The sequence below is a fragment of the Schistocerca cancellata genome, chromosome 1 (genome assembly GCF_023864275.1).
Source record: "Schistocerca cancellata isolate TAMUIC-IGC-003103 chromosome 1, iqSchCanc2.1, whole genome shotgun sequence".
Lineage (NCBI taxonomy): Eukaryota > Metazoa > Arthropoda > Insecta > Orthoptera > Acrididae > Schistocerca > Schistocerca cancellata.
In genome coordinates, this window is record NC_064626.1 from 750505384 (window position 1) to 750649562 (window position 144179).

Below are 144179 nucleotides of genomic sequence, written 5' to 3' on the forward strand. Positions count from 1 at the left end.
AAGGTGCCACATACCAATACAATCCCTTTTCCACTAACACTACCTAGGAAACAAACATCACGTTTACAAATTAACCACTCCTCAGTCATTGTTTATAGGAACATAGTTTACATAGCTCATCTAATAACTGCAAATAAATACTTACTCAATAAACTGAACATGAGCACTGTGAAGCTATACTGTTTACCTATATAACTGAACTGGACTGAAAATTCTGGGGGGTTGGGGGTAGGGGTGGGGGTGGGGGTGGGGGGAGGGGAGGAGGAGGAGGAGGAGGAGGAGGAGGAGGAGGAGGGGGTGGAGGGGGAGGGGGAGGGGGAGAGTCTGTCTGTAAACTGAAAACAAGCAACAGTCATGGTAGAAGAATTTGCCTTTGCCGGTAGAATGTTACAATTGCCCCATACAGAATGATTAAAAGAATCAATTTGCCTTCTACCATTACAGAACAGTGTGTAGAGATATACATACAATCTATCCATACATGTTTGTATTATTAGCAACTCATATCTGTATTCAGTGTAGTTTTAACACACTACAGAAAATAAACAGCCCTACCTCCCTCCTGGGAGTATCTGCACACTCCGTCAGCAGTGATTGATTAAAAAGGCGAGCTGTGGAAGGGTCAGTATAACTTTGTGAAACACCTGGTAGTTGCTTTTTGTGACATTGTGCGGTAGAGAGAATGAGGAATTGCCTGCTCACTCTCCATTTTGCAGAACTATGAAGGAGGGATGTGCATGACAACAACCTGGTGGCCTACATTCCCTCACACTTCTAACCTCCACCTCTAGAACACAATTTAGCCTTTAATACAGTTCTACTCCACTTACATCTGGTAAACACATTTAGTGTTTGTTCTTAAACCAGTTAATTTACTAATAAACATCAAATTTAACCATCAAAATACTATTTTTAGAAATTTGTTAAATTTTCATCCTCTGCAATGTGGAAACTGTTAGTTTAGAGAAGAAATGAATAGCACTAATTTGTAGGAAATTCAATGGAATTTAATTCTATACTGGGAAACATTTACACTCGAAATATCCAAGAAAAACTTTAAAAATGACCCTTACACCCTCACCACTCACACATCACCAGTCTAGATTTTAGTCTGTTGTTCACGACACACTGCGCAAAAGTTACCTATACCAACTGTTTTACCTGACGACATTTTCTGGTCTGTGTTGCCTGGGCTAATAGTGATGGATGTTTTACAGCTAGACAGGCAGGCAGACAGCCAAGGTGGGAGTGAGGCTCTAATGTGGCCACCGATGGCTTTGTGGTAGTCAAGCATTAATTTTGTTATGTTTATATCACATTATATCTGAGACAATTAGGTCAAAAATGTAATTTCTTGTGTAATGGGGCAACAAAGATTTAACATGACCAATTAGTATCTCCGTTTAGTAAACTGCTGTTATTTAAGTATCACACACACATCCATATGATGTTTGGTTACTTCCAACCCTGCACTTGTCAAAGAAGTGTTTGCTGAGCCCAGTGTAGCAATATTTGTTGAATGAATTGTAACTGGAAATAATGAATTATGAAAACACAGCTGATGTGTATATGTTGATGAGTATTCATTGCTGGAAGTGGTGCTAAGCAGTTTCACAGGTGAAGATAATGCAGTAGGGCTTAAGTTTTCCAGGCTTCATGTGTTCATATTGATTGTAGAGAGAGAGCATGGGGGGGGGGGGGGGGGGGTGTGCTGCATTCTGGTAACTAAATGTATAATACAAAACTGAAGGTAACATCCGAGTTTACATACAGCATTAACATGGATTTTCATGTTAGTTCAGGTATGATAGGGGACACATAGCCAATGTAGTGTTCATTGGGAGTGGCATAAATCGAGGAAGTATTACATTAATAAGATAGAATGATGGCTTTTTGAGCATAAAAAATTGTCTAGGGTAAGTCAGAAGCAGAAACAGAGCACCAATGTAGCACTTACCCCATCACTGCAAGTTACCAGGATAGGAAGCAGCTGGCGTGTGAGATGTTTGGAACTGATTTTGACAAAGACATCTATAGCTTTAATTTGATGCAATGCTGGTATCTACGCTGACTTATTGTAAAGTCCTCGTAATATGTCACATATCTCTAAATAAAGGCCTTTCCATGACTGCAGCTGTGACATCAACTTTTGAATGCACTTTATGATGCAATATCAGGAGACTTCACTGCAATTATTTGTTATGCCACACAACAAGATCTTTCATCAGCAACCCACTGTGTAGATGGCTAAGTCTAACTGCATATTCATATCACATTTTTGTAGTTACATTGAATTCATTACTGTACACTATACTGCCACTGTATCAGTTCTGTGGATGCTGTAATCAAAGTTTAGAATCATATATTTATGCTAAACCTATTGCTTATTTATGACTGGTGCTGTTATCTATTAGTTGCTTATCGAACTACATAGTGTCTTGGCCCATTGAGAATTGCGTATCCCCTCATGATGTTTCACTCAGAAAAAAACAGGTTTCTATGGCTCACCCTACCATTAACAACAAACAATCTACTATGACCATCACTTCAGTTGTTCCACTAGCTAAAATCAGATTGCCCACTATAAAACATCAGATTTTTCTGGCAATATTGAGATCTGGTACTGCTTTTTGGTAACTGTTTCAGCAATCCAAAGATCAGAATCCCACAATATACACCATTGGTAAACACACATTTGTGCATGGTTGGTTATAAGGAGAGCCACAGCATTTATGTTGATGATCCACTATGATCTGTAGCTCAAGAAACAGCAAATTCTCCCATCACATTTTGGCGGTAAAAATGGAAATATACAAACTCATCTGAAGTACTTTGATACTGTTAAGCCCACACACTTTAAAAATACAGAATCAATTCTACATTTATCAAATCGCCGCATAAAAGCTTTCTGCATGCTCGGCAAAGACATAAATGCTCATGGTCATGTACTAGCATCAAAAATTCTCAGAACTTTTCCTGACGATATCTGCTGATGCTGGCTTATTTATGTCCAGCAACCAGTCTCTCAGATAGGGACATACTTCTGTTGATGCAATTCATAAGAATGGAAATAGAAGCAGTACTTACTTCACAGAAGATCCTCTGTGACAATAAAACATCGACTTACTGTCCCACAGTAGCAGCCCTTCATATCTATGCTAATCAGAAACAAACTTTACTCAAAGCTAATAAAAAGTATGGTCCTTTTGTGTCTTATAAAAAAACAATAATAAATATAATATATTAATATAATATATTAATATAATATCATACAATAAAATTACTGACAAAAACAGAAATTGAGGAGTACTAACTCATCTTTTCTACAACTAAACAGAGGACATAAAGGGTCACCCTGCAGGAAGAGTAGTAGTGTATTATGTGCTAAATGTAAAAAAAGCACATCACAAGTCGATATGCTATGAGAGTAAGATAGGTAAGATATCAACGGAGCAGAACAATGTCACTCCTGTTAGAATTATAGTGTTTTTATTTGTGCCATATCTGTCATCACATCTTGACATATGTTTCTGCTGTTGTTACTGTTGCAGTGGTGGACTGAAAATGACAGTAGCAGTGTGGTTTAATGATACTTAATTGTTAATGCTTTAATTGGATAGATAAAAAATCTACTCACCAAGCAGTTGCAGAACACACATGTAAAAGAAGGTTATAATGCAAGCTTTTGGAGCCAGTGGCTACTCCTCCAGGCAGAAGAGTTTAAGGGGAAGGAAGAGGGGCGAAGGAAAAGGGGCAGATTTCGGGAAAGTCACTCAGAGCCACAGGTATGGGAAGACTTACCGCACAGGATGAGAAAGAAATAATGATTGTTGAGGACTGCATTGGATGAGATTTGAAAACCTGAAAGCTTAAAGGTGGAAGACAGAGTAATATGCCAGACACAGAGTAATAGATTATGATGAATTGGCATAGACAGAGGATGTATACTGGCAATATGCAATACCATATTTACTCGAATCTAAGCCGCATTCGAATCTAAGCCGAACCTGAAAAATGAGACTCTAAATCAAGGAATAAAAATTTTCCCAAATCTAAGCCGCATCTGAAATTCGAGACCCGAAATTCACGGTGAGAGAAAAGTTTTAGGCCGCACCTCCAAATCTAAACAAAGTTGGTCCATTATAATATGAGACATAATTTAGGGCGAATGAATGATGATACAGCTACAGTAGTTTGGTTCGAGTCGTAAGCTTAGCAGTTAAGCTTTACCAGGTAGCGATTGCTATGCATCAGTCGCTCCATCCGTATTTATACGGGCATCCTTCCTTTTTCACGTGCTTCACCTGGTTTGAATTGATTGCTTATTTTTCTTTGATCTGATAAGTGCCGTTCTCTTTGTTACAGGTGTTTACGTCACTCTAAGCTGAAAATGCATTACTGTATTGTGCCATGCATTGTTTCATTGTTTGTCGCTTTCTGATAATTAGTGTGTTTACGGCTGCGTGGTTTGCTTTTGTGCAACGTACTGGCGCTAAAAAAATAAAAGAGAGAGAGAGAGAGAGAGAGAGAGAGAGAGAGACTGCTATTTGTTGTTACTTACACTGCTGCTTTCTTTGATAATGATCAACAAGAACAAAATAATAAATAATAGACTGCGTATGATAGATGATGTTCTGAACGAGAGTTTAGCGAAAATTTTTCTCCGTTTCAAAATCTTTGCAGACGCCTCTTTTAGTACATTACAATCTGCACCGAAATTAGAGTCATCTTAGATTAAAAATCTAGTCAATTGCCGTGCTTCATTTCTGACTGTATCACTATTAGGCATAAGAATAATACGAATATAAACGTGACATGATATGTGTATTCTTCCGCGTTTGCTGTTGTCTCACTCTAGTTTCATAGTTAATTAGGCAGACAGGATTTAAATGAGATAGCTGCAAACACGAAAGAATACATGACCAAAATGTTTATATTCATATTATTCTTATGGTGAAGAGAATACTGCATGTGATTCACAATTCATAAAAGTTTCTATTAGCAACTATCTCTTCTCACAGGTAGGAAAAAATTCAGAACGTAGAGTTTCCCATATTGACAAACATCCCAAACAGTCTTGCCAGTCTGATTTTTGTAGTACATTGAAATGCTGCTACATTCAAAGATGAACGATACGAAATTTGTATTTCCTTCGTTGGATAATGTATGAAAACGCAGTGGTCGAAACTCGAGGCAGAGAAAAAAGCTCGTCTTCCATCCTTTTTTTTTGTTAATTTATTTACTGATGCAGAGGTTTTGGTGCCAGTATTTATCTTTGTGTGTGCAAAGCATGCCTGTGTACCGCTACATATATTTGACAGCAGAAGTTAGTCGTGGTGCCACCCACCAACATTTTTCAGAACTTCGCTTACTTTGCACTTGATTCTAAGCCGCAGGCGGTTTTTTGGATTACAAAAACCGGAAAAAAAGTGCGGCTTAGATTAGAGTAAATACGGTATCCTGTTGCAGAGCAAGCTCTACAACATGACACTTATGACCTCGGTGCCTGTTTCACTAAACTTGCCACCTGGAACCTTGCCCCAGAATTTACGTTAATTTCATCTATCTCACTATTTCTTCACTGTAACTACTCTTTTGATCACTCCGTTTTAGTTTTCTACATCTTTCACTGTCTCACCCATCTATTTCTCACCCCCCCCCCCCCTCCCCCGCCTCACCTCTGTTACGTATAATGCATGTAGCATTCACTCTTATTAACTACTGCCAATGTTTAAGCAGCAATCTCCATGTCTTCCACCTTTAAGCTCTCAAGTTTTCAAATCTCGTCCGATGCAGTCACCAACAATCAGTCTTTCCTTCTCATCCTGTGCTGTAAGTCTCCCCTGACCTGCAGTTCTGAGTGACTTTCCCGAAATCTACCCCATTTCCTTGAGCTCTCCAGTCCTCCTCCTTCACCCCTATTCCTTCCTTTCCACCCTTCTGCCTGAAAAAGGAGCCACAGACTCCAAAAGCTTGTCTAATTATAACCCTATAATTATAATTCTGTGTGTTTCTGCCACCACTTGGTGAGTCGACTTTTTATCTACCCAATTAAATCATTTGGTCAAAAATTGGTTGTTTTAATTGTTAAGAAGTCTACAGAACTAGTTTATCACAGATGCTGTTTTCTACTGGAGCTGTTTAACATTCCTGGAGGTTCTCCATGCCAGAATTCATGGAACACAGAATGAGCATCAGTCTCATAAAATAAAAAGTTCTGTTGTTCTCCTGTAATACACCTCCCTGACATGATGCACAAGACTGACATGTTATACATTATATTGTAAAATTAGGTTGCACATTAGCGTGGATATATATGTTTACACGAATACTGCCATTCACTATGTCACAATTGTTGAAACATTTTTCTGGATTTTTTTAAACAACTGTGAAGGCTGCAGTTGGGTAATAGTTTCTTTTTTGTGTTAATGCAAAATCAAGTTATCATGTAAACAAAAGTCTTTATTGTACCACCATCAATTTCATGTATATACAAAATGAAAAACAAGATCATATATTAGTCATGGAATTAAACTTTTATGGTATAAAATGATGTTTAAATGCAACAAGAACAAACAGTAGTATCTGTGATCACTTTTTATTACTGTTCATGTAGCATTGTAAACCATCTGGAAGGCATTCTTAAGAACATTATTTATTTTCTTTTTTCGTTTTGTAACTCTTCCTTTCCTTATCCTCTTTTTCAGTATTTTGTTCCAATCTATTTGGCTTGGTAGGTCATGTTCATCACAACTTTTTGGTTCTCCAGGCTCTTGCAATTTAAAAGACTGCCACGAAACATCACTGTTAAAATCAAGATCCAACACATTATTTCCTTTCTGCCATGGCAATAGCCCCAAAGGGCATCTGGTCCAATCAAAATTCCCTGTAAAGAAAAGAGCAGAGACCATATTAGTATCGAATGTTAGAAACACTTATCTTCCATACTTCACTTAGGTTAATACTTCTTGCATTCAGAGTATTCCTCACAATTTACTATACTTAGACGAAATGATTGTATGTCAACACTGGCTGGAAAACCCCATCTGGGGTTGTTCAGCAGCCTACTGCAAATCTTTTTATTTGACACCACTTTCATGACTTGCTTATCAATTATGATGAAATGAACACAAGGACAAGAGAAGACCTAGTCCCTAAGTGGTTAAAATATCCTACCCGGCAGGTGATCAACCCACAGCCCCGGTATGTCAGTCAGCTGTGCTTACCACTCAGGTACAGAGGCAGACAACTTACTAGAATGTCAATATACAAACTGTATCATGCAATAGTGGTGAGAGTGTCACTGTTATGGTACACGAGCTGGGGTGGCAGTCACTGAAACAAAGGCAGTTTTCTTTTTGGCAAGATCTATTTACGAAATTTAAATCGCCAACTTTCTCTTCCGAATGCGAAAATATTTTGTTACACCCACCTACGTAGGGAGAAATGATCATCATAATAAAATAAGAGAAATCAGAGCTTGAACAGAAAGATTTAGGTGTTCCTTTTTCCCATGCACCATTCGAGAGCGGAATGGTAGAGAAGTAGTATGAAAATGGTTCGATGAACCCTCTGCCAGGCACTGAAGTGGGAACTGCAGAGTAACCATGTAGATGTAGTTGTAGATGAAGAGGAACTACATCACATCAGGAATTATTATTATTACTGTCTACTTACATGTATTTATTGCTTTTTTAAGAATAGAGCTCTTCTTCACATTGCCTACATACCTTCACTCAACATATAATGTATTCATAAGATGGGCATTGGCATGGAAGGAAACATAAGCTAAAGCAGTAGTGGACATTATAAGGTTACAGTTATCACAGCTTGTCCAAATATTGATTTATGCATACGAGCCCAATGAGCAATAGCATCTGCAAGATGGGAGAATATCTAATGGACACAGCAATAGGTGGATTATGCCCTGTGTTTAGCACCAGGGACAGTACAAGTTGGTTAACAGTCATTGGTGAATAGAATGTATGGGTATGACTTTCTGATGATTTGCCTATGAATGGCAAGAGTGTCAGCTGTGCAAAATGGTTCAGGTTTAGTTAGATTGCTAATCAGATAGCTCATTTACAAGTTGACAATATAGTACTCAGTGAAGTTTTATTATAGTGAAAAAATTAACAGCATCAATAAATGGTTATTATCAGTCAGAAACTTTGTGTATTACAATTAAATTAATTTCCCAATTTGTACCATATCCTGTTTTAGGACAAGAGAGAAGGATAAGACCTACAACATGGAAACCATTGAACGTATAATAAAAGGGATGTTATAACATGTTATTAATTTTATTGTTATTGCATGTAGGTGTGACAGTTTGTTCGTTGGGTAACCTTGTACATTTAGAATGTTGCATGCATTTGTCTGCAATGAGGAAGTTAAAAATCACTTGTTTAGGTAAATAACCTAAAACTTAACTGAAGAACAGAAAAGGTGTCAACTGCCGCGAATTTACCTTGAAGAACCACACTCTGGTTTGCAAGATTTGAGCACAAAACATAATCTATATTTTTGAAATGTGACATCGATGCAAATTGCTTCTATTACAGGGAAAATCATGCTGCAAATATTGTGTGATACCAAAGGGATCTCAAAAATTTCTTTTTTCAGAATGAAATTGTCAGCCGCATAATATGAACATTTAAAAAGAAAGATGATGAGACTTACCAAACAAAAGCGCTGGCAGGTCGATAGACACACAAACAAACACAAACATACACACAAAAATCAAGCTTTCGCAACAAACTGTTGCCTCATCAGGAAAGAGGGAAGGAGAGGGAAAGACGAAAGGATGTGGGTTTTAAGGGAGAGGGTAAGGAGTCATTCCAGTCCCGGGAGCGGAAAGACTTACCTTATGGGGAAAAAAGGACGGGTATACACTCGCACACACACACATATCCATCCACACATATACAGACACAAGCAGACATATTTAAAGACAAAGAGTTTGGGCAGAGATCTCAGTCGGGACGGAAGTACAGAGGCATGTCTGCTTGTGTCTGTATATGTGTGGATGGATATGTGTGTGTGTGCGAGTGTATACCCGTCCTTTTTTCCCCATAAGGTAAGTCTTTCCGCTCCCGGGACTGGAATGACTCCTTACCCTCTCCCTTAAAACCCACATCCTTTCGTCTTTCCCTCTCCTTCCCTCTTTCCTGATGAGGCAACAGTTTGTTGCGAAAGCTTGATTTTTGTGTGTATGTTTGTGTTTGTTTGTGTGTCTATCGACCTGCCAGCGCTTTTGTTTGGTAAGTCTCATCATCTTTCTTTTTAAATATATTTTTCCCGCGTGGAGTGTTTCCCTCTATTATATTAATATGAACATTTATTTCATTTAACCAGTTTTGACATATTAATGTGTTATCTTCAGAAGGCTACAAAATTTATGAAAATATTCATCATTATAACATGACCATACATGTACGTAAAGTACAAGAACCATATTACGAAAACTTATACTGGCTTAACAGATGCCAATACTGTTGTCAATAAAGCATAATGCCGTGACGTATTGCAAAATTATAGAGTATGTGATGAACATGACCACAGATTGATAACTTAAAGTTTATTAATCACACTAGCATACAATCAAGTTGTTATGCTAGCAGCTAGGAACACATATATAAGTAAATAAGAAGTAAAATTAAGGCATATAAAAAGGAAGTTACACACTAGATAAAAAGGCTCAACCATCAGTCAAGTACAAATATAAATTTTATGTCAAACAGTTTTAAAAAGCCCCGATAATTTTATTTATGAAAAGTTGATGGTGACACCATGGGTTGATGGTGGTGTTGTAACTTCTTGTGCTTTTCAGTATCCTGAAGATTAAGTTGCCAGCTGGAACTGAGTTTGCAGGAAATCCAGGTAAGTCAGCTGTCCACAGGTTTCAATGCTGGCAAGTAGTGGCCATAGGCACACTTTGTGCACATGAAGGCAATTAACACATGCTGTTGCCCCCTTGCACACTTCAGTGCCAATACTGTCCACCTTCAGGTACCAAACACAGTTTATAGCCAACTTACCTGTAGTTTCCAAAAACTCAGTTCCAGCCACCAGCCTCACTGCCAAGGTATTGGAAAGCACAACGAACTGCCATTACACCATCAGCCCATGGTGTTGTCAATCAAAATTCTATACAAGCTTTTTTTAAGGCATTTTAATGGAAAATTTGTGCTTATACTTGATTGGTGCAGTTGAGCCTTTTTATCTAATGAGTAACTTCCTTTTTATAGCTTTTGGTTATATTTTTATGTGCTATTATACACGTTCCTTGCTGCTAGTGCACCATCTTGACTGTAAGTAGGTGTGATTAATTCATTCTAAGTTATAGCACAATTCTGAAAAAGTAACAGCTATGAATGAAAATAATAAATCCCACAATTTCTTACAGCCATTGAAGCTATCGAAGAAAACCTGTGCACTTCACAAAACGAAGCTGCAAAATTCAGTAGCAAAAGTATCCTTTAAATCACATTAGTAGTGATACTTTTCCTTGAGAACACGAGAATGTCACTAATTGCAATTTCATCATATATAGACATAGTTCGAGACTGTGGCTGTTACATAAAATAAGTTGTTGTGATGGTGTACAGCAAATATATAGTGCAACCATTTTGGTTACACATTTGTAATTTGTATTATTGTTTATATTGTGAAAAGGATAGTTGCTACTCACCATATAGTGGAGTTGCTGAGTTGCAGATAGGTGCAACAAAAAGACTCACAAAATAAGCTTTTGGCCAACAAGCCATTTGACAAATGCCTTGTTGGCCAAAAGCTTGTTTTTTGACAAGTCTCTTTGTTGTGCCTATCTGTGACTTAGCATCTCCACAATATGGTGAGTAGCAACTATCCTTTTCATCATATTGTTACATTCCATCTTGGATTTTCCATGTTTTTTTGTTTATCCTAGAGCAAATCACAGGAAACCAATGTATAATCTGTATTGCTGAAAGCATGAAAAAATTTAATTAACTGTAAAAAATTCTAAACTGATAACTACTTTTTGAATGAAGTAACCTAAAACCAATTTGTAGCTGGTTTCTGTACACTATCAGCAATTTATTTCACTAATTATTATTACTGACTACCAACTGTAATTACACTTGCCTTTTCCATCCAACCCACACATCAGTACTTCCCCTTTATACCACCACAGAGGAGTAAGTAGCATATTCAAACATGAAAAGTGTCATGGTTCAGGTGTTTCTTCAGGGAGGGAGCTGGGTGGATTGTTAAAGTAAAGCAAAACAACAAGGGATTGAGAAGAATGGCAGAGAAAACAAGATGAAAGGATTAAGCAAGCTGAGAATAAATAGGTAATATAACTAAAATATGCCAAGGCTTCCATATGTGGACTTGGAAATACTGGAAGCAACAAGCAGCACTATTATATTGCCTTCAGCTGAGATTCATTTTCTCTTATGTGACAGAACTGCCAGGCAATGTTGTTTATATTTGTTCATTTTCTATGATGATTACACAGAGGCACATTCTATAGATGACAAATAGGAGCTGTTCTCTCCCATGTCATTCACACTTTTTCATTGTGGAGTTACAAAAATATATTATTAGTGAAAGTGTAAGTGTGGCAATGGTGAATTTACATTGGTCTGAGCTGTGACAAATGAAAGCTGACAGTCTGAAGCTGCCTGAGTACAACAATGGCAATGCTACAGAAAAAGGAAGATGCTGAACAAAAGCAACGTGTAGTGTGAGAAGACAGTATATGGCTTAATGGAAGAAATAATCCTATACATTTGAAATGAGATTACTTTAGCTATGAAGGTACACAGAGCTTTGATCACTTAAACACCCATGAGATACAAATGATTTAAGCTAACCAGCACATTTCTTAAAAGAGACAGTAGCAAAGCCCACAACTGCTTGTAGATAAAAAAGACACTTATGCATTTGTGTTTGATGCAGTAAAGTCTTCCTTTATTTATTGTTTCATTTTCTGTGGACTTATTCTTACTGCACTGCATGACTTACATCAACAAGTCGCACCTTGCCACAATCATAGAAACATCTACTTTTATTTGGTGTATGAATATCACCTTTTAATTGAAAAGGGTGTGACATACGTGGTAGTATTGAAGAGAAATTGCATTGTTTCAACCATTTTTTTGGAAGTGTCAACTTCGAAGAGACCATCATTATGTTAATTTCTTTTCCACAGTTTAAAGAAAGAACCATTCTCTACTTGCAGGCAGATTTTTCATTTGTTTTCAGATTAGTTGTGGTGTTGTAATAACAGTGGATGTAGATTGCCACAATTAACTTAATGGTGATCCTACAAACAAAATTAAAAGTCCGAACACAAGCTTTGTTATCGCCTTTAGTTTTCGTGCACATAAATCTACATGAAACATAAATATCATTAGTTTAAATTTTTTGCTTTTGCATCTTTAGTGTCATGTGCTCTTGGTTGCTACATTATCAGACCTCTGAACATTATTTCCATTTCATCCTTCATTGCCGTAGTTTTTACACTGGGGCTTCCTGTCAAGGGAAACAATCATGCTGCCATTCGTTGTTGTGTACTTGTGTGACAAAGTTCGTGTGATATAATTAGTTGCTGTGTACATGTGTGAAACCACACATTAATTTAAAAAAGGTGTGCAAACTCCATTATGATCAGTGTGGGTGCTTCCATTGAGGCCGAAAAAGAACAGAAAGCAAGAAGTTGCGAATCACAGTCAGTAAAGAGAACTTCTGAATATCTCAGTATTATTGAAGTCATAATTTTCATCATTTTATTTGGGCCTTTGTCCCACTTCAACGCAGGGTCAGCCTTGTTACTATGTATTTATCAATGTTAGTGTCAGATGCCCTTCCTGACGCCACTCTGTACAGTAACTTCAACTCCTACCCACTACATTATTTCAATGTGTATTTTGTACCAGTAATTTTCTTGAAAAAGCATTCTACAACACAGTAAGAGAAGAATGAAATGTACTTTGCTGTCTACAGTTCACTGTAACCTAGCGTCTCGTGGTAATGATAATACATGCTCTGAAATAACTAGATGCATTCTCTAAGTCAAATTCTGAGTAACTGCCCTCTCCTTTTGATATCAAAATTCCCTATGAAACTCCATTATTTTAATGTGCTGTTTTCTATTACTAATGTATGCTTTATCATTACTCAGAATTATGATGCACATATTCTTTTTGAATCACACCTCTGGCTGACAAAACTATGTTACTGACTGACCAGTGCAGTTATCATCAAACTCTACATTCAGATTAAATTCCTAGGAATCTATCAGAGAAACTTTATTATCATATTTGATCAAGTGTGTTTCAATCACATTTACAAAGGAACTTACCACAACTTCTACTCCATGTTGCAGATGTGGTATCCGTGCTATGTTCTTCTACAACTTCATTGCTTACAAAGTCTGTCATTTCCTCTGTTACTGCCTCTGGTATACAGGACGCTAGGTCTGCCACAGTATGCACTTGCTCATCATCAGTATCTTCCTCTGGATCCACATCATAAACATTCAAATCTTGAGTATATATACAAACGAGTGATATCAAGCTCTCTCTCACTCTTTGCGGCAAACTGACCAGTTCCAGCATTCTGTGAATATTGGAGATTGGTGTATATCAAGAAGTGATTGGCTAGAGTGTTTCATTTTTAGATCTATATGTAAATTTACTAGTCACTGAATAGTATAGGCTCCCTCCAGATCTCATCCATCCCCAGTCTTACCTTATGCTATCCATCTACACGCTACGCTGCGCTCTTTCTTATGCTAATACACATCATCCTTGACAATGCCAAAATGTTGTGTATCAATGCAGAAAATACTTTCAACTTTTGAAGTGACAGAGGACTGCCATTGCCTAGCAGTCAGTTTGACAAAACATCCTTTTAATTATTAACTCTGGCTGTCTGTTTTGATATTTATATGACATAGCTTTTAAAGAGTGAGGAAATTATACAAAGGGGCAAAGTATATTACAATACACCCCCTTCGTCCCTCCAAAGCATCACTGACTGCTGTAACTGGTTTGCAATTTTTCTGGAATTCCATTTGCCACTGCTGTCCATTATGCAAGTGCAAGAAATGGAGATTAATATTATTCTAGGATAGTTTTGTTGTTTATGTATTTCATAAACCTTGAATAATACTTCCTACCCCCATGAACCACAGGTCTTGCCTTTGGTGGGGAGGCTCGCGTGCTTCAGCGATACAGATAGCCGCACTGTAGGTGCAACCACAATGGAGGGGTATCTGTTGAGAGGCCAGACAAACATGTGGTTCCTGGAGAGCGGCAGCAGCCTTTTCAGTAGTTGCAGGGGCAACAGTCTGGATGATTGATCTGGCCTTGTAACACTAACCAAAACGGCCTTGCTGTGCTGGTACTGTGAACAGCTGAAAGCAAGGGGGAAACTACAGCCGTAATTTTTCCCAAGGGCATGCAGCTTTACTGTATGGTTAAATGATGATAGCCTCTTCTTGGGTAAAATATTCCGGATGTAAAATAGTCCCCCATTCGGATCTCCGGGCGGGGACTACTCAAGAGGATGTCGTTATCAGGAGAAAGAAAACAGGCGTTCTATGGATAAGAGCGTGGAATGTCAGATCCCTTCATCGGGCAGGTAGGTTAGAAAATTTAAAAAGGGAAATGGATAGGTTAAAGTTAGATATAGTGGGAATTAGTGAAGTTCGGTGGCAGGAGAAACAAGACTCTTGGTCAGCTGAATACAGGGTTATAAATACAAAAACAAATAGGGGTAATGCTGGAGTAGGTTTAATAATGAATAAAAAAAATAGGAGTGCGGGTAAGCTACTACAAACAGCATAGTGAATGCATTATTGTGGCCAAGATAGACATGAAGCCCACACCTACTACAGTAGTCAAGTTTATATGACAATTAGCTCTGCAGATGACGAAGAAATTGATGAAATCTATGATGAGATAAAAGAAATTATTCAGGTAGTGAAGGGAGATGAAAATTTAATTGTCATGGGTGACTGGAATTCGAGAGTAGGAAAAGGGAGAGAAGGAAACATAGTAGGTGTATATGGATTGGGGGTAAGAAATTAAAGAGGAAGCCGCCTAGTAGAATTTTGCACAGAGCACAACTTAATCATAGCTAACAGTTGGTTCAAGAATCATAAAAGAAGGTTGTATACATGGAAGAAGACTGGAGATACTGACAGGTTTCAGATAGATTATTTAATGGTAAGACAGAGATTTAGGAACCAGATTTTAAATTGTAAGACATTTGCAGGGGCAGATGTGGACTCTGACCACAATCTATTGGTTATGAACCGTAGATTAAAACTGAAGAAACTGCAAAAAAGTGGGGACCTGGTTAAACTGAAAGAACTAGAGGTTGTAGAGAGCTTCAGGGAGAGTATTAGGGAACGACTGACAGGAATGTGGGAAAGAAATACAGTAGAAGAAGAATGGGTAGCTTTGAGGGATGAAATAGTGAAGGCAGCACAGGATCAAGTAGGTAAAAAGATGAGAGCTAGTAGAAATCCTTGGGTAACATAAGAAATATTGAATTTAATTGATGAAAGGAGAAAATATAAAAATGCATTAAATGAAGCAGGCAAAAATGTATACAAACGTGTCAAAAAGGAGATCGACAGGAAGTGCAAAATGGCTAAGCGGGGATGGCTAGAGGACAAATGTAAGGATTCAGAGGCTTATCTCACTAAAGGTAAGATAGATGCTGCCTACAGGAAAATTAAAGAGACCTTTGGAGAAAAGAGAACCACTTGTATGAATATCAAGAGCTCAGATGGAAACCCAGTTCTAAGCAAAGAAGGGAAAGCAGAAAGGTGGAAGGAGTACATAGAGGGTCTATAGAAGGGCGATGTACTTGAGGACAATATTATGGAAATGGAAGAGGATGTAGATGAAGATGAAATGGGAGATACGATATTGCGTGAAGGGTTTGACAGAGCACTGAAGGACCCGAGTCTAAACAAGGCACCGGGAGTAGACAACATTCCATTAGAACTACTGACAGCCTTGGGAGAGATAGTTCTGACAAAACTCTACCATCTGGTGAGCAAGATGTATGAGACAGGCGAAATACCCTCAGAATTCAAGAAGAATATAATAATTCCAATCCCAAAGAAAGCAGGTGCTGACAGATGTGAAAATTACTGAACTATCAGTTTAATAAGTCACGGCTGCAAAATACTAATGCAAGTTCTTTACAGACGAATGGGAAAACTAGTAGAAGCCCACCTCGGGGAAGATTAGTTTGGATTCCGCAGAAATATCGGAACACGTAAGGCAATACTGACCCTACGACTTATTTTAGAAGATAGATTAAGGAAAGGCAAACCTACATTTCTAGTATTTGTAGACTTACAGAAAGCTTTTGACAATGTTGACTTTAATACTCTCTTTCAAATTCTGAAGGTGGCAGGGGTAAAATACAGGGACCAAAAGGCTGTTTACAATTTGTACAGAATCCAGACGGCAGTTGTAAGAGTCTAGGGGTATGAAAGGGAAGCAGTGATTGGGAAGGGAGTGAGACAGGGTTGTAGGCTCTCCCCGATGTTATTCGATCTGTATATTGAGCAAGCAGTAAAGGAAACAAAAGAAAAATTCAGAGTAGGTATTGAAATACATGGAGAAGGAATAAAAACTTTGAGGTTCGTTGTAATTCTGTCAGAGACAGCAAAGGACTTGGAAGAGCAGTTGGACAGAATGGATAGTGTCTTGAAAGGAGGATCTAAGATGAACATCAACAAAAGCAAAACGAGGATAATGGAATGTAGTCGAATTAAGTCGGGTGATGCTGAGGGAATTAATTAGGAAATGAGACACTTCAAGTAGTAAAGGAGTTTTGCTATTTGGGGAGCAAAATGACTGATGACGGTCGAAGTAGAGAGGATACAAAATGTAGACTGGCAATGGCAAGGAAAGCGTTTCTGAAAGTATTTGTATGGAGGGTAGCCATATATGGAAGTGAAACACGGACGATAAATAGTTTAGACAAGAAGAGAATAGAAGCCTTTGAAATGTGGTGCTATAGAAGAATGGTGTAGATTAGATGGGTAGATCACATAACTAATGAGGAGGTATTTAAGAGAATTGGGGAGAAGTGGAATTTCTGGCACAACTTGACTAGAAGAAGGGATCGGTTGATAGGACATGTTCTGAGGCATCAAGGGATCACCAATTTAGTATTGGAGGGCAGCGTGGAGGGTAAAAATCATAGAGGGAGACCAAGATATGAATACACTAAGCAGATTCCGAAGGATGTAGGTTGCAGTAGGTACTGGGAGATGATGAAGCTTGCACAGGATAGAGTAGCCTGGAGAGCTGCGTCAAACCAGTCTCAGGACTGAAGACAACAACAACAATAACAACAACGAATAATACTAAACACATGATGTAGCTAATCCAAATAAATCTCTATCTACTTTAAAACTCTCAAAACTGCAAAAAGCAGAGTGAACATCGGTGAGGGCCTTATTCTTGAACCAAATCGTATTGGGTATACCATGCTTTTTAGTTAAAATGTTACAAAACAGATTTTAAACTGTTCTACACCAATATTTCCATGTTACAGAAATCTAAAATGAGGGTATGCTTCTTTGTGGTCTGTGATCAACCTAACTGTCTCTCAATATGAATTAATTGTACCCAAAATGAAACTAAAAACAAACATATACTTATTTAACATCAGACAGCAACTTCTGTATCCGAACCAAGTTATTTTGGATAGTGTGCTTGCCATACCATTTCTCTCTGAAGTAAGATTTCCATTAATCTTATTGCATAGCTATAATGGAAAACAAGCTCTCTCATTTGGAGTTCAAGATTTTTTCAGAAAAGAAGTAAAATTAGGTAAATCAGACCAACATTCTGCTTGTAATCATCAGCTGCAGGTAATGTGTTACCAGAAGGCAGGGATGTATGTGCAAGGCAGAAAAACATATTCCAAAAGAGAAAGCACTATTAATTGCTCCTACTTTTAGATGATATGGTATTAACAACAATACCAAACAGTGTAACACTTAAAATAGATCCTCAAAGTGCATTATTCTCTCATATTGCACAGAAGTCAGCAGAAAAGTGTGTCACTTGGTGTACATTCACTTGCAAAAGTGTCACATTATTTAAGAGGTGAAAATATGAATGGACTGAAACTGGTAGCTCAGTGGCAAAGAAAAACAATCCTATTAGACAGCACTGGCACAATGTTTCACTGCTGTATGTGACTGAAGTCACATCACATCATTATCAGTTGGAAATTCTCCTTGTGCAACTGAAGTCCTTTTACCAATCTCACATTTGTGAAACCGTTAGTTGTAAAAAGTAGCTACTGGAATTGCAACTACAATCTAAATACTCTCTCCAAGTAAAACAACCAGCTTAATTCTCTGTAGATAGAACCTTACCTTAAAGATAGACAACAATGCACAGAAGTTGTGTATGATAATGGAGAGGTAATCAAAAAAAGAAGATCAAAGATAAGAAATATAAATTTTGGTGTGCCACAAGGCTCTATCTTGGGCCCCTTCTTATTTATTTGCTACATGAATGATTTCCCAAAAGTATTAGACACCAGTCATCGTATTACTATGTATGCTGATGACACCTCTGGGGTTTGCTGGGCATGTAGTAATGACGACCTAAATTCAGTGGTACAGAATTTTGAAAAAGAAAACCTGAGGGTCAATATTAACAAAACTAATTTAATTTATTTTAAGACAAGTGGCTCAAATAAAAATACTGTTGTAAATGAGGACATTCAGAAAAATACCTGTTCAAAATGTAAATTTCTGGGGATATATATAGATGACAGACTTTCGTGGAATCAGCAAATAGATCATGTCTGTGGTAAAATAACATCTAGTCTGTATTTACTAAGGAGATTAGTTCAACATTTAGATATCGAAGCAATAAAAATAGCATATTTTGGGTTGGTGTATCCCGATCTATCTTATGGAATTGTATTGTGGGGTGGATGTAGCCAATACAATATAAGAAGGGTATTTGAATTGCAGAAAAGAGTAATAAGGACTATGGCAAAAGTAAGATCCAGAACTTCATGGAAAAACCTGTTTATTAAGTTTAATATTATGACTAACTATGCAGTATATATATTTCAATCAATATTATTAGTAAAAAAAGACAAAAAGTGACAAATAGGAATATGGAAATCCATGATTACAATACAAGACACAAATCAGACTTTCATATGGTGAGCAGACAATTGAATCTAACAACAAATACCCCATTCATTAGGAAGCAATATTTTATAATTCTCTGCCAAACAACTAGAAACAGCTTTCTGGTAGAATTTTTAAAAATGAGTTAAAAATGGCTTATATTGAAGTGCCCATACAGTATGGTGCTGGCATGATTTGACCTCAGGAATGCTATGTTAAATATACTTAAATGATCTTTTACTTAATAGCATGTAATCTATTTATATTGATTATTAATAATCTAAATGCAATTATTATAACATTGCCTATGCGTGTTAAATACGTGTTTCGAGCTGTAAGATAAATAAATAAAAATAAATAACTTTCTTACTATTTGGATCAACTGAACCAGTTCACGCATGTAGCCTGTGGATGTCAGCTCTTTCTGTGATTATAAACATATCACAAATATGGACTAAAGCTGTAATGGATACTTTCAAAATAAAGTGCATGACAGATTTGTTATCAGATTACACATGTAACCTCTGCTTAAAAAATGATTGTCTAACACATGTGACTTCACTGAATGTTGTGACTATCTGTATAAATAATACGAACAATGGAAAAGTCCATGTTGGAATAATGAGTTTTATGAAAAGGATAGTAGCTACTCACCATATAGTGGAGGTGCTGAGCCGGCAGACAGGCGCAACAAAAAGACTGTCAACAAGTAGCTTTCATCCAAGAAGTCCTTCTCAGAGAAACACACACACACACACACACACACACACACACACACACAAATGGGTGCATGCAACTGCAGTCTCTGGCTGCTGGGGCCAGTCTTTTTGTTGTGCCTATCTGTATAATACATATGAAAGTGCCTCCAAGATGTAAACTACTGAAATAACTATATACTAAGAATGTCAAAAGGTTGTAAAATATATTGTGCTATCTAGAACTGAACATGTTAGAATGTTTACCTAGCCCTTCACATAATTAGCCAACAAAGTCATATAATATAAATAACATGCAAACATAAATAAAAGACAGAGATAAAATTACAACTGTTTGCTAAGGAAACTACTCAGATGTTGCACTGAATTCAATATACTAGCATGAAACTTCCAATTTGCAGTGAAATGAAGATTATAATGGAACTGTCATTTATCATCTAGTAAAGTCATTAGAAGATCAAAACAAATTCAAAAGGGTATAAAAAAAGATATGTATTATGAGAAAATTGGCAATTGACCTTAAATAATGAATAGTGTGTGGTCATCTACATGAGTGCTAAAAGGTGCTTTGGTTACACGATGACTCAGTCAAATCTAAAGGCCACAAATTCAACTACATACCTAGGACTTACAATTACAAACATCTTAAATTGGAGGGAACATATAGAAGATGTTGTGGGGAAGGCGAATCAAAGACTGCATTCTACTGGCAGAATACTTTGAGGATGCAATGGATCTGCTAAAGAGACTGCCTACACTACACTTGTCCGTCCTCTTTTGTAGCACTGATTTATGGTGAGGGATCCTTACCAGACAGACCTATCAGAGTACATCTAGAAAGTTCAAAGAAGAGCAGCACATTTTGTGTTATCAAGAAATAGGGAGAGAGAGTGTCACTAGCATGATACAGGATTTGGTGTGGACAGCATTAAAACAAAGACAGTGGAATGTTCACACGAAATTTCAACTGCCAACTTTCCTCTCTGAATGCTAAAATATTTTGTTGTTGCTTATCTACATAGGGAGAAATGACCATCATAACAAAATATGAGAAATCTGAGCTCACATGGAAAGATATAGTTGTTCGTTTTTTCCACGTGCTGTTCAAAAATGAAATAACAGAAAATTACTGCGAAGGTGGTTTGATGAACACTGCCAGGCACTTGCTTATGATCTGCAGAGTATCCAAGTAGATGTAGAAGAAACTGTGGCTGATTAAATGCATGTGCCAGACAAGGATGCAAACCCCAGACGATCTATATGAGCAAGCTTTTGCCTAACCAAGGTGCATGGCCAGCATAAGACAAGGATTGGTATCCAAGTTCTTGCATAGCACATGGTTTTAATATGCCAGGTTTCATTCAAAATGTCTAACACAAAAGCTTATTGCATTAATACAAAACACTAACAACAACAGCAGCAACAGTAGCGACAGCAACAAATGCGTATAGTATGATTGTTAGAAACCAATTAAAAGCAAATATCAGTGCAAATGAAGGATAAAAATTGTAGGAAATCTAATGGGGGAAAAAAGACAAATGAAAACAATTTAAGAGGACAAGGATACATCCTGAGAAAACAAAAAAGCTGCTACAGTAAAACCTTTTTACACTTTCAGTGGACTGATCCAAAAAAGTGTAAAATTCAGGAAAGCATAGGACATACAAGCTGTAGATTTCATGCCTACTGTTCTCTGTTTAGGAAGACTGCCAGTTTCAGTGTTTTAACCAACACTGGGGTTACAAGTTTTATTTACTTTATCATAAGGCAGTGGCCGAGTGCTGACACACACAAATATGTGCACAGGTTTATCTCTGTTTCGACCATGAAACCACATTAAGCTAAAAAGATATTCATGTTCTAATGTGAGACTTACTATTGATAATCATCATAAAATTGTGGTACACATAACTTTTAACACACTAAAGTTGGCAGTCTTTTGTAAACAGAGAACAATAAGTACGAAATCTACAGTTTGTTGCCAACATGAAGGTCACTCAGTTCAGGGACATTCTGGATGATAAAGAGGGTGGAAATTGTCATCACATTACATAGCATCTTGAGGAGGGATGTTTCCAACTGAAATTGGGTTGGACCAACCTAATACTTTGTGCCTAGTACGGTTTAGCGTATTTCACATGGAAGTAACAATTCGTGAAAGCCCACATATTTTTATGCATTTTTTATCCTCCACTATTGATTCTTGCTCCTTCCATCTGCGCCACTACAGAAAAGTTCTCCTATCCCTAGCCAGAATCCAGTCCCACATACCATCCCTGCATTATTGCTCAGCTCATGGAATCTCCCAAATGGCCTAACCATCAAATTATCGATCTCCGGCTGCAGCCCCTCCTTCCACAATGACCACCTCTATTCAAATTCTGTGAGTCTGTAACTCTCACCAAGCTAGTCCTGTAAAACCATGTAAATCATGCCTCAAACCTCCTTGCAACACCTCCCCAGCCATAAAATTCTTCAGCTCTGCAATCTCAAATTCCTTCATCCCATCTCATACACAAACTCTTGCCCTTCAGGAACTGGAGCAGTTATGTACACCAACACTTCAAATAACTCCCCATCCTGTTCACTTCCTACTTCCACCTTTGACTATAACTATCCACCACCTCTACATGAGACTGCAAACTTCCCTCACAGCCCCTCTTAGCCAACAAACCTTTCCCCAAAAACTTACTCCTTTCTATCATCATACAGAATACAGAATTAAATAGACTTGAGAAACAGTCATGAATCTTTCCTGCAAAAGCCTTGCTATCAGATTCATCCACCTACAAACCCTGCCAGCAACCCCATTCCAGAAATCCAACGTGATCTCCAGTCCCTTCTCAAATTCTTACACTCATCCCAGAACCTCTCATCCCACCTCCTACATGCTCCCAAAAGTCCATAATTCCAACTAACCAGGATGCTCCATTGTGGCCAGTTACTGTGTCCCCACAGAGAATTTTGCTCTCATAGACCAATTATTACTCACAACCTACCCTCCTATACAAAATAAACCAAAAATTTTCTTCAACACATCAGCATGTTCCTTCATCACACGGTGCCCTGCTCATCACTGCTAATGCCACAACAACATTCTCAATGCCCGTGATTTCGCCACTCCAAACTACCTTTCCCAATGCCTGCCTGACTCCAAACTTACATCCTCCTCACCATGACCAATTACATGCTCACCCACAATTACCTCTCCTTTGAGGTGTCACCTACAAATAAATCTGTGGCACAGCAGTGGGCACCCGCATGGCATCACCCTGTCTTAACCTATTCACGGGCCTTCTAGAGGAATCCTTCCTAAATACCCAGACTCCCAAACCCCTCATGTGGTTCACATTCACTGATGACATCTGTGTGATCCAGACCAAGGGTGAGGACACCCTATCCAGAAACTCAACATGTTGTCCCCCATTCACTTCACCTTGTCTTCCTCATCCCACGCAGCCACCATCCTCGATATTGACCTCCACTGCTAGAATGGCAACATAAGTACCTCAGTCCATACCAACCTATCATCCTCCAGCAATACCTCCACTTCAACAGCTGCCACCCATTTCACACAGCCTAGCCACCTGTGGTGGTTGCATCTGTAGTGATGAGCAGTCCCTCTCCAAATATACCAAGGACCTCACTGAGACCTTTATAGATCAAAATTACACTCCCAATCTTGCGCAGAAACAGATCTCCCATGCTTTGTCTCTTCAGTCACTTGCCACTTCCCACACACCCCTGTCCGGCCACAATGGAGCACTCCTCTCATAACTCAGTACCAAGAGGAGCTGGAGCAACTGAACCACATCCTCTGCTACAGTTTCAAGTATCTCTCATCATTCCTTGAAATTAGGAATATCCCACCCAGTAGTCTTTCTACCCCTTCCACAGTGGTATTCCACCAGCCACTGAAACCACATAATATTCCTGTACACAAGGCAAGATGTGGGAAAAAAGAGAAAGGCAAATGGTTGAAATAAATTTTTAAGTTTTGAAACTTAGAGAAAATACTCATGGGGTTTAGGGTCTAGTAGTAAGAAACAGGGAAATTTGTCCCCTTAAGGAGGGTGCATCCGCTCTTTATCCCCCTCCTCCAAAATTCAATTTCTTTTACTTTTTTAAATTTTTTTTGCATAAACCATTCACTTTTAGAAGGCAACAGTATTTACAACAAATATTTCTTACAAAAATCTACACAAGAAAGGTCATGGGCACATTTTAAGTCAGACATATAGTGTTGGAGATATGGGAGTTGGAATAGGATACAGTTTTGCAGATTTTGCAGCTTAGTCTGTTACTTATATGAAAACAATAATTAAGTATATGGAATATAATGTGTGGTGCGGGTTTGTTAGGACATATCAAAGAACAGACATGACATATGAATATATGCTCATTGAATGATCATTTAGTGGGGATGCAGCCTGTCCGAACTATTGCAGGAATCTATGCGGGGCTGCAAGCAGTGAGGGTAATTGGTAGGTGGCACTGCATCTGCAGTGTCTGACAAGTTGGGAATTTGAGTCTCAAGGGAAGTATGCTCGCATAGCCAAAGTGGTAAAGGCGACTGCTCAGGTAAAGCAGGAAGACCGGGTTTAAGTCCCAGACCAGCACAAATTTTCACTTGTCACAACTAAATTTTTTTCAATGCCGATTGCAGCTGAGGAAGGAATTTCAGTTTCATCATGTATATGGGAATATTGTGTGTATTTTAAACTTTATGAAATTTCTTGTACATTCAATATTATTGAAGTCAGGCGTAGGTGTCCAACAATGAAAATGCAAAGTTCTCCTTCCCATTCAGTGACTGTTCCCCTACCACTGTTGCTGATCTTTTTCCAAACCCATTCCCAGTTTAGTTCAGTTGATGTTGTGAACTTATTAAAGCTGTGTGGAACAGTTCAGTTTATAGTGTTTCTTCTTTCTTTCTTTTCTTTTCTGTGGGCTGAGAAGACTAATGCTGGACCCTATCACTTGTTTTACTTGTGATAAATCTGTTTTGAAATGAGACACCTGGAAACTGATACATATCAGCTAAGAATGGATGTACGAGGCCCATACTGTTCTACAAAACATTGGAGTGATTGAAGACCATAAGGTATGTTGATGAGAAAATACATTAAGAAATGCAATGTAAAAAAACTAATTAATCAGCCTTTCCTTCTCATCCCCTCCAGTAAGCCTCTCTTGACCTAGGTGACTTCTAAACTGTACCCCTTCCTGTAAATCTCTCCAGTCCTTTTACTTCACCCGTCTTCCTTCCTCTTCAACTCTTCCACCAGAAGGAGCCACTGGCTCCAAAACCTTGTGAAAGTTAAATCCTTTTGAGTGTGTGTTCCCCTGCAACCACCTGGTGAGTAGATCTTTTTATCTGTCCATTTACATTTAATTAGTCAGAGAGCTGCACAAATAGATGATAGAAGTTTAAGAACATCTTTGTCTCATCCATTCAATGTCAAAAAAAGACTTTCATATGTACTGGAAAAATGACTTAGAGCCAGCGAGGAAAAAAACTTCATAAACATCGTGAAAGGTTTGAAGTTTGTTCTTTAGCTCTGAAACACATTGCTTGAGAAAGAAGAGAAACACCATCATGATTTTGGTGAAAAGGTTGTTGAATACATCCACAGTGTTTAGTGTTTAGTAGCTGCAGTAGCCTGTTATCACTAAGATTGCTATGCTAAATTAGTATTGAACCACTCCTCTGTCTGAAAAAGAGGCCACCCTCATGATACCAACTTTTAATCTGTTTTTCAAGAAGTACACAATTTTGTAGATCCTTCAGAGGAATTTGACAGAAGATCTGGATCATGGTTTTCTGTTAACATTTACACACAACAGCTTATCCGTTCAACAGATACTGTGGTATTTTAGTTGTCACATATATGATGATTTTAAATGTATTATAAAGATAATAATTGTTTATTAATTCTAAAATAATTCTTAATTTGAATGAGAAATTAACATTAAGGTACATAACACGGAACAAAAAATTGTAAAGCAAAATTGTTTAGAAACAGTAAATGTCAGTTTTAAAAGCAATGTCACTGTTTTCTTTTTTCCTTGTCCTTTGTTTGCCTTTAGACTTTAGTACTAACATTTATGTACTACAAATACGTTTCTCCAAGTATAAAAGGCAAGTAGTTGAGGAGAAAGATTTAACTGACATAAAACCGAAGTTGAAAATTATGCCAAATTCACTGGCTAAAAGACTTTTAATCTTCCAGATAGAATGTCTTGAAAACTGTTTATCTTGCTTAAAACCAAAAACTGGAAAGTCCAAGATGGAATAAGAACAATATTATAATGAAATGCATGGAGTGCTGCTCATCATATAAAGGAGACGTTGAGTCACAGACAGGCACACGCCTTCTTCTAAAGTGACACACACACACACACACACACACACAGACAGAGAGAGAGAGAGAGAGAGAGAGAGAGAGAGAGAGAGAGAGACATTTACTGCATCTGGCCATAGAGTGCGGTCACATGTGTGTCCAAGTTGAACTTCTGTGAATGTGTATGCATGTGTGTTTTTGACTTCACAATAAGGCCTTTTGGCCGAAAGCTAGAAAGTGTAGCAGTCTTTTCATTGTGCTTGGTTGCAACTCAATGTCTCCTTTATATGGCAAGAAGCAATCTATAAGTTTTGTAATATTATCTTCCTTAAAACATGCATATGACCTCTTTTGAGAAGAATTTCACTGGAATTATTTTTTGACATAACAGATGTCTCCAATGTGTACAATACATCCACTCCCTACTCCAGTCCGGTCACATGCATCTCCTATCCCATCAAAGGCAGGGCTACCTGTGAAAGCAGCCATATACTCTACAAACTAAGCTGCAACCACTATGCTGCTTTCTATGTGGACATGACAACTAACAAGCTGTATATCCACAAGAGACAGCTGGGCCAGCCAGCTGCTGAACCAACACAATGCACTTCACTTCAATGACTGCTTAACAGCCTAAGCCATATGGTCCCTCCCACCAACACTAGCTTTACTGAAATGTGCACGTGGAAACACTCTCTGCAGTACGTTCTATGTTCCCCTAGCTCCCCCTAGCCTCAACCTTAGTGTCTTTTCCTCCTCTTCTTGTCCACTCCCACCCTTCCCTCCCCCCCCCCTTCCCCTAAACCGCTCAGCTACACCTAGCAGCCCCACCACATCCCTACATCCCTGCACACTCCCACAAACAGCACTACAGATTCCCCCACCCTTACCCTACCATACCACCTCCTCCCCACCTCATGCCACCTCCTTACTCCCACAACCCACAGCAGACTGATGTCTGCTTCAGAAACAGTTGCAGTCTGCTGTCCGGCCACAGTGGACAATGACAGTGGTCATACGTGTCGAAGTTGTGCTCCTGTTAATATGTGTTTTTCTAGTATGGAAGGGGGCTTTTTGACTGACAGCTGATATGTATAGCTGTCTTTCCATTCTGTGGATCTGCTATGCACCTCTATTGTTCGAGTAGCAGTCTACTTCTTCCATAATGATTTTGTAAGGTTTTGTTTACGGAAATGAGGATGCTTGATATTAGTGGGAAATTGGTGTTTCAAATCTTTTTGTCTGTAGCCGTAAGTTACCTGCTAATCATACCACTCACACAAAATGAATGTGTGATTTATATCACATGTACTATATCTCTTCACTTTATGTTCAGAGGAGTGGTTGAATATAATGAAATCTACAATAAGTGAGAATTTACTGTTTACACACCCTTTTTTGAGGAGGTCTACATGCTGGTTTTATTGGATGCCTTGGAATGATGACATCCTGTGAAAAGTATTGAAGTTCCATTCCACTGGTGCTGTAATATGAATGCCATTGTTCCTCCCTACTGCTGGGGTAGTGAGAGTTTATGTTGTACTAAACAAGTCAGGAACGTTCTGGAAGAATATATATACTTTACGAATAAAGGAGATCAATGACCAAAAAGCAGTAGTGTTGAGCCATCATACACAAAAACTTTCTAGATTACGGAGTAAATCCTCTCTTGAGTGTGTGTGTGTGTGTGTGTGTGTGTGTGTGTGTGTGTGTGTGTGTGTGTGTGTGTGTGTTTTGGGGGAGGGGGGGGGGGTGCTCTGTAGTGAGTGGTCTCGTTTAATCATAAAGTATTTACCAAACAAGTCAGATACGATCCAGATCTTGTATGATAAACTGGAGAATTTACATGATGGCCATTATCTCTGCAGTAAACACCGATGTGTAATGAAGAAGGGTCCATGGCTATTCTGTTAACAGTCATTTTCTGTGCTTCCCAAAACACATATAGAAAAGTACCTTCCTAAAAAGCAGTGAACAAAAATCCTACCATCTCATTCCTTGTGTACAAGACCAACTATTTCCTTATCCGTACATTCTCTCTCTTTAAAAGAAGGAATCATGCGAACCGGCACAGCACCCTCTTTGATTACCCATATGCCGCCCTACTTACAGACTATCTGGAGGAAACGTCTACTGTCGCACCCAACATCCTGAACTACTTACCTGATTCAGATATAGTGACAATATATTTAGGAATGGTGGTCTTTGCAAAATACACTGTCCTCTTTCCTCCCAATCCCAAAGTGATATGTGAAATATTTTAGCTGAAACTCTTCTCAGCAAGACAATTTCTTTGAAGCTGAGCTCCACCTCTCTGATGGCTCCATATTAAGCCAAGGAATCACAAACAATTTGCCCATTTTAATAAATGCCACTCCTTCCATCTGAAACAGGTTTCCCATACATTGTTATAATCCACACTTAAAATCTGCATTGATGAGCAATTCTTCTTCCCACATTCTTGAAGAAATTTTCAGTGCCATCACAAGCATGTGCTGTTCAAACTTAGTCCATAATATGTTCTGTGCCATATCCTTTCCTACTGCATGTACTCCAATCACGGCCATTAACCATCCATAAGGAGCACTCTTCTCATTCCACATTACCAACATGAACAACAGCTGAATCACATCCATCAGGACTACTATCTTGCATCATGTCTTACAAGAAAGAATATTTTCTCCAAAACCCTTTATGCCCCTTCCCCAAAATGATATTCCATTAGCCACACAACCTACAAAATAGCCAGTTTCATTTTTATACCACTCTTCCATCCATACTCTAGCCAGGAAAGTCATATCAATGAGAAAGACAAGTCCAAGCTATGACTCGTGCTTTCCCCCATACATTATGTCCCAATACTGCCAAACCACTAATCTACCCTACTTCTCTTAAAGGTACACTTGTGTGAATGCAGCCACAACATACATTAACTCACTGCAACAACAGCATGGTTCCCCAGTCTTTGGTGAATGATTGTGGTTTTTGGAAGCCACTGGTTGTATTCCTGTCACAATGTAGCTCATTATGTATTATCTTTAATGCCATAACCTTTGTGAACAGCTGTATCATAGTCAATAACATGAAATAATAATTAACGGAAGGTTCTGGTTGAGAAGTTAATCAACATGCATGCAGCCGAATAACATGTCAGGTACACCAAAATCATAAGAAAGACATAAGAAGGAATTAAAGATCAAGCAAGGGAAAAATTCTTACTCTGGTAAGAATAAATGTGTCCATCTGCTTGGCGAAAGAAGAATTTCTTTAACATCATCAACAGACAAAGTTGCATCAGGTAATTCATAAATTCTTAAACTAATTATGCGTTCAAGATGAGGTTGTTTCTTAACCACAAGTCTCTCAGCCTTACTCCACAGTTCTTTTGGTACATTTTTTTCACACGAAGAAAATTCTGAACATGCAACTTTGAGGACTAGTTGTGACTTGGCACAGGCTGCAAATAATTCTCTCATCCAAAGTGCTGCAACCCTCTGCTGGTGTTGTTCTAACTGTATATCTGCAGTTGCTGAGGCAAGTCGACACAGAAGTGTAGGTAAAATATTGAGGTTCTGTTGCAACAAGTTTAGCATAGGGCTCCAGATTTCAATTAACCATGGTGCTAGATGATCAGACTCATCTGAAAATAATTAATTATTCTTTTAGTTCTCATGAGCAACTAAACACATATATGGTATTAAAAATGAAGTTCAAGCATCAAATAGATAAACAGGAAAGGAACATGTAACAAAGTATAGCAATAATGCAAAAATGCTGCTCACCGCTAGCAACTCCCCATGGATGAATGTTACATAAAAACCCCTGCATTCCTACGAAATTCTTTCACACATACCTCTTTCTGGATTGGATGCTTAGTGATTTTTTTAATTAAGATCGTGCCTCAAATAACTTTTAAATATTTCAAAAAATCAGAGTTCACTCCCATGAGTTGACAAAAATACCTCTTTATTACACCCAATTTTCCCTCAGACCATCAGGTATCAGAAGATATTAAAAACAGCTTACATAGCAGCATAAAACCTATGGCATCAAATCCATCATAAATCACTGTTATGTATTTTACTACATATTTTGAATATCTTCAATACCTGATAATCTGAGGGCAAATAGGTGGTAATAAAGATGTATTTATCAGCAGCTCATGGCAGCGAACTACGACTACAAGTATTTTTTTTTTTTTTTTTTTTTCCAAAATATTTGTGACATTGCCACACACCGATTTGCCTACTGCTCTCTTTCACTTCTAATTTTGTCCCATACATACAATCAATTTTTTTCCCATTGACCCAGCATCCCTGGTAAATTTTACTCAATTTTTTGACCCTTACTAGTCTTACTCCAACCCTTTCCTCTCTTCTGTCAGGATAGGGAACCCTTAGTACCAAAATACAGCATTTTTTTGTATCTACTTTTTCACATGTGTACATCTGCTTTTTCTTAAGGTTTCCTCTACCCAAAAAATAAGTGAAAGTTCAAGAATACCACCTGACAACCAATATTAAATAATTAAAATGTTTGTAAACAATACCTGTGCTATCCGCTGTGAACATGTTCCATATACCAGCAGGTGGTATAAATACCTGACCACTCAGTAAATAGTCAACAGCTTTGTCACGTATGACAGGTGAACACTTATTCCTTTTGATGTGGTTTAACAACTTTTTCTCCAAACTTTCTGCTGCATTTTTGAGCGGCATCAATTCGTCTGCATTCACTATACCTTTAGGCTGCTTCTTTTTACTTGTATTAGCAAGAAATGTGTCAACTTCATTCCTTGCTGCTCTAAATCCTGCATCTTTAATAGCTGTAATCTGCTTCAAAAACTTCCTGGAAAAAAAAAAAAAAAAAAAAAATCTGCAATTTTGGAATCTTGAGCTCTTGTTCCTGTGGATGTAGAAAAATGATAATGAACTAAAGATTGGTCCACCTTTTTGCTAGCACAAAATTACTTTTTTGCTTTACTACCCAAATACATTTCACCGTTTCAACACAGTTAAGACATCCTCAGTAGGCTTTTCTCTTATAATTTTATAAGATTTTATTTAGGTGTACTTTACCTTTCATGGCACATTGCATGTGTCCTGTGGCTGCCAAAAGGAATCAGGCACAGGTCTAAATTAATATGGCATGTCATCTACAGACATGAGACATTAGGATATCATCTACATCGAATTTTTGTTTATAAAACATCCTTTAAAATACATATTCCAGCAAAAAATCATGTCATATGCTACTTTTTGGCTTTGTTGCATTTGGTTTGTATTTGTGTGCCAAACATGTTTTTGTTGTTTTTGTGTGGTTAGAATTACCTGTGGACGTCGGTAAAAATTTGTGAGGTTTTAGTAAGTACAACTACCTGGTGTGGGTTGTAATTCATGGATTATGTTTTGTATTTTAACAGCATTTATTCATGTTTTCTCCTGCTCGTTTGTGAATTCTATGTCTTGTTATGTTATTGTGGCTTTGACTCATTTCACAGAACAATTTACATTTTTGATGTGCTTTTGATGGTCATTTGTTTCATGGTTTTGTTTTCAATAGATGGCCATAAAGTCTGTATCTGCCCCAATGGTTTTCATTCAGAGAGAGATATTTCATTTAAGGCACTTTACAGTGTTTTGTTGCAGAGTAATGTGTGATCATTAATGCCTTTATTGCCCTGAGTGACAGCTTTTTGGATGTCCTAATTTTCTTCTACTGTTAAAAAATGTACAAATAATACTGCATTTTAGGGTCTGATGGTCTGTTTCTATGCCACTGGGTTGGTGGCTGTTTTTCATGTGGTGGTTTGTAAATCTGTAATGTGTGCTGTCACTTTTCAGTGCTCTTAAATGTTCTGAGTATCTTACGCTGAAATTTCTACAGGTTTGTCCTCTATATACTTAATCACAGTCTTGGCAGGTCAGGAGGTATATACTTGCCTTGTTGAATTTTTCTATGGTGGTATACACATGAAAAATAGTAAAGTGTGTACACAGCTATTTTATTCCACCTAGAGCCTATCACTACTACAGGTGTCATTTAAACTTTTGTTCACATGAACTAGTACATTCTTCAAACCTAGTTATGTTTCCTGAACCATTAACTTTTTTGAAAACTCATGATTTGCACAACAGCTATACACACAGTATCTTTGTACTGACCCACTGGGATCACACAAGTTCGATTTCTCTTCTTTCTTTGTTTTTTTCCTGTTTTTACAGTCGTCCATCTTCTACCTTTGTTCTTCTGCCCATGTTTTTCGTATTTTATTATTTTTTGTCTCAAAAGCCTTCTAAATTTACTATTTTATTCTTTAAAATACTCATTTCTAACTCTTGGACGTTGTTTCTTTCCGGTTCTTTTCATATTTCTGAAATTTGTGATATTGTTGACTTATTTTTCTAGAACTACACACATATTTGTTAAGTAAGCCTGTTGTCATACGTTTGGTAGACATATTCAAATAAGGTTAACCTTTGCTTTGCCATTACTTCTGATATTTTCTATATTTTTGGTAAATATCCACATTACTTCTCATTTTCAACCATCTCTGGTTTGAATTGCACCCATTATTTTTCCAATAATTTGTCTTTCAAGTTTCTCTACTCTGTCCATTATTAAGAATTCACATGCATATTAACATTCTGGTCTTGGCACTGTAGCACAGTGTTTTAATTTTATATTCCTAGATAAGTAGTTCTTGTTGCAATATTTTTAGTAAAACCATGCATGCTTTACATTTTATTAACTTTTACATCCATTGCAAATTTTCCTAGTGCTTTCTACTGAGCAGTTTCACCACGATATTTCAATTTACTAGCTCACTATTTTACCTACATGTGATTTTACAAATTTTTGTGCTTTTTTATATTTGTCACGAATTTTGTTTTTTCAGCTGAAATTCTGAGAACAATTCTTTCCAGAAGATTTATCCAAGTACCTGGTTCTGTAAGATTTTCTGATATTACCGCTAAAGTCACACAGTTGACATTAATTCCATTTGAATTCCTTCCCACAAATCCCAGAATTATTTGTTCAATTTGGTGACCTTTTCAACACCAAATTCCAGATACTTAAATTTTCTTTCTCTAACAGTTAAACACTAACGGTGAGAAGCCATTTTCTTGTCCAACACTAGTTGTTATTTCAAATGGCTGAGATAATTCTCACATACATTTCAATTTAAATAATGTGTGCTAATTTGCGTTAACATAAAATTCTTTACTGATTTTATGTACTTATTCTCTGACTGGAGATTACAATGATTTCTTGGAACCAATGACTTATACTGTTACAGATTTGCTGGTTAACACAATGTGACAAATTACTGATTTTAAATGAAAAATCTGTTCTGTGCACGATCATCTCTTTGAAATACCACACTCATATTCTCCCAGTTATTTGTCAAAATTTTCTTCAGCTCTGTTCATGACAATTTTTGAAAACATTTTATACGCCACTAGTACTATACAGGGTGTTACAAAAAGGTACAGCCAAACTTTCAGGAAACATTCCTCACACACAAAGAAAGAAAATATGTTATGTGGACATGTGTCCGGAAATGCTTACTTTCCATGTTAGAGCTCATTTTATTACTTCTCTTGAAATCACATTAATCATGGAATGGAAACACACAGCAACAGAACGTACCAGCGTGACTTCAAACACTTTGTTTCAGGAAATGTTCAGAATGTCCTCCGTTAGTGAGGATACATGCATCCACCCTCCGTTGCATGGAATCCCTGATGTGCTGATGCAGCCCTGGAGAATGGCGTATTGTATCACAGCCGTCCACAATACGAGCACGAAGAGTCTCTACATTTGGTTGCGTAGACAAGAGCTTTCAAATGCCCCCACAAAAGAAAGTCAGGAGGGTTGAGATCAGGAGAACGTGGAGGCCATGGAATTGGTCTGCCTCTACCAATCCATCGGTCACCGAATCTGTTGTTGAGGAGCGTACGAACACTTCGACTGAAATGTGCAGGAGCTCCATCGTGCATGAACCACATGTTGTGTTGTTCTTGTAAAGGCACATGTTCTAGCAGCACAGGTAGAGTATCCCGTATGAAATCATGATAACGTGCTCCATTGAGCATAGGTGGAAGAACATGGGGCCCAATCAAGACATCACCAACAATGCCTGCCCCAACGTTCACAGAAAATCTGTGTTGATGACATGATTGCACAACTGCGTGCAGATTCTCGTCAGCCCACACATGTTGATTGTGAAAATTTACAATTTGATCACGTTAGAATGAAGCCTCATCCGTAAAGAGAACATTTGCACATAAATGAGGATTGACACATTGTTGGATAAACCATTCGCAGAAGTGCACCTGTCGAGGCCAATCAGCTGCTGATAGTGCCTGCATACGCTGTACATGGTACGGAAACAACTGGTTCTCCCGTAGCACTCCATACAGTGACGTGGTCAACGTTACCTTGTACAGCAGCAACTTCTCTGACGCTGACATTAGGGTTATCCTCAACTGCACGAAGAATTTCCTCATCCATTGCAGGTGTCCTCGTCGTTCTAGGTCTTCCCCAGTCGTGAGTCATATGCTGGAATGTTCCGTGCTCCCTAAGACGCCAATCAATTGCTTCGAACATCTTCCTGTCGGGACACCTTCGTTCTGGAAATCTGTCTCGATACAAACGTACTGCGCCATGGCTATTGCCCCGTGCTAATCCATTCATCAAATGAGCATCTGCCAACTCCGCATTTGTAAACATTGCACTGACTGCAAAACCACGTTCATGATGAACACTAACCTGTTGATGCTACGTACTGAGGTGATTGATGCTAGCACTGTAGAGCAATGAGTCGCATGTCAACACAAGCACTGAAGTCAACATTACCTTCCTTCAATTGGGCCAACAGGCGGTGAATCAAGGAAGTACAGTACATACCGACTAAACTAAAATGAGCTCCAACATGGAAATTAAGCGTTTCTGGACACATGTCCACATAACATCTTTTCTTTATTTGTGTGTGAGGAATGTTTGCTGAAAGTTTGGCCGTACCTTTTTGTAACACCCTGTATAACTGACACTTCTCTGGCGACAATTTGTTTGTTTCCCTTTTTCTGTAGTGATTTGAGTAATGATATTTTCTATTCTTCTGGTATCTTTTCAGTTTTCCAAATGTTTTCAAAAGGCAGTGTAGATCTTTTATAGTCTCCGGTTCTGATCATTTCAACAATTCTGCTAAAATTGAGTTTTCACCACTTGCTTTGTTGTTTTTAGAGTGTTGCTTTTGTTAATTTCTAGCTATGTTAGAGGAAATTGAGATTTTCCTGTGTCTCTGAAAATCCTAATTTACCTGTTGGAAATGGACAGTCTAAGAGTATGTCAAAATGTTTTGCTGAAATATAAATTATTCAATCCTAATTTTGCATTTTCACTTTTGAAAAAAATACTTAGCCCTTGATACCATTAAGCCCATGTTTCAAAGACTGGTAAAAATTTTAAAATTATCAAAAGTTTTTTCAATTTTCTGGATTACTTTTGATGTTTCTTTTCTCAGTTGTCTCTACTGCTCTAGGTGATTGTTTTGTTTTTGAACATCTCACTTTCTCAATCTTTTAGCTCTGTATTTTGGTCTTGTTCACACGCATCACTCTACCATGTATTATTTTCATTTTTAGTTAGTCCTAAAGCTTCCTCTGCCACTTTAGTGATTTTAGTCTCGAGTTCTTGACAATCACATTTTCAGTTGTCTCTATTTCTTCTCTAAATTTTTCTATATTTTCTTATATACAATCGGTTCTACTGGAGCTGTATCTGCTTACTTTCTGGATTTTCTTTTTGTTTTAAATGTGAGAAACTGAGTTTCAGCCTGGTTAGAAACAGAATGATCTGAATCAAATTCTCCCTTTCTGATCACTTTAATATTCATACGTTCCTGTGAAAATATGTTGGACACCAGTTTTAACTAGAATATTTTATACAAACTGATCAGTCTTTTATTACGGTTTATTTTTAAGTGTGCTCGTTATCAGGAGAAAGAAAACTGGCGTTATTCGGATCGGAGCGTGGAATGTCAGATCCCTTCATCGGGCAGGTAGATTAGAAAATTTAAAAAGGGAAATGGATAAGTTAAAGTTAGATATAGTGCGAATTAGTGAAGTTCGGTGGTAGGAGGAAGAAGACTTTTGGTCAGCTGAATACAGGGTTATAAATACAAAAACAAATAGGGGTAATGCTGGAGTAGGTTTAATAATGAATAAAAAAATAGGAGTGTGGGTAAGCTACTACAAACAGCATAGTGAACGCATTATTGTGGCCAAGATAGACATGAAGCCCACACCTACTACAGTAGTACAAGTTTATATGACAACTAGCTCTGCAGATGACGAAGAAATTGATGAAATCTATGATGAGATAAAAGAAATTATTCAGGTAGTGAAGGGAGATGAAAATTTAATAGTCATGGGTGACGAATTCGAGAGTAGGAAAAGGGAGAGAAGGAAACATAGTAGGTGAATATGGATTGGGGGTAAGAAATGAAGGAGGAAGCCGCTTGGTAGAATTTTGCACAGAGCACAACTTAATCATAGCTAACAGTTGGTTCAAGAATCATAAAAGAAGGTTGTATACATGGAAGAAGACTGGAGATACTGACAGGTTTCAGATAGATTATTTAATGGTAAGACAGAGATTTAGGAACCAGATTTTAAATTTTAAGACATTTGCAGGGGCAGATATGGACTCTGACCACAATCTATTGGTTATGAACCGTAGATTAAAACTGAAGAAACTGCAAAAATGTGGGGACCTGGTTAAACTGAAAGAACTAGAGGTTGTAGAGAGCTTCAGGGAGAGTATTAGGGAACGACTGACAGGAATGTGGGAAAGAAATACAGTAGAAGAAGAATGGGTAGCTTTGAGGGATGAAATAGTGAAGGCAGCACAGGATCAAGTAGGTAAAAAGACGAGGGCTAGTAGAAATCCTTGGGTAACATAAGAAATATTGAATTTAATTGATGAAAGGAGAAAATATAAAAATGCATTAAATGAAGCAGGCAAAAATGTATACAAACGTGTCAAAAAGGAGATCGACAGGAAGTGCAAAATGGCTAAGCGGGGATGGCTAGAGGACAAATGTAAGGATTCAGAGGCTTATCTCACTAAAGGTAAGATAGATGCTGCCTACAGGAAAATTAAAGAGACCTTTGGAGAAAAGAGAACCACTTGTATGAATATCAAGAGCTCAGATGGAAACCCAGTTCTAAGCAAAGAAGGGAAAGCAGAAAGGTGGAAGGAGTACATAGAGGGTCTATAGAAGGGCGATGTACTTGAGGACAATATTATGGAAATGGAAGAGGATGTAGATGAAGACGAAATGGGAGATACGATATTGCGTGAAGAGTTTGACAGAGCACTGAAGGACCTGAGTCTAAACAAGGCACCGGGAGTAGACAACATTCCATTAGAACTACTGACAGCCTTGGGAGAGATAGTTCTGACAAAACTCTACCATCTGGTGAGCAAGATGTATGAGACAAGCGAAATACCCTCAGACTTCAAGAAGAATATAATAATTCCAATCCCAAAGAAAGCAGGTGCTGACAGATGGGAATATTACTGAACTATCAGTTTAATAAGTCACGACTGCAAAATACTAATGCAAGTTCTTTACAGACGAATGGGAAACTAGTAGAAGCCGACCTCGGGGAAGATTAGTTTGGATTCCGCAGAAATATCTGAACACGTAAGGCAATACTGACCCTACGACTTATTTTAGAAGATAGATTAAGGAAAGGCAAACCTACATTTCTAGCATTTGTAGACTTACAGAAAGCTTTTGACAATGTTGACTTGAATACTCTCTTTTAAATTCTGAAGGTGGCAGGGGTTAAATACAGGGAGCGAAAGGCTATTTACAATTTGTACAGAATCCCGATGGCAGTTATAAGAGTCGAGGGGGTATGAAATGGAAGCAGTGGTTGGGAAGGGAGTGAGACAGGGTTGTAGCCTATCCCCAATGTTATTCAATCTGTATATTGAGCAAGCAATAAAGGAAACAAAAGAAAAGTTCGGAGTAGGTATTAAAACCCATAGAGAAGAAATAAAAACTTTGAGGTTCGCCGATGACATTGTAATTCTGTCAGAGACAGCAAAGGACTTTGAAGAGCAGTTGAACGGAATGGACAGTGCCTTGAAAGGAGGGTGTAAGATGAACATCAACAAAAGCAAAACGAGGATAATGGAATGTAGTCTAATTAAGTCTGGTGATGCTGAGGGAATTAGATTAGGAATAGACACACTTCAAGTAGTAAAGGAGTTTTGCTATTTGGGGAGCAAAATTACTGATGATGGTCGAAGTAGAAAGGATATAAAATGAAGACTGGCAATGGCAAGGAAAGCGTTTCTGAAGAAGAAAAATTCGTTAACATCGAGTATGGATTTAAATGTCAGGAAGTCGTTTCTGAAAGTATTTGTATGGAATGTAGCCATGTATGGAAGTGAAACATGGACGATGAACAGTTTGGACAAGAAAACAATAGAACCTTTTGAAATGTGGTGCTTCAGAAGAATGCTGAAGATCAGATGCGTAGATCACATAACCAATGAGGAGGTATTGAATAGAATTGGGGAGAAGAGGAGCTTGTGGCACAACTTGACTAGAAGAAGGGATCGGTTGGTAGGGCATATTCTGAGACATCAAGGGGTCACCAATTTAGTATTGGAGGGCAACGTGGAGGGTAAAAATCGTAGAGGGAGACCAAGAGATGAATACACTAAGCAGATTCAGAAGGATGTAGGCTGCAGTACGTACTGGGAGATGAAGAAGCTTGCACAGGATGGAGTAGCATGGAGAGCTGCATCAAACCAGTCTCAGGACTGAAGACCACAACAACACCAACGTGCTCGATATTCTCCTATGACTGTCTCAAATTTACTATTTTTCACAATGTGTGCATTAGTGTCACCAAGCAGTATTTTAGTACAGATTGTAATAAAGCAGCATATAGAAGCTGTAAGCCCCTCAAATAATCTTACCATTTCCGTTCCAGTCCCTTATTAAGTTCTTGTTCTGAAAGTTAATCTTCACACTCAGGCTAAACCTGTAATCTTGTGCTTCCACCAATCATCTGTGTAAGCTACAGCAATGGAAACTCAAGAGAAAAAGTGACAACTATCACAAATTCTCTTATGTGATATTAATGTTGAGCTGTCTCCAACCTACTGGTTGATTTTAACACCATAGTGCTTCATGCCCTCATTTTCCTCACTTGTGAAAAACTCTTCCCACCTCTCCCCACCCCACTACCTCCAATCCATCAGCTTTCAGGGAAAATGAGTTGATCACTTAATTGAAGTCATAAAAGAAGTCTTTTCCCATATTCACTAAACAAGAAAAAGTTGAAACTTGTGTCAACAATCGGGAAAGTCTCATGACTAAGTAAAGGCAAAATTCTGGATTTGCAGTCATCAAGCCACAATCTTTGTTAATATATAGTTTCCAATGTATAAACCACTGCTTCAAATATTAAGCAATAGAGGTTTACAAAAGGTTTCACTCAAAACTTGTAAAAGGAAAGGTTTCTTGTTAACTGCATTTAGGTTGGTCAGTGTCATGGTTACCAATGACTGCATCAAGTCAAGAGGAGTGAGAATAAAACATGTAAAATCTTTGTTTTCAGAATGTTAGTAAGATAGTAAAAGCCATAAAATAAAATATTTCAACTTACAATCAGATAACATACAGACCTATTTCAAGTACTTGAATCTGTTTATCAGGGGTATGTGGCTGGCTGATCACAAGTAATTTTTAAAAAATACTTCTTGCAGATTGACTGGCATACCAAAACTCCATTCATTCATCTGACTCATGTCCATTCAGCCTGCAAACATTCATAACATTTGAAAGTCTATACTGATCAGAATTATATTTAATCAGTTCCACGTTTATCTTATCAGTGCCCAGCAACTTTTTCCATTTTTTTCTTAATGGATCACTTTTTGCAGCTCTTCAATTATCATCACATCAACACAGTCATAGGTACTGGTGTTTATTTCTGGTCCTTCTTCATTGTCAGTCCATAAACATTTAAAGTACTGTAACCATTGGGTCAATCGATATGAAGTGGTCCAGGGATGGTTGCTTGCCCATTTTCAAATATTTTAACTTCTTTATATGTGATTGCCCTATATTTGAGAAGTTCAAAACAGTTTTCTTTTAAATTTATCTTGCACCTTTACTGGATGGCGGCCATTTTTATTTGTAGGCATGTGGCAATTTTTCAGTCTGGAGACATCAGCAAAAATTTGAATATATATGCACTGGGTTAACTTACAACGTTGCAATTGACATGATTGTTTTAGAAATGTGTCGTCTACAACATTAGCTATTACACAAAATACCCTAAATTCAAAAATAATCAGTCAAAATGACCTTCAAAGTTTGGTATCCAAACTTTCAAAAATCCACTTTTTAGGCTCAAAAATAACAAACAAGGAGTGATTTATGAGAGTATATTTTTTTCCTGTAGTTAGATATCATACACTACTAGCCTCATATAGAGCAAGAACACTTACAAATGTTTCCTTAATTTTTTATGAATTTTTGAAATTTGAAAATTTTCATTTTTTGTAAAGTTTGGGGTTAGTTATCTCAGGTCGGACTTAATACAAAAATGATTTTTTCACAGTTTGTACACCTATATGAGTGCAATGTACTGTAAAAATTTCAGCATTGATATGTGACTGAACAAAGATATAAATTTTTGAAAATGAGAAAATAATTCACATTACTCGACTACTGATGTCACCTATTCATATGTGATATTAGCAGGATATAATCAATTATTATTGAAGCAAGGTAGTGAATTACATACAAAAAGTGGAAACATTGCCGAAATTAACATTTGTAATATTTTAGCATACTTAAATATTTTCAATTAACATCCTCTTCCAGTCACCTGAGGGTTAAGAAAAGCTGCTTTTCTTTATCTATATAGCAGTGCAGTCTGAATTCTAGGGTTTCTTAGGATTCTGTCAATTTCATTGTGGTCATTTCCAGTTACAGTAGAGGAAGATGAGAAAAATCTGACATTAAACATATTTTCCATTGTGACTTTAATCCACGGCTACAGTTGCAGTAGCACTCAGATAGTGTATAGCATCGATGTCAGCATCATAACACTGCTGTAGTGGTGGCTAAAGCAAAAAAGGCAGATTTCATGCAAAGTAAAAGATGAAAGAAACTGAAATTTACCGGTAAAGTAACCACCTCACAGTCAAAAATTTAAATTTTCTAGCTCATTGTCACCTTTAAATTAACCAAGATTTGTTCAGAATTTATCATAATTAATTGTAAATATCTAGTAAACTAAGAACATTTCATTTCAGCCATAGTTCTGGAAGTCCAATTACAACTGGTTGCTGAACATTTGCTGGATGGCACTCAGTCTTACTACCTATATTATAGGCCATTAAGGGCATCCCTTTCCTTAGTCATTGATTTATAATGGCGCAAATCCACATATGACTCAGAGTAAGGTACCTGTTTGTTCAAACAAATTCAAGGTACCTGTTTATTCAAATATCTAATGATGAGGGTATTTCTACACAGCTTAAGTAGGAATTCAGGTAGCTGATTATGTAGCCAGTTGTAACATACAGAACCTGTACAGTGACTGTCATTTTGGTTGCACAGCACGAGACGTGGGATTTACGGAAAGCAGGAAAGGTGTGGACGGGGCCTAATCAGTTACCGTTGGTTGCACAGAAAACCCACACATTTTATTTTTAAAAACAACAAACTCTCAACAATCTTATTTTTAAAAATTTTACAACGCTGGCAGCTGAAAGCCTTATTAGATGAGTTGCAAGTTATTGTCAGCTGAAGGCCCCAAGCAATGTTACACACAATCAACAGCTGAAGGCCTGATTAAGAAGGTCCAAAATTATTCGGCAGCTGAAAGCCAGAAGCAATTTCAAAAATACACAATGGCTGAAGGCCTGAATTGCCAATAATGTGGACAATTACACGTTAAAAATACGAAAAACCCTTTTAACAATTTTAATAACTGTCATAAGTTACAGTTACAGCTGAAGGCCTTGTCAAGACAGAACTGAAAGTATTCATCGACTAAAAACCACAGTCAATGTTACAAACAAGTAATGGCTGTAGGCCAGAATTGCAAGTGGGAATGGCAATAACATGTTGAAACATTAGGGTAAATTTAAAACAATTATGACAACTTGTTCAAGTAAGACAGAGTGATCGACAGACAGTGCTCCCTGGATCGACCTGAGGAAGATGACTACATCTCTGTAAGTGGCGAGACAGGCAACCAAGAGCTGTTCTCACAAACAGGATGGCAACTCACACTAGGGGTAGCTTAAGTGCCGACCAACTGGCTAACCCCTTGCTGCTCCATCCGAAGCCGAACTGAATTCCGTTCGTAACACCTCTACAAATCCAGTACGGAGACAGCATTAAAATAACTGCTCATTCAGAAGCACAAGATACACACCAACAACTCACAATACTAAAACCAGTCACCGTGAAACGAACACAGATGAATAATATTGGCACAAAAACAGAGAAGCCAGAATTACATCGTCCGCTGCGACGGCCGACCGAATGACCAACCAACGGTCGTTCCCACTCACATCAGGCACGGAAAAGATCCCAGTATAAATCGTCAACTTACAACTTATTGCCATACGACAGGTGGGCGGACACACACACACACACACACACACACACACACACACACACACACACAGAGAGAGAGAGAGAGAGAGAGAGAGAGAGAGAGAGAGAGAGAGAGAGGTGCACTACTCAAATATCACAGTCCATTCAACTAAAACTTCCTGAATCCGGTCCTTGACGTAGTTGTGCACTCTCGCAACAACATCCTTCCATCGGACAGTGCATGTGTGTCACCAGCGGTCGGGAGAGTACTGGCTGTCCGGCCCTGACTGCTGCTCCGTCCCAACTCAATTCCCTGGGCACACGACAACCCAGAAATACTACAAGCCACTCCAAAGATGGTACCACAGTATGTGCTTTCGATAAGCGCTGCTGTTGCCACTCATGGACAGACAAGGCAATCAAATGTAGTGGCGCGAGTGAACACAATAAGAAAACGAGACGCCACTATCGCTATTACAAGATAGCGAGCTATGAACGACATCAACACGAGCTGCACACGGCTCACAGTAGACATAAATATTATTTATGCAGTTATCTGCAGAATTAATGTAATTATGACAATGAACACAGTTGTCAGTTTTCGGATTATTCAAATAGATGCAAACAAAATATACTTAGTTTTCAAACTGAATTAAAGGTTTATTTTAAAAACAGCTGCGTATGATTTAACTTCAAAGTGAGCAATATTTAATCGATAACCAAAATTTATCTTTGGTTTCATAGATGGATGTTTGCGTTTAATTACTCATAATGACAGAATATACATTGCATTAACAATATCAAAATAATAATTAAATTGCAATGGAGGAGAAACCATTAACCTTGATGGCGCCTAACTATCATTCAACATTTCATTTCAGTGCACTCGTTAACTGTAAAATAAGAAAACCAGTATCATCTGAATGGAAAGGTGTCATGACACATAAGTTTTGTACAATTCACAACAGGACTAACAATAGGCAAAAATTTATTTGTAGCTTTACTCAATTATCATATATTTTTCCCTTTGCCCAAGAAGTTTAGCGTAACTCACCATCTTTAACAGCATACCTGCCTGCTTGATGCTGACGGGGCATACAGTAGACTGAGCAAGTTGCTTACTAATTCCATTCAAGTGTTACGAGCTTTTAATTTCACTCTTAACTCGCTCTTGAGGGAAACATCAAGTTGTGTAGCAGGATCGGTGGCCCTATTTGCACATCAGTGCTTGTACAGCAGGCTGAAATAGATAGACCTTAATTACAGTTACTGCTCATTAAACAGAACCGACTCATGGTGATAACATATTAGACCTTCTTGTGACAAACAGACCCGAACTATTCGAAACAGTTATCGCAGAAGAGAGAATCGGCAATCATAAAGCCATAAATAGAAATATTAAGAAAGGTAGGAACATTTTTCTGTTTAGCAAAAGTGACAAAAAGCAGATTTTAGAGTACTTGACGGCTCAACACAAAAGTTCTGTCTGAAGTACAGATAGTGTTGAGGATCAGTGGACAAAGTTCAAAACCATCGTACAATATGCATTAGATGAGTACGTGCCAAACATGATCGTAAGAGATGGAAAAGAGCCACCGTGGTACAACAACCGAGTTAGAAAACTGCTGCGGAAGCAAAGGGAACTTCACAGCAAACATAAACATAGCCAAAGCCTTGCAGACAAATAAAAATTACGCGAAGCGAAATGTAGTGTGAGGAGGGCTATGCAAGAGGCGTTCAATGAATTTGAAAGTAAAGTGCTATGTACTGACTTCGCTGAAAATCCTAAGAAATTTTGGTCTTATGTCAAAGCGGTAGGCGGATCAAAACAAAATGTCCAGACACTCTGTGACCAAAATGGTATTGAAACAGAGGATGAGAGACTAAAGGTTGAAATACTAAATGTCTTTTTCCAAAGCTGTTTCACAGAGGAAGACTGCACTGTAGTTCCCTCTATAGATTGTCGCACAGATGACAAAATGGTAGATATCGAAATAGACGACAGAGGGGTAGAGAAACAATTAAAATCGCTCAAAAGAGGAAAGGCCGCTGGACCTGATGGGATACCAGTTCAATTTTACACAGAGTACGCGAAGGAACTAGCCCCCCTTCTTGCAGCGGTGTACCGTAGGTCTTTGGAAGAGTGTACTGTTCCAAAGGATTGGAAAAGGGTACATGTCGTCCCCGTTTCCAAGAAGGGCCAGCGAACAGATGTGCAGAACTATAGACCTATATTTCTAACGTCGATCAGTTGTAGAATTTTGGAACACGTATTATGTTAGAGTATAATGACTTTCCTGGAGACTAGAAATCTACTGTGTAGGAATCAGCATGGGTTTCGAAAAAGACGATCGTGTGAAACCCAGCTCGCACTATTGATCCACGAGACTCAGAGGGCCATGGACACGGGTTCCCAGGTAGATGCCGTGTTTCTTGACTTCCGCAAGGCGTTCGATACAGTTCCTCACAGTCGTTTAATGAACATAGTAAGAGCATATGGACTATCAGACCAATTGCGCGATTGGATTGAAGAGTTCCTAGATAACAGAATGCAGCATGTCATTCTCAATGGAGAGAAGTCTTCCAAAGTAAGAGTGACTTCAGGTATGCCGCAGGGGAGTGTCGTAGGACCGTTGCTATTCACAATATACATAAATGACCTTGTGGATGACATCGGACGTTCACTGAGGCTTTTTGCAGATGATGTTGTGGTGTATCAAGAGGTTGTAACAATGGAAAATTGTACTGAAATGCAGGAGGATCTGCAGCGAATTAACGCATGGTGCAGGGAATGGCAACTGAATCTCAGTGTAAACAAGTGTAATGTGCTGCGAATACATAGAAAGAAAGAGCCTTCATCATTAAGCTACAATATAGCAGGTCAGCAACTGAAAGCAGTTAATCCCGTAAGTTTTCTGGGAGTAGGCATTAGGAGTGATTTAAAATGGGATGATCATATAAAGTTGATCGTCGGTAGAGCAGATGCCAGACAGATTCATTGGATGAATCCTAAGGAAATGCAATCTGAAAACAAAGGAAGTAGGTTACAGTACACTTGTTCGACCACTGCTTGAATATTGTTCACCAGTGTGGGATCCGTACCAGATAGGATTGATAGAACAGATGGAGAAGATCCAACGGAGAGCAGCGCGCTTCGTAACAGGATCATTTAGTAATCGCGAAAGCGTTACGGAGATGATAGATAAACTCCAATGGAAGACTTTGCAGGAGAGATGCTCAGTAGCTCGGTATGGGCTTTTGTTGAAGTTTCGAGAACATACCTTCACTGAGGAGTCGAACAATATATTCCTCCCTCCTACGTATATCTCACGAAGATACCATGAGGATAAAATCAGAGAGATTAGAGCCCACACAGAGGCATACTGACAATCTTTCTTTCCACAAACAATACGAGACTGGAATAGAAGGGAGAACCAATAGGGGTACTCAAGGTACACTCTGCCACACACTGTCACACACTGTCAGGTGGCTTGCGGAGTATAGACGTAGATGTAGAAAAGGAGATAACAACAGCACAATATCTCCACTTAGGTAGTCAGTACTAAATTGGGTACCACCATCGTAGTTTCAAACAGTTAGTAGAACACCACACCATTCACTGGACACTCAAATCATTCTAATCTTACAGCTGTTACTATCATCTACTTTCAATTATTACAATACACGTGCTGCGGATGCTTTGCCTCCCCCCCCCCCCCCTCCAGCCCCCATAAAAAAGGGGGTGGGGTAAAAATGTGGTTCACGAATGACATTTTCTATTTTCAGTACACCTAAAGCATAGAAGATCCAAAAGAATAGGAGATTAACCAAACTGGGAGAAGGACAGTGTCTTTGTCCATTTCCTCATGTGTCCGTGAATATTGGACCCCTTTATGAACCAAGGTAAGTGATTTTAGGTATTTATACAGGGTGTTACAAAAAGATACGACCAAACTTTCAGCGAACATTCCTCACACACAAATAAAGAAAAGATGTTATGTGGGCATGTGTCCAGAAACACTTAATTTCCATGTTAGAGCTCATTTTAGTTTCGTCTGTATGTACTATACTTCCTCAATTCACTGCCAGTTGACCCAATTGAAGGAAGGTAATGTTGACTTCAGTGCTTGTGTTGACATGCGACTCATTGCTCTACAGTACAGCATCAAGCACATCAGTACGTAGTATCAACAGGTTAGTGTTCATCACAAAGGTGGTTTTGCAGTCAGTGCAATGTTTACAAATGCGGAGTTGGCAGATGCCCATTTCATGTATGGATTAGCATGGGGCAATAGCCGTGGCGCGGTACGTTTGTATCGAGACAGATTTCCAGAACGAGTGTGTCCCAACAGGAAGATGTTCGAAGCAATTGATTGGCGTCTTAGGGAGCACGGAACATTCCAGCGTATGACTCACGACTGGGGAAGACCTAGAACGACGAGGACACCTGCAATGGACGAGGCAATTCTTCGTGCAGTTGACGATAACCCTAATGTCAGCGTCAGAGAAGTTGCTGCTGTACAAGGTAACGTTGACCACGTCACTGTATGGAGAGTGCTACGGGAGAACCAGTTGTTTCCGTACTATGTACAGCGTATGCAGGCACTATCAGCAGCTGATTGGCCTCGACAGGTGCACTTCTGCGAATGGTTCATCCAACAATGTGTCAATCCTCATTTAAGTGCAAATGTTCTCTTTACGGATGAGGCTTCATTCCAACGTGATCAAACTGTAAATTTTCACAATCAACATGTGTGGGCTGACGAGAATCCACACGCAGTTGTGCAATCATGTCATCAACACAGATTTTCTGTGAACGTTGGGGCAGGCATTGTTGGTGATGTCTTGATTGGGCCCCATGTTCTTCTACCTACGCTCAATGGAGCACGTTATCATGATTTCATACGGGATGCTCTACCTGTGCTGCTAGAACATGTGCCTTCACAAGAACAACACAACATATGGTTCATGCACGATGGAGCTCCTGCACATTTTAGTCAAAGAGTTCGTACGCTTCTCAACAACAGATTCGGTGACCGATGGATTGGTAGAGGCAGACCAATTCCATGGCCTCCACGTTCTCCTGATCTCAACCCTCCTGACTTTCTTTTGTGGGGGCATTTGAAAGCTCTTGTCTATGCAACCAAATGTAGAGACTCTTCATGCTTGTATTGTGGACGGCTGTGATACAATACGCCATTCTCCAGGGCTGCATCAGGGATTCCATGCGACGGAGGGTGGATGCATGTATCCTCGCTAATGGAGGACATTTTGAACATTTCCTGTAACAAAGTGTTTGAAGTCACGCTGGTAAGTTCTGTTGCTGTGTGTTTCCATTCCATGATTAATGTGATTTGAAGAGAAGTAATAAAATGAGCTCTAACATGGAAAGTAAGCGTTTCCGGACACATGTCCACATAACATATTTTCTTTCTTTGTTTGTGAGGAATGTTTCCTGAAAGTTTGGCCATACCTTTTTGTAACAGCCTGTATAGATCGTTCTTATCCTTCGTATTGATAGTAAGTGTGAGGGCATATTTTTTGTTCAACACAATGAGAATTTCGCACACAAAAGAATGGCGTTTTATATACACACCCCATTTTTCCACATAATCTCCATCCCATTCTATGGACTTCCTCCAGCGCTTAACAAGGGCTGTATGCCCTGTCAGTGGCAATCCTTGTCCTGGTGGCGGAGCCAGTGCTTCAGTGTGCGAGTCGCCTCCTCATCGTCCTGAAAATGTCTTCCACGAATAGCATTCTTTAATGGCCCAAACAAGTGAAAGCTCGCTGCAACATGTCAGATGTGACAGCTGTAGACTGTCTCTCCAACCGCTGCAAATCGTGGAACTTTACCGAAATGCCTTCTGATGACCTCACCCTCCATGCCCAGCGGCTAACTACACTTCTCTTGACATCAGATGCTCCATAGACTTTCCACAAGCATTTGTGAATATTTCCAAGTTTCTTTCTCTGCACTGAGAAATTCAATTATGGGACGCTGTTTGTAACATACATCACGTACAGATGCCAATTTGAAACTGTTTTGCAGTTACACTGTGTGTCTGAAATGATGGAAACTTGGCGCACTCATTCAGGAGATTTCAAATAATACACACGTAACGTTTCGCATATGTAGCATTGTTTCTGGCTGAGAAAAAGTGCAGTACATTGCTTTCTGAGCAATCCTCATATTTAGCTATTGGTTGGTAATAGAGATATATTACTTGCAACAAATTTCATTAAGGAATAAATACACTGAGAGACAGTGGCTAGAATACTAAGTTCCTTGAACAGGTTTCTACATGATGTTCTTGAATTTACACACAAATGATTCTTATTACACACTTTTGCACGCTAAAAACGTTTGCTCGGTTTGATGAGTTATTCCAGAATATGATCCCATATGACATATTAGAATGAAATCAAGCGAAGTATGCAAGTTTTTTTTTTTTTATATTTGTGTCTCCTATAACCGACATCATTCTCACTGCAAATACATACTTGTTTAGCGGCTTCATCAATTCTGTAGTATACCGTATTTACTCGAATCTAAGCCGCACCTGAAAAATGAGACTAAGTCAAGGAATAAAAATTTTTCCCGAATCTAAGCCGCACCTGAAATTCGAGACTCGAAATTCAAGGTGTGAGAAAAGTTTTAGGCCGCACATCCAAATCGAAACAAAGTTCGTCCATTGTAATACAATTTAGGTCGAATGAATGACAATACAGCTACAGTAGTTTGGTTCGAGTTTTAAGCTTAGCAGTTAAGCTTTACCACGTAGCCATTGCTATGCCTCAGGTGCTCCGTCCATATTTATTCAGGTATCATTCCTTTATCATGTGCTTCGTCTGGTTTGAATTGATTGCTTATTTTTCTTTGATCTGGTAAGTGCCATTCTCTTTGTTGCAGGTGTTTACGTCACTCTACGCTGTAAATGCACTACTGTACTGTGTCATGCATCGTTTGTCGCATTCTGATAAAGAGTGTTTACGACCTGCCGCCGCTCGCGGCATGGCTTGCTTTTGTGCGCACAACCGCCGCCCCTTTTTTTTTTTAAGGAATCGTCTCATTAGCGAAACAATGGCAAGAGACTGCTTGCTATTTGGTGTTACTTACGCTGCTGCTTTCTTTGATAATGATCAACAAGAACCAAATAATAAATAATAGACTGCGTATGATAGAAGATGTTCTGAACGAGAGTTTAGCGAAAAATGTTCTCCGGTTGAAAATCTTTGCAGACACCTCTGTAGTACATTACACTCTGTACAGAAATTAGTCATCTTAGATTTAAAAATCTTGTTAATTGCCATGCTTCATTTCTGACTGTATCACTATTAGGCATAAGAACAATACGAATATAAACATGACATGACATGTATATTATTCCGCGTTTGCTGTTGTCTCACTCTAGTTTCGTAGTTTATTAGGCAGACAGGATTTAAATGAGACAGCAGCAAACACGAAAGAATACATGGCAAAATGTTTATATTGGTATTATTCTTATGGTGAAGAGAATACTGCATGTGATTCACAATTCATAGAAGTTCTTATTAGCAACGATATCTTGTCCCAGGTAGGAAAAAATTCAGAACGTAGAGTTGGCCATATTGACAAACATCCCAAACAATCTAGAAAAACCGGAAAAAAGTGCGGCTTAGATTCGAGTAAATACGGTACCCTTGCCACCTGAATTTATTATCAAATTGTAAACCTAGAAATTAAAGCACTTAACCTCTTCAATCTGCACGTCTTCGCATGTTAGCACATGCTGGAAGGAAATCTCTTACAGGTTCTGAATTGAATACAGTGGATCTTTTCAAAGTTTAATGAGAGAAAATTAACTCTCAACCATTTATTAATGTCGGCGAAAATTTTTATTAGCTGCTACTTCCAAATCTGTACTTGACTTGATACTTATTGCAAAGTTTTTATCATCTACAAACAAACAAAAACTTAGCATCTGACACTGTAACAGGCAAGACGTCATTAATGCACACAAGAAAAAGTAACAGACACACGACGGAACCTTGAGGAACACAACATGTAAACTAATTCCCAATCAGATGAAGACTGACGGCTTACTGCATAGGTGTTTCACAATGACACCCTTTGTTTCCTGTTTGTTAGATAAGACTCAAAACATTTCACAGCATTGCCTGTAACACTATAATATTCTAATTTACTTAAGAGAATGCTGTGATTCACACAAACGCTTTTGACAGGTCACAGAATTCCTGCAGCCTCTCATTTGTTAGCTAATGCATTAAATACATTCTCACTTTAACTGTAAATAGCTTTCTCCATATCAGAACCATTAAGAAATCCAACTGTGGCTTATTTGCAGTCAGATGCTTAAGGAGACACTTTAAGATAACCTTTTCAAATATTTCCGAAAAAGCCCAAAAGTGAAACTGGTTGACAATTTGATGGTAGCTCTTTATCCCTCTACTTGTAAAGCGGCTTAACTTCAGCATATTTTGGCCAGTCTGGAAATGTTCTGCTGATAAGAAATTGATTACACAAATTAAGAAAGAACTCAATTCACATGAGCACTCTGATATGTTATCAAACCCCCCAGAATACTTGGATTTTAAGGATTTTGTGATGGCCGCTGCTACTTTGGGAGACTTTAATGTCATTTCCATTTTATTGGAGTTATTTTTAAAGATTGGTTTCAGATAGTCCATTTCCCTGTTCACAGAACATGATAACCCCAAGCTGTCAGTAACAGAAAAAAGGACCTGTTTAAGAGGTTTGCAACACTACACTTTTACTAATGTCTCATTTATTTTTAGAGCTAACTATTCTTCTTCCTTTTTAGCCCCACCTGTCCCCATGTTCACTATACCCCATACAGTTTTCATTTTGTTGCCTGATGTAATTATCTTTTTCTCATAATAAAGCTGCTTTGGTTTCTGGATTACTTGTGCAAAATAATAATTTGCAGTATTCTTTGTAAGGCATTACAATGCTAAAATCATAGCCCTTCCTAGAGAGTATGTCTCCGTTTTGTTCCACATGATATCTTTATTCCTTGTACAATCCATTATTTTTTGACTTCTGTTTGATTTGAGTTACCTTTAGGGGAAAAAATTTTCAAAAGCAGAAGTAAATTTACTAATGAATGCTTTGTATTTTCTATTCCAATCAGAAGTATTGTAAATATTTATCTAGGTCATGTCTGAGTAATCTCCTAAAATTCTCAGTTTTTGAGTGATTTGTCACCCTCCTTTACCCAGATTTAAGAGACTTTTTCTGACAAGTTTCAACGTGTAACACAAGATACTGCATGTCATGATCATATAGCCCATTTACTATTGGTTTTGTGATATGACTTTTTCCTAGATTTGTCTACGAAGGTATTATCAATAGCAGTCTCAGAGCAATTACATATCATAGTTGCTAAGTTCACAGTAGGGACTAAATATAATGACAGTGTTACTGATTGCACTAATTGTTCACTGGCAGAGCTTTTCCGTAAATCTACATTAAAATCACAAGCAACCACTATTTCCTTGTGTTTACTGTGAGATAGAACAATAGAGCTTCCAGATCTTTTTATGAAGAGGTTACAGTTTCCTGAAGGTGCTTTATATATATTTACTATTATAAAGGACTTATGAAAAAGTTTATTAATATCAATATTCTTGAAACGAAAATCATTTCTGACAAATGTGGCAACTCCTCCTTTCTCCATATTTTCTCTACAGAAGTAAGAAGCTAACAGGAACCCTGTAACATTTACTGTATCTATACCAGTGGTCACTTGTATGTTCAGAGAGGCAGGATTATATCAGCTGATTTACTCAACTCCAATTCTTTAACACAAATAAGTAACTCATTAAGCTTACCCGTTAGTCTTCAGATATTCTGATGAAATAAGGGTAACTGATTTTGGGCACGGGCTGAATTATGACTGGATGAACCTAATTTCTCTCTCAATTTTTGAATATGTCTAGTTTCAATCAGACAGTCTGCATGAATTGTGTACATTGTAATTTGCTTTCTGGCTGCCTGTTTTATCAACGTGAATGTCGTTTTCAGCCTGCCTCTTAACTCCTTTTTTTCTGTCCACCCTACTTTAAAATTACTTCTGTTCTGTCACTTGTAACCATTCGTACACTACCGCTCATTAATTTCAATACACCCTGTTATTTCAGATTTACAACACCAATCAAATGTTATTTCTCACAAAATATAATTATATTTACTTCATGATATGAATATAATAGAGGGAAACATTCCACGTAGGAAAAATATATCTAAAAAGAAAGATGATGAGACTTACCAAACAAAAGCGCTGGCAGGTCGATAGACACACAAACAAACACAAACATACACACAAAATTCTAGCTTTCGCAACCAACGGTTGCCTCGTCAGGAAAGAGGGAAGGAGAGGGAAAGACAAAAGGATTTGGGTTTTAATGGAGAGGGTAAGGAGTCATTCCAATCCCGGGAGCGGAAAGACTTACCTTAGGGGGAAAAAGGACAGGTATACACTCACGCACACACACACATATCCATACGCATATACACAGACATAAGCAGACATTTGTAAAGGCAAAGAGTTTGAAACTCTTTGCCTTTACAAATGTCTGCTTGTGTCTGTGTATATGCGGATGGATATGTGTGTGTGTGTGTGCGCGCGCGCGAGCGAGTGTATACCTGTCCTTTTTCCCCCTAAGGTAAGTCTTTCCGCTCCCGGGATTGGAATGACTCCTTACCCTCTCCATTAAAACCCAAATCCTTTTGTCTTTCCCTCTCCTTCCCTCTTTCCTGACGAGGCAACCGTTGGTTGCGAAAGCTAGAATTTTGTGTGTATGTTTGTGTTTGTTTGTGTGTCTATCGACCTGCCAGCGCTTTTGTTTGGTAAGTCTCATCATCTTTCTTTTTAGATATATTATATTTACTTCCAAATATATAATACAATCACAATCATTACATTTTGCTTTCATCGAAGTATCCTCCTTTGGATTTAATGACTGCCTCACAAACTCGAGGCATGCAGTCAATCAGTTTTTGTAGGGATCATAAACCTATATGATTCCAAACATCCTTCACAATATTCCAGAGATGTTCCTTGCTGGATGTATTAACTTCCCTGATATGTCTGTCCACTTCATCCGAGACCATTTAAATGGGATTACAATCAGGGCTTTGGAACAGCCATACCACATCATTCAGTACTTCGCGTTTTTCCTCTGATGCAATGTAGTTCGTACAGTATGCCGACCGATGTTTTGGGTCATTATCCTGTTGTAAGGCGAACCCTTTCTGTATCAAGCACAATCCACTTCTTATAGCATGATACTGAAGTATGTAGTGGAACTGCTTCTGATTCATACAGCCTTCTATTTGCACAATGTCGCCAACTCTATCTCCAGCAAAACATCCCCAAACCATAACAGAACCTCCGTGTTTAACTGTAGGTAGAACACACTGCTGGGCTATCCTTTACCCTACAAATCGATGAACAAATATTCTGCTTCTGATTCCAGAAATCAGAAACTTTGATTTATCAGTGAACAACACCTTTGGGCCTTAGAAGGGGTTTTATTGCTGTGACATCCTTTCAAGCCAGCTTCAGTCAGTCTTTTTTACTGTTGCAAAAGATATCATTGATGTGTTCATTTCTACCAATTGAGCATGAATTTGGGGCGCTGTTTTGAATTATTTCTCTTACTGGTAATTCTGATATATTTATCATCACTTTTAGCTGTTTTATGAGGCTGTCCTGGTTTTGGTAAGTCCTTATTGCTATCTGTTGTCTTCCGGCTGTGAAGGGTGTATTGCACTCCCCTTATAGACACACTACACTGTTTCGCAATTTGGTGAATAGATAAACCTGCTTGGCTACGTGCTACAATTGCAGAATGGTTTTCTATGGATATCTCCACTCTTAGAGCCATACTAGCAATGTGCTCACTTCAGTGTCACAAAGGAACTGACGTGCAGGAACCACATGTTATGTATCGTAGCGATGCTTGCCATTTGCTGCAGACATCACATCACGACAGGGAACAACACAGGTGCACCAAATGCGGCATTCATCGGCAAATAAGTACACAAACATATCAGATAGGTACATAACATTTATGTACACAACATTGTTTGTAGGATACTGTGGTATCTCCATGACCACAAACAAAAATCATGACATGTACAACTGTTGTACTGTTCCTTTGCTTCCTCAACTGTACCCACAGTATTAGACCTTATCAACAGAGAACTAGATGTCAATTATTGGGTGTATTGAAATCGATGAGTGGTACTGTACTCAACCACTTGTGACCCCGGGGAGGAGGGGGGGGGGGGGGGGTGCCTAGTATAGTCCCAACTGCTGATAGAGTCAACAGGAACCCCAACAATGAGACCCCATACATGATCCAAGCAGCCATTCCACCTCTAAATTAACTCTCCTAACAGAAGAGTTTAAATGAGGCCAATCAAGGCGCCTCAGAACACATACAAGCCTAACACTGGTATGTCTCTTTGCTGAAGCTATCTTTACCAGATTACTCTCAATTGAATAATTAGGGTTCCTGTCTATGCTATTGTCTGCCCCACCCACTATTACCATGGTATCTTCCTTTTTGAAGTCTTTGCAAAGTGAACCTACGTCCTGTAGCACCTGAGCCAGACTTGCAACAGGTTTAAAAAATCTTGTGACCTGTTAACCTCACCCTAGTTCATCCTTCAACAGTTGGCTAATGCCTCTGTAATGTGAACTTACTTACAACAAAATTTTCTTCTTGTTCACAACTTTTTTTGACTTCTTACTTCTCAAATACTTTCAAAAAGTTTGTAGTGTCCTGTCTACTCCTACATCTACTTGTGGCTCATCAGATTCCAGCTGTGACAAAAGATCAAACATGTTTTCCACATTCACAGCAACACTGCCTGAGAAAGTCTTACTCTTATTTCTTCTATAACCTGTTGTCACTTCCCATGTGTCTTTTCTCTTTTCCCCCCTTAACTTCTTCAGATCTAGTTTTGCTTTATCTAGTTCCACCTGAAGGGTAGCAATCTCCTCCTGTTCCACTATCTTCCTATCTCTACAGCAAATCCTACACAACCAATGAGCCTTGTTTACTTCCCCAATACCCACATCGCTACAATCATCCACATGAAAGAGACTGCAACAACCCTCACACCACACTCCAGAACTAACAATTCTATGACAAGCCATACACTTCTCCCTCATGGCAGACAAATTTTAGCTTTAGTCTAAATTAAACAATAATAGCTTCCTAAACCACTCAATTAATATATTAAATTACTTAGAAAGTTTAGGCCTTAAGTTTGGATACTAATTCAAAACTTCCGGAGAAACAAATGATTAAACCTGTATTGTTTACATGACAAAAATAAACAAAGAACTGACCCTACACTATATGAACTTTTCACTTATTTTGTAATTTTTCACTTCGGCTACTTACTACAGGATGAAATGGATGGCCTGTAAGAATACATTAACAACAAAAACTGTACTTTATTGAAATAATCATGTAACTTACAGTATACAATAACGTAAACAAATCCTACTCCAAAATTCGCACCTGTGATATGTTTTCTTTTTCCGTAAAATATGCAAAAAAAATTTGAAACCTTCAATTGATAGCTTACAATACATATTAATTTACTTATTTATGATGTAACACTGCCTTAATTAACTACTATTAATCAATTAAACACCTATCTTTATGAGAGTTCTGAATGTACACCACTCGTCATCCAAAGACACACATTACCTACTCCTTCTACTCTATAAATAAATACCTTAACAGGAACTGTTAGACCAACTTTCAGTTTTGACAGCACACTTTGTTACAACAGTCAAGATTAGGTATTTTGTGTATGATAAATTTATTGACAGTGTATGATAAATTTGTTTTTTGATTTTGACTGTGTTAATTCTGTAAATTTTAGTAGTTCCAGTTTACTGTAATTTATTAATCTATTCTGACAATCTCCTGACGAATGATATGGGTAGTAAGTATTATATTAAAATGTTTGATGTTCTTTATGTTATACTGTCTGACATGTTCCACACCCATGAGAATCATCTTATTTTTGTGTCTATGGAATGAAAACAATCTAATATAATCTAATCTTAAAAACGAATCTGAAAGTGGTACGAATGTCTTAATGGAAACAGACTGTTGGATGGAAATGTGGAAATCTCCCTAGTTTTTATACCATTTTGAATGGGAAAATATAATGATAGAAACTGTTGCATGCTCATTTCTGAGAAACTGCAACTAAAGCTTCCATGATGGCTTTAGAATGTAGTACAAGTAGAAAGTGAAGTAAAATTTGGCTGTGTGGCTGCAATGCATATTTATACTGTGGTTTGCTTAAAAGCATGTTTATACAGCATAACTATTTTTCATGAAATAAACCTTAACTGTAAATAATACTACTCATCACAGTTTGCTGCACACTTTACCTAATCTGTCATAGTACCATTTTTGCACATGTAATGATTCTTTACGCACCTCGTTAGTGAATAATATTTTTGCATATTTTGCGTACTTTGAAGTTAATTCATTCATTGATATTTTTAAAATATCAATCAAGCTCAATTTGAAAACAACTGTATTTGACATCAATTTGAATAATCTAACTTTATAAACATAGTCCATAATCCATGAGTTACTAATGATGCAAAAATGGAAACAGTTCTGTCATATTTACATTAATTATGTCCATCGTTGCATAACAAGTATTTATGTCCAGTGCGCAATTGAAAGGACAGTCCATCCAGACAATATTTGGCAATCAGTGACAGTCAGCAGACCCCCCCCCCCCCCCCCCCCCCCAGACTAGAGCTGAATTATCCTACTAGGCTCACTAGATATTTGCTTGCAATTTTGGTGAGATATTCTGAACAATTCTCGCACAATAAGTGACAGTGAGTTAGAAAAGTTAATTTTTCAATTTCGAGGTTGTTATTTTATGAGTAACGATTCCCTCTCATTTCTTGTTCTCTAAGAAATTTTCCACTTTGTCTTAGTCACTACTTCAGCAATGAGAGAATGTTCACATTATTTATGACTCACTACATATGTACTACTGCAATTATAGCCATGCATTAAATGACAAAAAATATATATTTAAAAACAGATTCTATTCCTCCTCCTGTACTGTAATATGGTATGTACTACAGAGCAGATTAAAAAAAATGCAGGTTTTAATAATCTTCAGATGACTGACAACTTCACTAATTATAATTATAATTTCCATTTATTTTCTTGTTACTGGTCTGGTGAATCTAATAAAACATGTCCCAAATGTGTATCTGTAGTAGTATTCCAGCGCATCCAGAAAAAGCAGACGTTATTATACAAGTAAATTTATGCGATTGCAGTCTTTCTCGGGGTATTCCACTGATGAATTCTTCACTGGTTATCAGCCAAGTGGTGGCGTCATCTTGTCGCAACGTTTCAATGAGTTTCGTACCCATCATCTTCGCCAAAACTCATTGAAACGTTGCGACAAGACGACACCACCACTCAGCTGATAACCTGAGAAGAATTCATCACAAGTAAATTTGTTCACTTTCCATTAAGAATGTAGAAATGTTTATGTCATTGTTGGCAACCATTAGTGAGTTGCTTCAGTCATTTCCTAACCTCGAAATAAGTTAGTTTTCTGTACTGTTCAGTGAAAGAACATAACAACAGTGTATTTAAGTGAAGCAACATAGTAACTATTGTAGTTTGTAGATTATTTATGAAATAGGCATGCCTTTCAAATTTACAACAGAGGAATATGCCGATATGGTGTTTATTTGTGGCAAATGTGATGGTAATGCTACGGCTGCAATTAACGAATATTGTGTGCATTATCCAACTCCGAGGATTCCGAATCCACGAACCATTAGTGGAGTATTTTGAATGTTACAGAAGACAGGTTCTCTACCTCGCATTCATAATCAGTATGAGTGCTCAATAAGTGAAGACGATGAGGAGGATCTTACGCATGCTGTTCAACATAGCCCGGGTACCAGTACACAATGTACCTCTCAACGATTAGGCATTTCACAATCAAAGGTATGGTGTACACTGAAGTACAATGATCTGTATCCTCACCATAAACAAAAAGTGGATCATTTACATCCAGGAGATCCTGCCCTTCGCTTGGAGCTGTGCAATTGGTTTAACACTAATCGACAGTTACACAAATTTTATTTACTGATGAAGCACAATTTACTCAAGATGGTACAAACAATTTACATAGCTAGCATGAATGGTCTGAAGCAAACCCACACGCAACAGCGCAACGCAATTTCCAGCAACGATTTAGCATAAATGTGTGGTGGGGTATAATCAACACATACTTTATTGGACCATTCATTTTCTCAGGACGTCTAACTGGCGAGATGTACTTACAATTCCTTCAAGAAGAAATGCCTGGGCTACTGTAAGATGTTCCACTTGCTACGCGATTGCAAATGTATTTTCAACATGACGGCGCACCTCCACATTTCACTAATGCCATTACTGCACATTTAAATGAACATTTCCCCAGAAATAGATTGGTCGTGGTGTTACACATCTGTGGCCACCTGCATTGCCCAATCTAAAACCAATGGATTTTTGTGTATGGGGATGGATCAAAGACATCCTTTATGAGAACAAAGTCAATACACATGAGGCATTACTTGCTCGCATTATGAATGCAATAGATGAAATTAAGAACAACCCTGTGAAACTGAAACGAGCAACAAAGTCTGTTCATACATGTATAGTTAAAAGCATTGAACTCGGTGGAGACATTTTGGAACATGTATTGTGAAATTGTATGTACACCGTTTATTCCAGTTTAACATGAATTCACATGTGCTATGGTATTAATAACAGAAGATTATCTAACACATTCATACAGTTTCAGTGAACATTATTCCCATCATTTTTCCAAAACTAAATTCTCTACAACTTCTGCTGAAAACTGTGCATCTGACTGGAATTTGAAAAATTGGGCCAAATAGTTAATAAATTAAAAATTTTACAAAATACATCTTTGCTTCTAGGATGTTCTGGAAAACTACTGCAGATACACATCTGGAACATGTTTTTTAGATTCACCACATCAATAACAACAAAATAAATGGAAATTGTGCTTTACTTTAACCTTGTACAGTTTTGCGATAGCTTCATATTAGCAAGGTTGCTAAATTTCAGGCAAAATCTTTTATTAGCTGTAACTCTGTAACTAAACATTTGCGGACCAATGTTTAAATGAACTTTTTTCTTTAGTTTTACTTGTAGAATAACATTAAAATGTTTGCACATCTTCTTGAATCACCCTGTATATTATTTATTAGTTCATGGGTACTTTTCAGTCACTTACTTTCACTATTTTTTGAATGGCGTGGCTGGAACATTCGATGTTTGCTACACAGAATACTCATATTTATCTTATTTACTCATCTACAGAGCGACGTAGAACATTCTGTCAGGAAAGCTGACAACAAGAACCCAGTTGTACATAGATACATACATCCAATGCTTACGGATGACTTACTCTCAACGTTACTGTCAGCAGTGTGTGTTCCTTGTTCCATGTTCTGATGATAACTGCTTCTCCTTTCACGTGGCAGAAGATGGAATCGAGTTTGCAATTCTCACATTTCATGGTTCATTTTCTCTGTGACCTTTATATGGTTTCTTTGTGAAGTAGAGTTTCTTGATTTGTAATTTTGTTATTTGTAGCTTACCAAATTTCCGTGTGGCGTTCAGGTTTCACAATCAATGTTGTACTGTTGTTTTCCACCTGTGTTGTTCTGTTTTGGGAATAGTGCCAATGATAGCGTTCTTTAGAAAAATGGTTTCAAAGTCTATAATGATCAGGAGACATATTACGTAATTATTACAACATTACTACTGGAGATGCTCCAAAAATGAGAATAGCATCTGATAAATGAGCATTTCAGTTTCCAGTACTCTTAAGACAGAAAAAACAAAAATAATTGTGACATTTATCAACACTCAATAAGTAGTTTGCAATTGGTGCATCTGAGTGTTATTTGTAACTATCTCTAGTCTTAAATTTTGTCACTGAAATGGGAATAAAACTCACTGACATTTACTTTAGGAATTTTGGCTGTCAGTGGCTGAGTATTTGAAACACAAGCTGACAGTCAGTTCCAGGTTCAAATGGTTCAAACGGCTCTGAGCACTATGGGACTCAACATCTGAGGTCATCAGTCCCCTAGAACTTAGAACTACTTAAACCTAACTAACCTACGGACATCACACACATCCATGCCCAAGGCAGGATTCTAACCTGCAACCGTAGCGGTCGCGCAGTTTCAGCCTGAAGTGCCTAGAACCGCTCGGCCACAGTGGCCGGCTCAGTTCCAGGTCCACTCAAGGAAAACACCAGTAGGTAAAACAAATTCTACCTGCTGTAGTATAAAAAACTCTACAGCAATGCAGAATATGTTGGTCAACTCTGACCATCAAGTTCCTCCTGCATGGCACAGAATTATCCTGCTACACTCACCTGACATTTTCTTGTTATTTCCCCTGAATAATCTAAGTGATTTTCCTCTTAAATCAATTTATGGCCTTGCCTCAAGTGAGGCCATTCCATGTGGAAACTGCAACTAAGCTCATCTCTCATATTGTCTCAATAAAGGCTTTTTTTTTTTTTTTTTTTTTTTTTTTTTTTTTTTTTTTTTTTTTTTTTTTTTTTTACTTATTCTGTGACAGAGCCACAATCAGCCATATTAAAATCAATAAGGAAATCTTAATAGAACTTCCCAATCATAAGTGCTCTTGCTACTTCCAGTACCCCACAGTGTAAGAGCAGAAAACTTATGACACTCCACAGTTTATAGTGCCATTTTCTGCTTCTGCTGAAAATTTTGTTTTTGTGACAAGACAACTTCATTTATGAAAATGTGACACTGAATAATTTTATAACTGGTCTTCTTTAGGCATGTTCTCTAACTGCCTAATGTCCATGCTACTTGAATATGACATGGGACAGCATGTCAAGAGGACATTTCAAATGCCATTGTGCAAATTATCTTACCAATTCATGCCAATTTTGGTATGCACATGTTAGATAAACTTCTGGTTGAGAATAAATTATTTTGGAATAAAGAGATGACTCACCAAAAAGCAGAAGTGCTGCGCTGTCGACAGATACATGAACAAAAGGCACAAACCTCAGTTTTGCTACCTTTCGGAATGGCCATTCATTCTGGTCGACAGCTGGTTGGTTGTCATACTAATGTAAAATGCTGTGCAGTGGTTGCAGCAGAGCGGGTATATAACATAGCAGCTTTCGCAGATGGCCCGTACCGGTCACAAGCTTATCCTACTGCATCAGAGGCCGGGCCACCTGTAAAAGTAGCCATTTTATATACCAGTTCTGCTGCAATCACAGCACAGCATTTTACATTGGTATGACGGCCAACCATAATGAATGGCCACCATCAAACTGGTGCCAAAAACAAGGCGGACCACCCAGTGGCACAATATGCAGTAGAACACAACATGCAACATGCGATATTTCACAACCTTCACTCCCATAACCTCCCGGGCCTAAACCTACGGTGGCTCGCTGTCTACCCAGCCATCACTCAAACGTACGTGCGTACGAATATGAGACTTTTGTTTGTAAAATCAGCAGAGTATTTTCTGTTATAGCAACACAGTTTATGTAGTTTTGTTTGTTATGTTCACATACATATGTATGTAGACGTATGTGGGAGGGGGGCGGGGGGCCTCACGTACGCTCCCTACAGCGTGAGAAACGAATTTCATTTCGAATTGCTCAATTGCTCAAAGCAAAGCTCTGTACCTTTTGTTTGTGTATCTGTTGACGGCACAGCGCTTATGCCTTTCAGTGAGTCATCTCTTTATTCCTAAACAATTCAATACATAAACTTAAGGTTTTATAAAAATAGACTTTCATCATAAGGTTATCACGGTGAGTTTTAATTCATTTGTATTAGTACAGTGCACCTTTTAACAGTATTTTTCCGTTAGTTTACTGAACATGACAGTAAATGTAAGAGAAGCAATATTTTTCTAACACTATCTAAAATAGTATGACAGTGCTCACGTGGTTTACAGATTCCACATCTGCAGAAACCTAGTCATTCAGAGTTAAAGATGTCAAGCCATGTCTGAAGTGAATTTTTGTCCAAAAAGGATTTTTCTTTATGGTTGTTTGATATGAAACAGGAAAGGCAAATATCTGAGTGTGCAAGATCAGCAGAATAAATGCATGAGGGATGATTTCCCATAGAGAGTTTTTTGTAAAATCAGCAGAGTATTTTTGTAATAGCAACACAGTTTATATGGTTTTGTTGGTTATGTTTCTTATACTATGATCAAAAGGTGTCTCAGTTGTTGGCATGAAATGGACACACCCCTGGCAAGAAGTTCTTAATGTGAAACACCCTTTCTGTGTCACCATATACAAAGTATTATCTGTTCACCATGTCCCTTGCTCAAGATGTCTTTTGTTAGGGCCCTGCCATTAATTTGCTCTTAAGAATTTAGGATCGCAACTTGTCACTAGTAATAATATGCATTCAAAACAAATGTATTAATAGTGACCCCCTTTGATTTTTGATGCTTTGATTTAGAGCATGCAGTACTTATGAACCTTGCCTATTAAAGGCAAATGTCAAAAGATATCAAATGATTGAAGTCAATTATTGAGACTTCCTGCATGTTGCAAATAATTTACGATAGCATGATCTTCCTTGAACAAGGAACTGCTTTTCAGATGTGATGTGTCCAATAGCAAATTCCTCCACACATGATAGAAATGTTGTGAGCTTCCTCTGCTGCTTGAACCCCTCTTTTAAATCCAAAACAAACAATACACTGCGAATCTTAGACCTTCCCCATTTGTGACTATTTTATAACACAAACTAATTTCGTAAGATTCAAGTACGCAAAACCAAGTACATCACTGCAAGAAAAAACTAGAGGTTTAGAATGACACTTTAAAAATATGCTCACAGCAAACCGTGTGTTTTGACTTGCTGCACAGTGCTATCAGAGTTATTTCATGTAGAAAATCAAATTACAATAAACTTGAAGCTTACATAATATGGAACAATTAATAATTTCCACTTTCAGAGATTATTGCTCAAAATATTTTTTCCATTGGGAATCACATGTCATAAGATAATAAATATATCTTGGGGTTGTATATTTTATGTACTATGGCTTATTAGAGAGCAGTAGCTTTAAAACAGAAGCACTGTATAAAGAATTGATGAATTTCAGTTTTTTGTGATATGTATCTTTGGTAGGTATTTTCTTTGAGGGTGATTTACTACCATTACTAACCTCAGTGGCCCATCAGGAATCTGTCCTAGATGTTCATATTCGGCTAGTGAGTACAATTTTAGGGCTTGCCACATTTCAAGTAGTTCTTTAAGCTCTTCAGAGTCTTCAGTAACACCAAGATCCCCTTCTGCAACTACAAAATCTGATGATGCAGTGGCTTCACCTTTCCAGTAGTATTCCTGTAAAAGAAAGAAAAACAAAGATGTGCTAAACCTAAATAATGAGGACTAATCTATGATTAACCTGACCGAAGCACTTTCTGTTCCTGTGTACTGATGCATACGAGTTCAATACGTAAGCTACAGTAATCAACACCTCTTATGTATTCAGCTCAATGTCTATTCTAGTGATATCTACATTCGAAACATAGTTCTTCTGTAGGTACAATATTTTAGAGGAATAAGCAAAGAGACAGTGCACAAGTACTAAAAGAAACTGAATGGAAGGAAGATTCCGTAGTGGTCAATCCTGACACCTTCAACTACACTGGGCATTTAAGGGGCTCCGGAAGGATTCAAAATCATGAAATTTCAATTTTTACTTTTTTGTATTTTAAAAATCTAGACTTTCCTCTTTCAATTGATGTGTAATTTATTCAGTTCAGAAGACAACTATTTTTAAATTATTTTTGAAATATGTTCTCCATGAGCATGACCCATTGTGGCACTGTTAAACTGCTGTCAAATGTTGTATTCCGAAACATTTTAGTGATGTGAGAGAAAATAATTGTTACAAACTAAGTGTTGTGGCTAGCCTCTGGTAGTCTGGTATATATCGCTGTTTGTTTATTCTTTTGTAATCCTGAAAATATTTGTAGTGAATTCTGTTCATTGAAGTCTCTGTTTCACTGGTGGATACTAACGGGTAAACAAAATGACTAGAAATCCTCTGACAGCTTTTAAGAAGAGGAGGAATGTTGGCGAGCCAAAGGTAGGTGTTATTACCGTAAACAATAAAGATGATAAAGTGTGTGAACTTGCCCATGGCAACGAAAGTGAGAAAGAAAGTACTCCACAGAGGAAGTTTGGTTCAGTTAGTGAAAAGTATGAATGTTTTATGGGCAAATCAGATGTGAATGGAATATTTGATACGTCAGTTCTCAACGGTATTTTTGAAAACTGTGCAGGATGTATTCAGTGTAGTGAAGTCAGTCTGGAATACTGAATAAAAAGCCACATAGGACTTGCCAGTGAAATGGAACTGAAGTCTAGCAAGAGTCCATATATGGCCACCATCTGAAACAGTGTTGCAATAACTTCAAATGAAAGAAACTGTAGCAAAAGCTATAAACAAAACATTATATTTGTTTATGCCTCGCGTACATGTGCAGTTTTCTGTGGCATGACGAATGTTCCAAATCCCCCAACCAATTTTACGAACTATAAGATACTTACAGGGTCTAAATTAGATGTCAGTATAAAATCTATGAAAAAAGCTGAAGAAGAGGCAGTAATAGAAAACAGTTGTAATAGAGACTTGACTATAGCATTCAATGATACCTCCCGTAAATGGGGACACACATCTCTTCATAGTGTAGTATCTGCCTCCAGTATGTATACAGGGAAAGTTTTAGATGTAGCAGTAATATCTAAATATTGTAGTTGTCCACAAAAAATAAGGGTACACATAAAAATAACTGCATAGCTAACTGGCAGTAGTGGAGGAATAGAAGTGGCTGGTGTTGCTAGTATATTTCAATGTTTTGTTGCTTGTGATAAAGAGTGATATGTGAATTACCTTGGTGACTGTGATTCTGAAAGTTTTCAAGAACTGAAGCCCTATGGTGGTGATATTGTAGTGCAGAAATTTGAGTGTATTGGACACATACAGAAATGAATGGGATCAAGGCTACAGTGACAAAGTTTCATACAAAAAACAAAAAGTCAGTGATAGTCAACGGTTGGATAGGAAGGGAATGTTAACTGACAGTGTAATTAACAAATTACGGAACTATTATGGAATGACTATTAGGCAAAACATATACAGTATTGATGAAATGAAGAAGGCTGTTTGGGCTCTTTTTTTCATACTTTTTCAACTAATGAAAGTATCATTGTGTCCCAAAGGAGAAGACAGTTGGTGTAAGTACAACAGGTGATTTGTAACTGATGTAGAGTACAATCATAAACATAGTCTGCCTGATGTGGTAATTGAGGTGCTAAAATGTATTTTCAGATACTCAGCAGCATATGAACTGTTGTAAATGATTGTTCACGGATAAACTCAAAACCCAAATGACAGTGTAAAAAGTGTTGTATGGTCGAGAATCACCATGGCCCTATTTGTTGGAATACAAACACTTCAATTTGGTGTGCATGATGCTGCTGTTACTATCAATGATGGCAATGTTATAAGGTGCAAGGTATTTCGGAATATGGGACTGATGATAGGTTTCAACATTGTACAAACAGCGCTTGCTTTAGACAAGGAACATCTTTGGGCTGCTGACAGGGCTGTAAATAGCCTAGAAATACAAGCCAGAGTAAACAGGAGGAGGACAAAGAGGAAGCTGGAGAAAGAGTTTGCAGAAGATGAAGAGAATCCATCCTATGGACCTGTAATGCACTAAAAAGGTAATCCAAACTTTGTAACTTGATTCCCACAAGTTTTATTTTTTGATACAAATTACATGTTTTCTCAGGATCTACCAAACCAATTTTCTTCAGATTTTCAGGGAATGTTACACAGTCCCTTCCGTGTAACTTAAGACAGCCTTTTTCCAAATACCAGTATATTGTTGAATTTATAAACAAAAAAGGCATAAAAAGTAGTGGATTTTCATTACAATATAAAAAATTAAATGTAACTGAACTCTAATTTTTAAAAGTCCAAGTGTTAAGTTGTAGCCAATATTCCTATAAATAACCTGTAAAAATTTCAACTTCCTAGGTCAAATACTTTCTTACAAAAGATGTAATTCATAAGCACAATTTTAACATTGGAAAGATAGGTCTTTCCGGAGCCCCTTGACATTGTCATTGATTTGCCTGTTGACAAAAAAAATTTTTTTTTCAGGAAATTCTCTAATTTTTACCACATACATGGCAGATTTCTGTGATGATTCCTCTAACTGTCATACTATGCACATATACAAACTAACTGAACTGGGCCTTTGCCCAAGACTATACTAGGTACTAGTAATGAAGTATTACTCTTGTCATTATCAATGCCAGCTTTCAAACTGGAGCTGCACCTAGTACTTCAAGTAGTTTCCACAAATAAGCTTGGGGATCCCATTCAATCTATCAACCGAAAGTATTTGATTTCCAGTTCTCTCTATGGTAGTCTGATAAGCTGACAGAGAGACTGATAATGGAATAACAGAATTGTAAATTTTAAATAGCAAAGAGAGATCTGTCTTTAAGCATGTAACAAGTGAACCACAGGAGTAATTCACTCAGCTACGATTCATGAGTGTCATCTGGGAATTGGTGCCAATCAACTGAGAACTTGTCACAGTACCTTCATGCGATATGTTGCATAACAACTCTGACTGTTTACTATAATGAACAGAAACTCTTATTGCAATATGAGGGAAATTCGAAGGTTTTGCGGTAGTAACACTTTTATATAGAGGTGAAATGTTAGTTGACTATTAGTACTATTATTGGCCATGTACTGATTGAGTACATTGTCTTCATGGCAATTTCCCCAATGCATTCAAATATAGACATAAAAACTATGTGCTACACTAGAGGTCTATGGATGGACAAATTTAGTTTTAAATTTACGAAAAAACACTCTGCAATTACAAAATTTCATGTGTTGTCTAAGTACTCAAATAGAATAAGCAGAGTGTGGTTGGGTAACAAAGGTTTCAATCATGTTTCATCACACAAATACAGCAACTCTCCTGCTGAGACTTACATGCAACCATGTGAGAGCGAACTGTGCAGCTTTCCTCAACAGTGCCAATGATGGAAGTGTTGCCCCATGAGCAATGTCATGACGCAAGCCAACCAACCAGTCAGGAACATGCATTTTCCTTGCAGCCTGGTATAGTGTATCAGATGAAGATTTTGTAAGAACAGCAATTTGGTTCAAAAATCTGCAATACAAGAAGTAAAATGACAATTATTTTGAACATGCTGAAACCAGGGTGGCCACAAGTTTCCCCAAGTGAAATTCCCTGATATTTCCACGATTTCCAGACATGTTTTAGGATTTTTCCCTGACAAATTTTGAGATCTCAAGGGTAAGTTAAGACATAAGTTGACAATCTGTCTTTGCAGCTCAGTACAAGAAACAATAGCGCAAACAAGGAAACATCTAAAAAAATTTGCCAAAAACTTGGCATTTTCTGATGTGAGCAAAACTCTAAGTACTAAAATCAACATCTTTAGTAATGAACTGTTTTTAGATGGAGGTTCAAATGGCTCTGAGCACTATGGAACTTAACTTCTGAGGTCACCAGTACCCTAGCACTTAGAACTACTTAAACCTAACTAACCCAAGGACATCACACACATCCATGCCCAAGGCAGGATTCGAACCTGCGACTACAGCGGTCACGCGGTTCCAGACTGTAGCGCCTAGAACCGCTCGGCCACCCCGGCCAGCTTTAGATGGAGGAAGCAACCCAAGTGGTGTATGTGTCTCAGCAAGACCACTGACATTAATTTATTTAACAAAACACATTTGGTAACAAAAATACCCATTTCCTTGGAGTCACAAGATGGATTTAAAATACCTTCACTGATTTCAGAAATAACCTCGAAAAGAAGTAGGCCTCTCGAATGATGTGTACAAGGCAGGGATGAATTGTGTAAAGCAACACTGTTGGTGACTGCCAATAAGCTGGTTTTACTATGTTCGTTAATGCCAATTATTACCCTCTATTGTTTTACAGGTATTGTGAGATTTTTCTTTCGAGAAATATATGAGAACATAGTGTACAAACTGCCAGCAACGGACAATTTCCTTCTTATCATCCATACTTTCGAACATATAAACTATTTTTGAAGTGCCAAAAAGTATTAGAACAAAAAGAAGTATGTAAAATGCCACACTGCACAATTTACTTGCTGTGAGACAGTCGGGATTCCTGAAATCATCACTCAGAGGCCAGAGGCCAGGTGAGGAGCACTGCAGTCCTGCGTCCATGGATAAACCATGAAGATTTGCTGCATTATGTCACATAAACTGACCTTGCCTGCAGGCAGATATGTGAGACTACATCCAATAAGCAAGGCCTGCACATTAGTGGGAAGCGAATGGCTTCAGATCGACAGGTCTGATCCATTACAGATACCCACAGAAATGCCCTGCAATTTTGGTCCATTGCGGAATTTCACAAGCCACAGACACCATGTTGGTGAAATAAGACTGCAGTGATCAATGCATGCAACAAATAACTTGTTGAAATATTCTGAGAATAAGTAATAATGAGGATAGGTAGCAACTCAGTGTAAAGGTGATTGCTGAGCCACAGAAGGCATGTAGAAAAGACAATCATCATCTCACAACCAAATTTTCAGCCATAGCTTTTGTCAGAAAATAAGAGCAAACACATGCATTCGCACAATCACTCAGACATAACTCATACACACATGACTACTGTCTAAGGCCACCACGTCTACAGCCTCTGAGAATCAAATCCAAACAAACCACTCCTCATGCTTCTCGTTAGCAGCTTCTCAGCTAGTGACAAGTAGTAGTGGCAGCACTGATTGCAAGCTGAGGGGAGTGGTAGGAACAGAAGAAGAAGTAGTGATGAGGGAGTAGGGAAGTGGCAGACATACTCAGCTGCACCCCGCCAGCAACAATGCACGACACCTCAGTAAATAAACCATTTCATCTACTGAGACAAAAAACAAGATTTTTGCAGCGTTTTTTTTTTTATTTCCTTTATATTTCCATGATTTCCCTGAAGTGTTTGAAATTCCCTGATATTCCACAATTTCCTCGATTTCCAGAACCTGTGGCAACCCTGGAAACATATGTGCAACTTGCCATTAACACACACTTTTTAAACAAATTAAATTATGCATGGCTGAAGCAGCCCGTCAACGAACACCAAGAAAGATCAAACAGAAGAAAAACTGAGTAATTGCAAATTTTTGTACAGTAGTAGGAGAGAGTATCATGAGCAACATACTAAAAATATCCATTGGTGGAGGTGTAAGCATGAGGGCACTAAAGAGTGTGAGTGTGTGTGTGTGTGTGTGGGGGGGGGGGGGGGGGGGGGATGTTCCAGTGTTGAAGAGGAAGAGATCAAAACTTGCCAGAAGGTCTTCAACAATTCTGCCTCAGTCAGTGGTTGCCATACCATCCCACAGAAAGTTAATGGCATTAAAATCCCCAGGAGAAGGAAGGGACAAGAAGAGCTGTAAGCATAGGAGGCCGATCTGGGGGAGGGGAGAGGGAGGTTGAGAGATAAAGATTGCATACTATTACCACAGAGTCTAAATGGGTCCGAACAGCCATAGTTTATAGTGCAGTATGAAGACGAACACAGGAACCAAAAATGCCTGTCCAGGCCGTCGTACAGGTGCTGGAGAAGAGGGTTTCTTCTCCGGCTGAGGAGGAGCAATTCCATGAGGGGAGGGAATGGGAACCACCAGGGAGGAGGAGGAGGAGGAGGAGGAGGAGGAGGAGGAGGAGGAGGAGGAGGAGAATGGGACACTATAGAGGTAAGAAGTAGGGAAGAGGAGAAAACACACAAGAGGCAAAGGCAGACATTAAAAATACCAGGTGGAGACTGTTGATTTCCTGTTGGGCCTCAGAATAGCAAAGACAGCTGAGAGCTGTGAATCTCCGAATCTTCCATTCCTTTTCATATAACAGGCAATCCAGCAAGAAAGGAGAACATGTGGTTGGTTGGTTTGAAAGAGGGGGGAAGGGACCAAACTATGAGGTAACCAGTCCCTCGTTCCGAAGGAAACAATGCCACAAAGGTGAGAATAAGACAATGAGACTTACAACACAAAACAGAATGAAAGGAAAAACCAGAACAATGACTGAAGGGGAACACACACTTAAATGGACAAAAGGAAACAAGAAAACCACAAAAACGCAAGAAACAGGTAGAAGAGGTTAAAACAAGAAAGCAGGTTACCATGGCTGGCTGGCCATGACAATAAAATGGAAAAGCAAGCCACTCTGCAACACATTACAACCTCCACCCTGAAACACTAGGATAGAGGACACACAGGGGCAAAGGACATGTGCTAAAACTTAGAGCAAATGATAAAACTCATCCTCACGAATAAAACGTAAAACTAAAGCTGCCGCCCAATACCGAAGGTAGGATGCTGGGAAAGTTAAAAGACCACCACAGAACAATTAAAAGTGGGCAGTCCAGCAAGAAATGGACCGTCATTTGTGGGCCCCAGCGACACCGAGGTGGGTCCTCGCGACGGAGGAGGTAGCCATGCGACAGCCACGTATGGCAATGCAGATCTGACAGAAAACCACAGAGTCCCTGTGAGAGGTGCGCATGGAGGTCTTCCACATGTTCGTAGTTCCCTTAAGGGCACATAGCTTGTTGTGCGTACTAAGGTTATGCCATTCTGTCTCCCAAAGCCGCAAAACCTTGCGGTGTAATACTGAACGCAGGTCAGTTTCAGAGAAGCCAATCTCAATAAGCGGTTTCCACGTAGCCTGTTTGGCCAGCCTGTCAGCAAGTTTGTTGCCTGGGATTCCTATGTGACCTGGGGTCCAGACAAACACCACTGAAAGACTGGACCGTTCCAGGGCACAGATGGACTCCTGGATGGTCACTACAAAAGGATAACGAGGGTAGCACTGGTCAATAGCTTGTAGGCTGCTCAAGCAGTCAGTATACAGGAGAAATGACTTGCCTGGGCATGAGCGGATGTGCTCCAGAGCACGAGATATGGCCGCCAGCTCTACAGTGAAAACACAGCAGCCATCTAGCAAGGAGTGCTGTTCTATATGTCCTGCATGAACATAGGCAAAGCCAACATGACCATCAGCCATCGAGCCATTTATGTTAAACACTTCATGGCCCGGTACATGCTGAGAATCGAGAGGAAGTGACAGCAGAGTCGCTGGGTTAACTGAGTCCTTAGGGACACATGAAAAGTCCAGGCGTAGCCGCAGCCTAGATGTGCACCATGGAGGTGTTCGTGAATGAACCTCAAGTATAGGTGGTAAAGGCAAGGACTCCAGTTCGGAGGGAAGGGATCGCACATGAACTGCAATTGTAAGCCCCGACATTGGCAGCCAATGTGGGAGATGAACCGCCATGGGCGGGAAGAGAACTACGAACATGTGCAACATAACTGGAGAGCAATTGTGCACGCCTAACCTGCAATTGAGGGGCTACGGCCTCCACCACCAGGACCCTGGCCACCAGACTCGTCCTAAAAGCTCTTGACACTAGGCAAACGCCAGTGATGCACTGGGTTGAGTAAACACAAAGCTGAGGGTGCCGCCGAACCATAAACCAGACTCCCATAGCCAAGGCAGGATTGAACAATGGTTCTGTAGAGCTGCAGCAGTGTAGAGCGATCTGCACCCCAGTTGGTGTTGCTCAGGCAGCAGAGGGCATTGAGGTGCTGCCAGCACTTCTGCTTAAGCTGACAGAGTGAGGAAGCCAAGTCAATCGGGTGCCGAAAACCAGTCCTAAGAATCGATATGTCTCCACTACGGTGAATGGATTGTCATTAAGGTAAAGTTCTGGTTCCAGATGACTGGTGCAATGCCAACAGAATTGCATAACACATGACTTTGTGGCTGAAAACTGGAGACTGTGGGCTAGAGCCCATGACTGCACCTTGTGGATGGCTCCCTGTAGGTGCCACTCAGCAACACCAGTACTGGTGGAGCAGTACAAAATGCAGAAGTCATCTGCATACAGAGAAGGTGAGACCGACAGAGCCCAACAGCTGCTGCTAGACCATTAATGGCCACTAAAAATAGAGATACACTCAATAGGGAGCCCTGCGGGACCCCATTCTCTTTGATACGGGAGGCAGGGGAGGGGGGATATGGGAGGCACCAACTTGGACACAGAAAGTACGGAGCAGCAGGAAATTTCGGATAAAAATCAGGAGCGGGCCTTTAAGACCCCACTCATGTAATATGATATCACCAGGTCGTGTCATATGCTTTTCGTAAATCAAAAAACACAGCAACCCGGTGTTGGCGTCTGCAAAAGGCTATTCGGATGACAGACTTGAGGGACACAAGATTATCAGTGGCACAGTGCCGCTGGTGGAAGCCACCCTGACGTGCAGCCAGTAGGCCACCTGATTCCAGGACCCAACACAACTGCCGACACATCATACGTTCCAACAGCTTACAAACAACGTTGGTGAGGCTGATGGACCAATAGCTACCCACATCAAGTGGGTTTTTACTAGGTTTAAGCACCAGAATGATGGTGCTCTCTCCTTATTGCGATGGAAAGACACCATCGCACCAGATCCAATTGAAGATGAGGAGATGTCACTTGTAGTCAGCAGAGAGATGTTTAATCATCTGACTGGCCCAGGAGCTGTATCGGGGCTATGTGCAAGGGCACTGAGGAGCTCCCATTCTGAAAATGGGGTGTTCTAGGGTTCAATGTGGCATGTAGTGAAGAAGAGGACATTCCTTTCCATCTGCCACTTAAAGGTGCAAAAAACTGGGAGGCAATTCTCCAATGCAGAAGCTCGAGCAAAGTGTTCAGCAATCGAGTTTGCGTCGGTACATAACTCACCATTTATGATAACATCGGGGACAGCTGTTTCGGCCTGGTACCCAAAAAGTAGTCTGATCTCCGTCCAGACTTGGGAAGGTGACCTATGGCACCCAATGGTCGAGACATATCTCTCCCAACACTCTTGCTTCCATCTTTTGATAAGCTGGCAAACACGGGCACGGAGCCGCTTAAAGGCTATGAGGTGCTCCAGGGAAGGGTGCCTCTTATGCCACTGTAGAGCTCACCGAGGCTCCTGAATTGCCTTAGCAGCTTCTGGCAACCACCAAGGGACCGCCTTTAGCCAGGGGCACCCTAAAGTGCAAGAGATTGCGTTTTCTGCGACAGTAACAATTGCTGTAGTCACCTGCTCAGTCATCGCATCGATGTTACCGTGTGGGGGAGAGTCAACAGTGATCGCAGAGGTGAAAGTTTCCCTGTCTGCCTTGTTTAAAGCCCACCTGGGCAGGCGTACATGGGCTTGACACTGGAGCAGTGACAGGAAGATGGGGAACGGTCACTACCACACAGGTCGGGGCTGCAAATTGATAAATCAATGGCCAAGCAACTATCACAAGCCACACTGAAATGTGTGGCAGCCCCAGCATTTAAGAGGCAGAGGTCAAATGAGACAGTCAAGTTTCAACATCCTGCGTAGTCCATATTCTGACAGCCACAGCTTCCAGAGGGGTTTGAAGGGGCACAGTTTCACTACAGACTGAGTTTAAGACAAACGCAAACTCCACCTGACACACTATTATAGTCACTACAGTTCCTCCAATATCCCTTATAGCCGCGGAGGGCAGGGGGCCCGCATTGCTGGGAATCAGGTTTCCTGGAGGGCAAGCCACCGACTTATCGCCCGAGAAGTCTATATCCATTGTGTCTGAGGGTCCGGCAAGATCTAGGTCCTCAGCAAACGCCAGAATCTCCACCTTATCTCCAGACGCAGAGCTTGTAGGTGCGGTGGTGTGGGTTCCACTGCAATTTCCTGGGTCCTAGGGGTTTTCTTTTTGGACTTCTCTCACTGCTCCTTGAGTTTCCCTGGCTGGGAGGACTTCACTGATACAGTCTCTGGGACTGAGGATAATCGTGAAGCTTTACAACCAGCTCCTTTTGGGCACTTCAGCCACTGGCGGGCGTCATCTTTTCTACTAGCAGGAACCTGGAAATGGAATGACCTCCCTGGCAAGAGGAGCCGAAGGAGACTTACACTTTCCATTCTGGATTTTCCACTGCTATATGGGAGAAGATAAACACACTTTCAGTTTACCTAGGAGAGCAGTCTGTAATCAGCAGAGAAGTGCCTTTCTGTAACTTACTTCCTCAACAGACCAATTGTTTTATACATTATCCTGCAATAAATGCAGACTTTGTTTGATACATTAAGTGTATCTTCAAGTGGCTGCTGGCTACTGAAAGGTGACCAAACTTTAATTTGATTACAGAACTGGGATAAAATCTCTGCAAAGCAACCTGTTCCTGTTGTACTTTACAATGAAACACTGATTACTGCATTGTGATTGGCGCACTGTGCTGTGCCTGATATGCTGCTGTCACTTAAGTCACCCTTCGGCGTATCACTGTGGTTATCAGTGTAGTGCAAAGCAACTTTGGACATAAATCTCTCCAAAATTTGACATGAAAGTTTTTAATTCTCTATCTTGTCGTAAAACGAACATTTGTTGCAACATTAGAGAAATAAGTATTGTCCATTAAAGGATAACTAAGACTATGCCTCAGATTACCGTGATATGTTTTATGAGCATAGACCTCACCTGGAATCTCAGTAAGCATGGTACATGCCATCAGTCATGACGACCACTAAAAATGTGTAATTTTAATCAGAAGGATGATGATGAGTTTGTGATGCTCAATAGCACGGGTATCAATGTCTTTGCAGAATATGAATTAATCAGACAGCAAAAGTACTTTTTTCATCATAAGTGATCTTCTTGGGACAATGGCCCATGGACACAAATTACACACTTGAAATATTGTATGGCAATGTCAACAAAGATTGTGTTCGCTTATCAATGCACTGAAATCAAAACTGTATTATAAAACTAAGTGTACAATGTGCAGGCCACCAAAACTCAAAAATGAGTCCTGATACAATCAAGGGAGTTAATATGGTGTAGTAGTTCTCTATCCCCCATCCATGAAGAAGGTTCCCATTTTTAACTGATGGGTGTGCTTATGAAGATATAAGGGCTCAGAAGTTTCACCCTCTAGAAATTTCTAGAACATTCAAGACTATTCGAGAACATTCCAGGATGTTCAAGAGCATTCCACAACATTCCGGAATGTTCCATGATGATCTGGGAAGTTTTGGGCTGTTCGGGAATGGTATGGAACATCCGGGAAGATGTGAGAATGTTCAGGAAAAACCCAGAACATCCCACATCATTGTGGAACATTCCAGAACACACTCTAATGTTGTGGAATGTTCTGGAACATTGTGGACCATTCAAAGTCTTTTTGGTATGCTCTGGAATTCACTACTGGTGGGGCTACCCATTGGTAGGGGTATATAAAAGCAAGACCCATCATGAGTCTAACCATCAGTTTCTTATCAGCGATGATGGAAGGAACTGAAAAAGTGGTGCAATGAGTGAATAAAAAGAAACAGTGAAGTGTTAATAGTCAAAGTGATACAGTGACTAAATAAAAATCGAAAATAATGTATGAAAAGTGTGTGAAGTGGACTTAGTGTATTTCTTAATAAAAAGTTGATTTGATTTACATTTTAGACGATGCCCAAACACAAACAGATGAAGAGCACGAAGCACATTTAAGTTCTCAACAAACGACAATGAGCACCATGAGAAACAGAAAAACCAAAGAACAACAAAATGAAAGGATTGAAGAATTAAGAATTGCGACACACTATTATAATAAAAGACTGCAAACTCAAGCCAGCCATGAATATGTCACCCTACACGGAGTGTGTATGAGGGCATGTAAACAGTACAACCTAACAAATGAAGCATTCCACTACAAACTGATGAAATAATATAACAAACACAAACACATCGTAATCAGAAAAATGGATAACATATGTCAACTTTGCAATGCAAAAAAATAGAGTAGAGGAACACCAGGATTCTGTTGCATGAATGGAAAAATTTGATTACCACCACTGGAAGCACCTCCACAGGAATTTTTACATTACATTACATGACTGGGGAAACTCCAGAATCAAAACACTTTCTTCAAAATGTAAAAGCATACAACGCCTTCTTCCAAATGATTTCTTTCAGTGCCACTTTGATCAACACTAATAGAGATGAAATCGATGATGTTTTTTTCCATCCAAGTACAAACCTATCACAACATCGGATCATTACTACCACCACTACCCAACGAAGACCATAAATTTCTACAAGTACATTTCATCAGAAATGAAGAAGCAGAAATTGGTCAATGATGCACAAATATCAGCATACTGAGAAGAGTAGTAGTCCAAGAGGTATAGAGGATCTTACACAAATACAATCAACTAATTCACGTATTCAAAACTGCACTAGACAATGATTTCTGATGACTATAAAGTTATAATTCAAGCCAACAAAAGACCACATGTAGAACACAAACATTGATTTAATGCACCTCAGATAGACAACGTCGTCCTTTTAACTGTGAACTATGAAAACACAAGCTGTGACAGAATCGTACAACGAAGAAGAGAAGAACTACAAAGCATTACAGAGACACACCGTTCATACGATGCCCTCCAATGTCAATATTTCTGTGTAGAGAGTACATAACATTAATGTGAGACAAATCCAACCGAAACAGGGGTAGAAACAAACAAGTCCCTTCCAAGGCATTCTATGTTTACCACTTTATGACCAGAGACAATGAAACATACAATCACATTCTCAACACTCACTGTTTATTCCAACAACTCTTGGTAGATGTGTACGCAAAAACAGAAGCAGAACAGATGCTTTACATAAGACTGAATCAGAAGAAACTACACACAGAAGAATACATCCACCTTTGAGACTCAATCATAAATGACAAACATAGGAACAATCTTAATCTTACCCTCATCATACATAGGACATCCGAGACATGTGCACTAAAACATTCAAGATGCCATGACCCACATAAGAAATTATGAACGACCTGACCTCTTCATAACATTCACATGCAACTCGCTGTGACCAAAAATCAAACAACAACTAAGATACAGACAAGCCACCATGCATCGACACGATATAACAGCCGGAGTTTTCCAACAAAAACAAATGAGATTTATGGAAGTCATCACAAAATACATATTTGGTCCATTAGGTGCCGAATGTAACTAACAGAATGTCACAAACAAGGACTGCCTCATCCACACAGTCTCATATGGCTACACAACAGAATTCAACCCACAATATCAACAAGATCATGAAAAGCTGAATTTCCCAATCCACAAGAAGATTTGGAACTGTAAGACATCATAGTGAAAAACATGTTCACAGACCATGCTGGCCATTAAACCCCACTTCGCCATGTGTAAGTAATGGAAAATGTCGGAAAAACACTCAAAACCATACTTGGATGGCACACAAACACACTGCAGTTGATGGCTGTCCAAAATACAAAAGATGATCACCCAACAATACACAGCAAAACTACAAATATGAGGCAGCGACGAACTGGAAATAGTTAATCAATGGGTAGTACCTTATAACGCATGACTTTCCAAAACATTCCAAGCACAAATAAACATAGAATACTGCATTTCAGTGAAATCCATCAAACGTGTGTTCAAGTATGTGAACAAAGGCAAGTACGTGATATGGCAGTATTTCAAATAGTCAAAGACAGCACACAACAAAACAGAAATGTCAAGATCCTCATGTACGAAATGAGAAAAAACATCAACAATAATAAAGCAGTATGGTGGATTTTCAGTTTTGTCACACACATATAGAAAAACCAACTGTGCAAGATCTAGTGGTACATTTTGAGAATGTACAGAGAGTACTTTACAAAAGACACCACCAGAAAAATTTAATGTGAACCACCTCAAAATGCAACATTAACAGCTTTTTACCAATGATGCCAAATGGATCCACTTGCAAAAACGTTACTATATGTCGCCGCCCTACATATTGTATGTAGAACAAAAAGGAAAAACTTGATGACAAAAACAAGGAATTCCAGTACAAGATCACCCAGGAATCAAGAAAACTGGCACACTAAGTTGAGTATATACCGTACATCCAAACAACACCAAATGTTTCTATCTCTGGATGTCACAACATGAAATACATGGTGCAACAAGTTTCGCAAGATCTTAAGACTACTGACGGTTACCTATGCCAGACATACAGAGAAGCATGCTGATGCTTACGACTATTGGAAAACGACAACCACTGGGATTAACACAACAAGAAGCCTTATTCACATCCTCAGCTTAACAAATGAGACTTATTCGCCATAACTCTAACAATACGTAACCCTTCGAATCAGAAACAGCTATGTGACTCCTTCAACAAGAATATGAGTGATGACATACTGTGTGAAATCCGACAAGCTCATCCTGAAGCAACCATCGAATTCAATGACAACATCTTCAATGAAACACTCACTTGCCTAGAAGATAAATGTTTAACAATGAACAACCAGACCTTAGTACACCTTGGGATGCAAGCACCACAAAAACATGCTATCAGTGTGCTAAACTTTGGAATTACAAAGGAAAAAACCTACATTAACAAACTACTTCAATACATTGCTCACAACAGACCATTCCTCAATGACAATCGAAAGGAAATTTACAATGTTATCAAGGACCGATCGACAACAACAATGGCAGAATTATTTACTTGGACTCACCAGGCAGCATCAGGAAAACGTTTCTAATCAATCTGTTGCTGACGGAAATATGTGTAAACAACATATTGCACTTGCACTGGCATCATCCAACATTGCTGCCACACTTATGGAAGGATGATGAACTGCCAATTCCATCCTACAATTACCATTGAATATAGCCAAAGAAAAATTCCCTGTATGTAAAATCTCAACAGCATCTGGATGGGGTGGATTTCTAAAGCAATCAAATTATCTTCTGGGATGAATGCACTATGGCACATAAAAAATCACTCTAAGCCAAGGACAGAACATTACAAGAATTGTGAGGAAACACTTAAATGATGGGAAAAGCTTTACTCACAATCTCAGGAGATTTCCAAGAAACACTCCCAGTTACCCCGAAGTCAACACCAGAAGGCAAGATTAATGGGTGCTTAGAAAAAAATCACATCTCTGGCCACACATACTGTGACTAACAAAAATGTAAGAGTTGAACTATTGAAAGACTAAACAATGTCATAAGTTGCTCAACAACTTTTACGAACAGGTGAAGGCACACATCCCACTGACCAGATGACTGGCCTCATTAAGTTCAACAGTGATTTCTGCAACATAGCCACTACTGAAAATGAACTCACTGACCAAATTTATCCAAATATTGTTCACAACTATACCAATCTGAACTGGCTATTTGAAAGGGCAATCTTGGCAACTAAAAATAATCAAATTTAATATCAAAAATAAAATTTCTAGTGTAGAGAGAATATACAAATCGATCGACACAGTGGTAAACTTTGAAGAAAGTGTGAAATCCCCTATGGAATCTGTAAACTCTTTGCAAGTACCAGGATGGCCAATACACTGTCTTTGACCTAAAATTGGATCTCCGATCATACAACTCAGAAATCTCAACTCACTAAAACTGTCTCATGGAGCAAGGATGATCATCAAACAGCTACTGATTAACGTCATCAAAGCCGAAGTTATGACTGGAAAGTACAAACGACACACACTATTTACCCCAGAATACTGATGATCTCTACTGAACTGCCATTCCAATTTAAGAGATTGCAATTTCCAACAAATTAGCCTACAGTTTTACAATTAACAAAGTGCAAGGTCAAACCTTAAAATATTGCGGCATCAACCCAGAAGACTTCTGCTTCTCTCTCAGTCAAGTATATGTAGCTTGCTCTTGACTTGTAAATTCGAAAAATTTGTATGTATATAACCAGGGTAATAAAATGAAAAATGTTTGTAAAAAAGTATTGTAAATAGAATACATTTCCAATATTTTTTTACCTCTTTTACTATTAAGTTTATCCTTTTATTCCAGCTACCACACAGTCTCATACTGATTCCATGAGCAAAGCCAGGTACCCCAGCTAGTGTGTAACAGAATCCCACATGGTAGTATTTATGTGTACATGCAAGTTCATGCCCTTTCCTCAGATTTAAGTGAAACTATAATATAGTCATGACATAATACAGAGAAAGGAAAATCAGAGTAGCATCCAGTTGACAGCATGGTCACTAAACATGGAGCATAAGCAGGGTTAAGAAAAGATGTGGAAGGAAATCAGCCATGCCCTTTACAAAGGAGCCATCCTAGTATTCACCTGGTGTGATTTAGGGAAACCATGGGAAAGCTAAATCTCAGTAGTCAGACACAGATTTGAATAGCCATCTTTCTAAATAGGGGTCCAACTGCCCACTACTGTTCCACTTACCTCTGTCGTAACATATCATACCAAGTAAAACAATAATTAGCAGAGGAAAGTGCTACAAGTTATTCCTTGGTACAAGTTGTTGGGTGACTTAATAAATAACAGGGAAAGAGCAGCCACTGTGAGAACAAGTAAATATTGTGTAGCATTCCTAACATGGATGTTAAGACCACTTGAATAAAATCCTGAGTAAGTTTAACAACATATATTAAGGAGAAATTGGTACAGTCAAAATTGGAAGACTAATTCACACAGTCATGACTGGCTTGATCACTGACTACAGAAGAATGAACCAGCCACTCCGTGAAACATTAGAATAACTTGCCCAATAATTTGGGCAAGAGTCTTGGCAACACACAAACTCTTAAAACCTTTTCCACACTCGTCGTTTAAAACAGTGGGCAAATCAGTATCACGAAAAACTACTGCCCTCTTGGCACAATATAAAACCGCAATCAAATACAATTCGGTACACTAACACTGGTATGCCGCAAGAACAGCACACATGATTCCTCCCACTGGAGGAGGTACCCCAGTGTCAGAAGCAGTGAGCTGTTCTCAATTACCTTACAGCCTACCTTTGCACCCATGTGACAAATGATTTTGGGCATGGCAAATCTGTAGGTTTTATTAACCTTAATTCATAAAGTTTCACCTCCAGCCATACATTCTCTACAGCTCACTGAGGTAATAGCACTCAAGGGGACACCACACAGAAGTACATTACTTTCCTTGCCTGCATCCCTTGCTGCAGAGTCAGCTTGCTCATTTCTCAGTTTCCCAGATGGCCCAATACCAACAGAATGATACTTCCTTCCCTTGACACAAAAATATGTAAAGTGTGTCTTGTACTACGTCAGCTGGGTACTTTTCTGTATGGTCTGTACAGCACTTAAGTAATCAGGGCAGATGAGAAAGTTATCCCACTGGTTGCTCCTTTGTCTTAAGGACAGCGCACAGCTCTGCATCAAAGATTGTAAATTCACCTGGAAGTATAATTGTGAGGGCACTGTCAGGGGAAACTACTCAGTCGCTTACAATGTTACAGTGTGGCCCTGCTTTGCATCATCAGTCTAAATTACTTAAATTTCATTATTTCTCCAAAAACTTGTAAAAAGCTTTTTTTAAACAAAATCTGGAAAACAAGGTTTCTTGTAATTTGTCAATTTAAAAACAACTTTGGCTTTGCTGCTAACCAGGGAAGACATTGTGTTAAGATATTCAAGTCCACAACCCCGATCTCTGCAAGCCATTTCTTTGCTCTAATGTCAAACAGTCTCGGTGCTCTTCTGCAATTTGCATACATTTGTTGTGCTAATTGTCAGACAAGAACACTGAAGCCTATAGTTCGAAGGATAGAGCAGAGAGCACATATCCCTTATCATGAAGAACTTCCGCCAGAGGAACAGTAGTAGTTTCCCAGTGTCAGGAAAGAGAATAGGTATTCAGCTTGTCCTGACTGCTCCTGTCATCATTATAATGTCCTCACAGTGAACTGAGTCCAAGATATTTACACAGGAGGGTTATGCAGAACCATATACAATACAGCCATGCTCCCGCCATAACTGAACATTGTTAAATGATGATGGAAATGACCTGCCGACTATCTTATCTGTCATTTTAAGGTGTTAAAGACTCTTCACAGCTTTTGCTTTGAGATTCTTCAGGTGTGACAGCCAGATGAGTTTATCATCAAAGATGAGGAACTTTACCAATTATTTAAAACAAGAGGTGTCCTCCAGTCACAGTTTATGTAGATTAAAAGCATTACAATAAACTGAAGTCTGAAAAATATCTACAAAAAGAGAGCATAGGACAGGGTTCATTGTGACAACTATGTTATTGACAACTATCACAAAAAGAACAACATTTAACACGGTTCCCTAGGAGACACTGTTCTACTGGGTATGTTGGTGTGTTTGTGTACTGACAACTCTGAGCCTAAAATACCACCCTGAAATGAAGAATCACAATGGAACAGGAAAAAAAAAAAAAAAAACCAGAAACCCAATCCATTAAATTGTCAAGCAGTTTTGTATCTCCACATAATATCAAAGGCCTTTTGAATATCAAAAACATATTCCTATCAAGTGCAGCAGTCACAAAACAGGCTCTTGTGTTGCTCCTTCTTGGAGTATTAGATTTTGGATGGTGCTATGAAAGCAATGCCAAAGGTGACTCAGGAATTCTCTAGTTTCTAGAACCCATACCAAACAATAGTCAATAATTTGTGAGGATTATTTTTAGGCTGATGCAGTCCTCAGATTTTCTGGAGCAGGTTCATGATCACTTCCCTCCAAATTACGGTGTTGTTCCTCAGACCAGATTTTGTTAAAAAATCTGAAGATGGTAGTTCTTCGACTCAACATTCAAATGAAGAAACATGTCATAGTGCACTCTGTCTGGCCCCGATGTCCTTCTGTGAGCCACAGACGCAGCATACTGTAATTCCTCTATACAAAAGGGACAGTTGTACTCTTCAGTATTACTGGAGCTGAATTCCAACCATATCTTCACAGTAAATTATGTGCATAACTTTATTTGATTAAAGTTAGAGGGGTATTGAATAGTGAGGGAAGCAAACTCTGATCAGCCCATCATAGAGTAAGAAATATCAAACACATAAATTCACACTTTAACGAAAAATTGGAGTAAAAAGGAAAAAAAAAATAGTAAGGATATAATAGAGGGAAACATTCCACGTGGGAAAAATATATCTAAAAACAAAGATGATGTGACTTACCAAACAAAAGCGCTGGCAGGTCGATAGACAAACATACACACAAAATTCAAGCTTTCGCAACCAACTGTTGCTTCATCAGGAAAGAGGGAAGGAGAGGGAAAGACGAAAGAATGTGGGTTTTAAGGGAGAGGGTAAGGAGTCATTCCAATCCCGGGAGGGGAAAGACTTACCTTAGGGGGAAAAAGGACAGGTATACACTTGCACACACACCCATATCCAACCGCACATACACAGACACAAGCAGACCCCGGGATTGGAATGACTCCTTACTCTCTCCCTTAAAACCCACATCCTTTCGTCTTTCCCTCTTTCCTGATGAAGCAACCGTTGGTTGCGAAAGCTTGAATTTTGTGTGTATGTTTGTGTGTCTATCGACCTGCCAGCACTTTCGTTTGGTAAGTCACATCATCTTTGTTTTTAGATATTAAAAAAATAGTAATGTGCACAGGTGAGATATTGAAGATCTACTAAGCAAATCAAATATTACAAGGACATAACCTTCCAAATGCAACAACGAAATAAATCTTCACCCTTTTATGGGTCTACCTCCTACAAACCAAGTACGTGGAAACACAAATACGAAGAAAAGAACAAGAAAAAATCTGTTACCTCATGACTGATGTGGAATACTGAAGACGAAGATCATGTTCCTGATATGGATGCATAAAACCATTGTCAATTTGTGCTACAAGCTGTTTATCTTTAATAAGCACTTGCAGCATGCCCATAGTACACTCCACTGCTAAAGGTAATCTTTGGCACCTATAAATGCAAAATCAGTTTCAGTGAAAAATTATCCTTAATTATTCAACATTAGGAGAAATCATACCTTACTTTCAATAATGCAACAAGTATAAAATACACAAAACTGAGGAACACTACATCTTATAGAACAAACAAGTGCAGAAATTGAAATGCTTTTTTGCATCTAAAAAAAGTATCTTACAGAAAGTTTACACATACCTCGCTTTCCACACTAACAGTCTCTCGTATGCCAGAAACTGCAACTCTGTACTGCTTGAATAAATATTTTTGTAAGTGGCATCCCATTCAGCCCTAAAAAGAACACAGAAGGCATTATAATATTGCGAATACAACCATTTCTGTGACTAATTTTTCTTATATTAATTATCGAAAGGAATTTATACAAATTTATCTCTAAATAGAAAAGAAGCCATCTTTTTACTGACCCCACTTGCATGTATCCACAAGAGCAGATTGAGAGTGATAGTCTACAAGATGAAGCATAGCAAGAAATACAAATAAGAGCTAATACTGATAAACACAAACAAAGTGCGCACACACCCTGGAGAGATGGGGGAATGGGGGAGGGGGGAGAGGGGGGAAGAGACTGAATTGGGAAGAGGACAAAATATAACAATAAAGCTGGTGCAAGTTTTGCAATAAATTGAGATCAGATGTACAATGGAACAGTGGGCATGCTGAGGAACAATACACATCTACTATGTTCAGCATTATATAACCATCAGTAACTGAAGGTAAGAAATGTTATTTTGACATACAAGGAAAGTTTCCATTCAAATAAAATAACATTACTGCAATAAAGCTTAAAGTATTTTCCATATTTGCACACTCTCAATGCAATATGTCATACCATGAAGTGATTTTTAACATGATTTTATAAATGGACTAATTTTAAAATATACCACTGGCAGTGTTAAAAATACGCCTGTGGACATTAACATTGATGTACCAGGAAAGAAAGCAAATATTGAAATTTTTCTTCTTGTGCACATACAGTACAGCAGGAAGAGTGCATAATTAAATTTCTAAGTAATTTGATGTACATGAAGTGAGAAATTTTGCCAGCGTTGGCAACAACAATGGCTCTAACTTGCTGGATATCAACTCGAGCTGAGCTTGGATAACAGAGAGGAGGAGGAGGAGGAGGAGGAGGAGGAGGAGGAGGAGATTAGTGTTTAACGTCCCATCGACAATGAGGTCATTAGAGTGAGCGCAAGCTCGGGTTAGGGAAGGACGGGGAAGGAAATCGGCCTGCCCTTTCAAAGGAACCATCCCGACATTTGCCTGAAAGGATTTAGGGAAATCACGGAAAACCTAAATCAGGATGGCCGGAGACAGGATTGAACTGTCGTCCTCCCGAATGCGAGTCCAGTGTGCTAACCACTGCGCCACCTCGCTTGGTGGGATGACAGAGATGGGTATATCATTCCACGCAGCTTCAGTTCTGTGGCAGACATTGTCAAATGTAGTGGTTATTGAGTGGTGATGTGTCATTCTCTTTGCAAACCAAGGCCCGATGTCTTCTATAAGCGAGAGCTCAGAAAAATTTACTAGCCAGGGTAACAAACACCCTCCATATCAAGATAGGTCTGGACAGCAACTGTAAGATATGGTGTAGCATTACCTTGTTGAAAGATAACATCAAAAAGACTTTGAAGCTAGAGCACTGCCAGCAACCTTAACATGTCAGAAATGTAATGAATGCTGCCCAAATTACCACTTACATTAGGTTATTGTGTTGTGTACCCAATGGCACTCTACACCATCTTATCAGATGTGAGGCCAGTGTGACAATGACACATCAAATCTGGTAATATTAGTTCTCCTCTGAGCCTCCACACATGGTTACACCCACCATGATGATGTACACACAACTGGGACTCAACTGAAAAGATGATATAGTACCACTCCTGTGTCCAGCATTGTCATTCACTACACCATTGTCAGCATGTGCATCTACTGCCGTATCTGGGTAAGTCAGAACAACGGTCATTGTGCTGACAATTCATGGTGCTCCAAATGTCATCACGCTTCTCATCTATTTGCATGCCTTGTTACAAATAAGCCCATTTCCTGACTCGAGATACACAATGCAGTTGTACAAGCCTGCATAGTCAATGGAAAAACATGTCTTGGGTGCTAGTTATATGGAGCAATTTAGAACCTTCACAGCACTGAAAATTATCCTCCTGCACCCATTTATTCCATATTCACATTGCAGCTGTGGGATTTCTGCCAACAGGAGCAGAAATATAACAGAATGAGAAACTGCAGTCAAACTCCGAAATGTGTAAGATGTTTTTTCTTCTTACACAAGTTATAAGAAAAACTTCTCACAAATAACCCACACTGAAATGCAGTTTCTGAATGAGAAGCCCATTACATAATCTTTCCTTAGATACAGAATGCAGATTGTAGTTTCATATTTACTTTATGTAATTGTTTTGACATACTCATATGCACAGACAAGCATGTAGTTCACTTCATACCAATCTAACATTTGTTGCATGCTGCCTTCATAGGATTGCAATTTTATTAGCCAGCAGTAGATGCTTAGTAGTTGACATGGTCAGTTATATATAATTATAACTGAAGTGTTAAAAACAAAAACTCTGAAACATTGCAAAATGTAAACACTAGTAGCCTTGACTGCAGAATTCATAACTATGCACTATATGTCATGTTGCAGAAATATCTGAGTAATGAGGTTGGGACATGAAAAGGAATAATAACAAGTGGCAGCAATTTAAGCTGCAATTTGCCTTAATTATCATTAGTACACCTCTAGTGGTGGCAATGCTTTTGTGGCAATACTGTTCTGAACACACAGCACCTTACTATTTAGTGCCCCCCCCCCCCCCCCCAAAAAAAAAAAAAAAATCAAAAGCAAAATAAAAATGCAGCATTAAAATTTCCACAAGGGCTAATATTAAACATCTTAATAAAACTGCAGTCTTAGACTCATTCAACAATCACTCCAATGCATAGCACGTACATTTATACATTGAAATTTCAAATGATAATATTGTATGCTTGTGCCCACCTTAAAATTTGTTGTAGAATAAGAAAGACGCTACTAAAATACTACAGCACATGAATGTGGCATTGTGATAACCAAACTAAACATAGATGAGCCAGCCATTGCACACTAACCGCTACACTAAACTGCACGCAGCACAACTTGCAGCAGTATTACAAATATTGAAGGCTGCATGTTTAACTAAATATTAATGCAACTTTGTTTAATGCATGGGAAAGCACAATGGTGCAATGAATTTTTGGCCGGTGCTAGAAGTGCAAAACAAATCACTCTTCTTTATGTTTTGGAACAATTTTTATTTCATAGGCTGTGGCTATATGGTTAAGTGCGAAAACATATCACATACTCAATTTCGATCCCTGATCAGTCGTAGGATTTTTATGTGTCATTTACTACTGCTTCCACCTCTCACAATTTTTATTGGTTTGAAAAATGCTGAGTTGCACTGAGATTCCAAGTCCACATTAAACTATAGATCTCCTCTACAACTGGCTGTGTGAGAGTTCCAAAAGACAGATGAATGATGCAGGATACTATCTCCCACAGAAACATGCCAGGGAAAACCACAGTAGTGTTCAATCTAACCTTTTGGTTCATGACAGCACTACCTTTTTAAGTTCAGTCATAGGTAAAGCAGATAGCTGGTAGGTCTAACAACGGATATGAAATGTACAGGAAGAATGGCAGTACAAATGGTGGCAACTCCTTTTACCCATGAGAAATGCTGAACATCCTGAACTGAAAGAAGATAGATGTCAACAATGCTTCAAGAGCCTACAGACAAAGTTTCAAAGACCAGTATTAACTGAGAGGTCTTTGATTATACTACGGCCTCCTATTTATCAGTCTTGTAGGGGCCACAACGACTAGATTAGACTAATTACACTGTGCAGAGAGAGATTAAAACAGTCTAATGAAGAGCATTCTCTGTCTCTGACTCTCCCTCCTCCCCCCCCCTCACACACACACACACACACACACACACACACACACACACACACACAAAAAAAAAAAAAAAAAAAAAAAAAAATCAGCTGCTGCATAAACTTCATCAAACTGACAGGAACTGAAATACAAGTATTACATCATTTCCAACTTCCATATACTCAAGAGATCAACAATCTCCAAAACAGTACTATGTCAACAGCACAAAAGGTGCCCATCAGCATTTTTCAGAGACACTGGTCAAGACTCGGCTATATGGCTCAAGCAATTAGACAGAATAGCCAAATATAACAGGTGGCATGTCGTGATGTTTCAGCAAATGTGTACTTTCACTTTGAAGGCACAGTCCAGCAGTGATCTGAGAACAAGAAAGAGAAGTCCAATAGTTGGAACAAATTCCAGGCCAAATTGAAGAAAGCATTTGATGACAATCAGCACCAAGTCCACATAACAGAAGAACAACTGAAGAATTTCATGGGGAAATGACACAGTTCTACATATAGTAGGTTTTGACCCTACACCACATTGTGATCCAAATATGACAGAGGCTGACGAATTTCACACTTTATGATAGGAATCGCAGAAGTCATGTATCAACCCCCTCTGGTGAAGGATGTCACAGTGATAGAAATCAATCAAGTGGCGCCAACAAATTGTGGAAACGCAACAGAAAAGAGGTATGAACAACCACAAATATTGTCCCCATGGCAGTTGTGGAGGAACACCATGACTTAATCTCTCTCATATGCCAGATAGGTAAGAGAGGAGGTATAGCAGTGAATGGCAACCAGAAATGTCAGATTAAATACACAAGAGCTGCCTTGAATGCCAACCCCATACATCAGAAGGTAAGACAGAATGTTGCCGAAGAGGGGTACTGATCTTTAGCACTGATCACAGACACTAGTCAAATACACCATGGAGAATGGACACAGCCAATTCTGACTTATGTGGCAGCTTCCAAACAATAATCCAGCATCCACTCAAAGCAGTTTCAAACGACTCGTCTGTCAAGGGTAAGATCCTGCAGAATAACAGACATTTGGAGGACAAACAACAAAACACTAGTAGGTTTTCACTGTGGATACCCTGGACATGAATGCTACTGCAGATAAAAATGACATGAGTTCAAAGATTATTATTCCAGAAGACACCAACCATCACAAGAGTCCAGTTAACTGCAGACCATTATCTGTGGGATGAGGCCAATCTTCTTGACTTGGACGAGGTCACTCCCCAACACGCTATAGTGATTGACCATTGCCATATATAGGTACTGGCCACTTGCTTAGCCACCAAATTCAGGAAAACTATGCGAGATAACCATAAGTGGAAGCGAGGTCACCACAGATGAAAATCATCTATGGATGATAGTCAGCAAGTTGTCAGGAAATCTCACTGACATCATCACTGATGGCACTAATCAACTCGGGAGCTCCCTTTCGTGTAATGTCAAACATTTATCAACGTAAGCTAAAAAAGACTATTTTACTCGATGCAAAAGTGATTGTACTGAATGTTACAAAAAGGAAAATGACAGAAAGCAGAATCTAAATGACTAATGGAAAATCTCATATAAAGATGTGAAACAAATACTAACAAAGAGATAGAGGGGCTGGCCAGTACTTACCTCAGCTCAGTACAGCCGATAGATACACATAAAACAGAACCGAAAATTTACATTCCTAGCTTTCGGAACAAATGTTCCTTCATCAGGGAGGAGAGAGGGGAAAGAAAGGGAAGAAGGGAAAGGAGATTCAGTTACTCACAACCCAGGCTATGAAGCAACAGGGAAAGGAAAATAGGGAGGGTAGCAAGGATGGAGGCATGGTTGTCAGAGGGAAGCCAAAGATATTCTACTGTAAGTACTGTGCCAGCTTCAAACCAAAGAGGATGCATACAGAAGTAAAGAGGTATATAGTATAAAGATAAACACAACTATGTAGGATGAAAAGATGCGTGAATGGCTAAAGAGGAAAGGGAAAGAGGAGGAGAATGAAGAGTAAATGGGAGTGAGGTTGTTTAACGTAGGTTTAGTCCAGGGGGATGGCGGGATGAAAGGATTTGTTGGAGTGCAAGTTCCCATCTCCGCAGTTCAGAGGGACTGGTGTTGGGTGGGAGAAGCCAAATGGCACATACGGTGTAGCAGGTTCCTAGGTCCCTAGAATTATGCTGGAGGGCATGCTCCGCTACTGGGTATTGGGCATCTCCTAGGCGGACAGTTCGTCTGTGTCCGTTCATGCGCTCAGCCAGTTTAGTTGTTGTCATACTGATGTAAAAGGCTGTGCAGTGCAGGCATATCAGCTGATAAATGACATTTGTAGTTTCACATGTGGCCCTGCCTTGAATTGTGTATGTTTTACCAGTAGCGGGGCTGGAGTAGGTGGTTGTGGGGGGATGCATGGGGCAGGTTTTGCAGCGGGGTCGGTTACAGGGGTAGGAACCGCTGGGTAGAGAAGGTAGTCTGGGAATATTGTAGGGTTTAACAAGGATGTTACGGAGGTTAGGGGGGCGACGAAAGGCAACTCTGGGTGGTGTGGGGAGAATTTTGTCAAGGGATGATCTCATTTCAGGGGTTGACTTGAGAAAGTCATATCCCTGGCGGAGTAATTTGTTGATGTTTTCGAGGCCAGGATAATATTGGGTGACAAGGGGGATGCTTCTGTGTGGTCTGGGGGTAGGAACATTGTTGTTGGACGGGGAGGAATGTATTGCTCGGGAGGTCTGTTTGTGGACAAGGTCTGCAGGATAGTTGCGGGAGAGGAAAGCACTGGTCTGGTTATTGGTGTAATTGTTGAGGGATTCATCACTGGAGCAGATGCGTTTGCCACGAATACCTAGGCTGTAGGGAAGGGAGCGTTTGATGTGGAATGGATGGCAGCTATCGAAGTGAAGGTACTGTTGTTTGTTTGTGGGTTTGATATGGACAGAGGTGTGGATGTGAGCTTGAACAAGATGAAGGTCAACATCCAGGAAGGTGGCTTGGGTTTTGGAGAAGGACCAGGTGAAATTCAGATTCGAAAAGGAGTTGAGGTTATGGAGGAAATTAAGGAGTGTTTCTTCACCATGAGTCCAGACCACAAAGATGTCATCTATAAACCTATACCAGCCCAATACCCAGTAGCGGAGCATGCCCTCCAGCATAATTCTAGGGACCTAGGAACCTGCTACACCGTATGTGCCATTTGGCTTCTCCCACCAAACACCAGTCCCTCTGAACTGCGGAGATGGGAACTTGCACTCCAACACATCCTTTCATCCCGCCATCCCCCTGGACTAAACCTACGTTAAACAACCTCACTCCCATTTACTCTTCATTCTCCTCCTCTTTCCCTTTCCTCTTTAGCCATTCACGCATCTTTTCATCCTACATAGTTGTGTTTATCTTTATACTATATACCTCTTTACTTCTGTATGCATCCTCTTTGGTTTGAAGCTGGCACAGTACTTACAGTAGAATATCTTTGGCTTCCCTCTGACAACCATGCCTCCATCCTTGCTACCCTCCCTATTTTCCTTTCCCTGTTGCTTCATAGCCTGGGTTGTGAGTAACTGAATCTCCTTTCCCTTCTTCCCTTTCTTTCCCCTCTCTCCTCCCTGATGAAAGAACATTTGTTCCGAAAGCTAGGAATGTAAATTTTCGGTTCTGTTTTATGTGTATCTATCGGCTGTACTGAGCTGAGGTAAGTACTGGCCAACCCCTCTATCTCTTTGTTAGAAAGCAGAATCTGAAATTTGCCATTTTAGCAGAATTTAGTCATAATATTATTCTCAGATGGGACTTCTTGCAACTGTCACAAACAGTCTTAGACTATGGAAGTTCAGAGCTCCTGACATAGCTATTCACACACACACACACACACACACACACACACACACACACACACACACACACACACATTCTGAGCTTTATTTCATTGTGTGTGTGTGTGTGGGGGGGGGAAATAAGCTAATCACACACACACACACACACACACACACACACACACACACACACACACACATTCTGAGCTTTATTTCATTGTGTGTGTGTGTGTGGAGGGGGGGGGGGGGAATAAACTATGAAAATTTTTAACTTTTTGCAAATTTCAAAATTACTATGACGTTCATGGATGAAATTATTAAACAGTAAAAATATTTGTACATAAAGATGAAAAAGTCGGAATTTTTTTGGTTATTTAGAAATTATTTTCTCCAAAATCTCCACCCCCACCCTAATTGTTCTAAAAATTTCATGGAATGTTAGCTGTACTTAGGGGATATCCAATCAAAGTGGGCAATACTTGTACATACAAAATGTGAGAAATTTTTATTGGTAGACCTAGCTCTACTCTCGAGGTAAAAAATCATGGACACTTAAATATTTAAATTGATCACTGATTTTAAGTAAATTTCATGCAAAACTGATATTTCTGAATCAAAGCAATTACTTTACAACATTATAAATCAGTGGGGAAACAATTCATAATTTTGTTTGAAAGCATTTCATAACAAAAATTAGATATAGAATATTTATACCCATTGTTTCTTTATATGATGATATTCACAAATTATTATTGGGTTCTGTCATGATTTTACTTCTTCATGACTTTCCATGAATTAAAATTACCTACAATGTAACAATCGACACTGCACTGTTGAAAAGAGTTCATTTGTTTTTTTTTTTCATCTACTTCTCATTGAACCTGTATCGCCGAGCTGAATTTGCACATGGACAATGATGATCCAACAAGAGCAATACTTGGGAAGTGGGAACTGCACACTGATCTTTTGATGATGGCTGTGAAAGTCTTACCTCTACTGAACGTTTAGGCGGGATATAGTAGGGGCTGCAGAAGAAATGCTAGCACTCAACACATCAACAACTTCACACCTAAGAATATAAACAGCTGCACTGTCTTGTTCAGGTCCACATTCGGGTGGTGGTGATTGTTCAGGTGAATTGTCACTAAATTTATTTTTGTAGTGAATGTAGCAATTCCTGCACAATGGATTTGATGTTAATACCATTACTTGAGGACCAAAATATTTCTGCAATATCTCTGACAGATTCCCAACAACTGTGAAGTAGTTTTCGCTTTTCTTAAACATCACCTTCTAGTGTCTTTTTCATACTCCACACACCTCACTCTTTCACCTCTTTCACTACTGTATTTCCTCGCTGACACTGTGTCTAACAAAAAGTTCAAGCCAAACACAAAACTCACTGTAAAATGGTTTATATGCAAGTTCTCACTCGTTTGTTATAAACAGAAGAGTGCTGGAAACAGTGTTGCCAACATGAATACTTTACACTAGAAATTCAGTGGTGCAAAATATGTAGAATGTTGAAAAATTTTTTAACGCTTTACACAGAAAAATAGCACCCACAGTGTTTGTACTGACTACTAACATATTAACCAAACAATATTTTGTGTAATTTTCAAAAGTTTTTGGATGGGGGTCTTCGAGTAAATAATTTGTAAAAACTCAAAAATGCAGTTTTTTTTTACATTTTTACTAATAAATATTTACATAACACAAACAGCTGGAGCAGAGAAGATACTGTTTATAATTACATCAGTAGTGCCTGGTAATATGACAGAAGCGATAACATTCTGTAACTTTCCACACTAGAAGAAAAAAGTGGAAAAATTAACTTAAAGGTCATCTTTTCGTCTTAAATTTGTAAGTTAAAGGAAGTCTGTAAGTGTGCAGGTGCCAACTAAATTTCAACACACTATGAGGGAGTTTTAATGCAAAACATGTCAGGTCTCCAGTGCTTTTGGTTTATTGGTTGTATTTTTTGTTCTCTACTATTTTAAGAGTTATTAACAAAATATATATCTTTCAAAGGGCCATATCATTTACAAAAATTAAGATAAAACGTAAATACCTTATTTCTTAACACTTATGATAGAGGTCTAATACATATTTTTTCCAGAGAAACTCTTGACCAACAGCTGACATGACCTATGATTTGAGATGAAATCACCCTACTGGCAAATCAAGGCTGACCATGCTAACAGGGAAAATACAGCCTTCATAACTCCTGATGGTCTGTTTGAGTTCAATGTTATGCAGTTAGTAACATGTTCCATGGATCACTTTGCACAATAGATTGTAATGATGTGGAATGAGCCATTATACATTCACATCGCAAATTAATTTGTACATACTGTTACATTCTAAATATCCCTTTTTTAACTTTTTTTAATGCTAGAAATTCTCCTACGGAGTAAGAGGGGTTGTTAAGGAGAAACTTTCTCAGTTTGCCATCAAATTTTACTGTGCTGCGTGTCACGACATTTTATATCACTGGGTAAATGATCAAAAATTTTTGTTGTGGTATTGTGCATCCCTTCTTGTGCTAAAGACATGCATCCCTTTTTGTGCTAAAGACAATCTTAACATGGAACAATGAATGTCATTTTTTCTTCTGATACCTCATTGGTTGGATTGTGTAATACTCCAGCCATTTTGGAACATATGATGGATGTTATGTGGATGACTTCATTTTTTCAGAGACATTTGAAGGACATCTAAGATACCTTCAACCATTCTGAAGTGTGTTCACACTGAAGGCTTCTGCCTGAAACTGCCCAATAAATAAAAATCTTGGGGAATCTACTGAATGGGTATGGAGTCTGTACCAATACAGAGAAAATAAAAGCAGTCATACATTTCCATCTCCTCAGCACATTTGTGAAGAGAGAAATTTGCTCAGAACATACTCATACTACTGGCAGTTTATGAAAGACTTCTGAACAATAGCACAGCCCTGGCAAGAACTACTGTAGGGAGATGCAAAATTTTCCTGGAATAAAGCACAGGAAAGACATCTTGTCTTTAGGAAGTGCAACATTTTCTCCAGTCCTAAGCATTGTGTAACAATATTGCTGAAACAGAACATTCCACAGATGATAACAGTTACGGTACCGGTGCAGTTTGAGTGCAGATTCAGAAAGGTGGTGAAAGGTGATAGTTTATGCTTCCAGAGCACTGTCCAAAGCTGAGACGAACAACTCAACAACAGAGAGAGTACCTTGCAATTGTTTGGGCCATCAACAACTACCATCAATATTTATTTGGCAAACCATTCACCATTGCAATGGAGCACCATTCTCTATTCTTGATGACTAACCTGAAGGATCAGTCAAGTTGAATAGTCAGAAGGAACTGAGTCTTCATGAGTATGTCACTGTTGTACACAAAATCAGTGTGGATGAACTGCATCACAGTTGCACTAAATGACATTCCGGCTAGACATAAGGATGATTCAGCACTGATAACTATAAATTGCTATATTATAAACAACTGCAGTTGATACACTCCTGTAATTTGTCTAGTTTTCATAAACATGTAGTAATGAAATTAGCCAAGTAACAATAAGAAGAATATTTTGTTTGCCTTCATTTTTCTATATACTCATGACGTAACTTTGCACTTCGGGCTGGGACGGTTGAAGTAAAGAATTCTATGAATCCCTCCACACTAAATATTCCCCACATGAAGTGCAACACTAAAATGCACATATACTAGTTTTTTTTTTTAATTCTGTGTATTTTATCATAACTATGTTTTCCAGTTAGCATTTACTTATATACTTAACAAAGGCTGTACCAACACTGTGCTACCTCAAATTCCTCATATTCTGACAGTTTAACTGCTATAGCTCTACCTGGTTCATCTACATAAATATTTCCCAGAGCTTACAATTGATCCTGAACACAATTTTGTTCTAAGGATTAGGACAGAGCTTCTTTGTTGAATAATATCAATTAAATTCGGAGCCTTCTGTAAAAATCTAGGTCTTTATTTGTGGGAGTTTTGCTTTTACTAAGGCATCCCGAAGGACAATGTGTACATTAAAATCTCCTCAGTCACTGAATGGGTGGGTGACATGCGAGATGAGATTAGTGAGTCTTTAACCCAAGCATAAGGGGCTACACTGTGCTAAAAGTCCCAAACTTAACACTTAAAGATGCCCTTTGAGCCCATTACATTACCCTGCACAAAAAAAAGGAGGCAACTTTATCACTAATATTAAATTTTACCTTTCCAACAATATTGGGATGATGAAACAGATCAGGTTTGGGAGGAGAATTATAGAACATCTTTCTCATTCCCTCATGGAGACATCATTTGTCGCCTATACTTGTAGCATCCAACAGATTTGTCACACAAGACCAGTGTATGAAATCTGATGGCTTAGGACTAGTTATTTTACTCCTTTGGTATTTCATCAAGCATTTCTTCTTTAATGATGATGATAGGGTCTTGCACTTTTATACCCAGATGTTAAATGTTCAATTTCTTGAAGTAAGTATAAGTATGTGGCTGCTGATATCCACTCTTATGATTTTTGCAGATATTGTGGGGGGAGACTACTGTTTTCCCAGCATATTTAAGTGTGTTGTATGCTAGCTTAAGTTAGTTGCCTGGGTAGATCACTCTTCCTTCTTTCCCTCTCCCATCATTTCTCCATTTAGGAGGGTGCAATCCTTAGCAATTTCCTGGGTAGTTTCCAACTTGGCACATGTAATTGGTAGTAGGACTCCAAGGTGGTACGTGGAGTTGGCAGTACATACTCCCAAACTGAATTACTAGTATTTATGCCTAACAAGACTGTCTGACTCTGGGCTGTTTAGTTTTGAGGTGCAGCCTGGGAGGATTCAAGGACATAAAAAATTGGAGGGGGTTGAAGAGGGGGGAGGAGAGACTCTTACAGGACTGACACTGCAAATAGCACACTGAATTAGAGGAATGACACAACGTGGGTTAGCCTAACCATTACACATTCAGGAAATGTTGCGAAGCTGTTAGTCAACATATAGGGTCCCAGAAATGTTGCGACAAACTTCATAAGATCGTAAGAATGTCTTGAACACTTTTGAGAATACGAACCCGTGTATGGAAACATCATCCACTGATGCTATGGAGCATCAAAGTTATAGGTGCTGGCACTATTACTCGGCCACCACTTCAGCAGCAAATATCACTTTGCACGCTGATAGACCATAGTGGAACATCCTGTGGTGGTGTTTCTAATTCAATGATCATGACTGATTTCCATGATCGCCAATGGAGAAGATGGATCCAGCTGCTGCAAAGACAGACCTTAGAAGTCTCGTATGAATGCAGTGCTTTGTTGTCTTAGTGGGTGATGGTTTCAAACACCGGTTCCCACTGCAGTTTATTTTTCTACTGGAACCCTCTGAAATCTCCTATGTTCTTGGCATATAGGAGGAAAAAAAAATGGAAACCAGTGTTCAAAACTGCCATCCAACAAGGCGACAAAGCATTGCATTCGTAGGAGATAAGGCCCGTCTATGCAGCAACTCGCTCCATCTTCTACACTGACAATTGTGGCACTCAGTCATGATCATTGAATTACAAACAACGTTATTTGACCTTTCACCTATGGTCATACAAAGTCACATTTGCTGCTGCAGGGGTGGCCTAGCAGCAGGTGCTGGTGCCTACAACTTAAGACATTCTGTAGCACCGTTGGGTGACTTTTCCTGGACACTGGTTCCTACCCTTGATTTCTTCCTCAAGACACCCTCTACAACCCCTAAAAGTTCGTCACAATATTTCTGGGACATCCAGTATATGTGGCTGTATTCCGTAGCTCATCAGTGATTCACTTCATGGTATTTTTTTAAGTCCATCACATCATCCATTCACTTATGTTCCTCCACATGTATGTGCATGATATCTCTGCATGAGACATTCCATACCATAACTGATGGTGTTAAGAAATTCAGTCACTATCTAATAGCAATTTCGTCTTCTGAGTCTGTTCCGCTTGACCTATTAAAATGTTTTTGCTTGAACTGTACCACTATAAAGCAACCCACTGGCACACAGCATGTCTTGAAGCAAAAGTTTGTACCATCCTCACAATCTATAGGATGTCTTAGAAGTTTGCATTGTTGGTTGAGTGGTTAGTTGGTTGATTTAGGAGGAAGGGGACCAAACAGTGAGGTCATCGGTTCCATGATACAGGATGGCAGGAATCAAGGGAGGAGCAAACAAATGGCACAGGCAAGTCAAGGGGAAGGGATAACGTGCAAACAAACAGAAAAAAGGAATGTCAGGGTGGCAGGAAGAGGAAAGATCAGGATGAGGGTGGGTGAAAATGGAGAGCAAGGGTGCCCCACAAATACTATGCATGCTGGGGAACCAGCACCGACACCTACGCCACACCTTTATCACTATACAACAGGGAGAACACCACACTGGAAGAAGCCATAAGAAAAGGGGAAACAAAACAGCACAACAGATCAGACAAAAAGTAGGAAGAAGGTGGGGAGAAACTGGCCAGGGTGGAGGCAAGGTCAAGGCCTCCATAACTAACACCTACGCTAACTTAGGGACTCAAATGCCAGAGGAAAATTCAAGGACATATACCTAAGAGTACAAGCCATTTCCGCAAAGAAAACAGAGGACAGACAAAACCATGTGAAGGACGGTCATCTGCTAACACCAGAGACAAGGAAGGTGGGAGGGCATTTTTAGTGTGAAGGGCCTGAAGGGTCAGAAGATGGGGGCAGTCTAACAAAATATGGATCAACATGAGTGGAGTCCTGCAACTATAAAGGGCTGGGGGTTGGGTTGGAGGGGGGGGGGGGGGGCACTTTATTGTTGAGTAAAAAACCATGGGTCAACCTAGTATGGCTAACTTGAAGACAGCTGAGGATGGTAGATTCCTGCCAGTAGAGGCATTGGGAAGGACACCACATGGTGGGAGTCTCCCTGATGGCATGAAGTTTATTAGATGGGGGCAGCCTCCAAAAGTCAGCCAATGATTGAGCAAAAAGGGATTTTATGTAAAGTGGCAAATTTGACCCCCCCCCCCCCAGAGGGATCACGGAGAACAGGGGATAAGTGGTCGCACCCCCCCCCCCCCCCCCCCCCCACAGGCATATCATCAGCAGGTTCATTACCCAAGATACTTACGTGACCACAAAACCAAAAGAAATCAATCTAACATGTAGCATCACCAAGATCAACAAGAAGGTCTTGGATGGCAGAGAGCAATGGGTAGTGGGATAAACACTGAGTGATAGCCTGAAGGCTACTCACTCAGTCCATACATAACAAAACATAGGTGAGGAAGAACCGTTTAACAAAACAGAGGGCTCGATATGTGGCCATCAATCCTGAAGTAAACACCACACATGGGGCAGGCAAGAGATGGTGTTCCTTATCAACAGAAGGTGTTAAGGCATACTCCACCCCACATGATTAGCAGATTTAGAGCCATGCCATCCTGAAACTCCCGCAACAGTGTTCAGAACAAACAACAGAACACCACTGGAATGATAGAAGCATTTGGTCCCCTACAGACATCCATCCCAATTCACAGTCAAGGAACTAACCAAGGGGTGGTGGTTGGGAGAGAACATGGGGAAGAGGACAAGGAGGGGAAATGGAAGTCATGGCTGACAGAAGAGTTCTGGATTAGGAAGGACCATACAGTGACAGAAATGCACCTCCACTGACTTACAGTGAGAGAATAGAAAACCGTGCGAGAGCACCCGTGAAAGCACACCAAATGGCACCCTGGGGCTGTCATGCTGCAGAGGCCATCGAGTGGGAGGTAGCCTAAATACAGGAATCATTCACACACAGATCAGGGGTGACCAACTGTCCAGAGATGCCCCAAGTACTTAAAGAAAGGATACTTAATACAGAGCCCTGTGGAACATCATTCTCCTGAGTCCACAGAGAGCTGAGAACAGTGCCAACCCAGACTCTGAACGACCAGTGGGACATGAACTGGCAAATAAAACTCGGAAAGGGGTCCGAAGACCCCACTTATGGAGTGTAAGGACAACATGATGGCACCAAGCTGTGACATAGGCCTCAGCCGTCTTCATGTTAGCCATACTAGGTTAACCCATGGTTTTTTACTCCACGATGAAGTGCCCCCCCCCCCACCCACCCAACCAACTAAACCCAACCCCTTACACAGACCAAAGAAAACTGCAACAAGATGATAGCAGTGAGAAAAGGCCTGCCGAACTGTGGTTGCCAATCAAATCGGATGATCGACTGGAGACTGTCCCTCCCAAAAGCAACACTGGAAAGGATGTAAGAGATCTCATATTCAAGAACACAATGGAGCCAACAAGCCACCATCCGTTCCAGTAACTTGCAGGGGACATTTCTCAGGCTGAAGGCCCGGTAATTATGAAGGGATGATGGATCCTTGCCAGACTTAACACATACCACAATACTGTCTCTCCACTGATAGGAAACAGGCCTTTGAGTCAAATATGGTTAAACACCTGGAGGAGATATTGGCGGGTGGAGCACTGAGGTTTGGTTATGGAGTGAATCAGGGCCAGGAGCTGAATCATGGGGAGAAGAGAGGGCCAGAAGAAGCACCCATTCAGTAAAAGGTTCATTGAAGGATTCCACCTGACAAGGTTAAAACTTACACAGGAAGCTTCAGCCTGCTGTTTCCAGAGGAGGAAGGTAGCTGGAAACAGGCTGACACCAATGCTGTCGCAGAATGGGTCACAAGGTGTTCCGCAAGAACTGACGGATCTGTACAAAGGCCACCTGGAAGGACAAGGCCCAGAAAGGAAGACTGCCACTGACAACCTTGGAGGGTACGAAGTGTAGCCCACACCCATGATGAAGGGTAAGAAGAACAGAGAAGAAAGTGTTCCCCACACATCTGCTTGCTCCAACTTCACCTTTGGCGTGAAGATGTTTAAAGGCAACAGGACTGGCAGAGGACAAGTGCCACTTAAGATGTTGCAAGGTGCAACGATGATCACGGTTAACGGTGTTATTGGCTATGCTCCACCACGGAACTTGCTGGCAGTGAATGGGGCCCTTTAAGTGGGGAACAGCAATGCTGGCAGCATGGATTATCGTATCAGATAGGTCACAGACGACTTCATCAATACAACCTGACAGAAAAGGTGGAAACACAACCTGGAAGGTCTATAGAGGCCAATCAGAATGAAGGAAATCCAGCAGGGAAACCTGGTCATCAGGAGGTGGGAAGGGAAAGAGAATCAATGGGAAGTGGTCACTACTACAGAAGTCATCATGTGGTGACCTACGTAAGGAAGATGGCAGTGAAAGATCAATGGCAGAGAAAGTGCAATATGCAGCACTAAAATGAGTAGGAGAACCACCATAAAAAAGGCACAGGTCATGGACCACAAGAAATTGGTCTGTGAGGAGCCCCTGACTAGACAAAGCAGAACTGCCCCACAAAGAGTGATGGGCATTAAAATCCCCAAGACGGAGAAAGGGACGGGGATTTGCTGATGGAGGGCAGTCAGGGCAGCAGATGTAGGTAGCCTGTCAGGAGGAAGATAGATATTATGAACCGTGATGGCGGAGTCCAAGTAGACCTCAGCAGCAACCACTTCCGATGTGGTACAAAGTAGGATCCATGTAATAAAAACATCCATACAGCCTTTGTCACCAGATACCCTCAAAGGGCCGTCCTGTTTCTGACAAAGCACAAGTAAAAGGCAATAAGGGTTTGCAACTCTGGGTGGTGATGGTAGTATCATTGCAGCTCCATTGAATAATCATGGAGTGAGTATCCAAATGGGAGGCAAATGGGCTAAAGCCAATCATGTCTCCAGGTCATCATGTCACCAACAGCGACGGCGTAACATCTCAGGTAACGAAGAGAAAGTTGGCAGGGCCACTAGAGCAGTCTTGTCCTGGGACTTAGGTTTTTTCCTCCTTCTTCTTCTTCCTCCACAGTTGAGGAGGGCAGGGCACAGACAGAGAACAGACTTCTGCAAGAATGAGAACTGAAAGAGAGCAGGTGACCCTGGGGCGAACAGACGGTATGTCCCATGGCTGAGCCGTGATAGCAGACCTCTGGCATGAGAGAGACTTGGGCGAGGGGTCCCAGGAGGTAATCCCATCACTGTGGGAGGGGCGAGGGCGGGGGCACTTCTTCAGCTGGGGACGTGGAGTGGCACCCTGAGGGAGGACGTGAAAACCATAGGTGAGGGGGAGGGGACTGGGATAAGGAAATGAGAGGAGGGGTAAAGGACATAACACAGGGACAAGTAGAAGTCGTCAACAAAGGGTGAAGGTGGTCATACTTTTGATGAGCCTCAATGTAAGAAAGATGATCTAGGGACCTATACTCTTGTAGCTTCTTTTCTTTCTTGTAAGCCAGGCTATCTGGTGAACATGGAGAGCGATGGTCAAGCCATTTTACACATGGGTGGCAGAACACAGGAGCTCCTCTCACAGAGTGAGTGTCCAGTCACCACATAGAGGGTCTGTCATACATCAGGAAGACTTGCCTCAAACACAAGCACTGAAAGCACTTCACAGGTGGCAGGAAGTATGGCTTCACATCACATCAATGATACATAACCTTGACCTTCTCTGGGAGGGTACCACCCTCACAAGTCAGAATAAAGGCACCAGTATAGGTGCAGCAGTATCGGTGCAGATGTCCTTACAACCTTCCTCCACATGTCTAACAAAATGAATGCCCAGTGGTTCCAGATTAGCCTGGAGTTACTCGTTCAGCTTGAAGGATGAGGAACTGACAAAAAAAAAAAAAGGCTCCTTGGACCATATTCAGAGTCTGGTGAGCTGTAGTAGACACCGGGACATCACCAAGACGATCACAAGCATAAAGAGCTGCAGATTGGGCAGCAGAAGAAGCTTTAACAGGGAATCCGACAGTATCTTACTGAGAGATTCCACTTCATCGAACTTGTCTTTTTCACAAAAAAAAAAACAGCAGCTTTATGGCTGTGAATCCATCCCTGTCCATCCTAGTACTCCAGGTATCAAGTAAAGTGTTTCACTCCAAGCCCGCGAGCCTGGCCCACCTCCTAGAGTGTAGCCAGGAAAGGCAGTGGGATCATAAGAAGCAGCATTCAATGGTCCCTTACCACTCTAAGAGATTGCCATATGAGAACGGTCAGAGTTTTTGGAGCTTGATAAATTTCATAATTTCATGCGCAAAGCATCCAGTGCCCTGATACCACTCATTCGGATCAGGAGCTCTCCCAGTCAGCATCATCCAGCCACAGCAAGGGCCGTCTGGCAAGGCAGCCATTGCTGGGAGTTCCGATGCTCCAGAATGACACACATGGGGAAGCAACAGCTCACGTGTCAGAAGTGTGATCCCTGTGTTGTCAGGGGACTCGTACAAAACAGACCCAACACACAGACTGGCTACACGTGCTGGTGACCTAGTGGGGCAGAGGGGGGGCCTACAGCGGGGAAGGAAAAGAAGAAGGGAGGATGGAGAGGTAGGTTGGTTGGTTTGTGGGATTGAAGGGACCAGACTACTAGAGGGTGGAGAGGAAGCCACACCATATATTCTAGGGAACGAGTTCTTCCACATATGGCTCTCACCACAAACAGAAAATTTAGAAGTAGAGATCAAACCCTAAAGGGGATCCAAAAATGCCAAAAAGGATGACAGAGAAAAGGCAAGGGAAACAAAACTGCAAGGAATACAGGAAATCAGGTGGATATAATATAATAATATAATAATAATATAATAATATAATAATATAATATAATAATATAATATAATATAATATAATAATAATATAATAAGTAAAAACACCGAAAGAGGGTGAGGAGGGGACAGTGCGAAATGAGCAAGAATGAGAAGAGATGGGCACGGAGAAGAAAATGCACCTTGAGTAGGAAGAATGGGTTGCAATAGCTCCTGGTACCGTGAGTGCCACATAGAAACTCACAAAAGAACCATGAGCTCCCTGAGACGTTGTGTTATCATCGTCGACTTCCATCTGAAGACTGATTTGATGCAGCCCGCCATATTACTCTATACAGTGCAAGCCTCTTCATCTCCAAAAAACTTCAGCAACGCACATCCATTTTAACCTGCTTACTGTATTGATCACTTTGCCTCCCTCCACAATTTTATCCCAAACACTCCACTTCAATACAAAATTGATGAGTCCTTTATATCTCAGACTGTATCCAACTCACCCATTCTTTTAGTCAAGTTATGCCACAAATGTCTTTTCTTCTCAGTTTTATTCCGTACATCCTCATTATTTGTGTGGTCTATCCATCTAATCTCCAGCATTCTTCTAAACCATCACATTTCTAAAGGTTCTATTCCCTTACTGTCTGAACTAATTGTGGTGTCTTACTTCCATACAAGGCCATACTCTGAACAAATTCAGAAAAGGCTTCTTAACACTTAAAATTTATTATTCAGTGTTAACAAATTTCTCTTGAATGCAGCTCACAGTGATATGAATTAATAAAATCTTCTCCAGCTTCCAGTTTTGTCAGTTGGTTTAAATCCATCCTAACGCAGCTGGAAGCCCAAGAAGATTTTATAAAATTTCACTTCTTCGGAAACACTTTTCCTGCCACTGGCAGTCTACATTTTATATTATCAGTACTTTGGTCATTATCAGTTATTTTACTGCCCAAATAGCAAAACTTATCTACTTGTTGTGTGTCATTTCCTAATCAAATTCCCTTAGCACCACCTGATTTAATTCAACTATATTCCATTATCCTTGTTTTGTTTTTGTTGCTGTTCATCTTATATCCTTCTTTGAAGACACTATACATTCTGTTCAACTGTGACAACATTACTATGACATACGCAAATGTCAAAGTTTTTTATTTTTTCCCCCTGAACTTTAATTTCTCCTCCAAATTTTCCTTTGGTGTCTTTACTGATTGCCTGATGTACAGATTGAATAACATGGGGGACAATCAACAACCCCGTCTCACTTCGTCTCAACCACAGCTTCCCTTCCCTGCCCTTCAGCTCTTCTAACTGCTGTGTGAATTCTGTTCAAGTTGTGTACAGCCTTTCACTCCCTGTATTTTACCCCTGCTACATTCATATTTTCAAAGAGTGTGTTTCAGTCAATGTTGTCAAAAGCTTGCTCCAAGTCTATAAAACCTGAGGGGTAACAAGTAATTTTCTGAAGTAAGAACACAACGATTCTACTATGTTTCAATCATTAAACCGAATTATTTTTAATACATCATTACTGTGACTGATGTTTCCCAAGACTATAATGCTGACAGCAAAAGTTACTAATAATTGCATTATTTTTCATATACTAGCATTAATGTGTGAAGCAATGGGGTTAGTTTGTGTAACAAATATATGATCATCATCTTCCTCACATAGCATACATCCTACACACATACTCTACTCTTGGATATAGAGGAGTGTTTAATAAGAGCCATCAGCTTTGAACAGTGACATAGGAAACATGTGTCAAATGCCATAAACAATACGGTGACTGTAACATGATTTTATCGGTTATTTTTTGAAACAGGCAGAGCCACAGATTAGTCTGTCATCACACCCAGGTTTCCATGTAATACATTTATTGGCTTCGCCAACTCTCAACCAAACTCTTACTTTACAACCTAACCTATAGCCTGGGCTAAGCTACAGATAATTAGTCACCATAACCAATCTTCTTATTTTCTTGCACTCAAAAAACTGTGGATACATGGAATAAAAGGAAGTGGCAGCAGCCATTAACATAACGTCACTGGCCAAAGCCAATGACTTGTGGCAGACATTCTCTTGACCCTTGTACTTTGTACCATCCATATATGACAGTAAAATTGAGACAAATATATACATCACATATGCTAAAATATTTCATAAAATGCATTCTCCAAGTTTTACAAAACTCCTGCAATAGACCAGAAACTGCTCCATTATTCACTTCACTACATTAAATAAACTAATTAACAGCACAACACAACAGGAATTATGTAATGATTACTACACTGCTGTAGGGCCTACACTGTATTATTATTATTTCTTTCTTTTCGCAGATGTTATGTCTGGTCAAAAATAGAAAGTGACGCGGACCTTGATCAAGCGCGACTTCCTTTTAACTGTACGGTATATGTTATATTGCATTTAGGAACTTTTGGGTAATTGAGCATGTATCAATAATTACGGATTTCTGTAGTTGTATGCATAAGTTTGGATGTAGCAGTATTGCATTGATGTACTGGTGGATATTGTGTGGTATGACTCCTGTAGTTGATAGTATAATTGGTATAATGTCAACTTTATCCTGATGCCCCATGTCCTTGACTTCCTCAGCCAGTTGGATATATTTTTCAATTTTTTCTCCTGTTTTCTTTTGTATATTTGTTGTATTGGGTATGGATATTTCGATTAGTTGTGTTAATTTCTTCTTTTTATTGGTGAGTATGATGTCAGGTTTGTTATGTGATGGTGTTTTATCTGTTATAATGGTTCTGTTCCAGTATAATTTGTATTCATCATTCTCTAGTACATTTTGTGGTGCATACTTATATGTGGGAACGTGTTGTTTTATAAGTTGTAAGGCAAGCTGTTGATGTATTATTTTTGCTACATTGTGATGTCTTCTGGGGTATTTTGTATTTGCTAGTATTGTACATCCGCTTGTGATGCGATCTACTGTTTCTATTTGTTGTTTGCAAAGTCTGCATTTATCTGTTGTGGTATTGGGATCTTTAAATATATGCTTGCTGTAATATCTGGTGTTTATTGTTTGATCCTGTATTGCAATCATAAATCCTTCCGTCTCACTGTATATATTGCCTTTTCTTAGCCATGTGTTGGATGCGTCTTGATCGATGTGTGGCTGTGTTAGATGATACGGGTGCTTGCCATGTAGTGTTTTTTTTTCCAATTTACTTTCTTCATATCTGTTGATGTTATGTGATCTAGCGGGTTGTAGAAGTGGTTATGACATTGCAGTGGTGTAGCCGATGTATTTATATGAGTGATTGCTTTGTGTGTATTTTGCTAGTTTCTGCTCGTTCTAGAAAGAATTTTCTTAAATTGTCTACCTGTCCATAATGTAGGTCGACAGACACACAAACGAACACAAACATACACACAAAATTCAAGCTTTCGCAACAAACTGTTGCCTCATCAGGAAAGAGGGAAGGAGAGGGAAAGACGAAAGGATGTGGGTTTTAAGGGAGAGGGTAAGGAGTCATTCCAGTCCCGGGAGCGGAAAGACTTACCTTATGGGGAAAAAAGGACGGGTATACACTCGCACACACACACATATCCATCCACACATATACAGACACAAGCAGACATATTTAAAGACAAAGAGTTTGGGCAGAGATCTCAGTCGGGACGGAAGTACAGAGGCATGTCTGCTTGTGTCTGTATATGTGTGGATGGATATGTGTGTGTGTGCGAGTGTATACCCGTCCTTTTTTCCCCATAAGGTAAGTCTTTCCGCTCCCGGGACTGGAATGACTCCTTACCCTCTCCCTTAAAACCCACATCCTTTCGTCTTTCCCTCTCCTTCCCTCTTTCCTGATGAGGCAACAGTTTGTTGCGAAAGCTTGAATTTTGTGTGTATGTTTGTGTTCGTTTGTGTGTCTGTCGACCTGCCAGCCCTTTCATTTGGTAAGTCACATCATCTTTGTTTTTAGGTATATTTTTCCTTCATGGAATGTTTCCTTCTATTATGTCCATAATGTAGGTTTTTTATGTCGATAAATCCCCTTCCTCCTTCCTTTCTGCTTAATGTTAATCAATCTGTTGCTGAATGTATGTGATGTATTCTATATTTGTGGCATTGTGATCGTGTAAGTGTATTGAGTGCTTCTAGGTCTGTGTTACTCCATTTCACTACTCCAAATGAGTAGGTCAATATTGGTATAGCATAAGTATTTATAGCTTTTGTATTGTTTCTTGCTGTCAATTCTGTTTTCAGTGCACACATTTCAATGCAGTTGATTTTAAATGGTGGTACAGGGTGTGGGTAAAGCAAATGTCAGTAGGAAGAGAAGTGGTGCAGAGGAAGCATGTTTTGTAAAGTGTCAACCACCAGTGTGGATAGCTTTCTTTTCTGTGAAGGAGTTTAGGTAGCAGTTATAAATAAGCAGTACTAATGAGGAATTACAAGTGTTGTTGGTGTTTTTGGAGCATAAATCCCGTGTGTGTGTGTGTGTGGGGGGGGGGGGTGTACGATGTCAAGCACATGGAGACATGATCTCAGTGTAAGACAATAGCACACATACATATCCACCAGATAAACTTTTTTTTATATGCAAGTGCTCAAAACTACAATATACCCTTTTGACCTAAGAATCTGAAGACTCCTCAGATAGTGTAGATAGCTGAGACAAATTCCCTTCCCCATTACACATAGCACTCCATCATCAAGCAAACCACCAATCACTGATATAAGCAAAGAGATTACATTTACAGAGGCCTAGTGGTGTTGACCAGCCTCCACCTTGGGAGCCCTGGGAAGGCCAAGCTCCGACATTGCTGGGTAAGTTCAATGAAGTACTTATAATTTAGTGCTACACAGGAGGCATGTATAATCTAGGAATGCAGTGGGTGTAGTGATTACCACTGCTTCAGAATATTTATACAATTTTTACTGGATAGTATCAAATGGATACATGCAAAACAAGCATGAGTAATACCATGTTTGCTTGTTTTGCAACATAGGGCCGTATTTGCTTAAGGGAAACTTTACTATGATCCATCCATGCACTATACTTTTGTGCAGTATACAGCAGATGTTGACCAGGTGCACGTGTGTCAAGACGAGGCCACCAATAGGAGTGCGGCATGAAGTAGCCAATGATAAGCTGTTTATCAGATGATATCTTGATGTACAGTATGAATTTGGCACAGAGTGTGGATGACTCTTCAGGTGTAAACTAACATATCCACGTGGAGATGTTGAAACAATGTTTTATATCTTTTTACATTATCTAAATAAATCAAGAATATGCTCCGTTACCTCAGAAACCCACTGATAAGTAAGAGAATGTGCACCATTTTAGATTAACAAGAAATGTTAAGTAAACACGGCATAATCCATATCACATCAGGCAGGGCAGGTACTTTCATCGTCTCAGATGTTATTGAATTTAGCATGTGTTAAAATTCAGGAGTAAAAAACACTTTTTTGTTTTCTTCAAAAAATTCCTGCCCCCAAGATACAGGCCTTCAAAGGTGACACTGCAAACACCATTTTGAAGATACTAATTTCGGAATTTTTTTTAAAATGCTGTATCTCTGCAACAGTTCTAGATATTTTGTTAGAGTTGTTTTTACCTGAAAGATACTTGCTTTATGATTACAATGGTATCCTTCATTTGGACATATCTATCAAAGTTCTTTTACTGTTACCTTTTGAGTTTTTTTATTATTTACAGTTTTTTTCCAAAAGTGCCAATCCAGAGAAGTTAGATTTTTTTCTGTTGATTAGTACCAATTAGTACTATATTATCTGTAAAGAGGATCTTCCATTTTTAAGTTGGAAAGGTTGTATTTTTAAAAAATCATTTTTTTTAACTTTCAAGGGTAACGTACGTCTTCACTGAAGTTGTTTATTACTAATTTCTTTGTTACAATGTTTATTTCAACTCCGCCATTGCCGGTCCCAAGCCCGGATGAGAAAGGAGGAGGGTTAGAGGATGGGCCAACCCCCCATCCTCTGTAAAAAAAGATTCTGGTTAAAGAAAAAGACAAAAGGAAAAACTGGACGGATCAAAATGGTGACGAAACTGGATACGTAAATGGATTTTCTGGATTTAGAATTGGAACATGGAATGTAAGGTCAATCATGACGGGGGGAATGAAACAACTTGGAGGAGAACTGAGTAAATATCAATGCATAGTGGCAGCAATTCAAGAAACAAGACTTCCTCAGGGTGTTATGAAGATTGGAGATACTCACACGCTCTTTAACAGCAATGAGCTAAGCCCAGCCTGGACTTCTGGAGTTGGTTTTGCTGTACACAATAAAATGATATCGGCTGTCAACAAATGGTCTCCTGTAAACGACCGAATCTGTTGGATGATTTTACACGCTAAACCATATAAGATCTGCCTAGTCAACTGTCATGCCCCATCAGAGGATGCCGATGAAGAAACAAAGAATAACTTCTATCTAGAACTAGAGAATGTAGTAGACAAACTCCCAAGACACTCAATTCAGTTGATAATGGGAGACTTCAATGCCCAAGTGGGAAGAGAAGTGCAGTATCGTCCAACGATAGGGCCTGATAGTATCCATGAAACAAGCAACGAGAATGGTATCAAATTAATTAACCTTGCCGATACAAGGAGAATGATCGTTAGAAGCACATACTTCCCCCGCAAAGCAGTGCATAAAGTAACCTGGATATCCCCAGATGGAAGTACGATGAACCAGATCGATCACGTTCTTGTTGACCGAAGACATTATTGTAGTGTCGAGCATGTAAGATCCTTTCGCGGGGCAGATATGAATTCAGACCATTTCTTAGTGGTAGTCAAACTACGTCTGAAACTTTCAACCATGTGGAGAAGAAATTCTGAAATGATGGTCCGCTTCGACAAGAATAAGTTGAAAGATGTAGAAGTGAGACAGCGCTATCAAGAAAAAATTGCAGAACATCTCACAATAACAGAGAACCCTACCAGTGTGGAGAACGCATGGATGCTGCTGAGGAATGCAGTGTTAGAAAGTGCAAATGAAGAACTAGTTTGCGATGCAAAACGAAGAAGTAAACCTTGGTTCGATGAACAATGTCGAGAATCTGTTGAGATTAGATCAGCGAAGAGGATAAAATGGCTACAGCAACTCTCGGAAGAAGCAAGGGTAGCTTACTACGAAGCGAGGCGTAACACGGACCAACTCATGAGAAAGAAGAAACGGGACCACCACAAAAGTCTGTTGATTGCAGTCGAAGAAGCAAAGTCGTCACGCTCGTTTTTCCAGGCCTCAAGATTCGCCAGAGGCGCATACAGACAACGTACATTGGTCCTAACGAATGAGACGGGTGAAGTTGTACCGCCAGAAGAGCAAGCAACCCTATTTAAAAAACATTTTGAAAACCTATTGAATCCCGACAACCCACCAGTAGGGACAACACAGACGGATGCCCGTTTTGACAGAGTTGAAGTCCCTGAACCATCTGAGGAAGAAATCAGTGTTGCCCTAAAAGCACTCAAGAACAACAAGGCTCCAGGAGGTAGTGGTATCACAGCTGAGATGCTTCGCTTGGGAGGGGAAACACTGGTGGGTGCTTTGAAACGATTAATTTCTACCATCTGGGAAGCAGAAGTTATTCCTGAGGAATGGAAGGGAGCAATCATATGTCCCATATTCAAGAAGGGAGATGCTACTCATGTATCCAACTACCGAGGGATTTCGTTACTTGAAATTGGCTACAAAGTTTTTACAACACTGCTACTAAACCGCATGAAACCACTGGCTGAAGGAATTGTAGGGACCTATCAATGTGGGTTCGTTGCTGGACGATCGACAATTGATCACATATTTACTCTGAGGCAGTTGATAGAAAAATTCTACGAATTCAATAAGGATCTACACCTCATCTTCATCGATTTTCGACAAGCTTATGACAGCATTGACCGCGCCACGTTATGGGAAACGTTAGAGGAACTTGGCATCCCATCAAAATACATCCGCTTAATTGCTGCTTGCTACTCTCAGTCTACGGCCCAAGTGCGGTTTGGTAATCAACTATCACCATCATTCAGTATACAAAATGGATTGAGACAAGGAGATCCATTGGCGCCAATATTATTCAATTTGGCCCTGGAAAAAGTAAGCCGTGACACTTGTCGAACCAGAGAGATGGAGATGGTGGGAGCAGACACAATCTTGGCATTTGCTGATGATGTTGTGATCCTTGGCGACACTCTAGAGCAAGTACGCAGGGATACTTCCCGATTCCTCCACAATGCAGAGAAAATTGGGCTGGTGGTGAACGAGGAAAAAACTAAATATCTTGTTGTATCACGCCGCCGAGATCTCCCTCCTTCCATTGATGTCGACAGGCATACCTTCGAACGAGTTGAAGAGTTCAAGTACCTGGGCTCCATACTAACAAATAGAAGTGAAGTAACGAAAGAAGTACAGCAACGTATAACAAATGCTAATCGCATGTTCTTTAGCCTGAACAATCTTTTCAGATCTCGGCTGATATCGCAGAAGAACAAGATCCACCTATACACGACGCTGGTGAGACCAGTACTTTTATACGGCTGTGAAACTTGGGCAACATCAGCAACAGCAGAAGAAGCAATATGTGCATTTGAAAGGAAGGTACTTCGGAAGATATATGGACCCATCTACAATGCCATGGAAGGTAAATGGGAACGAAGAAAAAAAGAAGATTTATACCAGCGGTATGGAAAGCCACACATTGGACGAATATTGGCACAGAAGAGACTCCAATGGTTTGGCCACATCCTACGGGCAGACGGATCCCTTCCAAACAGAGTCCTCCACTCTCAACCCACAGGAAAACGCCCTAGAGGACGCCCAAGAACTCGATGGAAGGATAGGATAACAACGATCCTGAAAGAAGTGGAACCAGCAGCCGTGGAGGAGGACGCCAACGACCGGATGAGATGGACTGCCATCTGCAACAGCTCCCTCCTCTCGTGTAATTGACAGACACTGCGTGTGTGTGTTTTTTTTTTTTTTTTTTTTTTTTTTTTGTTTCTGTAATGTATCCCTCTTGCCTTTAAACCTTTGATTGAATGCCCTGTTTATTTTTTCGTTTCTTCTTTAAGCTGTAATGTACATATGTAACTTTTACTACTGTATAGAGTACTTTTGTAAGTCTTTTTGTCTTTACTTTTCCTTTTGTTCTTCTTGCTGTAGGCCTTAAAGGCCCGATAAGGCAATAAATGATGATGATGATGATGATGACAATGTTTATTTCTATTGTCTTTGTTGCCAATATTTCTTACACATTGTTGTAGTTTCTTTGTCGTGATTGTTCATTGCAGGTTTCTGTATTGTAGTTAAGTGCTAATTTGTTTACTGAAGCGGGTTCTACGAAATCTGGGACCATCCGGTGAGTTCTGTGTTTTCACGAGGAATTTGCCAGTTGACACAGTTGCAGTGCGCTTTGTGAACAGGACTGTTTGAAATGTCCTGTGACTGGGGCCACAGGAGAGTAAAGTGTGCTGAATATTTGCATATCCCTAAAAGAGTGATATATAAGACAAACAAAAAACAAGACTTTGTTCAGGTTGGGAATAAGTGTTCTCATTTGAAGACTGTTTCAAAGTGAAGCTGTTTCTAGTGATGACCTTTTGTGTTCTAAATGTTTTGACAGAACAACAACAATGATAGTATCTGAACAAGGTTCAGCTTCCCATGGTGCAGATGAAGCAGATTTTGCATCAACAGAGGAAGAAGTAAATACTCTGAATCCGTCAGCTACAGAGGTAGGTGTCAGTCTTGTCAAGAAACCGTGGTCAGTGAAGTCGAGTCATAAGCTCTATGCATCAAGAAAGTGAAGAGAAATTACTAAAGCTATGGATGAGTACACTGCAGCAAAACTGACCACACCCTTCAAAGCAGAAATTCCATCTTCAGAAGAAAATGAACCAAAGCACTCTTGCACCTCCTGCCAGGCATTTTTCACAAATATCAATTCAGCTGTTGAATACTGTGCATCGTACAGTGCAAAGGTGCAAGTTTTAAATATTATTACAGAGACATTTCAAAGAAAACAATTTTGCACCACATACCATCAGTACCAAAGAACATGGTAGACAAACCACAAAATGCGAGGTCTGTAGACGTATTCTTTGGAAGACCATATCCCTATTATGGCAATCGTGTAGGAACAGCTCAAGTTCAAATAGTGCAATCATTTTATCTGGAAGATAAATGGGACTGTTCACGCCAGAGTGCCAACAAAAAAGACACTGTAACTGTAAGAGTTGATCAAAAAGTTGTGAAAGTGAAGAGGTACACGACTCGCAGTATTAAAGAAACTTTTGCAATTTATAAAAGCAACTATACAGCTTCACATACTGGAAGATCAAAATTTTATGCACTACGACATAAGTGGGTTGTTCCACACCCACCTTGAGATATGTCTTTATGTGTGTACTGCACAAATTTTGAACTTTGTGTGGTAACTTTGAAGAACTTACTGGAGCACATGACATGACACCTTGGTTGAGAGTGTGAAGTCATTAGTAGCCTGTGACGTAAAGCAAGAGACTTGTTTGTTTCAAGTATGTGGTGATTGCTCTGGAAAAGGGACTGTCTTTACTGACACTTGACCTGGAAGACGTAGCAGATAACTCGGCAGAAATTACATATGCGACATGGGAGGAAAATAACCCAATTAAGAAAACTGTTGCGTTTGACAGTTTCATGATTAACTTGGTAAATGGTCAGTGAAAGCAGTAACACACCAGCATCCGAAGAAGTTGCAACAACAACACATTGCAGAAGTGAAAGGGGCTGAACTATGTTTAGTGCTCCACTGTTATTTTGCTGAGAACTTGCCTGTAATTGGTATCACTGGAGTAATGACCAGGTTTCAATTTTTACAGGAGTGACATTTTCAAAACAAGACCACAAGTGATGCAGTTATAAGCGATGGCATAGGACATGACTCAGCACATGCTTTGCTAGCAATGTGCAAAATTCTTCAACTGCAAACGGGGGCAAAGAAGATCATCATTATTTCTAATGGTGCTCTTAGTAATTTTAAAAATCGTTACCAGCTGTCTGAATTAAGTCGCTTGTGCCAACTGACGGTCTACACTGCTACTGGTCACAGGAAGCAGCCTTGTGATTGTGTAGTCCCTCACAGGACTGAATGTCGATGTCACAACAAGTGCAATTTTGCATGTGATTACATGGTTGGAGACTGTGGCTGTTATTTGAAGACAAATGTTGACGACATTGAGACAGCAACCAGCCACAAATTTATTTTCAGTTTTCTGCTTTTCTGTGCACAGTGTATAAAATTAATACAATATCTAATACGGCAATCCTTCACATGGGCAAATTAAGTATATCATCATAAATACATATACCATTTAAAAATGGAGCAGTTTCACATAAAGGAGATATTTTTGTCCTCAGTAGCTAAGAAATAAATTTGTGAATGAGAATATCATGAAACTTTCTGGCACATTAAAACTGTGTGCTGGACCGAGACTCGAACTAGAGACCTTTGCCTTTCACGGGCAAGTGCTCTACCAACTGAGCTACCCAAGCACAACTCACGCTCCATCCTCACAACTGTAATTCCACCAGTACCTCGTCTCCCACCTTTCAAACTTCACAGAAGCTCTCCTGTGAACCTCGTAAACTAGCACTCCTGAAAGAAAGGATATTGTGGAGACATGTTTCCAGAATGAAATTTTCACTCTGCAGTGAAGTGTATGCTAATATCAAACTTCCTGGCAGATTAAAACTGCATGCCGGACCGAGGCATAACTCAAAACCTATGCCTTTCACGGACAAATGCTCTACCAACTGAGAATATCACATAGCGAACATGCACGGAGCACCAGTTATTGAGGACTTGATCTCAAAGCCAAAGCTGAAATGGAACTTCACTCAACAACTTAAGCATAAATAACCAAATAATGAGCTGTTCTACACAAGGCATTGCACTCAAAGATACAGGGTGTTTCAAAAATGACCGGTATATTTGAAACGGTAATAAAAACTAAACGAGCAGCGATAGAAATACACCGTTTGTTGCAATATGCTTGGGAAAACAATACATTTTCAGGCAGACAAACTTTCGAAATTACAGTAGTTACAATTGTCAACAACAGATGGCGCTGCGGTCTGGGAAACTCTATAGTACGATATTTTCCACATATCCATCATGCGTAGCAATAATATGGCGTAGTCTCTGAATGAAATTACCTGAAACCTTTGACAACGTGTCTGGCGGAATGGCTTCACATGCAGATGAGATGTACTGCTTCAGCTGTTCAATTGTTTCTGGATTCTGGCGGTACACCTGGTCTTTCAAGTGTCCCCACAGAAAGAAGTCACAGGGGTTCATGTCTGGCAAATAGGGAGGCCAATCCATGCCGCCTCCTGTATGTTTCGGATAGCTCAAAGCAATCACACGATCATCGAAATATTCATTCAGGAAATTAAAGACGTCGGCCGTGCGATGTGGCAGGGCACCATCTTGCATAAACCACGAGGTGTTCGCAGTGTCGTCTAAGGCAGTTTGTACCGCCACAAATTCACGAAGAATGTCCAGATAGCGTGATGCAGTAATCGTTTCGGATCTGAAAAATGGACCAATGATTCCTTTGGAAGAAATGGCAGCCCAGACCAGTACTTTTTGAGGATGCAGGGACGATGGGACTGCAACATGGGGGCTTTTCGGTTCCCCATATGCGCCAGTTCTGTTTATTGACGAAGCCGTCCAGGTAAAAATAAGCTTCGTCAGTAAACCAAATGCTGCCCACATGCATATCGCCATCATCAATCCTGTGCACTATATCGTTAGCGAATGTCTCTCGTGCAGCAATGGCAGCGGCGCTGAGGGGTTGCCGCGTTTGAATTTTGTATGGATAGAGGTGTAAACTCTGGCGCATGAGACGATACGTGGACGTTGGTGTCATTTGGACCGCAGCTGCAACACGGCGAACGGAAACCCGAGGCCACTGTTGGATCACCTGCTGCACTAGCTGCGCATTGCCCTCTGTGGTTGCCGTACGCAGTCGCCCTACCTTTCCAGCACGTTCATCCATCACGTTCCCAGTCCGTTGAAATTTTTCAAACAGATCCTTTATTGTATCGCTTTTCGGTCCTTTGGTTACATTAAACCTCCGTTGAAAACTTCGTCTTGTTGCAACAACACTGTGTTCTAGGCGGTGGAATTCCAACACCAGAAAAATCCTCTGTTCTAAGGAATAAACCATGTTGTCCACAGCACACGCTTACAGCAGAAAGACGACGTACAGAATGGTGCACCCACAGACTGCGTTGTCTTCTATATCTTTCACATCACTTGCAGCGCCATCTGTTGTTGAAAATTGTAACTACTGTCATTTCGAAAGTTTGTCCGCCTGAAAATGTACTGTTGTCCCAAGCATATTGCAACAAACGGTGTATTTCTATTGCTGCTCGTTTAGTTTTTATTGTAGTTTCAAATATACCGGTAGTTTTTGAAACACACTGTATCAACACTTCAATTGTAAATATCCTATATGGCATTAGTGAAAAATATATCTAGAGACATGACAGAAACAATGCATCCACATGGGCCAGCAATCGAGCCCAGGAATACAAGTAACTCAAAATACAGTTGCAGAGACAAAGTAAGAACCACCACACATCATCACTTGAAAAAACATTAAGTTCTATTTATTAATTTCATACAAGAATCATTCCACAAAGATACACATGCTGTCACATTAATACAATATAAATAAGTACTTCAAAATATAAGTATACACAGAGTGCTTAGGTATGCTCTACACGGACAGGTCAAGTGGGTGGCCGTGGCTTTGATGAAGAAACAACCCCGGCATTTGCCTGAAGTTATCTAGGAAAACTACGGAAAATTCCAAATCTGGGTGGCCTCTGAACAGTGCGAACACAATTCTCCCGAAGATAAGGTCAATGACAAAACAAATGCACAGCCTCATTCGGTTGGTCCCTATTATACAGTACTCCTTGAGTTACACACAATTTGCTTGTGGTAAGTTAGATTATAAAAACTTAGCTTTGGTCTTCGTCGCTTCATACACTAACACTAAAAGCATCCGCTGAAAAAGTGGTTCCATGCGTAGATACGAAAAAAAAAGATGGGAAGACATAATGGTACTTGGTTTACTACTCACTGTCGAACATAAGTGCCAATTACTACACGAGAAAAACACATTGCAGCCAAGTTCGACCTAATTATATCAGTTCTTGTACAGTAAGGCAATACCTACAATTCGAATGTTCAGTAAAGCTATCTGATCTACAAGACTAAACTTATTTTGTGAATTAGATACAAGGGAACTTACATCGAAAACCAAGGAACAACAGTTCTTCTTTCATTTTGAAGAGCCATCATGTTTCACAAAGACCCACGTTTTCCACATTCAACACTGCCGCTATTCAAATACCACGGATCACTGGCTAGTGGCTAAACAGGAAACAAGTAAACAACGCTGTCACTTTCGTCACAGATATGCTACATTCTCATGCCGACTGCCATGGAGGTATACCTCCATTCCGACTGCAAATACCACAGTTCAACGTAAAGACTGTGGCAAATACTTTCCAGCGGCAGTCACTAGAGAAAGGTCTTGTTCAACTCTTTCGCCGTTTTTTTTTTAATTTAGGAAATCATATATCAAACAACGAGACATCTCGCACCTTTCCTATCATGTTTTATTTGAATTAACAACAATCTTACGATTTCTGTTTGTAAAATATGGCTCAGTAGTTTTAGTTAGATTTAGCTTTTCCATTCTTTCAAGTTTTTTGAATAAAATACTACATGAGACAGTATCAGAGGCCTTGGGTAGATCTGCAAGAGTACTAAAAGTTTTAGGCCTATTTTCAAGACCATATGGTACTGAAATACAACTTCTTGATTTGTGATGTTAGGAAGAATTTCGCTAATGGCCGGTAAAATTGTTGTTTATTAAAACACAACCGGTTTCGTGGCCTAAAGCCACGTCATGTATTATTATTGGATTTCAGACATTTTGCATATGAGAAAAGGACAGCCATCGAGCTGTAGTTTGTAATGATACTAAGCATGACAACGCGAGAGTAAAGAAACGAAATCTGTTTATAACGTGCGCCTATACCAAGACGCGCGGCCAGCGTTTAAAAGGTACTTTTAAACACTATGACTCGCTGGGCGCAGATATTTAAAATCATTGCCACAGCGGTTGATAGCAAGAAGCTGCGAAACAGAAGAAAGAACAATTTATCAATTGTTAGGAAAATTCTAGAGTCTTTATACTTAGTTGTACTTCTGGTCGCCGATATGTTAAAATGTACTTCATTACCTTTGATGTTTGGTCGCCGACTTGTTAAGACGTGTTGTGTAGCACCACTACAAGTTATATTTCATTTAGTGTGAAAAACCACGTTATTACCAAGAAAAAAAACGCTTCTGTAAACCTTGTGACGATAAAAAATACTTACGCGCACGCCAGGACATTTAATTTTTACAAAATATCACACATACAAAAGCAGCGATTGTTGGACTGCTTCATGTAGGAGAAAAACGTAAAAATGTAAGTTTTGTATTCATTGTAAATTTGTTAATGTTTATAGTTTAACGCCTTTGTTCTTTGAGAATATATTGATGCTTCACTGTACAGAAAATCTATGCTTATTCTTTTCTTTAAATTAACTACAAATAATGTTTATGTCTAAATGAACTTTGTTACAGGTTCGCTCTTTATCGCGGTGTCTCGATTGTATTTGGGAGACCATTAATGTGTTCAATTTCCGATCTGACAACTTTTTTACAAAATTTCACTATTTTGCATTCATTTCCAATTTTTTTATTATTCAAATAGGTCCCTTAGGTAATTTCATTCAAGAGTCTGATTGTGTGAAAGCAATTCGGGTTAAGAGGTCATTTGAGAAACTATTTACGCGCAATCAATCTGTACGTCTCCTGAACACAATCGAGAACCGACGCATCAGCGATCATTAATTAATTTTTCTCTCTTTCCAAGTCGTACCAAAAAACGGCCAAGGAGAACTACCGTGAGTTTGCAATCTAGTGTTAAAGGTTGCATTCTTTATCTTGTCGGCAAACATTGCCATAAATTATCATCATCAATGTTATATTTGGTTAAATGTGAAAAGCAAAAAATAAAAAACCCTTTAACGCTAGAGTCATCAGGTGCTACCTACATGGTAAAAAGCGAAGTACAGAGTCCCTACATTTTGTAGATATTAAAATTAATAAAGAAATGTCTAAAATATACTCACAACGTTCAAAAATCATAGACATACTCATCGCTTCTGAAGGAATGGAGCACGTCTTCATTACCATTCGCTCGCCATAGTATTGGCAATATTTGCTAAATAGTAAATTTTGACAAGGAGCAATGGGTATGGCTAGAATGCTACCCATATCTTATACTACAAAAATACTATTTTTGTTTTCAATAAGTATATATTCTAAATTAACACATAAAACTTGCAGTACATTGCCTTTTATATGAAGAACGACACTCAATACAAAAAAGAAATTGATTCACCCACAGGTAGAACATATTTTCTTTTAATGCATCAAACAGATGAACTTGTTACATATGGTTCACTTAATCTTGGATTTTCTGTCTTGGGGCCTACAACATCTTTCTGTTGATGGCTATGCTCTGTCAGGTGTTTGAATTTCATTGTTTATTTTCGACACATTACATATTGTCTCACAGAGCTAGCGAGATAAAGTTGGAATAATCAGTCAGCTCACCATCTGCAGTCTGGTAAGGCCATGGCAACGCTTCTCAAATATGAATGTCTGTTCTTGATTATTTTCTTCTCTGATGCAGCTGAACCTCTCAAAAGGGTCATGTTGTTGACTCCAGTAATATCTAGGATGTTGTAGAAAGAACTTTTTCTGGATGTGGAGTATGTATGACACAATTGGTCCAAAGTATCAACGCCTCCTATTGCCTGGATGCAAAATTCTACATCTGAAAATGTCTTATTTTCGTTTAGGTCATTTCCTTTCTGGTGCATAGTGGAAAGGTTAAGCACTATCCTCCTCTTCTTCTTTAGCGGACAGTAAGGCTGAAGAGAGAATTTATCATTACATGCAAACATAGCACAATTCTTCTGTTTAGTTTCTACTTCAGAAACATTGGTGGAATCTCTTTTTTTTTATTTTTCCTCAAGGTTCCAACTGCTGTTATTTGTTCCTAGAAGCTGTTGTGCTATCTTCACTGAAGTAAACCATTTATCTGTGGTTACATTTCTATACGTCCAATGGAAAGAAGCGGTCATTTTTTCACAGTAATACTGAGCTGCTGGAATGTTTTTGATCCTTTACCTAGATGCATTTCGGCATCTAAGGCATAAGATATTTTGGAATCACAACACATTAAAATATTGATGCCATACTTCTCCGACTTTGACGGAATATAAATCTTGAATGAGCAGCAGCCTCTGAATCTTACCATTTTCTCATCAGTTTTGGTGTACTCTGATGGAACATACGTTTCTTTCATTTTGAGAAATAACCTCTCAAACACTTCTCGGAAGTCTGCCAATTTACTGTGTTGTTTCCTCTCATTTCTAGTGTCTTTATCGCCAAACCTGAGGCTGCTTAGCAAAAATCGAAAGTGAGCCTCAAACATCATTGCCCGAAATGTTGGTATTCCCAAGTCATTATCAAATAATATCTTAGTGAATACTCCATGCATTTTCATAAGACCTGCATTATATAATAACCCCATTAAGGGTAAAATTTCTGTATCATTAGTAGTATGGGCCTGAAGCTTGCATTTTGAACACCTTCATCTTCCACATGTCAGTCAGTTTTATATTCTACCCACTGTACAGCTATCTTTTTGTTTGTAAATTGTGTAATTAAGTTTAAATTTTCTTCAGTAGAACATAATTTCCATCTTCTAAAGCCGATTTTACATCCTTTGCCTCTTTCCTGTTGCCTGGTAAATGAACGATCACATTTTTCTTCGGTGTTCTATAAAGTTTCCCTTTCTTGCCGCTCCATTTGAAGCGATTCTTGACAAAAAGTTTCGGAGGTGCATTCGCAACTACTAGTTTATCTTCATTTTAAATGTATGGCCCATCCTCGTTTGAGATGTGTGAATCACTCCTGGCCTAAATGGTGTCCCGGTTACTTGCTAGTATCGAAAGTTCTAGATGACATAGTATAAAGGTGAAATGAAGTTGAGAAGGTATTGGGTGGTTCGTGATCATTGTCAGTACGCTCTCTAAAATCGAGGATAACTGCAACTTCTTCATCATTCAACATACACTTTTTCAGAATTTGAACTGATAAGTATCTTATGAATTTCTGCTATCTCTGCTTCCCTCATCACATCTAAAATCTGTTTGGAAGTCATGTTTCCATCTGAAATGGGAATAAAAATAAATGCGAAAATCAAAAAGTTTATGTTAAGCGAAAGACAAAGTTACCGAAAAATTAATGTTGTTAATATGTGATAATTTAACAGTTCCATTTGATTTAGAATATAATTATCAGGTGACAGAAAATAGTGGAAATAGGCATGTGATTCAGCTACCCCAGGGGACAGATGCACCCAAAACAGTCTGCATGTGAAATATAAGTACACAATCAAGCAAGAAAGACAGAATCAAGACTAGCCACCAGTCATATGAAACTACTATGATGGACAAACTTGTCGCACTACAAAGTGGGAAATGATCGAATCTTATTCCCCCTCTGGGGTACATGTGTAACACAGCTAGAATTCCTGGGTTAATGTTGCGAGTACATTTTGGACACTCCATTATCAATCTTAATATCCATAAAATGTTGTGACACTGTACTTTGTTCTTTACCATGAAGGTTGCAACGATGATGTGGTTTTAAGCCACAAAACCAGTTGTGTTTTAATAAACAACAATTTTACCTGCTGTTAGTGGGATTCTTCCTAGCATCATGCCTTTCAACAACTCCAGATGCCCAGTATATAAAGTAATTACTGTATTGTCATAATTGTTGACAGCCTACTTCAGTAGCTCAATTGGGCCTTGCTAAATATGTTGTTATTAAAAATTATTTTACTAGTCTTCCATTGAAGTTTTAATAATTTTCGATGTCATTGATACTCTTGCTATAGGTCTGTAGTTTCGAGATGAATTTGTGTCTATTTTTTATGCATAGGCAAGACAGTAGTCAGTTTCAGACAGTCTCGGAATATTTCCTCTCTGATCGTTTAACTGTAAGCTAAGAAAACGGAATATATGTAGTACCTAATTTTTATGATAAAATTAGAGAACACTGTACCTTTTCAGCAGTGGAGCTGCTTATTTTCTGATTACACAATATATCCTTAGAATAGATACATCTCTGCCAAAATGTTTGCGTGGCTACCTTCAGCTCTGCTTATTGTGAAGTGGAAAGTCTATCCATTTTGTCTATAATGTCATCTAAATAATTTTCATCTGCTAAGGAAAATTTCTTAGAATTTATGAAACTGTTATTTAACTCATATGCACTCTGTATTGAATTGTCACTCATCCAGATATTTCGAAAGTAACCATCAGAAGAAGAGTATCACAATAGGAAATGTTGAACTATTAACCACAGTACAGAGCCAATTAAATAAAGCTTCCACAGTAGTTAAACGTTGGTATGATAAGAAGGTCTTCAAACAAAAGTACAGTCATGCACTGTGAACCTGAAGCACAAAAATAGAAAAAAATAATAAACTGAAATAAATGAAAAAATTCCATGTTTCTACTGTAGCCTATAGTAAATCTGACCATAGTTCAGTAAACATTCCTAAACAATATAGAATTGTCACAACAACAAAATTTAGTTATACTTTCAAGGTGATGTGCGTGTACAAGTAGAGTTAAATATCTTGATAAATAAATCTGGCTTTTCTAACAACACAAAACGTGAACAGCGAATTGAAAAGGTGACACGAGGTGTCACAAAACTAGACACATAAAACCGCAAAGGAAATTTTGAAAATATAACAATAATTACGCCCATGGTGCTGGATACTACAGTCTCAGAGCAACAGCCATAACAAAAATGTATAAAATAAAAAAAGTTCTGAACACTCTAAAGCAAGACTTAGTACTGACAGGAAGATATGTTAAGGTGTCAATAAACACAACTGCAAGATTGACAAGCATATGTGATCAACCACAATTTGCTCCTCATTATTTCCATCATAGCCCATAATGGTGAAAGAGATGCATTGACTAACTGGACATTTTTCTTTCACTGACATACATTATGTGATCAAAAGTTTCTGGAAACCCCCAAAAACACACGTTTTACATATTAGGTGCATTGTGCTGCCAGGTACTCCATATCAGCGACCTCAGTAGTCATCAAACGTCGTGAGTGAGCAGAATGGGGCGCTCCACAGAACTCATGGACTTCGAACGTCTTCAGGTGATTGGGTGTCACTTGTGTTATATGTCTGTACGTGGGATTTCCACACTCCTAAACATCCCTAGGTCCACTATTTCCAATGGAATTGGAGTTAATTGGAAACGTGAAGGGACATGTACAGCACAAAAGCATACGGGCCGACCTTGTCTGTTGACTGATAGAGACCGCCAACAGTTGAAGAGGGTCATAATGTGCAATAGGCAGACATCTCTCCAGACCATCTCACTGGAAGTCCAAATTGCATTATGATTAACTGCTAGTACTATGACAGTTAGGCGAGAAGTGATAAAACTTGGATTTCGTAGTTGAGTGGCTGCTCATAAGCCTCACACCATGCCGGTAAATACCAAACGACGCTTCGCTTGGTGTAAGAGCATAAATATTAGATGACTGAACTGTGGAAAAACGTTGTGTGGAGTGACGAATCACGGTACACAATGTGGCGATCCGATGGCAGGGTGTTCGCCTGGTGAACGTCATCTGCCAGCGTGTGTGGTGCCAACAGTAAAATTCGGGGGCGATCGTGTTATTATGTGGTAGTGTTTTTCATGGAGGGGGCTTGTTGTTTTGCGTGGCACTATCACAGCACAGGCCTAGTTTGGTGTTTTAAGCACCATCTTGCTTCCCACTGTTGAAGAGCAATTCGGGGGTGGCGACCGCATCTTTCAACACGATCGAGCACCTGTTCATAATGCACGGCCTCTGGTGGAGTGGTTGCAAGACAATAACATCCCTGTAATGGACTGGCCTACACAGAGTCCTGTCCTGAATCCTATAGAACACCTATGGCATGTTTTGGAACGCCGACTTCGTGCCAGGCCTCATCGACTGACATCGGTACCTCTCCTCAGTGCAGCACTCCGTGAAGAATGGGCTGTCATTCGCCACGAAACTTTCCAGCACCTGATGAAACGTATGCCTGCCAGAGTGGAAGTTGTTATCAAGGCTAAGGGTGGGCCAACACCATATTGAACTCCAACATTACCGATTGAGGGCGCCAAGGGCTTGTAAGTCATTTTTCAGCCAGGTGTCCGAATACTTTTGATCACATAGTGTATGTTTGTGGTTACACATTTACTCAGTTACTCTAAGATAGTGCTGTACCATATAGTATTATTAACTGTATTTTTAGATTATGGCTGCTTATTAGTTTATAAAAGTGCCTTGTATGTGAACGATTGTGCACTGTATAAATATTGCCGTGAGCTGTGCTATATGTCTATGGTTGGAAGATTCTGCATATTTCTTATGTTTGTAACATGTGCATATTCTGGAGTATTTGATGTTTGTATAAGTAGCAGCATTCCCTGTCCAGGAGTTCAGTTCTGTCCTGCCTGCACATTGGTGTCTGTAATATATGTGCTTTCTGTGCTAAATGCTGCAATTTATTTACAGATCTACTTTGGGTTATGACTTGACAGCTGCTATGACATGACTGTGTTTCGTGGAGACGCTAGATACTTCAAAACTTCTATAGGTACTTCACCTGGCACCAATTAAGCAATATAAAAGTTGTCGCCTATATGTACGTGAATCGGAATACAAGCAGTACAGTATTCTAAAGGTCAGTACATTCAGGAGACCTATACAGCGTAAGTCAGCTGCACATGAAGAATGCATCAGTGTTTTCCAGAGACGATGGCCAAGACCTGATGAAATGGCTGAAAGGATTCGACTGAGTCTCCAAATGTGAGTACAACAGTTGGGATGACATGATCTGTTTGCAAATATCTACTTTTATGTGGACTATGCAGCCGCGCAATTGTCTGAGAACAAGGAAAAGAAGCTGAATAGCTGGAACAAATTCCAGACTGAAATGAAGAACATATTCTGTAATAATCAATAGCAAGTCCATTTAGCAGAATGCAGTTAAGAACAAAGTCTAACAGCATGTTGAAATAACACAGTCTTACATACAGAATGTTCTGGCGACATTGTGAATCCCAATATGACAGAAACTGATAAAATCTCACATTTGATAAAAGGAGTCAAACAAGACATGTACCAAGCTCTTCTGGTAAAGAATATCACAGCAACAGAGCAATTAATCAAGTGGCGTAAGTACATCGAGGGAATGCAACAGAAAAAGAGCCAGATGAAAGGTGTATGACTGACTCCCAAATGGAGTCCCTATGACAGTTGTGGAAGACCACCATGACTTCGTCTTTCTCATATGCCATGTAGTAAGAGAGGATATACAGCAGTTTATGGCAGCCAGAAATATCACAGCAAGTACACAAGGGATAATGGCCATGAATGTTGACTCCCATACATCAGGAGATAATACAGAACATTGAAGAAGAAGTGTATCGATCTTCAGCAACAATCTCTACCACCTGTTGAGTGCACCATGAAGACTGGTTTCGACCTACTCGGACTTACGACACAACCATCAAATGGCGACCCAGCATTCAACCAATCAGGTACAACCAACTGCTCCACCAATTATAACGCCCCTCATAAGAACAGACATTGTGGGGACCAGTGACAATACTCTGGTTGCTTTCACTTGGGACGCCCTTGACACATTGTACAAAACTGCAGGGTAAGAAGGCGAGTGTTCAACGACTATTACGCTGCAAAGACATCAACAATCACAATAGACTAATTCGACAAGTAAACTACACACGATTATTGTCGGCATGCGGGACGAAGCCCATCACCTTACTCTGTGTGTGTACCCTCCTCAGTGCGCCATAGTCGTTCCCTGTCTCCGTGCAGAGGTAAGAGACAATTACCTAGCCGCTAAATTCAGTAAATCTAAATGAGTTACCCATTAACGGAAGTGAGCCCATCACAGTTGAAAATCCTCTATTGATGACAGTCACAAAAATGAAATCTCACCGATGTCGTCATCAATGGCAAACCCGTCCAGGCAGGAGTCGACTCAGGGGCTTTCTTTCATGTAATGTCGAATGCTTTCCATTGTCAGATAGAATAGGTTATGTTCTGTGGTACAAAAACGATTATGTTGATGGTTGCACATGGGAAATACGTCCAGCAAATAGAAACATGTATTGTAAGAGGAAGCTATCAATGACAGAACACAGCCCTTTGAATTTGTTGTTTCAACTGAATGTAGCAGCGGTATTATTCTTGTTCTTGGTCTCACATAGGACTTCATGGAAGCATCAAAAGCAGTCAGTCCCTATGGAAGATCAGAGCTTCAACTTGACGAAGCTACGCTGGCAAGCACACGTAACGAAGATTGCTTTTGAAGATTTTTTGCCATTTAAGGCATTGTTATCCCACTGTCACCAACACGATGAGTTCCAGTCATCAGTCTAGATTCTTAGTAAAACTGTGAAGTTTTTGTTGATTGCAACATGCTAATCACACTCCCAAAAGAAATCTACATGCCAGCGACTATCATAAGCAATATAGGTGGTCAAGGAGAACTTTGGGTCAGTATATATCACAATCTAACAGTACTCATTCCTAAAGGTATATGCATAGGAACAGCTGAACCAGTCCGTATGTACAGCTCTTTGTCATTGATCAGAATTATGCTCCACTATGGCTACAGACAATGCAATGGAGGAAACGACTATTGAACAGCCATTAGGATCTGGGCTGACTGAGGAACTATGTCAGCGAGTGTTAGCCATTCTGCGCCAATTTTCGTGTACTTTTAAATTCGGAATTGGAGAAAAGATAGAACAAGCGACTCATGGTGAAATGCCTTATCAACACTGGGGGGTCACTCATTAATTAGCCACTACTCGTATAATGTGTCACCTTCTGAATGACATAATTTGGAAGGAGGTGGAGCTGATGCTGGAAGATGACACCACTGAACCTTCAGAGCGTCTTTCGTCCTCTTCTGTGGTCTTTGTGAAGAGGAAGAATGGCACATTGTGTTTCCGCATCAACTACTGACAAGTGAACAAAATGGCCACTCATTGATGATACCTTAGCCTCTTTCAAAGAGACAGAATATTTCTCAGCTGCATACATGCAGTACACTGGCAAATCAAGGGTGACATACTAACAGCAATAAGACTCCCTTCATAACAACTGACGAACTCTATGAGTTTAAAGTTATGCCGTTTGGACTATGCAAGGCTCCAGGCTCATTCGAAAATATGATGGGCAACCTGCTTCGATATCTTATATGGATGATACATCTTTACACAAACATTTGAAGAACATCTAAACCACCTGGTGACTGTGTTGAACTGTGTTCAAGCTACAGGCCTCCATCTGAGTCCAAGAAGTGCTTCTTCGTCATGCAAGAAATAAAAATCTTGGAACACCTATTGAATTGCTGATATGAAGAAAATAATAGCAGTCACAGATTTTTCGAGTCCTCAGAATTTTCTTGATATTAAATGTTTTCTTGGAATGTGGTCATACTGTAGCGATTCACTAACAGCTTCTGCACTAGGTGTAATGGAATTGGTGAATAGCTCATCTTTCCCTCAGGGATGATTGCTTGTTGAAACAAATGTGCCTAGCGACAGCATTTATTTCAAATGGAAAAGAGTACAGCAATCAGTCGCAAATAGTGTTCATTGCAAATCCAGATTTCGGTGACTGTGTGGCCCTCTTCAGTGCTAAAAGCCATATAAAAAGCAGTTACAAGAATGTACAATTTTATAAGGTTATACAACTGTACATATAGTAAGGCATACATATTACCTTATTATATCTGATTTTTTGTATGGCTTTAGCACTGAAGATGACCAAACAGTGACTGAAACTTGGATTTGCAATAAACATTATTTGCAACTAATTGTGTACTCTTTGCCTCTGGAGTTCATCTATTGCTGTGTATAGTACTTGTCGACAGATTAAAAGAAATGGATTATTTGATACACTCTGTAAAATTCCTATACAAGGGAGACTAGTTCAAAATGGTAATTTTGTGTTCCATGTAGTTTTAAAAACACCAATAAAATAGTTTTCTATACTTATATATTGAATATGTGTTCAAAGGTGGAAACTACATAAATAATATTATTTTATTATTTTTTCATTAATTTAATTTCACTGATATATAGTATTTTTTTAATTTACTTATTCGATTTTATTTACATTTGAAGTCACAGACATTCAAATTGTTAATTACAAACTGTTTAAAATAACATAAAATAACTTTAGATAGAAGATTCTCGATAAGTAATTCATTTGTCATATAAAGAAGTTGTTCTGAGAGAAAGCTTGTTGCATGAAGTAGGCAGGAATTTGTTGTACTGTATGTGTCATGTCATATTCTCAGTTACAGCCATTTCAAATTGTGAGGCCTCATGCTTTATGCCAAAGATAAAGAGTTTGCAACAAGTTATTTTAATGAGCATATTTTTAAACAAAAACCTGAACATCCTCCTGCAAGCAGAAATACGAATATACCTGTAGTTGTTTGCCCAACAAAGACATCAAAATACATTGAATAATGAAAGTAAGATTTGATTTTGGAGGTAGTCTGCTTGAGTAAAACATAATTTACTTATTCTTCTGTTTCCCCAACACATTTCGCTGAAGTAATACATATGTGACAGTGAAAGCTAAACAGTGGAGTTTTTCACAGTGAAGATAATGGGGAAACCAGAAAAATCAGGAACTATGGAAGAAAACAACAAAAAACAGGAAAACCACAGCATGTAGTAACAAATAAGAAAATAAATGTTCACTGATGTTGAAACTTCAGCGAAAAATTCAGGAAAACAGAAGAAAATATAAAATTGTGTTTCTCTCAAGACAGACCCCCTTAAAAATATCTGCTTGTAAGGAAACATGGACAGTTTCAAGCTCGAGATGATGATGATGACAGTAGCGAAAATTACTAAATAAATTTTTACCACAGTAATTATTTTATAAACAACTGAATCTCTGCTCCTATTATGAGGGTTTACAGAAAAGTAATGCATCCTAATATTTTACATGGAAATTCTTAAAGCTTTTTAAATAAAACATGCAAGGTTCTCCTCTTTAAACTGCAATCATGACTTTAATAAAGATGGCAAAGGTAATGTTAATCAGAACACTGGGAAGAGATGTGGTCTAAACAACAATTGATTTATTCATTCTTAGCATTACATGACAAAAGATGGTTAAAGAGATGCTACACAAACATTTTTATTTGACAAACTCATTCAATAATATGGAGCCTATGGTTAACAAAGTGATCATCTGGGGATCAACCCACCACACTAACCAGAACTGTCTGCGTCGACCCGAGTCTCCAGAGGCATAAGTTTCTCCATTCAGCACTCCTCAGCCTCGTCCCTGTGACACGCGCTTGTCCTCCCATTCAGCAGTAGGTCCCTTGGGACCTTGGAAGCTGGAAGCGGCGGCGAAAGTGCTCGCATACCGCCAGGGCACCGGCTCTTTGTTGACAGCTCGTGGCTCGCAGAGGCTCGTCCGCACCTGCCGCCATTCACGTAGTCCAATGATGTCTTGTCGACCAGCTGCCCTGCAGTCACTGTGTGAGCCACCGCTGCCTGCAAAGACCTGCGTCCCCAGCGTCTCACAGGGCCGGCGGACGACCTTGACTGCCCTGTCTGCTTGGCGTCCCATCTGCCCAGCTTCTATGGCCGCTCTGGCGTCAGCGACCTCTCCGAGTGCCTGATACGTCGCCATCCACTCAGCTTCCATAGACTGCACAATGCCGTGTTTTTACAAATATGTTTACAGCATAAATGTAGATAGAATAATAACGAAATCGTAAAGGATTGCTTTACATGATTACTCCAAGAATAAAAAAATAAAATGGTTTACAGTTCTTTTGACAAAAATAAAATCTTATCCTATTCTACAATTATTCTTTGCTTGTATTACAGAATAATTTTAAATGATTAATTTTCTGTGTCTAAATCTTTATAAGCTTAATTAGTGGTGAGGCATTGTAATGTATGATAGTGTAGTGTTTATTTCCCACAGCCTTTCATGCAACTCAAAGTACTAAGCTGGCTTAGACTACACATTCACTTACTTCAGTCCCTCTCACACCATCTAAGTCTACTACTTATTCATGCAACCCAACTACTATAAAAGACATACGAATTACTGAAGGTTCAAAATGGTTCAAATGGCTCTGAGCACTTTGGGACTTAACATCAGAGGTCATCAGTCCCCTAGAACTTAGAACTACTTAAACCTAACTAACCTAAGGACATCACACACATCCATGCCTGAGGCAGGATTCGAACTGCGACTGTAACAGTCGCGTGGTTCCAGACTGAAGCGCCTAGAACCGCTCGGCCACCACGGCCGGCGAATTACTGAAGGTACTAGAGATTACTTCCCCATCACTTAGTCGTTATGGTGGTACTAACGCTGGTGTAAGGCGTAAATCTCGATGAATGCCGACGTCATCAGTCTGTTCTCTGTGCTATGTGGCAAAACAACCGCTGCGAAATTCTCTTTCTTTGCTGAAACTGACACAAAAATTTCTCAGGTTGGTGCACAAATTTTCCACTCCAGCTGCTGAAACAAACGTAAAAAAAGCACAAGGTATTATCGACATTTGACTGTAAAGCTACTTTTCTTTCGTTCTCCTCTTTCTCTCAAATTGATGGTGTGCCTCGCTCACTCTGCAAAAACATACCAAAGTGACTCGCACATTCTGTGCTCACGCCATATAGTACAAACTATCGCCCAAGGTCTACCTCTCAGGCACTCGCGAAAGCCCACACAAATATTGTGGTGTCACCGCCAGACACCACACTTGCTAGGTGGTAGCCTTTAAATCGGCCGCGGTCCGCTAGTATACGTCGGACCCGCGTGTCGCCACTGTCAGTGATTGCAGATCGAGCGCCGCCACACGGCAGGTCTAGAGAGACGTCCTAGCACTCGTCCCAGTTGTACAGCCGACTTTGCTAGCGAAGCTACACTGACAAATACGCTCTAATTTGCCGAGACGATAGTTAGCATAGCCTTCAGCTACGTCATTTGCTACGACCTAGCAAGGCGCCATTAACAGTTAATATTGAGATTGCACTTATGTATCATCAAGAGCGATGTACACCAATTATGGATTAAAGTTAAGTATTTCAGCAACTACGTTCTTTTCTTACTAGACTCAATTACTTTACTGTTCCAGACCTCACGCCAGTCTGCGTGAGCTTAACGCGTGCTTTTCGGCACCCTCGCATAGTGACTTGGCTGTCTTGCCAAGTCACAACAAATATCATCACACAATAGTGAGAAAACCACATGCGAAAACCACGAGCGAATAACCACAATGAACAACAATCGCATAAGACGCGATACCTCATCCCTGTAACCACACTCGAATAAAATATCCCATTCGCGAGAAACATCGCATCAAAGGCGACATCCATAGACGAAAAACACATCACAAATACATCGCGCCATTGGCGATAACAATAATCAGCCCACAGCGAAGACACACTGCACTGGGCAATTGTCACAAACCACGGCCAAACACACAGGAAAGTCAACACGCCTCTCGCGTGGACAATACACGACCATTCTGCAAAATGCCTCCATGGGTCTCGCAAACTAATCTTAACGACGCCCCTCTCACACAGTATACTAAGAATTATACATCGGAGCAGTAAGGGCGTTTACTGCAATGCATACACAATAAACAGAAGAAATTTGATTGTAGCTGAACTTTAAGATGTTACGAGAAGAATTCCATCCCCAATACTCGCGCAGTAGTTTCGAACTCGAAGACATACAATTCTATTTTTGTTGTGACACCTGATTTTGTCGTTTTGTGCAAACTGCAAAACTGCTATGAGAACATATTAACTCGCGCGAAATTGGACTTAAATAGACAACGAAGTTTCCGTTGTGAAATCGGCACATTTCTGCTCTGAACAACTGTAATTAGTCAGCTCTGGAATGACCATCTGGACAACTATAAACCTGAAACATATTACGAAGAAATACTTGTACAGAGAAATTCTAACAATGCCTAACTCTTATGACTAGCAGTTATGAGAGAAGTTCCTATGCTAATTACCAGAGTGAATTACAAAAAAAAAAATCTAAAGAAATGATTGTTGTCTTTAACACTGTTATAAGTCAACAAAACTTATGCTGCGATGCTTATGTTCGGCTGTAACCGACCATTAAACTATCTGTGGCTTGTTCAGAATGGGAAATTTATAGCAACGTTTCTTGAAGATCGTCGTATCTATTACCATTGATGAGGCTAGGTCCAGGTTCAGTTGCAGATGCGTTTTATGCCTCTTCTACATTTTCAACTAGTCATTGACGTCGGTTGCCATTTCCTCGCGCCCCTCGTCCTGGGTTCGGTCCCAGAATCTCAATTTTCTCCGTCTGACCTCCATTTCCGTTTCCTCCGTTGTTCATTCGGGCATATCTTCTATTGGCATTGAAACAGGATCTATGGTTTCGCCATCCGCTGTCTTGTAGTCCGTAGCCTTCATTCCTCCATCCATTCCAGCCTCTGTTGCGTAGTACATAACTATTGCGGTTCCCATTCCACTCTCTTCGTTGTTCAACTTCAGTACCCCCCAAATTTCCCGATCGTGAATGGTTTCTGTAAGGCGTTCCATTTCGTACATTTCCATTCCTATTATTATAACTGTTATGTTTTGGACGCAGCATAGAGCCTGCGACATATCTATCAGAGTTTCTTTTGTGTTCTATGATATTCTCTGCTCGGAATGCGTACTCTAATTCGTAAAGAGTGTTACAGAAAGTACTGAGCTCCACAAACACCTGCCAGCTAATACTTGTTGATATGCTGACGGAAGTTTGGTGTAACAGTGACGTATGACTTTACCGGCAGAACATCGCACGTCAAGATACTGGTTTTTGTCAGTCATTGCATCGAAGAACTTGACTGGGCTTTTGTAGCCTGAACTCTCGAAATCTTTGCCAATAATCATCTTGTACTTTATGCGCTCTTGCGTCTCCTTAGACCAATAGATATGTAGGAAGCTGTCCTTGAACTCCTGGTAACTTCTACACGTCGCTGATATTCAGCGCATTTTCTCCGAACTGACCCTTGCAAGACAGGTCAAATTGTGACATCAAAGTGCGTGGGTGAGTAAAGTTACCCTCATCTCGGAAAATTTCGAAGTTTCATATTTGTAAGAAGTATTAAAAATCGAATGGCGTTTCGTCGTCAACTTCCGTCCTACGGAAAGTATCAGTCCTTTAGACGTCCTCCTCGTTCGACGTCCCCTCATTTGTGTTGCCTCCACGGCTTCGAGAAAATGCGACGTTCATCTCACCACATCTTCTGCTCGCTGCCAACGCTATGCGGTTATCCGTCCCGTCCGAGATTGTTTCAGTTCTGCTGCGTTCACGCTTGGCCGCATTTGAAATTGTTTCCTTAGCACCTCCTCCAATTTCTTCTCTATACCCATGTTGATAGCTTCCTGTTGAGATTTGAACGAAAGGAGAGTCCGGAACTCTTCAGTCTCGCTCACTGGAGTTGCAGTTGTCACCGTCCGAACCAATCCCTAATTTTCGCAGCCCAGACTCTTAATTTGTCCATGGCCGCTGTCGCATGAAGATCTGTGGCTTCAAGTATTTTCGTGACGATGCGCTGCTCCGTGTCGTTTTGCCAATTTTCCACGTCTTCGACCTTCTTGTTCAAATTGATCACTGCCTCTCGTCCTTGCAATCCTGTGCATTTAATCGTTTTCAATGCTTCAGCTGCTACCCGCCTTGCGGAAGTTGCTACTGCCCTGGCTCCCTTTGCCGTCTTATTAGCATCACGGGCAATCTTTAAACTTTTGATTGCTTTGGTGTTTACTTTACGTAGGTTTTCCTAGAGTTTATTTGGCCATGACTTGTGTTCCTCTCGCATCTGATTTACCTGAGGACCGATATTTTTTATGTCCGTCCTCGGCTCATTGTCCGCCTCCATAGCTGAGTGGTCAGCGCGGCGCTCTGTGACGCCAAGGGCACAGGTTCGATTCCCGGCTGGGTCGGAGATTTTCTCCGCTCAGGGACTGGGTGCTGTGTTGTCCTCATAATCATTTCATCATCACCATTGGAAGGCAACGGGAAACCACCACTGCAATCACTTCCCTAGACGCTCATGCAGTGGACCTCTCTGACAAGGCTTCCCCCATGACAAGACCTGCCGTAAGGCAGAACACAAAGTTTTTCGTCTCATTAATTTTCTCCTCCGTTCTTTTTATTCCATTAATCTTTTCTTCCATTCCTTTTAGTCTATCAAGTTTCCTTTCCATTCCCATTAAAAAGTCATCAGATTGAAGTCCTCTTCCTTTGCTTCAGTATAGTGATCGACCGAACTCATACTTGATATATGCGGTGTTGTTTCCGCATCGTTGCGTTCTAATATCTCCCTGTCTTCTCTGTCCAGATTTCTAATAGTCACCTCTGCTTCGATATGTTATGGTACGCTCACATCTTCTATCACACGCGATCTGACACTGTCCGTCCCCTCAAGATAAACCATATCGCTTTCGTCTCCCTAATTTCCTTGCTACACGTCATCGTTGTTGCTATCACCGTTCAACAGCAACGTCTCCCTACATTCAAACTGTGCCTCTACCGTTTCAGTACGGTCTTCCTCCATGACGTAGGTCTATTTTGCCGCTCCCAGTCTACTTGTCTCCGTGCTCTACTGCTCGTTATCATTCAAATTCTCTATAAACAACAAACTTTAATTATCCGTGCAACACGTGGACAACCGCATTATCTAACTCACAAGATATACACAGTACAATATAATGTCAAAAAAAATAAAAAAAATAGCAAAGCCGTTCGCAGTCCGAGATTACGACAATAGTACACGAGATCCAGAATCAAAAACAACCAAATACAATAGTAAACACCACAAAAATAATACAATGCAGTTGGCAACGATGGGAAAACGGTCGACATGTGACACTGAAGTCACTGACACAAATACACTGTAAATAAAACAAATAAATACATAAACAACACAATCAGAGAAACAAGTATCTACTACTGAACCATATTTTTAACTAATATAATGTGGACCTGTTTGGCAAGGGCGCTAAACGACAGCATCACAGAAGTGCCAAGGACCTAGATTCTGGCAGCAGTTCGCCAATTGCAAGGTTCTACTCTTTCAATTGCAATCATGACTTTAAAAAAAAGGCAAAGGTAATGTTAATCAGAAGACTGGGAGGAGATGTAGTCTAAATAACAATTGATTTATTCATTCTTAACATCACGTGACAAAAGATGGCTAAAGAAACGCCACACAAACATATGGGGTCTATGGTTAACAAAGTGATCATCTGGGGATCAACACACCACAGTAACCAGAACTAATCGCTTTGTCTGACTTCATATGGTATGGCTCAAAAACTACGCTACTATCAAGCATCTATACTCTACTATTCCATAAAGAATAAAATGGATCCAAAGAACAGGGTGCTGAGAAGCATGTATTGGAGCCCTACGCCATAGCAGCGGATACTTCGCCCTTTTGCATATGAGGGTGGTACACAACGACGACCGAGCGAGGTGGCGCAGTGGTTAGACACTGGACTCGAATTCGGGAGGACGACGGTTCAATCCCGCGTCCGGCCATCCTGATTTAGGTTTTCCGTGATTTCCCTAAATCACTCCAGGCAAATGCCGGGATGGTTCCTCTGAAAGGGCACGGCCGACTTCCTTCCCCATCCTTCCCTAATCCGATGAGACCGATGACCTCGCTGTCTGGTTTCCTTCCCCAAACAACCCAACCCAACAGAACGACGCGGGCGCCGACTGAAGTCACAGACAGCGACAATCTGTTATAGAAAGTGCACGCCAGGAAGTATGCAAGTATGCGGTCTCGAGTTCGGCTGATTCGAAGTACAGGTACTTCCCTATGAGCCTCTGAAATCCCAGTGGATTCCAGTTTGTAGGTGGACCCATTTGCTGATCTGCCTGGACCAGTTTGACTCCATGAGACGACTATATGTGACGGAATATGTCGAATTAGACGGCCGACTCAAAACAAATAAGTACACCCATAAATCACTTGTGTGCGTGATGCAAGAAGCAGTATCTCTGACGGTTCAGTTGGTGACTGGCACACTTAGGACACAAGTCTCACCGTTTAGGTAAAGACCTGCCGTTTTTTACTAGCGAAGCGCCAATACAACAGTGAGGTCTTCTCTTTCTCTCAGCTTTCCTCGCCAGCTCAGCAGGATAGTACATTAACATGCTTAGACTACACCCACTTTAGCCCAATCCAATCACGAGGTGGAGCTCGGCATTCGAAGCTGGGAGGCCGCCCCCTGCTCTGCATACACAGATTTGACCAACTAGCGACTTTAAAAATTAATTGGGAAAAAAGGGAAAAATGATTCAGCTTTGTGGCCTCTTTCCCATGCATTTACGCCGTGTCTTTGTTAAAAGCATGACCTGGAAGGAACCACAGCCCTCCATAAAAAGTTCGTTACCTCTCCTGTTGCGTCCATTTCGAACTTTCCTAAGAACATCCATAAACTCGCTAAAAGCCTCGTGCCTTCACAAATATGTTTTGTAGCAGAGTTTGGATCCCTGGGCGCCACTGTCCTGTCCCGTCTCATCGGCTTCCTAACTAACGAGGGCCCATCCTCTGCTGTATTTCCAGTCATCAATGCTCAGCTCATAGCTGCAGCGACTCCTCGGCACTAGTCAGCCTACCTGGACACGGCCGCCGGCCGACCAGCGCCACCCACTGTGTCTGCACAATGAGACCGAGGGACTTCGCAGTCCGCAGACGTTCTCACCCGGGTTCCAAGGAAAAAAAATTTCTCCTCGGCCTTCAGCCGCCGAACGCGTTTACTGCAGTCAATTAACTCGACACCCTCTTCCTTTGAAAGCAGGTAAAGCTTACCGCTATTCCTTCACTAGAGCACACAAGCAAGAGTGTTAACTTCTGCCAACCATTTCATCATATGGATGAAGTCAGATCGTATCCTGTATAGCAACCAAGTAATAAAGATCATCATCCCTAAGTACATTAAGCAGCATGACACCGTATTAGAAGTGAGGGTGCTCTGCAGTCTCTCAGACAAACGTTATTAACACTCTCTATCTTTATTCTTCATGTCTACATACTTGCAGCCCTCTGCGGCTAGAGGGATCCAAATTGTAGTGTGTAACATGGCGGTCTGTAATGTAACTGTGTCAGTGTGCGTAAAACAGCATGCTGTAATTGAATTTTTAACTCTAAGAGTTCGTCCACATAAGGAGCACCCACCCCTTCAACCCGACAATGCGATATCACACACAAGCACTGTGGCATCCACAACAATTCCACACACTGAGTTCATTGTCATCGCTCTTCCTCTATACAGACCCATCTTAGCGCCATCCGATTTTCATCTGTTTCCAAAACTGAAATAAATCTTCGAGGAGTTCACTTTGATAGTGACGAAGTGGTGCAAGCGAAGATGAGGTTGTGGCTCTGTCAATAAATTCGTTCTATAGTGACAGTATCAACAAACAGGATTCTCACTGGGAGAAATATGTTCATTGTCAGGATGACTACATTGAGAAATAAATATGTAAACATGAAGAATAAAGATGTAGAATGTTAATAACATTTTATTTATTTAAAAAGCTTTAAAGGTTTTCATATAAAAAATTCAGAGGCACTGTTTTTCAGCATGCCCTCATTGTTCTCACTGGCAGAAAATATAACATAAATATATTCAAAGAAATAATTTGTGTGGCTTGTTATAAAATTAAGTATTGGATATGAATGTAAAGAGAGGCTTGACAAGGCACATCCCTTGGAATAACTACTGCAGGGAAATGTCAAATTGTGCTGGAACGAGGCACAAGAAAAATTTTTTCTTGTCCTCAAGAGGGTACTAAAACGTTTCCATTTCAGGCACTGTATGACGAGAGTTCCGAGACTGACATTCACAACGACGCTAGCAGTTATGTTACAGTTAAGGTACTAGTGCAACTTCTGGAAGGTGCTAAATATGTAATTGCTTGTGCTTCCCGTACACTGTCCAAATCCGAGGTGAACTGCTCTACAACCAAGAAAGAGTGCCTTGCAGTTGTCTGAGCCATTAAAAAGTTCAGACAGATTTATTTGGCAAACCATTCACTGTTGTGTGGATCACCATTATGTATGCTGGCTGACTAAACTGAAGGATCCATCAGGTCTACTGGTGAGATGGGTACTGAGACTTCAGGAGTACAGTGTCATAACAGTATACAAAAACGGGTGCAAACACGACATTGACTTCTTTTGAAGGAATCCTTTGCAGGAACACAACAGATTGGATGAAATCTCAGTCGTAGCTGTATTAAATGACACTGCTGCTGAACAAAGGGAAGATCCAGCCTTGCTGAAAACCGTAGAGGCCTTGAAGAAGGAGGAACCTGTTGTATCGTACTTTTCATACAACCACACAAGGAGATTTTACTCATCGCCACCCTCAACTGTTTATAGTGCGCTGAGGGAAACACTATGAGAGGAGGACGAGAAGGACACTGAATCACTGATAAAGATTAGTGACAAGAGCACACAAATTTATTGACAAATACTCAACTTTGTACAAATCAACTCAGGCAGCTGATCCTGAAGTTCAGCTACTATTCCAGAAGCAAAGGCTGGATAGTAAACAGTTTGTGTCCCACAAGAGTGCACACTGAAGACAGGTCGCTGTGGAATCGCTAGAAGCAGACGATGTGATGGGAAGTACACAAGTAGAAGGCGGTCTTCTTGGTAGTCGAGCTGACTTGCAACAGCCTACTCTGCTGTAGCACCAGTGCATAGCACTTCTCTGGCAGCGCCACTGCTGTGTCTTCTTGGTGCGGCAATCGCTGGCTATACATCGTCTCTGGGATGGATTGCCGACCCATCGACCCTATGGTGCTGCCTGGTGATATGTGCTGTGTGTACAACGTCACACTCCTCCCATCTAAATCTCCTTGCCATCGCCACATATGGTTGCTGTGCAGACCCACAGCTAGGAGGAGGTCTGGGTGTAGGCACAAAAGATGGGATGGGGATCGGGACTGAAGCCAGCAACAGGCTCCCATCCATGAGCTGGCATTCACCTTGAGTGCCCACGGGACTGCCTGGCAAACCACAGGGAGTGCACACGCCTGTATCCGGCACCCGAGTCTCAAATGCTGGAGGATGATCCTTGGAAAGGAAGGCAGCAGGGCGCAGAGGCGTCACCCACATGGGCTGTTGTGATAATGGTATTGGGGATGAGGGCGCGTCCACCTCCTTCGGAAGCACCTCCATGGGATGGCCACTACCCTGGATCCTGGCTGTGTGCTGAAGACGAAAAACGAAAATCAGCAGCAGGGTCACAGTCTCAGAGAGTGAAGCCGGTCCCAGTGTCTTTTAAGCAGCGACTCTGTAGGGGAAGAAACCAAAACAGGTTGTGTCGAAGGATACGTGAAACAGTCCCCTGTTGCCACGGTGTCTGGGCTGGAAGGTCCTGAAGAGTACTGTGTCCTAGATCTGAAACCGAGAATCTTTGTACTAACCGGTACTCTATGTTGGTGGGTGCAGCGGATGAAGCAGGGTGCAATGCCGATGGCTGGGCAGGAGTTCAGCAAGGGAAGGTCCGTCTCGAGGCATCGCATGGTAGGTGGACAGGAATAGCTGCAAGGCCCGCTTCTGTGTGTGAGATCCACGGAATTTACTCATCTGTGCCTTGAATGTGCGCACGAAAGGTTCAGCTCCACCATTTGATTGCGGATGGAACAATGTTGTGCCATGTTTTCAATACCGTTGTCTGTGCAAAATTGTTCAAATTCCTGTGAGGTGAACGGCGGCCCATTATCAGACACTAACACTTTCGGGAAGAACTCGATACAAAAATTGAAGTAAGTGCTCCGATAGTACTGGCCGAGATGACAGAGTTCATTGGAACCACAAAAGGAAAACTACTGAAGGCATCCACTACAATAAGGCATCGTGTGTTCCAGAAAGTTTCAGCAAAATCAATGTGTATGTGTTTCCACGGATCGCTGGGGCTTGCCAGGCAGAAAAGAGTTGAGATGGAGCCGCCTATTGCTCCTTGCAAGAGGAGCAGCGTCTTCAGTGTGGGCGTCCAGCCCTGACGAAGAACAATGACGTCGAGCAAGCTGCTTTGTCCTCACAGTACCTCAGGTCCCTGATACAACAATCTTAAGACATCCTGCTGAATGGTACGAGGGATGATGACACAGGTCAGGTCATTCTCAGTGTGTAACCGTAAGGCACCGCACTGTACTGAGAAGGCTTGACAGTGAGTAAAATATCGACGCACTTCCGCCCGAAAGACGTCCTTCACTCTCCTTGGCCACCATATGAGAATGTAATTCAGCAAAGTGCTTAAATCTGCATCTGCAGCTGCCTCTTGTGCTATGCGACGTAAAGTCCTTGAGAAAATTGTGAACTGTTTCCGCAGTCCAGAGCATGTGTCTGACAACACGATGCTCGCAAATGAATCTGGGTGGAATGAATCCCCTGCATATTAATGACATGTCCCAGATATCTGGAAAAAAGAGCACTTGTCTTTGCGACACTTGAGGCCTGCCGATAACAGGACTTGAAAAAGGCACTGGAATCTGGCGAAATGTTCATCTGCAGAACGTCCAGATACGACAACGTCATCCAAGTAATTTGAGCGAGAAGGCAGTTTGGCAATCACTCGTTGTAAAAAGCGTTGAAAGATCGCTGGTGCTGAGGCACTACCGAAGGGCAGGCGTTAAAATTCAAATAGCCTGAGATGAGTGTTAATAGCCAAAAATTTCTTTGAGTAGTCATCCAAAGGCAATTGGAGGTAAGCAGTCGCTAAGTCTATCTTGGGAAAATAACGACCCTCGCCTAATCTGTCCATCAGTTCCTCTGGACGGAACAAAGGTTACGTTGCTATCGCTGTCTGGGATTTCACAGTCGACTTAAAATCAACACACAGTCGAAGACGTCCTCAAGGTTTGCGAAGGATGACTAATGGGAAAGAGACCGCTCAGTTGCACTGATTGGCTTGGTGACCCCATCACCATGCCATTTCCATAATTGTTCAGCGACCTGTTCCCTAAAGACAAGAGGCTCTTGCGTAGCTTGACAGAACTTTGGTTGTGCGTTGTCTTTGAGTGACATACGAGTTAAAAAACTGTTCGCACAACCGAGACCCTTGCTAAAAAGTTCACTAAATTTATCACGCAGATCTTGAAACCTGTCTGGAGGCACATCTATTGAAATTTGCAACACTGACTTGTGGACCGACAATCCGAAAATGTCAAAAGGATCTAAACCAAAAATATTCTGAGAAGATCTGGCAGAAAGCATTGTGAATACAACTGTCTTCGTTATACCTTGAAAAGTATACCGAAAGTTCCTAAAACTGAAATTTCCTGTCCTATATAATCTGACAACGCATGTGCAGCTGGACACACTACTGGTGAACCTAATCGTTCATAAGTAAGTTTGTTCAGAAGTGAAACTGAAGCACCAATGTACTCTTACAATTTAACATCTTTCTTAGTTACTACTAAAGTAACCAACACCTTGTCCCGACTACGTTCCACATCTAAGAGAGAACTATCACTTCCTGCCCATTGCTTTGAGCTAGTACAATGCGTAACAGGTGAAGTAGGCCAAGATTTAGTAGTGGAGCCGTGTTTGCGTCGCCGTGACATGTTGTCACATGAAAATCACTCGACTGTTGTTTACTATGTTCTGTACTTGGGCGACATTTCACCACATTTAGTACAGCCACCGGGTCGCACTGTTTCGTGGCTGGTGTGCCGTGACAACATTAATGATATGAACTGGTTTAGTGGCACGTCGCTTAGGAATTTGCTGCCCACGTAGCTTCTTCATGCACATTTACTGAACATGGCCCTATGTTGCAAAAATAACCAATCACGTCGCGTCTTGGGCACTGAGTACGCTTATGGCGACTAAATCACTTTGGGCAAAACTTTGCTACGATTTTGTGTCTACCGGCGTTCTCACACTGTCACACGGGTCGGGCGGGCATGGGATTGTATATGTTCTACAGCACTAATAACACTGTCACTATGCATTTCGTTAATATTTGACATTTGTATCTCACACTTAAACTAAACTATAAGTGTCCTGAGCCTCAATTAACTGTAACACTGTAACTAAAAGAAGGACCAGGCTGTCTCAAAATAGCAGCACGATTTCTATTGTCCGAAGTGTTTTGAGTTATAGCGTCACGGATGACATCACTCTATGATTGTCCACGACGTCACAGATATTTACAATTCCTAGTTAAACCTTGTAATTCAGTGATCCTCTGTTTATGAGTTTGACCCGCTGTCCGCTGAAGGTGTGAGAAGTTGAACCTTGCACTTGCACGAGTGTTTGTTCATCAAAGGAAGTGGTTCTATATCAACATACAGGGTGAAAAGTATTAAAACCGACAAACTCTGGGAGGTTGTAGGGGACATAAAAAAAAATATTTTTCCCTAATGTCATTTTTTCCTATGAGGAGTATTTAAACCGTTAGAGGAAGATTTCTCTGGCGACAAATTAATTAAACCAACAAA

At 39.8% G+C, this 144179-nt stretch overlaps 1 protein-coding gene across 1 annotated transcript; it reads right to left on the minus strand.

Moving 5' to 3' along the window:
* Positions 1–6466: 6466 nt before the first annotated feature.
* LOC126185936 (uncharacterized) lies at positions 6467–118877 on the minus strand. Its single transcript, XM_049928169.1, has 9 exons — positions 118693–118877; positions 85130–85222; positions 84776–84928; positions 68098–68278; positions 64231–64409; positions 30796–31094; positions 29466–29886; positions 13352–13608; positions 6467–6886 (listed from the first exon to the last, which is right to left on the minus strand). Exons 1-9 carry the CDS (start codon positions 118740–118742, stop codon positions 6609–6611), a joined length of 1911 nt encoding a protein of 636 aa, XP_049784126.1. The 5' UTR covers positions 118743–118877; the 3' UTR covers positions 6467–6608.
* Between the last annotated feature and the right edge of the window lie 25302 nt (positions 118878–144179).

What these genes read in the sequence shown, in the direction of transcription:
- LOC126185936 (XM_049928169.1), bottom strand. Translation starts at nt 118,742, where the DNA reads ATGATGGCTCTTCAAAATGAAAGAAGAACTGTTGTTCCTTGGTTTTCG. An exon ending in TCGCTCTCACATGGTTGCAT is followed by an intron (nt 64,410 to 68,097) that starts GTAAGTCTCAGC and finishes TTTCTTTTACAG; the next exon opens with GAATACTACTGGAAAGGTGA. An exon ending in GTTCACAGCGGATAGCACAG is followed by an intron (nt 29,887 to 30,795) that starts GTATTGTTTACA and finishes AATTATTTTCAG; the next exon opens with ATGAGTCTGATCATCTAGCA.